This window comes from Thamnophis elegans, chromosome 5 (assembly GCF_009769535.1).
Source record: "Thamnophis elegans isolate rThaEle1 chromosome 5, rThaEle1.pri, whole genome shotgun sequence".
In the NCBI taxonomy this organism is placed as follows: domain Eukaryota; kingdom Metazoa; phylum Chordata; class Lepidosauria; order Squamata; family Colubridae; genus Thamnophis; species Thamnophis elegans.
This window is the reverse complement of record NC_045545.1, coordinates 46,691,948-46,820,860: the sequence shown is the minus strand read 5'-3', so window position 1 is coordinate 46,820,860 and position 128,913 is coordinate 46,691,948. Positions and strand designations below refer to the sequence as shown.

General features: G+C 38.8%; 1 protein-coding gene across 1 annotated transcript; it reads left to right on the top strand.

Moving 5' to 3' along the window:
* The first annotated feature begins 22,202 nt into the window (after window positions 1-22,202).
* On the top strand, window positions 22,203-121,661 carry TEAD3 (TEA domain transcription factor 3). The gene is given in 15 exon segments (XM_032217898.1): window positions 22,203-22,575; window positions 84,011-84,262; window positions 100,129-100,193; window positions 103,797-103,859; window positions 108,833-108,844; window positions 109,320-109,457; window positions 110,465-110,508; window positions 111,252-111,313; window positions 113,857-113,990; window positions 114,526-114,698; window positions 114,821-114,887; window positions 115,309-115,354; window positions 115,357-115,448; window positions 115,576-115,728; window positions 118,121-121,661. Coding segments are annotated over 14 exon segments (1,296 nt in total). The 5' UTR covers window positions 22,203-22,575; window positions 84,011-84,129; the 3' UTR covers window positions 118,235-121,661.
* The last annotated feature ends 7,252 nt before the right edge of the window (window positions 121,662-128,913 follow it).

The window sequence follows — 128,913 nt, the reverse complement described above, 5'->3', positions numbered from 1 at the left end:
AAGAGGGAAGGAAGGAAGGAAGGACTGTATTTTACAAAATAAATTAGCAGATCTTGATCAAATTTATCAAGTGGTGAAAGCACAGGGATGTATTCTAGTCAATGTTGTTAATCTTATTTAAGTTTAGTTGCAAATGTATTTTTAGTTATTATTCCACCTTGCTTTCCAAGAATGTCAAGAGGAGAGCATAGTACTGCAGATACATTATACATCATTTGGAAGTAGGGAAGTCTCCCTCACTATTTAGCCACCTGTTGTTTAATGCATCCTTTAATGCTTCCATCCTACAATCTTCACACCTTCAGACCAAACTATTTCTTCATTGAAATAGACAGTCAAAAGCAGCAGAAAACTCCAGTGGAAGACTAAGTTGTTGCAGGAAGTACTTAGTAACAATGACTCAAAAGGTGTGGCCCGCTTTGTGAATCATAGTGTGGCACTTCACAAGAGTATCGATGAGGGGTGTTATGCCTGCTCTTTCCTTTCCAAAGCCTTCACATGAGTCTTGCATTCCTGGGGGGCTCATTTGGTGGAGTTGCCTGAAAATGGAGGTCCTTAAATTTGAGTAGAACATCTAAGGTACTTAAGCCATCAACAGAATTCTTGCTTCATCCAGGGTTAAGTTAGGTAGAGTGGGAGCCTTCACTTCCTGTCCTCATGTGACATTCATGGTTATTACTGTCAGGTGTAGGATGATGCCTTCCAAGTCACCATGAATCATACATGTAGGTGTGGAAGGAAGGCTGGGAGATGTTTTGTACATGTGAGCTGTAATTAATTGTTATTGTTATTCTGATTAATTGTAAAGGGAAAGACACATATAAATCTTGATGGTTTCTGAGGTTTTTCCCCTCCCCCACCTTTATTTAATATGAACCATTGTTATAATAATACAGAAGCCTTTTCTAACCTGGTTTCCTCCAGATATGTTAGGCTATAACTCCTATCATCCTCAGCCAGCCCTTAGCATGACACATTTGAAAAACACTACTCCAGGAAAGGGCAATTTATAGAGAAACAAAGGCACCTGGATGAAAATTGCAATGTTACAGTCAAAGTTTGTTACAGTTTGTGATGACCTCCTACAAGAAGAGTGTAAGAATATTATTCAGATAAGTACAAATGTACTGCAGCAACTCAGAACATAAGAAGTAAACAGATCACCCGTACAACATCTGCCAACAAAATGGATACTCTCACAACTTTATTTAAAAAATGCCTGATCACTCAACCACTACAGTACAACCAACACAAGCTATGAAATGGATAATGCTACCATACTTCAGAAAAATCTGCAAACTATTGCAACTACCTGGCATTACTGTAGCATACAAACCATCTAAAACCCTCCAAAACGTCTTAAGTAAACCAAAAGACCCAGTAGCCCAAAAACAAAAATCAAGAGTTACCTACAACATACTGTGTAAGAACTGTAGTAACCACTATGTAGGGCAGAGAAGCAGAAGACGAGCACCGTGCATCCAAACAGCAACCAGAAGACATAATGAAAACTCTTTAACTTCACAATACTTGGACAAACTCAACCGTCATTTAACTGGGGAACTGTGGGCATCCCAGATGAAACTAAATCCAAAAAGCTAGATTCCTTAAAGCTTGACATTCAGACAATCAGCCACCAATAGACACAGAGAAATCACATTTACACTCCATTCAAAAGAAATAATAAAAAAGTTAAAAAGGAAACACAAATCACCAGATCTTATCCCCTCCAATAAGAATAGATTAACACCAGACAAACAAGCAGAAAACAATGCCATAATCAAGAAATTACCAAGGAGAAAACCATACACCCTCCAACACTGGCAGGGCAAGCTACAGGGAGAAAGCCCCACACTCACTGATGATGGTACCTATTTGAGTAATGAAATGTCTGCAAACAAACAAGCAAGTTCAGAGAGTACCAAAGACTCCATAGTTCAACCGTAAGCTACTTATGTTATCTTGTTTGTAATGAAGTATTAGATAAGTACATTTGTCTTGGGTCATTAGTCCCCATAAGCAATTACTTTTGAAACTGTCTGTTATGTAATTTTTGAAAAATTATCACATTTTAAAGCCACATCCAAGACAAGAGATTGACCCAATGGAGAAAGCATTCAAACTCCATGATACTTAAAAGCAAAACATGAAAAAAATCAATGGAAAAATGTCCTTCTATGAATTAACTTCTTCACAGTCAGACATCGTAGTGGTCCATCATTAATAACATGATTAGCTCTCTTCAATCTGACATAATTTATCAAAGAGAACCATTGGAAGAGAACCTTGTCAGGTGTGAAAAATAGGTACACACTGTGAAAGTCCAATTAAATTGATTTATTATTACTCATGCCTATGCACAGGAATATTCTCAACTAATAGTTAGCACCTAACAGGAGTTAGATAATAGCCAACAGAATTCAAGGGGGAGGAGGTCTTAGTTTGTTGGACTTAGTTTGCTTGTGGCAATGTAAAGATTCTTGGCTCTTTTAATTCTACCCCCAGGTTCTGGTACTCCATCCCCTACAAACCCTGAAGTTGCCCAGCAATAATTTTATTACCACCAATAGTGCCATGAACAAATTCTTCAGCAGTTTTTTTTTCTCCAGCAGTTCTCATTCAATTTGATAAAAGTGGATTTGTTTTTGAAATTTCCTGCAAAGGTTAAAAGAATGTTAATTGATTTCTCATGGATCGTGTGTGTGTGTGTGTGTGTGTGTGTGTGTGTGTGTGTGTGTGAGAGAGATTTGTTGTTGTTTTTTTTAAGTTTATGAAAGAGTTTTCCAAGCAATACAAGATGAGTTGCAAAGAAAAAAGAAGTGAAGAGCAGAAAACAAAAGAACAAAAAAGAAAAGATAAAAAAACTAAAAGTAGAAAAAAATGAATGACTTCCAACCTTCTTTGCAATAGAAATTAGCAAATCCAGCCTCCCTCAAAATTACAAAAATCCTTCAACCCCTTTAGTCTTTTCCAATAAATTAAATCCATACATCATCACTTTACTTTGTTTTCAGCAAAAAAAACAACAAAAAAAAAAAACAATAAAAGGCTTCCAGTCTTATTGTTTTATTCTGACTAAACAGGTCAGTTTTGAAATTTCTGACAATTCCAACATCTTCACAACTCATTTCTCCATTGTGGGAATTTCAGTATTCCTCCCCTGTTGTGCAGATAATAGCCTTGCTGGAATAACCAGGTGTGAAATTAGTCTTCCGTGAATTTTTCTAGTGTCTATAAATTCCAACAAGAAAACATCTGGCTTTTTCTCAATATTTTTCAGTATTAACTTTTATGACTTTTTATATCATTGTATGTATTTGTATCCAGAATTTTCTAGATTTTTCATAAATCCACCATGCTTAATAAAATGTCCCTTCATGCTTTTAGCATTTCTAACATTGATTTGAGGTACCTTGATATAGCTTTGATCCTTTCCCTAGTGTCATATGTCAATAATAATGTTTTATTAAAAAAACTTCTCTTCAGTTATAACAAAATGTGAATGTTACTCCATTTATCCACATTCTTTTCTGTGTATCCATTTGTATAACCAAAATTCACAATCCTTTTTATCATGTAATTGTAATACTTAGCTTGTTCTTTCTCGGTTTCAAACCTTAATAAAACCTTGTACACTTTTTAAATCACATGTTCATCATTTGTGAATAATTCAGTTTCCAATTCGGCTTTAAATTGATCAATTCCAGTTACTTTCAACCTATATTACATATTTTTCTTAATTGAGCACATGAAAACCATTGGAAAGTATATTCTCCTGCAGTCATTTCTTTTCTTGACTTTGTCTTAAATTCTCCTACCTGTGTTAGCAAGTCTTGATATATTACCCATTTTTCTCTATATTTGTATAGGTAGTCCTCAACTTACAACATTTTGTTTTGTGATCATTCAAAGTTACAATGGAACTAAAAAAAATGCTTATGACTGTTTTTCACATGACCCTTACAGCATTCCTATGGTCATGTGATCAAAATTCAGATGCTTGGCAACCAGTGGTGGATTCCGGATCGCGTTGCAACCGGTATGCTGCAATGGGGCCCAGCACCCACCACGTGAACGTGCGCAGCAAGCGCACAGTGCGTGCATGCATACTTACTGCCCGCAACACTCCAGCTGCTCGCCGGAGCACCTTGCAGGCGCCATATGTTCCGTGCGCGTAAGCCCCAATCGGCTCAAATAGTGATAAGAAGAGTGGGCGGGAAGGTGGGTGGGCCCTCTGGAGCATCATACCGGAACGGTACCTGTGCTTCCAGCAGGCACTGGTATGCCCATACTGGGGCATACCGGCCGTATCCCACCACTGTTGGCAACTGACTTGATATTTATGATGGTTGCAATATCCTGGGGTCATGTGATCACCTTTTGCAGCATTCTGAGAAGCAAAGTTAATGGGAAAGCCAGATTCAATTATCAACCGTGTTATTAACTTACCAATTGCAGCTATTCACTTAACAACTGTGGCAAAAAAGGTTGTAAAATGGGGCAAAATTCACTTAACAAATGTCTCACTTAGCAACATAAATGTTGGGCTCAATTGTGGTCATAGGTCGAGGACTACCTGTATTTTATAAGCTGCTCAGAGTCTACTGGAGTAGATGGCCATAAGAAACCTGAAAAACAATAATGGTTATAACTTGAATGCAATGGGCATTGACAACATCACCATCAATAAATTGCAAAAGGCATTTTATATGGAACAGCTTACATCATACAGTGATATTTTTTATACCATCAAACAACATCTGCCTATCGCCAGTTCTGGGAAGGACTCAATAGGTGCATAAAAATGCCAAATCCACCCTAGACATCTGGCTGACTGCAACAAGCCATAATAATTTTTAAAGTCACAAGTCAAAAAGGTTAAATCTTTCCAAAAGATATCAAAGTATGCACATTAAAATGAGTAAGTTTTTTCATGTTTACCTGGCACCTGAATAATTTCAGATTAATCTCTTTGGGGTTTACATGATCAGGTATCATTGCCAAGCAATTCTTTCTGTGACCATGGGACATAGCTCATCTTCCCTTTGATGAAAGCATTTCTTAGAGAAATGTTTCAGGAAACGTTCTTAGAGCAAAGGCAGAAACAGATTCTGTCCCTGTAAAATCTTAAAAGGATATTGCAAAAATTTGCCAGGAGGAACTCAAGATCCAATCAGTCCTACATACTCCTAGTTTTCTATTGCATCTTCTCTCCTCAAATAGGTGCAGTGGAGATCACCTATTTGCCTAGTATAACTTTTTCACCTTTACTTAAGTGTTAGGACAGAGATGATTTGTAAAACCGAACAACCCTGAAAATATATTAAAATCGTTTGAAACAGTGTTGTGTCCTCCAGGTAGAAATGTTCCATTAGATACATTAATTAAGCATATTAGGATTATGCATGGCAAAGAAATATATCCGATCATCTTTAAAAATGATACCTGTTCTATACTGACAACACAGGCATATTAGGTTTGCAGAAATCGCAAACAGAGTTGCAGTGGTTGAAGAGGCATAAAGATCTTGATAAATAAATAAATGATAAAAGACATTTTCCTTTTCTTGCGGTTTACTTTTAAATTCATTCCACAATAAAGCTTCAATAGTCTTCCCTAAATCTCCCAGCGATTAAAATATCTTTCTGCTTTGTGGGAGTGGCTTGCCAGCCATGTGACTGAGTGGGAATGGCTTGGCAGTCATGTGACTGGGTGGGCGTGACCAACTTGTAAAATGTGGTGAAACTCACTTAATGACGCTCTTTCTTAGCAATCATAATGTTGGCTCAGAAACTCATTTGAAGCACGCAAGTCTTAAAGCTGTCAAGTTACAAGACCCTTGCACCCCTATCCCTTTATAAAAAACCCCTACGGGTATTCAAACTTGACAGCTTTAAGACTTGTGGATTTCAACTCCCAGAATTCCTCCTCTCACTCTTCATCTTGATGATGTGCGGACGGGCGGGGGGAGGGAGCGGAACTGGTTCTAAATGGCACTGTAGATTTGTGGAACCTCTTCTATAGAAGAGGTTAGAACTGGCAGGAACCTACCCCTGGTCTGGTACCATGAGAGCCACCCAACCGTTAATGAATGGTGATAAATCTAGCAGGACCTCTTCACAAACTTTGGTTCACACAAACAAATATGCTAATAAAATTTCTGGTGATAACCCAAGAAGTTGGGAGGGAAGTTTTCTGAAGGACAAACAACCAAATGCAAACCTTTTCTGAATGCCTGAATGAAAGTAACAAAAGAGAATAAGACTGCTTCTTTTCCTTATATAGTCCACTCCGTATATCTGATTTCCTGGCATCATCGAAGCTACTTCCCGCACTCCCTGCAGATGGCAGTTTCAAAACTCCCAGCAACAACTGAAGATTGCAGGGGTAAGAACCTTTAGGGTGAAGATTCACATAAGAAACAAGGACAAGAAAATTCATGCTCTTGGACAACATGAAATACATACTACATCTTTGCCCTCAAAGTCTTCAAATTAACAAACACAGACAAAATGTGTTTATCAAATGAAAAGCAAGGAAGAAAAAGAAAACATGTTGTTAAATATCCCAAACAGTGACTATGACCAGTATATGTAGAATAAAGTATTAAATACTTCAGTAATTAATGCTTATGTAAGACTAACAGTGAAGTATATACACAGGTCACATAATAAAGACAGGAAACAAAAACTAAATTTGGTTCCTTTGATTGTTGAGTTCTCAGAATCACTGTATTCTGTTCAGTAAGTCTAGATGTGATTATTATTTTTTAATTGAAAAGTATATATGGTATCAATAATTAGCAGAGTTTCATTAACACATACTCTTACACATCATTCTTGCACAGTCCATGGAAATACAATGCCATGAAGAGAAATTTTGGGAATCTCTGTATTAAAGTAATATAAACTTTAATGTAAATATAATACAATATATGTATTATAGTGCTATGTTTCCTCCTTGCTCAAACATTTGATACTCCAGATAGATTTATGTTGATCTACCTGGTAAAAGCCATTCTGTGCAACAGAAGAGACTTGAGTCTCAAAAAAAAAACATCAAATGTTTGAGCAAGGAGGAAACATAGCACTATAATATATATATATTCCTCACTCCCATCTCATGAGGACTGAGCCTTGATTTACTGACCTTCATCAACATATAACCATGGTCAGAAAATATGATGAAAAATCATGACAGCTGATTACACTGAACTTAATATTTGAATAAACTCATTCAGATATTTTGGATGTTGAATGTCCTGTAGTACAAGACTGAACCAGTGCTACAATAATTGATATTGTACTATTTCAGAGTATATTCCACCATAATCCCATAGTAATTGAACAGAAACCTATCATTTCCGATTTCTGAAAAAAGCAGCTTTCTTTATGGACCTGGTTATAAATACTTTTTACATCACTGTTCTATCTATTCTAAATTAGAAATCTCCTCAAAAGGATGTCATGGTCAATGGGACTGGAAGCACAGCCCAGAAGAATCAACAAAATTTGAAAATTTTACATTTTGTCATACTGCATATCACACTAAACCATGTTTAATTATTTCATTGTATGTACTTATGGCAAAAAGATTCCATTGATGACGTAGATATGGTACGTAGAACTAGTTTGGTCTAGTGGTTAAGACACCAAGCTGGAAAGCAGGACACCATGAGTTCAAGTCCCACCTTAGCCATGAAAGCCAGCTGGGTGACTTTGGGCCAGTCACTCAGTTTCTCACAGCCCAACCCATTTCACGGGGTTGTGGTTGTGGGGGAAAATAGGAGGAGGAAGATGTGTTGGATATGTTCTCCACCTTGAGTTATTTGTAAAAATAATAAATGCGGGATACAAATTAAATAAACAAACAAACTCAGAAAAGTACTATGGTAAATAATAGAAACTCTAACTACATTGGAAACTAAGAGACATTCAACAGGATAATTAGATGGAAATGACTTTGGTATAGAAAATCAATCTAGGTAAAACAGCCCTTAAGAAAAAAGTTGAAAATAAATTATGAATATTTTTTTTAGTGTTCCTGTCAAAGGGGCAAAAGGATGCCTATGTGTTTTTGAGCCAGTAACAAATAGATGACTCTGAGAACAATCACCAGAAACCTGTTACTATGACACCTCCAGCCCACTCAGCTAAGTGGCTGATTAAGGTGATGATTTCAGGATCCAGTGCAAGCTGTTAAACTAGCAATAGTCCAGTCCATCCAAAGAGCTCAAGGTTAATACAAGTTGAACTACCATAGGTTTTTGTACATCACATTTATGCTGATGCACAGAAAAATGTATAACCCAAATACAACCTGCATCTTGAGCAAAGTTAAGGTGATTAAGTGTGTTCCTTTAGAGTGTCCTAGGAGGGTACATATGAATCAGTTCAGCAAGTTAACGAAACCTCTTCCTCCCTATTCCATTCACTAACATCATTTGCCAAAATGATTTATGTGGGTGCTGGCTTGATATGCAAAAAGGCCAACAAAGATGTTGGTTCAGATGTGTTGCCATTGACAATAGGGAACAAGATAGTCTTTGTTGATTCACAAGCCATTCAAATGTTTCTAATATGGTACCTTTGAATCCTTCTTCCTATACTAATATAAAGTCTATATTTACTGCAGTTAGTAATTTCCCTTCTGTCCTTAAGCACTAACATCATAGTATAGCAATGTATTATGACTCATTACAAAATACAGTGCAAAATGTGTATATTTACATAAACACCGCTTTGTCTATTAGGGATCACCCTCTACTAAGAGTATTTAGAATGGAAGTCTTAGGGCATTTATTCATAGCAGCCCTTAAGCTTCTTATATAATCTGGAAATGAAGTTGGCATAAGATGCTGGTGCCCAGATTTCAAGCTTTGGCAACAGTGCTGGCAAGGTAATTCTATGCAGATGGTGGTTACTATGGCTCCTGATTGGTGGATTCTTCAGCTTCTTTACTCCTCCCTCCTCTGCTAGTTACTTTCTGTGAGGAGGCCTTTGAGGACACAATTACATGACCGTACAGAGTTCATCTCATCCAACCTCTTCTTCAATGCATGTGTTGCTCATTCAGTGAGCAATTTACCAGTTTACCGTTGGACTGGGGAAAAACATCCTCTGGCCCACACACACATAATGTTGTAATTCTTGTTCTCCTTTGAACAAGAAAGGGAAAATGGCAAATCCTTCTCTGAGTGATGTTGAGTTTGCAATATCCACCAAGACAGCTTCAATAAGCCAGAAATATTACTGAATTTAAGTCCAGGCTGGTGTGGCACTTGGACTAGGGAGCATATCTGTATTGGAGGAGAAAAGGGAAGTGCATTTTTAAATTTTCCATTTCTTTATAATTATCAGGAAAAATTAGCAGTTTATTTGCTTCTTTGTTGTTCTTACCAGCTTGAATGTACGCACACACACTTCACAGTTTCACCTTGTCTTCTTCTTGCAGCCTTCCTTGCCCCACCATTCCTTGCCCCACCAGACACTCCCAGCTTCCTGTCCCTCCTCCATGTTCTTGCTTTTAATTCTCTACTGGCCAGTTTAAATTGGAAAGAAAGAGATGAGGAGAGGGAAGGGGAGAGGAGGAGTTAACAATGTACCATACCAAAACTACAGTAAAGATAAAATCAACATCAGTTATATTGACAAAAATCCAAATTGAAACTGAAGTTTGAATTGAAAATAATTTAAATGAGGCAGAATTATATCTGCAGCTGTTTTAGGCAGAAAAATGTGCATATGATAGATAAATTAGGTGGTGCAGTGGTTAGAATACAGTATTGCAGGCTAATTCTGCCGACTTCCAAGAATTCAATCCTGACCAGCTGCCTGTCTCCAGTTGTTTCCTATTATCTAGTATGTTCAAACTGAGAAAATGCTCTCCAGATCCCTTCCATTAAATTTATGGTTTTAAAAAATCCCTTCTCGCCCCTGTGGGTGGTATGTGACTTCCTCAATCTTTGGTCCTCTACTAAAGGACTGGGAATTTGAAGGTTCTGTGAAGTGTCTTAGCAGTTCCTAACACTGAAGCTTTCTGGACAAAGAGCCCTGATGTAGTTCCTGGGATGTGTTGGTCCATTCTACCAGTTTAGGAGTCATAGCCCAGTGATGGGTTGCAGGCGGTATGGAGCCTCCCCAGAGCACTGGGTACTGCTCCAGTATGGTGCTCCGGAGGGCCCACCTACCCTCCTTACCTGTCTTTAAAGTCTTCGGCACTTCCACGCACGTGCACAGTGCATACAACACCTGCACGACGCTCCACCGGGCAGCTGGTTCCCATTGCATGTGTCCATGTGGACAACGATGGGCCAGTTCCAACCATACCGATTGGAACAGGATCTGGAACCCACCACTGTCATAGCCCCAAGTGCTCTTACCACCACTTTAGCCTTTTCTTTCCACATCCTCTCTCGTTCCTCCTTCAAGACCTGGTACTTCTTCAGCTTCCCATACTCATCTTTCTGCTATCACTACATCTATTATCACTGCTGTCTTCTGGTCGTTATCTACTTCCACAATGCCTGATTTATTGACCAATACCTTCCTGGAGATCTGGATCTGGAAGTCTTATAAGATCTTATTCTCCACGGCCTCCTGTGGAATCTCTCATCTGGAATTGAGAAGATCTAGTCCAGGGGTAGTCAACCTTTTTATACCTACCGCCCACTTTTGTATCTCTGTTAGTAGTAAAAGTTTCTAACCGCCCACCAGTTCCACAGTAATGGTGATTTATAAAGTAGGGAAAGTGCTTCAGTATCAGACAAAACCCCTACCACCCACCATGAAAGCTGGAACGCCCACAAGTGGGCGGCAGGGACCAGGTTGACTACCACTGATCTAGTCCATACATTGTGCAGATGTTCCTATATATAGTGCCAGTTACTTGGTGGTAGTGTATGCTGTTCCTGACTGCATCTTACACCCTGCCACTTTATGTTGGACTGTCTCTGAGGCCTCTCTGAGTGTGTAGTAAAACAAAAAAAAAAATAAAGATAAAATCAAAATCAGTCAAACCAAATGTACCAGGTTCATTGTAATGGCAGTTATTTCATTGCTTAACAGAGGTAAAACTGGAAGCTCACAGATCCATTCACCACAAGGCTGTGTTCACATTTACCCTAACCCCGTGATGGCGAACCTGTGGCATGTGTCTCACTGGTGGCACGCAGTGCCTTCTCTGTGGGCACCTGAGCCGTCGCCCTAGTTCAGCTCCAGCACACATGCACACATGCCTCCCACCGGCCAGCTGGTCATCGAATCTCTGCCGTCCATACGTGTGAAGGGCATTGTATTTTGAGGGTTTGGCCACAAGTGCGCACGCGCTTTGGGCACTCAGTCCGGAAAAGGGTAGCCATCACTGCCCTACTCTATGGTAACTCAGTTATTTAAATGAAGTATAACTGTTTGGGTTTGTACAATGCATTGAGCTATAAACTATGCTTTAACATAGGGGGCCCTAAACTCCAGCCCACAGCCTGCTAGTGTGTCAGCCTGTTAGGAACCAGGCTGCTGAAGCGACAGGTGAGGATGGAATTTAGATTGTGTGTGCAAAACTATTCTCCACCACCACCAAAGCCACTTAACTGCAGCCACCGGTCCAGAGAACCAAAAAGGTTGGGGACTCCTGCTTTAGCATACAATGTTTTATAAGCACTGCCGTAGCTGAAGAGTGGAAGGCTTCTATGCATTGGAATTGATGTCACCTACGCAAGCTGCCTGTTGGCTTCTCGGGGCCAGAAACTAAGAATTGTTGTCTGGCAAACTTTCGGTTTTGAGTTCAAGTGGTTTCTGAACTGCACCATTGTGGGTTATGACTCTTGTCCCCTGAGTTTTTGGTGATTACCCTAAACCAAGCTCTGACAATATGTCATGATAGAGATTGGGTCATTTCCTTTTTGAAAGATTAGAAAAAAAGCTATTTGTAATATATTTAAGTACAGGATGCTTTGCCTCAGAAAAAGATTTGAATTAGATAAGTGGTTACTAAATCATGATTTGCTGATCAAGATGGTAATAAGATTCTGCCACAAATGCAAAATATATAATTTTGACCATGTTAGAGGTAAGCTCTAAGTCTGACAATAGGGCTTCATGTATTATTTTTGGAAGAAAGTATCTGCAACAAAAAGAAATGTTTGATTTTTCATTAGTATTAATACCAAGTCATCACAAACTATATTTATTTTTCTGGGCTAGGCTAAAAGAAGAATCTATATTTACTGGTAATTTTCTGGATGAATTTTTTATCAATCAGCAAAAAAATCTTGACAGTCAGTAATCCCAAATGGTCTTGGTGTGAAAGGAGAGAAAATTTTGGTCAATTGAGTATTGAAAACAGTATTTTCTATGCAAACTTTAGTCTGGGTGGTGGATCTCACGTTTTAATAAAGGCAAATCAAAAAGAAAAGTAAGCCCAATGATCCTTTTTCCTTCTTCTATACAAAACTTTAAAGTAAAGTCTCCCTTAAATTAAGCTCACTTTTAGGACACTACAGCAGGGAGACATCCATATCAGAGGTGGGTTTCTGCCGGTTTGCCCCAGATTAGGTGAACCGGTAACGGCAGTAGTGGGAGGCTCTGCCCACCCACCCGGATGCTTCTGAGCATGTGTAGAAGTGTCGCGCATGCATGCACAAGTGGACCAGTAGTAAAATAAATTGAAACCCACCACTGATCCATACGGTGTACTGGTTTGCGATACAAATATCAAACAGGTCTGACCTTGATAGCTTTTTCACTATCCACCAAGGCTCATTAATATTAATTGCCAATATATATTTTTGCATTTACCAGCCTGATAATTTCTTCATCTGAAATTCCTTGTTATAAGCCCATTTGGGGAGTCTTTTGATGAGAAAGAAGTCAAACCTTAAGTACTCATTAACTTCAGCTCTCAGTCATAATTTCATCAAAACCAAGACTTACCCAGAGATAACTGAAGTTCTAGAGACAGGGGTTCAGGAGTGATTGTTTGCAAGTAAAACTTTATTAAGTGCTTGGTGCTCTCTGAACTTGATTGTTTTCTTGCAGACATTGGATCTATCTATCCTCCTCCTTCCTCCTCCTCCATCTATTGGACTTAAAATATATGTATATACATATATATCCTGAGTAGCTCCCCTTTTTTCTTTTGTTTTTCTTCCTATTTTGTTTTTCTTTTTAATTCTTAATTGTTTTGCTTTTTGTATTATTTCTTCAATAGATGCATATGTGATCTTAAGCAGAAATGCCAACATTTGAAATGTTCATATTTTAAATATCTATTCTGAATAATTAAGAAAAAAATAATTTCAGGGGAAATTGATAAACAATGATGTACACATAAATATCTTTCATTTTAATTTTTTGTTATGTTAACTTTCTAGCCAAAGCGATGACCCATTTTAAAATGCCACTGATCCAATGAATCACGGAACAGTATCTGATTTCGGCCAAGCTACTTTGCTGTTGCTCAGCTTCTACTGTTTGGATTCCTTTGTTCCTGATCTCCTAGGCCTAATCCTTCTTGGAACATCACCTGGTGTTATTAGCTTAATTTCTCTTAGATTTCCTGACCTTTGTAATCTTGCTTGACCTAAATTGCCTGTTGGTCATCTTGAACTATAGTGGAACAAGCACATACAGCTATCTAAGTTAGAAGTGATGCTCACATAAAGTCAGATGCAAAACGAACAAAACTCCAATAAAGTAATTGCTCGACCTTTTAAACTAACTTCCTATTCTATGGGGGGGGGAATTGAAAACCATTAAAAAATATATATAACATCTATCTGTTCCCTTTGAAACTCAGTTATTACTATTTTTTCTACCTCATTTACTATTTACTACCTCACTTTTTAATTTGATTTTAGTTTCTTTAAACCTTACAGGTTGTTTTAGGCCCTCTGTTAGCTGAGATGGCAATGCTATTGCAGGTTTCAGTCTATCTGCTTTGCATATCTTTATTCTTACAAGCTGTGACAATAGGGCTGACCTGGTTTCTTCTCTCACCTTGTTGTGCTCATGTCTCCCCTAACCACACCCTCTCTTTCACTCACTCATTGCAGCTTTGATGCCACTTCTGTTTTTACAAGAATCCCAAAGCTTCTATTTTCAAAGCTCAAAGCACAAAGACAAAAAGTGCTATCAACTGCTTTTGAATTCAGATGGCATATTAAAATCATATTAAACACAATGATGATTCATACATTGTAGTATGCCATGATTTCCTAAACTATGACTTAAAAACTATAAGCCAGATTTCCACATTTGGATTTCCAAAATTATGGTTTACTAAGGGGAATGGATGGATTCATACCAGGGGTGGGTTGCTGCTGGCATTACCACCGGTTCGGTGTGCAAAAACTTTTAGCGCACAAAAAAGATTGTTCTGTGCATGCGCAGAAATAAAATAAAGATGGCGGCCAATGTTCCCTCTAATTTTTTTTCAGTGTGTGCAGAAAAGTATAGTGTTTGAGTGGCACATTTTCATGCCTGAGCACCTGATTTTTTTTCACAGATGTTTCACAGAGCAATTGATTTATAGGATCGGAATTGGAATGGAGTAAAATGGTTTTGTGCATGCGTGAGTGTGTGTGTGTGTGTGTGTGTGTGTGTGTGTGTGTGAGTGATCGAGGGATCCGGTAAGGGAACTGCACCTATTTAGAAAAGGTAAATTATTGCAAACATGATCAGTCGAAGATAAGTATGGGGACAGATTGGGTGGTAGAGAGAAAGTGATAAAAGAGTGGGAGAGAGGAAGAGAGGAAGAAAAAAGAGGGAAGAGAGACAGAAAGAGACAAAGAAGGAGAGAGAAAGTGACAGAAGATTGGGAAAGAAGGAGAGAGGAGAGACAAAGAGAAAGAGGGTGAGAGAGACAGAAAGAGACAAAGAGGAGACAGAAGGGAGAAGGAGAGAGAAAGTGAAGGAAGAATGGAAAAGAGAAAGAGAAGAGAGACAAAGAGAAAGAGAATGAGAGAGACAGAGAGAGAAGAGAGGAAGAGGAAAGAGTAAGAGAGAACATCTCATTTCAACCCTGAGGTGCAAATATTCTCTTTGATTGGTAATTTTATTTGTCCATTTACTACCCAATACTCTCATTTCTCCTTAAGTTCATCAAGAATTTCCTTTTTATTGAATTTATCACAATACCTTGATAACAACTTTTTCAGCATAGCTTTACAGCTATTTAAAATATATAGTAATTTAGGTCAGGTTTTCAGAACATTAGTCTATTTATAAGCCACTAAGTGCAAAGAAACGTAATTCAGAAAGTTGGCTTCCCTTTTTGTAATTGCCTATTGTCTGCTTAATTTTCTACCTACATTTTTGATAACTGATATTCACTGTTGACCCAAGAAGCCCATCGCAGAAAGAAACCCTCCCTATGAACTTTGTTGGGTTTCCATGGAATGAAGTTTGATCTTTTTCTCAACCATACAGTAGCATATTCTTTCTACGGAGGATATAATCAAGATAGTCCATAATTGCCTATCAATCTAACAGTATGGCGATTGACAATCTCTTTATATTTCAACTCTAACTCTTTCATTCTTAAAGGTTTGGTGAGGAGAAATCCAAAAATTCTTTTAAAGAGGAAAAAAAATGCTTGCACAATTGCATCCATGGAGACATGTATATATACACAACACACAGAGAAACAAACTTAACAAAGTGCTAAGTCTGCCCACTAACTAACTAACTAACTAACTAACTAACTAACTCTCTCTATCTCTTTTAATGTGTGTGTGTGTGTGTGTGTGTGTGAGAGAGAGAGAGAGAGAGAGAGAGAGAGAGAGAGAGAGAGAGAGAGAGAGAGAGGGAGAGAGAATCCTTCCTTCCTTCAGCCCAACACTCTCGCTGGCATCCCGGCCAGATGAGAGGGACTGTAGAGGGTCTCCCGCGTCTAGGGCAGTGAGACATTCGATGGGAAACTTGCCTCTTAGAAGGAATGACCTGGCTTGGCTCCCACTTTCGATCTGCCGCCCAACGACCAAACAGAGAAGGGAAGAGGCAGTAGAGATGAGGCAGGAGAGACAAAACAGGAGCCAAGCCAGATCATTCCTTCCAAGAGGCAACTTTCCCATCAAATGACTCACTGCCCTAGACTCAAGGAGACCCTCTGCAGTCCCTCTCATCTGGCCGGGATGCCAGCGAGAGTGTTGGGCTGAAGGAAGAAGGGATACAGACGCTGGCGCTCTCTCCCTCCCTCCCCCCTCTCTCTCTCGCAAATGGCAAATCTGAGCAGCCGCTGCTGGGAGCCCGTCCCATATCTTCTCCCAACCCCCAAACCCCTTCTCTCAGCTACTTTCTGCCTTGTGGACCTAGAACTGATTGCTGTCTCCAGCAATCAGGAGAGGCTTTCCTCTCCTATTATCGTGGAAGGCGTCTCACAAAAACCACTGCGAGGCAGTTGGAAACTGCTGCGCGGTGTTTTGTTGCCACCGTGCGCGGCTGTGCACCCACGCAGCTTAGAGGGAACATTAATGGCGGCGCTGACAATAGAACCAGTTCAGGGGTGTGGCAGGCTGAGTTACTATTTACTTGGCAGAACTGGTCTGAATCGGTAGGAACCCACCTCTGGTTCATACCTTGTATGCCTAAACCAGAGGTGGGTTCCTACCAGTTCGGACCAATTTAGCCAAGTAGGTAGTAACTCGGCCAGACACACCCCTGAATTGGTTGTATCGGTGGCGTCATAGGTGCTGCCATCTTGTTTTTTGCTTCTGTGCATGCACGTGTAGCACGCATCAAGTGTGTCCCCGAGCGAACCGGCAGTAACAGAAGTCGGAACCCTGATGTCAACTCAAATCAACCATAACTTGATATGAATTTAGTATGCTGCATGAAATCAAGAACAGTTGGGTTCTCAAAAGAAAAGACAGGTATAAATAATGCTTCTACCTGCCTGACCATAAAAGAACCACGACAACAGTGTTGTTAGAATGGAGTATTGCAGGCTGACTCTGCTCACTTCCAGGAGTTCAATCCCGATGGCTCAAGGTTGACTCAGCCTTCCATCCTTCCAAAGCTGGTCAATGAGGACCCAGATTGTTGGAGGCCATACTCTGTCTCTGTTAACTACGGTACTTAAAGAGGGCTGAAAAGCACTGTGAAGCGGTATATAAGTCTAAGTGCTATTGCTAATGCAGATGCAGTATTGCAAATGACCAACTAGCAAAATAAAGATTTATTTTCAGTCAGTCTGATTGGTGAATCTCTCCCACCTACTAAGGATTGTGAGGGTTTTTCAGCCAGATGGTGTTCCCTCTCCTGAACATACCAAATGTACAAGTGTTTCTCATTTGTTCAGTATTGTTGAGATCTTGTCCTTGAAATCAAGAGTATTGTCACTGAGCTGGTGAAAGCAGCCTTTCCTAGCCTGATGATCTGCAACTCTTTGCAGTCCCACCATCATGTCTTGTCTGGGAGTTGCATTCCTGGCACAACTGGAAAATGTAAGCTGGAGAAAGCAAAGAATTCAAAGCTCAGTAATGTGTAATTGAAAAACACAGTCCTTTCTCAAACAGTGCAACAATTCTGCATGTTTTTTAAAAGTTTTATTTGTCACTTTAATATTGGATAAGGTAAGAAAAACATGAATATACAGTAACAACCCCAAACAATATGTCTCAGCAGTCAGTCATCAATTACATATATCCGGAGGTGATACGTTACTGTTTTGGCATAATTTATGTCAGCATTCCAGTGGTGGGTTCCTACTGGTTCGGCCCGGTTCGGCCAAACCGGTAGTAGTTTGGCAGCCTGGGTCGCTGGAACTGGCAGCGATCCAGGCATACCACTCCCCTGAACTGGTTCTCCGGGCGGTGCCATAGGCACCGCCATCTTGTTTTTTGCTTCTGCGCAGAACACTTTTTTATTGCACTGCACATGCATGCATCAAGCACATGCACACGCAGCATGCATCAAGCACATGCATGCACATGGTACACACACAAGCGAACCAGCAGTAGTGCCTGCTGGAACCCACCCTTGCATCATTCCATTTCTAATAAAATGCAATTCATCCGCCTGAGAAATGATATACATATTTTACCAGTAATGTTTCTGCAAGACTGCTGTAGTTGATCATACTTCTAACACAATTATTCAGTGCCAGGGTATCCAAAAATTTCCATTTTTGAGCAATTATTAATTTTGCAGCCAATAAGCTCATTTTTGGTTAGAGTTATGTCACTCAAAAATGTGTAACAAACCTGACTTTGGACCACATTCTGCTTCATGTTTAGGTATAATTCTAATTCTTTGAATGTTGTCTTCCAATAAGGCAGCACTTTCTACAGGTCTGCTCCATAAGAAAAAAAAAATCCTTTCTGATTTCTACCTCTCCAACATTTTGACGAATAATATGAGATATTAAGTTAGTCTAGTTATCATTAAATGACAGTGAGTGATGCAATACCTTTGATTACATCTCCTATATGGAAGCTGAGAGCAAACTACCTGGTATATAAAGTGTTTGCCATTTTGCCTAGTGGTTAAAGTACCAGGTTAGAAACCAGGAGACCATGAGTTCAAAAGCCACTAGGAGACTTTGGGCCACTTACTCTCTGTCAGGCCAAATTCCTCACAGGCTTGCTGTTGTGGGGGAAATAAGAGAAGGAAGGAGTAGATTTGTTCACCCTCTTGCGTTCTTTATTATTTATTTAATGTTATCTATTAAAACAATAAAGGTGAGATTTAAAAAAATCTCAAAATAAATAAATAAATAAATTCCATCTCTTCCATTTGTTTTCCTAAATCTGCATCTATACAATATTTAATTAGTATTATTTTGATAACCATTAGGTTATTGTGTTACCAAAAAGGAAAATGACTCTGGTTTAAAAATTCTACTCCGTCTTCTTGATGTTAAAATGAAACTTCTGTTAAAAGATCAAATGATTTGGGAAACAAAAAGTAGTCTATTCTTTGGGAGGAAAATAATAATTCCAAATTAATATCACTGCTAATTAGCATAGTTTCTCACTTTGACATTCCCGCGTAGGATCTTTTTATTTAGTTGTGGTTTAAGAGAGTGCAATTTTGGAGTGATGACATAATGAAGTATTTTCTGTTTCTGCTTTCTTTATTATATTTTATTTATTCTATAGTATTTCTATTTTATTTTGTTTTAGTGTATTTTTATTTCATTTCTCCCTTCTTGATCTTTAAGCCTTAGTTTTTAGATCGTATAAGACTGCTACACTGTCTTGTTTATATTTAGTCATTACCACTTAAGATTTTATTTATTTTTCTGGTTATGACCATAATTAAATCTATTTGAATTGATTGACCTTGGGGGATAAGGTTGTGTGAATACTCGTTATACATTACATATTCTGGAAGTTAATTCTAGGTATGTGGCAAATAACATTTTGCCCTGAATCTGTTGTCCATCAGTGTCATTCAAGGATACAAATTACAGATCTGTGAGCAGATTTTTTTAAAGAAATCATCATCAATGATCTATTTGCTCCCACATAGTAATTTATTTCATATACTTTATTGGCACTGCTTTGTTACGTTCTGTAGATAGAGATATCAACTAATCCAAATGATGGGACTTCTAAAGATATATATTAGCCTTCTTCAACATAACTCTTCCAATGTTTTTAGAATTTAATTATATATTAACAGCGTTCTCGTCTAGAGTTGCACAACATGAAATAATGCTCTAATGCAGTTATGGTCATGCTCCTCTGAAGTGTTGGAAGAAATGACCTTCTGGGTTCGGCTCCAAGTGGGAAAAAGACACTGGAGACCTGGAGGCTGCTTGGAAGATGGTTTTAATGGTGGACATGACTACACGGCTTGAGTCCTGAACAGAAAAGGTGATCACATGCTTCAATGTTGGGGAAGAGAAGGGAAGGGGAGAAGCTGAGTCCCTGGTTTTATGCTCTCTCTGGCCTTTGATCTTGAGCTTGTATTCTGATTGGTTGTCAGACACCCATGGGCCCATGCAGGGGTAACTCTCTAGGCTGCATTTTGAATCCAGGTTGGTTGAGTTCTCAGATGCCATGTGGCAAGTTGGGTAAAGGGCCAATATTATCATGCCTTAATCCCATCACTCTGGAGCTGAAGGGGATAACTCTTTATTATGTAAAGTGGACTAGCTCAGGTTTTAATGGCTCATTGACAAAGGGCAGGAAGCTGCAGGCAGCTATTCTGTCTTTTAAACATGTTTCTTCCTTTTTCACATCCAGATAATATTCTGCCTTTTCAATATTTCCCTTTTCAATATTTCCTAGGATATATCATTTTTCTGGGAGAGGGCTGGGTGATAACTTCCTACAGAAGGAAGGGCACATGAGGTTCCATACATTGGGGAAGAGGCGAGAGGAGAAAAGGAGATGCAGGAAGACAAACACACAAAAGGAGAATTTATGGCAATTGAAGGGGATTATGAATGAAAATCAAGTCATGGGGAGAATGCATATTAGAGCAAAACCTGAGGAATTCCTTTTCATGTTCATATGCAGCTATTTCTATGTGGCATTAGTATCAGAGATTCACTCAAGTATGTTCCAGATATTTATAAAACCTGGGGTTTAGCCTGACTTTTAAGAGATTAAGTCAGAATTTTTGTGGGATGCTTCTTTTAAAAATCTGGGTGTGATGCAGAATCAAATTCTTTTCTTTTCGGTACTGTACTTGATTTCCCTTCTACGTTTAAAAAAAAAACTCTGGCAGAACAGAATTCGGAGAAAGCGGCAAAAGCGCGACAGGCAGCTTTTCGGTGTTGTCGGATCCGTTTTCCTCCAGCCCTCCCTTGGAGGAAGGGTGGAAGAAAATAAGATTTCAAATGTCTGACCGACTTCCTCTATTGTTGACTGCGGCTTGCTTGATTGCAATTAAGTGGTTTCGAACAAGCTGCGCGGCAAAGATCTATAGGTGGCGCTGCAGCAGGAGGCTCGGCGCGAGGTGGGAAGGCTTTGTAACGAAACAGGAAACGAGTGCGACCGCTCCTTAGACTGTGACGTCAGCGTCAGAGTGCGGAGCTGAGATTTCGGAGCAGGCTGAGCGGAGGATGGATAATACACCTTCACTGGAGTTCAGTGCCTGCTAGTTTGTCCTGTTTCTTCTCCAACATAGAGAAGAAACCTTTACCTCTTTAATCGTTACCTCTTTCTCACATATTAGACATAAGACAGGGGTCCCCAAACTTGGCAACTTGAAGACTTGTAGACTTCAACTCCCAGAATTCTCCAGTCAGCTATGCTATGCTGGCTGGAGAATTCTGGGAGTTGAAGTCCACAAGTCCTCAAGTTGCCAAGTTTGAAGACCTCTGCTTAAGAAAATGGCCACCCGTCCAACCTGTTCAGACAGGTTAATCTACCTGTCCAGGTGGGACCTCCCTGCCCAGAGCCCACTCTCTCCAGAGACACAATCGCAATCTAAATCTGCTCGCTTTAGAAGTACTATCTGTAGCAATACAGCTTTACTGCATCGTTTATTGACTTCAAGAACAAAAAACCTTCATTTTATTCTGCCTTCCCATATGAATATCCTAGCATATTTATAACGAAGCAAACGCGGCTGAATTCATTTCATAGGGCTGCGGGCTGTCAAGGAAGTCTTCATATCGTCTTTTGGCAAAACAGGCTTTTGCCTGCCCTGCCTGCCTGCCTACAAATCTGATCAGTGTTTATGATTGCTTTTTTTATTGCTAACATTTTACCGAAATACTGGAAAGCTTGCACAATCTTTTGAGAAATTAGTTAAATTTAGGTAATAAAGACATTACCCGACTATAGATTTGGATTTTTTGTTTTTTTGCCTCTTGGACCTCCCCGACTACAATGTTTAAAAATAAATAAATCTCAACCTGTGGAGTGAGTTAAGCAACCAGTTTGAGGTTTTGTAGTGATTAATCAGGATTTGAAGTCAGTCTTCCCTGATTAGATTTTGCGCCAGAATGTGTTTTTGAAAAAAAAAAAACACCAAAAAAGATAGAAGGCGTGTTGCTTTATGTACAGCGCCTTTTGCTATCCCCTCAAAGACGGATGAAACTCTTGACTCCATCAAACTTTTTCATGTACTCCATGCATAGCTTTTCCTCCTGCAAGCAGATCGCCCCTCCCTTGCCCTCTTCCTCTTCGCTAGAAGTTAGTTTGTTAACGACCCAGCCTTTTCCAGTAAATCCATCCAGTATCCTCCCAGCCCCCTTTCCGTCCTGCCTGAGGCTGAAACCCCCCGCCCCCGTCTCCAAGCGAGACTCCTCCACCGAAGGAGGAGGAAGGTCTCCTCCTCCCCCAGCGACTGTGGTGGCGGAGGCTGTCCATCTGCGACAAGGGCGGAGGCTGACTCCTATTCTCCTTCCCTCCCTTCCCTCCTCCTCTTGCTCTCTTCCAAGTTTCTGCTCCTCCCTCCTTCTCACAAACTTTCCCGTCGCTCTTGCTCGGCTCCCGGCTCGCTCCTCTCGGCTGCGCGGCGGATTCGCTTAGCCTGCCAGCCCGTCCCTTCGACCCTGCCCCGCTGCTCTGTCACGTCCACCCCGCGGACCGAACCGGACCTTCAAACAAGCGGCGGCAGCGGCGGCGGCGGCGGCGGGGGGGATTGGCACCCACCGTTTCCCGGACGGAGGATTTGAGTAAGTAAAGCGGCCAGCGAGCGCTCACCCGCTCCGGCCCTGGAAACTCTTTCCTTTGGAAGAGGAAAACGATTCGCTCGTCTCTGTGCGCCCCCCTGGCTGTCCCGGCCGGTGCAGAGGGAGGCTGCACGGCCCACTTTCTCCGCCTTCTGTCCCTTCCCCTCTTCCCCCCCCTCCCCGACTAAACCCCAGCCCTTCTTTCTCCCGCCCATAATGGTAGACAGGAAGAGGGGAAGGCTAAGGGGAAACCCCTTTTTCTTTTTACATCCCCCCCCCCCGGGGTCCATCTCCCCCTCTCGGTTGCTGCTGAGTTGTGGTTTTTTTGGGGGGGAGGGGACTCTCCGGCCTTATTCGCGGGCTCTTTTGGGCAACTCCTTCGACAAGTTTCGGTCTGCTCAGCAAACGTCGGGAGGTGGGGCGGGGGGCAGTTAAATGACTTTAAAACAAAACCTCTAGTTTTTTCTTGGAAGGCGGCCAGTGATGTGCTGCTAAGATTCCTTACTTTCTGCCACGATCGCGTCTCTGTGCTTTTAAGTTTTGAAAATTTAGTGTGTAACTTGATTTAGATTAATTTTTTACCTACCCTTTGTCCATCCCGTTGGGTTGTAGCTGTGGTGGTAGCCCATTGCATTTCTTGAGACGGTTTTCTTGTGAACTAGATTGTATATTCCGGAGAACTCAGGAAAGCATATTTTATGTATACAAGTATTGCGGTTCAATATGTATTTTTTTTCTTATCTCTCAGGTGGCCTTATTTTCCTTGGTATATAGAGGGTTTGGAGGGTTTATATATTATAGAGAGTTTGGCCTTATAGAGAGTTTGGTGGAAGTGAGTGTTAAAATTATTTTTTATCATCATTCAGATTTGAAAAGATTTTTTAAAAATCAAAACAGTTTTGCTTCCTGCGTGACTGTGTGTGCTGGCAGCTTGTACATAGGCCATAGGGGCAGTGTTGACAACTCACCAATTGCATAAACACATTTCCTCAATTAATTACCTTTGTGTGTTATTGGCATAATGCCATATCTCTCACTCCTGGGTCACATGCACAAAAATAAGTGTTTTTGTAAACTTAGTGTGTACAGAAATTATACAGTTCTAACCCAAGTTATAACTGACATCGTATCATTCAGGTTATGTTTCTGTGTGAATGGGAGAAGAACAAGCACTAGCTGTTTTGGGAAAGGAGAAGATCAGGGTTTTTTTAATCTTAAAAGACAGATTAAGGAAACAAGATGTATCAATCATAAGCAGGAATGTGGGGCTGAGATTGATTACGGTAGTTCTGGGCAGTTGACCTCCAGTGTTAATGAATCAACAAAGAGAACAAGACTATGAAACTAAAGAGCAAAGATCTAAAATGAGATTCCAGAAGGGTGTCCTCTTGTTTTCAAGAATAAAACCCACACTACATTGAGAGTTACATTAGGATAGGATCAAGACAAACTCCTCCCTTTTCTTGATGGATTTTCCAAGACCATTTTCTCATGGTGGACCCTTTCAGGAGGGTTGTTGTTTGATCACAGTTTGCAGGGTTGGATATATGGTTGATTGTACATGTCCATACATGTAAATGCACTGTTTGAGGAAATAGCTGTCTAGAAAATATCACCTGGATTGTATGTTGTATTGCTGAAGAACACCTGATCTTTCAAATGAATTTCTTTGAAGAAATTAATTTAGATACTCTCTAAATAAATTACATTTGAATCACAGCCAATGTAAAAATAGTGCAGCTTTACCTTTAGGTTTACATCTCCTTATTGTATATGGGGAAATTTGTGGACATGGTTTCAACATATTAATGATAATCCAATAGAGCACACTAAAAAGCTAGAAACAAGAAATTAAGTATTACTCTATAGATCTTAACTTTCTTCAAATTCAATCCAGAAATTCCCAGATTGTAATTTTGAGAATGAATTTATATATTCATTTGGGAGTAAATCATATTGTGCACAGTGGAATTATATAAACATATGGTATTTAAGATTGCACTGAAGTGGGCCAGTATTAAAAATATCAATGATACGCACATATCACTTACCAATTTTCATGAGACTAATCTAAAGAGCAATTAAACTTAGTGGTATTATAGAAAATAATTGTATTGTGGAAGAAAGTGTTCCTTAGATACCATCTAAGCCAAACTTAATTTGACAAGAATCTGTTTGTAATCCATTTCCTATTGTTTCTGTTAATAATTTAAATGTATGCCAACCCATTCTGGTATGCTATGTCTGTAGCTTTGTCTTCAGCTTAATGATATCTGTATGTGAATATGTAAGTATAAATAGTTATTATTGGATCATTTACCAGTCCTATTTTTATATGCTTGAATAGCTTGTTAGAATAGGCCCCTGTTCATAAGGATACACATGCATGTGTATTCCTAACACGTTTCTCTAAATGGGAGGTTAATACCTGTTGTGTGGATACAAAATCTGTCTGATTTCCATTCCAAGTCCAATTTTCGAACAGATGATTGCAGTTTTTCTGGGATGCAGGACCACTTTAAATTCGGTGAATAAAAAGTGTTTAATATGTGTGAAAAAGATTTTGATGCAGTTATTAAATCTGCCGCATGAAATATGCATATGGCTTTTTACATAGGATTTGCAAGACTTTGGAGTCAGAAGCAAAAAGATACTGCACATAGCAACAGACCACAACACTTTAAATTAAATACATCTTCATAGAAATGACATTTTTGGTTTACAGTTGTAGATGGGTTCTACGTTCATGCCCTCATGGGCTCTGGAGTGTCTTATAGCTTCAAATCCAAAATGTTACATACCCATATTTTCGGAGTATAAGACGCACCGGAGTATAAGACACACCAAGTTTTGAAGAGGCAATTTTTTTTAAAAAAAGTAGATAGGTAGATAGAGGGATAGAGAGGGAGAGAAAGAGAGAGGAATACAGGAGGGAGGGAGGGAGAGAGAGTAGGTTGGTTGGTAGAGGTAGAGGGATAGAGAGAGAAAAGAGAGAGAAATATAGTAGATAGGTAGGGGGAGAGAGAGAGTAGGTAGATAGGTACATAGGTAGATGGGGGAGAGAGAGAAATACAGTAGATAGGGAGAGAGAGAGAGAAATACAGTAGGTAGGTAGGGAGAGAGAGTAGGTAGGTAAGTAGATGTTTCCAGGTGTATATCCATGTGCTGGAGAAGGAAATCGCTGACAATCTACAGCACCTAAGACTTTGTTTCTGTTGGCACAGCACTTGATCAATGTAATTCTCATCAATCAGTTAAAGAGCTTTCCAAAAGGGGGAAAAAGTTTTTGCACTCTGCAAATCTCCCAAAAGCAGCCCGTTTTTCATGAAAATGGCCCATGGTTTTTTTTAAAAAAAGGCATGAATAGCCTTGGGGAGGCTTGCAGAGTGCTCCTGGGGGTGGGGTGGGCCAAAAATGAGCAAAAAAATGGCCCATTTTCATGAAAATGTGCCCGTTTTTTGTCAAAAGAATTACATGCATAGCCATACGGAGACTTACAGAGTGCTGCTGGGGGTTGGGGGAGGGGGGAAAGGCTCATTTTTGCTCATTTCTATCCTCTTGAGCCCCCAGGAGCTCTCTGAAAGCTTCCATAAGGCTATTTTGGTGAAGGGGCGGGGCTTCAGGAGGCAAAATGCTGTATTCCACTATATAAGACACACCCCAGATTTTCAGCCTCTTTTTGAGGGAAAAAAGGTGCATCTTATACTCCGAAAAATACAGTAGTTGAAATCTATATTTTCTGTTTGAATGCTTTCACTTCATTGTATTTTAACACATACACTTGGCTCAAAAGGCTCATGTTTTGCTAGATGATAATTGTAACAGTGTAGCATACTGTCTAAAATTGATATTCCTTTCCATTCTGCTACAGAAATAATATCAAATACTACTAGTTTTATATTTTCAAAAGAAAACATCCTTTTTCTTCTTCTTTAGTATGGTATAAAATATGAATTAAAATTTGAGTTTCAAATCTCCATTTAGCCATGCAGAATCCAGTACTATTTTACTGAAAATAATTATCTTCAGGCAAGGATAATTTTCAAGAAACTTTGCAAAGGATTTTTCCAAATTAAAATCTATAAGCAAACATTTAAAATGTGAAGTGACCATATTAAGAGACCTGATTTCAAGTTCTGCATATGTCTTAGTGACTTCAAACTGAGGTAAACGTAATGGCAGTTGTTACAATCAGATAGCTTTTGTGAAACAAGTTTGACAGTTCTTGGTTCATTTTCTTTATGGAAAGTATGCTTGTCTTGCAGAAATCATCAACCCTACTGACGGTAACAGTTTCTTATTTGTAGTTTCAGTACAGAAAAGTGATCAGAAGTACCATTTTGTGGGTTAGCAGATTCAGAAATATCAGGTGGAAAATTTTCTCCATGCTTCCTAATGAATTAATGGCTTCTTTCTAGAAGGAGCAAGCCAGAATGTTTGCTTTTCCCAAGTTTAAAACAAACAATACATCATGCTGTATAATATCTGTACGTTATTAGTTGCAGATGCTTCTAGAAGGAACCAGCAGTCTGACCATTTCTGCAGTTTGAGCATGGTCACCAACATTTAGTACATTGGAGTTGCAATTTGCACAAACTATGCTAAACTCTGCAGCCATTTCTGTGCCATTGGGCCATATTAGTGATACAACACTAGAAAGGGCTACACAAAAACTGAATTGGCTCAGTTTTTGGTTCAGGGTTTGCACCTGTACACTAATTCATAGTTTGGTGCAATAGATCTGTTGGGCTTACAAATATCAGACTATTCTGCTGGTTGTGACAATGTAAATGAGCTGAAGTGAGTCACAAACTTGTATCTCCTCCTGCTGTATTTGAAGACGGATGGTTGCAAATTTTCATCTACTTCTGGTAATGTGCTATTTTTGTCTCCTCTAACTGGATCAACTGCTTAATAGTATCTATGCTAATTTCAAATACACTAATTTCACATAATAGTTTAAACTCCTCAACAGATTTAGCAAGAATTCTAGTATCTAATGAGATAGCAAATGCAGATAGTTAAACACAAATTTTGAAGGTCCTCTTCTCAGAGAGAGGGGTGCATATAAGACCAAAATGTATTGTAATTTGCTCCTGCTTGGTATTGCAGCTATTGCTAAATCTGCAGTTTAGTTTCACAATAAGAAATGTTGTCATTTTTGTAATACTGTTGCTAAAAGATTAGTTGCTGCTTACTTCATATAAACTGCCAGGTATGTCTTTGATTGTGAGTATTGGTAGAGTAACCACTACAAGTATATTAAGATGATAGAAATCAGGGATTCACAAATTAGCATTATGAACTTATTTGCTTAGTGAGGCTATGGAGAGCGTGGCTGCTAAATACAGGATAATATTTTGTTTAGCAAATATTTTTGTTCAGCAAACATACAAAATGTGGCCCCTGTATATGTGTACGCACACAATCTAAATGTCCGCAATTTAAATGTCCATGTTCAATCATACAGCAATTTCTTGTTTTCCTACATTTCTTAATATAGATGATATTGTTTTCTGGCTAAAAGAATTATCTGTTTTGGGACAAGTATACTAAAATCTGGATATGAGTAATTTAAATATACGTATGAAAGATGCTTGTAAATTTCTGCATTATATCTTAAATGAAATACTTTAAAATGTATGTGCAAATGTGTGCTTGATATTCACACTTTATATACTGTATATAGAAGAGAAAACTCTGAAGTACTTACGATGTTTTTACAGTATAATGGATAGTACAGATATTTGTCAGTTTCTTTGATGTAGTGTGCCTGAAATCTACCATAGAAAATGCATTTGATGGTCTAGTTATAGCAATGTAATATGGTGAATGATTCCTAATTTATTTGTTCTGGGATATATGTGTGTATGCATATTTCTGCATATTCTGTGTGAGAGAAATCTACTAATTATTGAATTGGTAAAGAATGCATTCCATTGGGTTGTTGGAGTGTATATGGGCTGTGGTTATATAGAATGCATTCAGTGTTGTTGCTCAGATTCTGTTTCCCATATTGGCAAAACAAAAGTTCCTGATTTAACTTTAATAATGCAATTTATTTCATTGTAATTGTTCTGTGAAGCTCCGTGTGGATTAGCTGTGAATGAATGAAGTAATATGAACATTAATTTCATTCATTCGTTCAATTTCTATAGCTGTGCAACTCAACTCAACCAAGTGACTCAGGGCGGCTTACAATTCTAAAATTATAAAACAATTTAAACAATTTAAAAACATTAAAACAATAAAAACATCCACAAAATAATAAACAGCAGTCATGATAATTAATAACTGATGGTAAAGCCAAGTAACAGATATTTAACACATTTCAACTCCAGGCCCAGGCCCGGATATATTATAGCCAAGTTTTAGAACTTTGCGAAAAGCCAATAGAGTTGGGGCCATTTCCCAATGCTCTTCCAGGGCCCCATTGTAAAAAATGTTGCAGTAATCTTGAGGGGGGGGGGACTTACAAGGGCATGGATGACAGCGAGCAGGGCCTCCCAATCTAGGAATGGGCATAACTGGAGCACTACCTGAAGGTGTGCAAAGGCTCTCCTAGCTGCAGCTGCCACCTGATCTTCAATTCATGAGCCTTTTCAGAAGCTTAACCCAGATTTATCTAATGTGGCTTCTCAGGTTGTGATGTATGCTTTACAACATTTTGGCCTCTTACCTTGTGTCAAGGTGAGCTTTGCTGAGCAATGACAGGCATACCTATTGGACAAAAGAATATTATTGACAAAGGGTTAGAAACTACTGTTCAAGCATGTGATATACAGAGGTATCACAAATTGTTGAGGGAGAATGAGAGAAAATATTATAATATAATCTAGTCTAATTTTTATATAGAGAAAATAGAAGGTTGTAAGAGTCATACCAATTTGATGGTACATAGTTACTATTTATGTATTGTACTTAATATTATTTATTGGCCTTATTAGATGTTATGTCTATCCTATTGTTAGTTTACTGCAAGTAATTGTTCTTTGAGGAGTATAATTAGGGAACATAAGTATTAGTTGCACTTTTAATATACTCGATGTATAAGCTTAACACTTGTCAGCCTCATGTTATGTTAAAAATATTTAAAACTGCTGGCTTATACTGGCTGGCTTATGCAGCAGTCTGCAAAATCCTTCAATTACAGTGTAGTTTCCACATAAAGGAAGAGATTGGAAACAGGAACAAACTGGCTTGAGCTAACCTGAACCGTAAGCTTGTTCTATAGAAGTAACAGGTAAAACCTTCATGTTGTGGAGATGGACATTACTGCCTTATCACTTTGTCTACATACTAGGTTTTAAAGACACTAAGAACAGGACCGTTAAAATAGCTAACAATTTTTTTTCAGATATCAGGAACTATATACTTATTGCCATGTAAGACAAACCTCTGTTGTCTTACTCCAAGACAAGGTGCTCCAAGACTTCTAGTTTGGGCGCAAAAGACCCAACACAGCTATGTTTCTGGAAACTGCTGTTATTTGAGAATATATCAGCTCAACAATTATCTAACCTTGATTAATAGGGAAAGGGCTGTGGCCATAATGTACACGGTGTGTGGAAGGGGCAAATGATACTGTATCATTTACACAAATGCTACAAGTATATACAATAATGGTATCTGGATTATTCTGGACTATAATTCCCTGGATTTCCAGGCAGCTGGGTTACTGGTTTTATGGGGGGGGGGGATTTTGTTTTGGATTTTTAAATGTAGGACAGCTTTTGTCAATGTCTATACCTAGGGCTTATCTACAATCAAGAAAAAAAATCAGACTTAACATTCAATTTTGTCATCTGTGATTTCCAATTTAACTTTTCAGGATAGATAACTTTGGAAATAAAACAGTAACATCATTGAAAAATAGAATGAATTAGTCAAGCAGTAGACCTAGAGTGTTAAAGCTTTAAAGGTTAAAACCAACACCTTTAATTATACGAAAACAATAATTGGAGACATGCAAATCATTATTTGTTCACATTATGATACCAGATGTAGTAGCCCAGCAGCAATTAAGTCACTGGACACTGGTAGATATTGTCCTGTAGAATTAAGCATCTTGTGCAACACACAGCTATGGATTATCTCCTTTGATTGGGTCTCTCTCTCTCTCTCTCTAGTCTAATCAAACAAGAGAGGGAAGCTCTTGCTTCTTTATCCTATCCGGATCCCCATATTTACAAGTTACAAGAATCCAAATTGGATCAATGTGCATCATCATCATTCCCTTACCCCAATCTTGGAGGCCAAATCTGATAAAAATTTTATCTGCAATGAATTATGGAGATGCTTAACAGAAACCGTCAGTTGCTCTAGCTCTACCAATTCAGGATCCTGGTGTCATATAGTGGCAGGAAAAAGTGCCACCCAACTCTGAATGGGCCCAATGGAAACAGATGATGGTGATGGCTCCACTCACAGAAGAGTAGTCCAGGTAGACTTTAGCCATGCTGTGATTGCCATGAGATTTTCTGCATTTAGCCATAAGATACTGCTCAATTTGCTTCAGTTCTTCATTTCCCTATTTAACTAGATGACTGGTTTTATTCTGCAAACTAACAGAATAGTGCTGAAGAATGATGATATCTACTGGTCAGGCAATTGTTTAATCCTACAAATTGGCCAGGTTTCAGCCATTACTACAAGGAAACTGGAAAATCCCCAACTGCATTGATCCGTGAAACAATTGCAATGGATTGTTTAATGAAGTTTCCACCTACAATATTTGTATAATTATCATAATCAGATAATTGCACAGATCAATTTTAGGAGAAACACTGCTCATATCTTATAAATGAGAGATTGATTCTGTAAAAATTTATATGTACATAATTAAAAATATTTTTAACTATACTATTTGGCTTGCATGTAAAGTTGTGTAAGTTTCATCAATTCATTAGTCAATTAGCCTTTTGTTGGATAAGAAATCGATATGTTATTGGTTCAGGTAGTCCTAATTTAGGCTCCTCATTTGGGACTAGCACTATAGCTGGTAAATGAAGTAGCTGCTAAGCAGAACTTTATTATTTTATTATCTTACTTTAGCTTTCCTTTGCGTTGCTGACCTGTGAAAATCATAATGCAACGAGTAGTTGCAGAGGTACTTTTTCATTACCATCCTAATTTCAATGGTCTCTAAATGAGGTGGTCACTAAATCAGGAGCACCTGTAAAGGAGAACTATTATAAGGCAACACGTAGATATCTCCATCTACAATAACAGTATGTAGATTGTTGACTAAAAATGGTAGTATAATATTGGAGAATGAGTAGTTTGTATAAAAATATCTGTTGTTTTCTTTTAGCATAGTAACTTTAGCCTGTTATCCTTTTACACCTTCTCAGTTCAAATCCTTCCACTAAATGATTGTCTCAATTTTATTCATTTCCCTCATCAACACTTACCTACTGCTTCCCTTCAGCGTCCTCTAACACTAAAGCAGCTGATTCTTCTCCACCTCTACCAATGTGGGTCCCCCCCCCCTTTCCATTTACTGAAAACTGTAGCGCAACTAAATTTAAGTGAAATTCTGATCACATAGTATGTTGATGTTTGGTACTATTATTTCCAAAGTGTTATTTGGCCCTTCTCAGCATTGCAGTTTGTGTGTCACTTAATAAAGAAAACTCACGGGAGGAGAAATATTCAAGAGTTCATGTATTCATTTCTATTCAGACCACCCCAGTCTAGTTTTGGCTCTCTCCAGCTGGTATACTTTTCTGACTGCTACCTGTATATTTCCTGTGCAGAGCTAATGTTCATAGGTTTTTCAGTGAAGTTCCAAGGCATTTACAAAGTTTTAATGTCTCCTTAAAATAGTTAACTGTCAGAATATGTCGTCACTTTATTTTTATTCTTTTTTTCCTTCCCAAACCATTTATTGAATGACAGAAAATGAAAGTAATGTGATTCCAATAGAGAGCGAGCATTTAATTTCCCTCTGTTTGAATTGTACTAGTGTTTTTCTCTCTCAAAATTCCAGCTTACGAAAACCTTTCCTTTTCTCAAATTATTACTTTTTTCCAGAACTGCATTTAAGAATTTAATCACATTTTTTCAACAAATTTCTATACATTTGGTTAAAACATAACTTTGTAATGTAACTGCTTTTTGCATTCATTTATTATTAACTGAAAAGAAAAGAACCCACAATTTCTATTATTTTGTAATGTTACACATTAGTAGACACATTTCAAATGCTTCCCTTGGTATATGTGAGCAAGAGTACTAGGATAACTCTTAATAAAAAAAATGAACCCTGACATCTATAATATTTAAGTAGTTTTAGCTTACTCTCGGATGCTGTCTGCAACTAATCAGGTCAGACCACCACTAAGAATTATCTATTTCTTTCCTGAGTCTCTGCTTGGGAAAGTTAGAAGGTGCCAGAAAAGTGAAAGAAAAAAAAAGGAAAAAGAGCTGTCAGAAAGACAAAAAGGGATGTCAAAGAGAGTGAATCACTGCTCACTTTTTGGCTCTGGACTTACCAATGGATAGTGGCAGGCCCACCTTTGATAGGGCCCCCCAAAAGATTTTCCCATTTAGAACCAGGTTTAAAAAAAGAGTTTGCATACACCATCATATAAGGACAAGGTATTAGCAAAGTGCAGATATGCCAGAGCAAGAAACAGAGATTAGTTTCTTTTATTTTGAAAGGTTTTATTTCTTAGAATCTGGCATGTATTTTTTTAGAAATGTTCCTGTTCTTTTGAAAATGAAAGTTAAACTAGTGTGTATCAATCATGGTGAGATACCAGATGACTTTAGGCCTTTGCTTTCTCATTGTAAGGCGATTCCTGCCTTGTTTCTAAAATAAGCAGTCCAAGATGGTAAAATTGCTCTGGCTCTTTCTTATAATTCTGACACCAAAGATTTCATTGGGTTACATTGAAATTAATATCAATTATAATATGACTTCTTCTGTCACAGAGAGACCCTAATAAACCTATTCTATGATTTTAAACATCCAGTTACCATCACTTAAAAATGCATTCTGTGCCAGTTCTAATTGAGGCGCAACTTTAAATGACTATTTCTACAAATCATTCTTTTCCAAGTGCTTCTAAATGGATTTCAATTCTTATAATTCCCCTAACCATAGTTAGCAATTAGAGTACTAAGTTTTCATTGCTTTGTTTTAATTACAGCCTCTGTTAATATCTCTGTTTATAATATATGCTGAAAGGAATATTTACAATACATATTTATAACATATCTTGAGAGATACCATAGCAAGGTGAACTTATAAAACAACAGGTCAAGAGCCAAGCTAATGGACTAAAGCAGTCCAAGCAGCAGGAAGTCAAAGTCCAAGTTCAGTCACCTGAAATCTATGATCAAGATAAAATGGTTAGAATAATTGATCCACTACAACATAGTCTAGTTTGAGTCTGCTGCAAACGAAAGATGTTATTTATTTTTTATTTTATTTATTATTCAACGTATACACTGGACACCCTGCCTAGAGGCAACTCTAAGTAGCTTACAAAATACTAAAACCAATAAAACATTAAAACAATAAATAATATTAAATTAGTTTAAAATTAACAAGATGAGAAGGGAAGGGAGCCAAAATGCACATGAGGGGGGAGGGGCGTGTCTTATCTAGCCTGTTAACTACCTCCCGAATGATGCACCCCCAGGCTAGTTCACCCAGACTGCAGACTTTTGAGGTATTCCTTTGAGACATACTAAGCACTTCCTCATATTCCAATTCTTTGATTTTGTACTCCAGACATCTAGGCTTCAGGAAGTTTGATAATGTTGGCTGTCAGGTATCCTCCTCCAGGTTCTTTTGAAGGCAGCCCCAGTGTCCCATCCCTTGTTATATTTGAGCTATTGGGTTTAGAGGAAAATTTATCCAGAAAGTTCAGGGATGACTTGGATAATTATAAAACTAATTACAGCATTTGATTAGATTTCTTTTGCATCAAGGCAAGTTTTAGAATGTTTGTTAGTGTTGTACCACATGTACTGATTTCAGGTGAGTTAGATATACAATCACAAGCATTTATATTGAGCTGAACAATTAGATCATCTTTCTTTTAAAAAAAACTTGCCTGCTGTGTAAATAAAAAAATTGTTCTGTTAGTTTATCTCAGCCTTCTCAAACCCAGGGTTTTTCCAGGAGTGTTGAAATATTATCCCCAGTCATCCTGGGTATTTAGAATAGCAAAACTATATTCAATAAATCTGACATCACAACTTTTAGAAAGACTGACCCGTACCTTGTTAATTAACATATGTGAGTTGCATTTTGCTTGTTTTTATTGAAAATTTTAAAAAGCTTTTACAAATATTACCTTCCTTCCCCCCCCACCGAACCCAACCCCCCCCCCCACCTCCCCCTCCTGACTTCCCAGAGCAAATACAGGGTATAAATCTTAACAGTCATAATCTAAAATAACTAAAATAAAGTTAGTATCATCTTTCATTTGTGCTTTAACTCCTCTTTTGTTAGGCTAACTCTAAACAGATTATATCATTCCTCGCTTTTTCAGTCATAAACTATCTGGAATTCTTCGTCCCGTATTTATTTTGAATATAGTCAATCCATCTTCCCCCACTCCAGTTTATATTTCTCATCTGACTGATCCTTAAGATATGCTGATATTTTAGCCTCTCTGCTAAGTTTGTTGCTTTTAATGTCCATTCTTGAATAGTAGGCAGATCTTCCTTCTTTCCAGTATTGTGCCATCAACAGTCTTGCTGCCGTTTTTAGGTACAAAATCAAGTAGTCTCTATAACAGTACAATCAGTAGTTATACCTAACAAGAATAACTGAAGGGTAAACTTTATCCTCTTTTTAAAAATATTTTGTATAATCCACCATATTTTTATCCCAGAATGCTTAACCTTTTTACAAGTCCACCATATATGATAATATGTAGCATCAACACAATCACATCTCCAGCATTTAGGTTGTAAATTCAGATACATGCAAGCCAGTTTTTTAGGATCTAAATGCCATCTATAAAACATCTTATAAAGTTCTCTCTCAGATTTTGGGCTTGTGTGAATTTTACATTTCTTACCCATATCTTTTCCCATATATCCAGCATTATTGGTTCTTCAAATTTTGTGTCCACTTTATCATACAGTCTTTAACTAATTCTGTTTCAGAATCCATTTCTATTAATACATGATCTAACCTTTTTATATGCATTTGACTTTGATCCCTAATTTGTTTTAGTAGATTGTCCTCATTTGCGTAATACCAATTTTCTGATCTTTTTTCCATCTGGCCTGTAACTGTCCATACTGAAACCATGTTTGGATTATCTTTTCCTCTTTTAGTACATTCAAGGGTTTTAGCTATAATACACCTCTTTCTGTAGTATGTGAGTTGCATTTTGACATTGAACAGTGAAAACTATTTGCAAGGCCTTGTCACATGAAGCAGATGATATTCTCAAAGTCTTCATTAAGAGTTGCTGTGAGTCACTATCTCTCAATTCTAGCCTGTATCGCAGATGTAGATAAAACCCATAACAAACTTCAGTTTCAGGATATTAACTCATTAGCCTTTTTCTACAATATGGTCCTCCACGTATCTATGATTTGGTAGTTATATACCTCATTAGATACTAGAGATGTCCTATGTAATTATGCATGTATGTTTATTTTTATAAAGGTAAAGATTCCTCTTGCTCATATGTGCTAGTCATTCCTGACTCTAGGGGGTGGTGCTCATCTCCGTTTCAAGCCGAAGAAGCCAGCGCTGTCTGAAGACATCTCTGTGGTCAAGTGGCCTGGCATGACTAACGCCAAAGGCACATGGAACACTGGTACTTTCCCACCAAAGGAGGTTCCTATTTTTCTACTTGCATTTTTACATGCTTTCAACTGCTAGGTGGCAGAAGCTGAGACAAGTAATGGGAGCTCAATCCATTTACGTGGCACTAGGATTCAAACCACCGAAATGCCGACCTTTCTGATCGACAAGTTCAGTATCTTAGCCACTGAGCCACTGGTCCCTTATGTTTATTTTTTATACCCCCTTATACTTTTTAAGTAACTTAAGATACCAAACATTCATCATAACCCTTTCTCCTCCTCTTTTCCCCCACAAGAACAACACTGATGTGAATTGGGCTGAAGAATTGAATGATTGGCCCAGTTACCCAGACAGTTTTTATGACTAATAGTGGGACTACGTAACATGTTCTTCAGTATTAGAGTATTTCTCCATTCCTATGAGTGTGAAACAGTTACAGATTTCACTGTGAGGCAAATCTTACCCTCTTTTTTCCCCTACCCACTGTTCCCTGTTCAGATTGCATTCATGGGCACTAACAGTGGTGCGTTACTATTGTGTCAAGTACGAGGAAGATTAGCAGGAAACATCCGTATGCTATCTTCTTAGGTTCATACAGTTGTTTTTTTTAAACCAAAACTCAACATTTCCAGTATGTTTTGCTTGATCAATTCAAAACTTACACGAAAGAAACTGCAAGGAAAAATTTCCAAAGGATAGCTTATTACACATTGCCCTGTTAATCAGTCTTTCGCAAACTGTGTTGAAGGGCAAATTTCTCTCAGTTGAATGGTTTATTTAATAGCATATCACAATTATTAGTATAGATTATATTTACTTTTTATAGAATGAAACAAATTAGCACATGTAACAACATTCTTCATTTTCTTTGGCCATTCACAAATTTCTTCCTGGCCAAACAGTTTGCAGCTGAGTGAAATAGGTCACCTTGCAAAATGTAAATATCCTTATGTACTAATAACATGCCAGAAGTCAAATTATGGGTTGTTGTGCCATGAACAATCGCACTTAGTCTTTTTGGCAATAAGTCCTGGTTTATCTGTACTGTATTCTAAAATTTCTCTAGGATTTCAAGGCATCAAGGTTTTAACACAAGGATATTATATATATATATAGTGTTGTGTGTGTGTGTGTGTGTGTGTGTGTGTGTGTTGTATTTGTGCTGATAAATAAATAAAGGGAGACTAGTATAGATCTATTTCAAGCTATTTAGCTCTCATCAGCTAGCCATACCCTTACTGGGATTAGAACCTGTGCTGTATTGCATCTTAGGCAGATGTGTTAACCATTAAGCCACAGAGTTCTTCTCCTTATCCTTTATATATATATAAAATACACACACACATATCAACTAGTTGTTCTTCAGATGCATTGCTTAGACAGAGGTGCTTTAATCTAAGCTTGTTTCACTTCATTGTAGCTTGACTGATTTACCATCATTATTGGTCTGTGTGGAGGGACGGGAGTTAGTTATCTCTCTTTCTCTCTTTTCGGATTTTTAGCCAAATTATACTGAGAACATAATATTTTCAATCTATATATTTCCTGATGTAAGTTTTACATGGACATTATTTGTTATAAGTCTGTGACCAAGTCTGTGATAGAATGGGTAGGTGAGAGAACATAAAATAAATGATTTTATTTTTCAAGGTACAAAAATGTCTCCAATCTTCCTTATATAATCTGAGTTGAGACAATCAACTTTCTTTGGTTCAGTTTCCTTTTGAAGGCAACAGTGCCAGAATCAGTCTTTCAGGGGGAACGTTGCAAATTCTAAAAGTTTACAAAGAGATATATTATTGTTTCTTGATGACTGTCTCCTCCCCCTCTTTCCAAATTAGTTCCAGCTGTTCACAATAGTTACTAATTTCCAGAAAAGATGCTCCAAGTTCACAGGCTTAGAATGTCTTCCAGTTAATGGAGGATGGGCTCGTACTTGCGTGCCAGCTCATCTAACCACTTTCTTCTCCCCCGCCCCTCCCAGAAGCAGGAAAAGCATAGAGCTGAATAAACTAGAAATCTCAGACAAGGCGAACTCTTTTCCTGCATCTGGGTAGCAGTTCCAGGCTCTGAAACAAGTGAGTTATGAAAACACAGTACAGATCATCCTCCTACCAGGGCACCTCGAGAGATCAGATGAGGGAGATTTTCATCTGCTCTCTACAAAACAGGCTAAATGTGTTGTACTTATGTCAAAGAAATAAAATTTGTAGACATCCTAGATCAGAAAAGGGCTTTTTGGAGGAGAGGGTTACATTTCATTTTAAAAAATGCTGTCTGCATTTTTCCCTTAAAGCCATGCAAAGGAACGTAATAGGCTATCTGACTGGGTAGGTTTTAAGAGGTGAAAATGAACAGCTTAAAGCTTCTATAAGGCACCCATTTTATCCATCACAGCCAACACACAACTTCCTTGAAAGACTGTCTGAAAATGCTGTTTTGCCCATACTGTGTCCTGCAAAAGAAATACTTGGAATCTGCCTGCAAGCAGATTGCTATAAATGATAAAATCGTCAATCACAGAACTGACCAGAGGGATGAGAACTGTGGATGTGATACTGCTATACAATTGCCAAAATAAGTCCAAGATAATGTCACAAATTTAACCCAGAAAACAGGGAATAAATTATAAGAAAAGAAAAAGAAGTCATGAGGTTTTGTGGTTATTCTAAGTGACCATTACAACATTCATTAGAATGTCTACTGCAATGCACTGCAAACCCTAGAGATGAGATCGTGGTTACTGAGGAGAGTCAAGGAGGGTCCTTGGGAGTCAAAGAAATTGCCTTCAGAAAATTGCTTCAGTGATAAGGACAAAGAGAAACACAAATCTAACCCTAATACAAAAACTGCAAGTTGACTTCATCACAAGATAAAATGTCTTCCGATAAATCAGTAACTGGTTAAAGAACAGAAATGGAAGAGGAAATAGTTTTTAAAAGGAGGGATGTAAGCAATAAGATCACCGAGGTCTTAATTGTGTCTCTGTTTTCCTTTAAATAATTTAAAGCAGTGTTTCTCAAACTTTTTACTCTCGGGACCCTCTATCTACTTTTAAAAATTATGGAGGATCTCAAATAGTTTTTGTTTGTATGGTTTATATTTATTTATGTTTACCATATTAAAATTTAAAATTGAGATGTTCGCTGCTGTTACTGTTTCTCATAATTGTTTTATTGATTTGATTTGATTTTTGAAGAAACTCTGAGAAATGACTATTTTGTCTGATTGGGTTGCTCCTAATAAAGAAAATGTACCACTGTGGGCATTCTGAAATGACTCAAATACATTTGTTATTTCGAAAAACTAGTTAGAATGAGACTGATAGAGAATATAGCATATGAATGTAGCAAAAGCATATACCAAGAATGTTTTCTTCTTTTAATCTATTACTGCAAGCCAGTGAAGCTGAATGCTGGGAAGCTAAAAAAAGAAAATGAATTCACACAGCATAGTAATGTAAATGAAAATTGGTGGTAGGGAAATCAGCCTTGCTCAGCTCTTGATCAGATAAGAACTGCCATTGTGCTAGTTTTCCGTCATGGCAATATAGAAATGCAGAATTTGGCACATCCCAGCTATAAGGAAGATGCCCTTGCTCTGAATCATAACAGATTGAATATGGAAGCAGCAGGAGGAGACTGAGTATTTTTGAATAATTACTCCTGGAGCTAATTAAATCCAGCATTTAAGGACAATAGGGAGTCAGCAAGATTTTGGAATAGTGGCACACTGTTCTTCCACCATCTTGTAAATTGTTCTATTCTGAAATTGCTGAAAACTATTGGGCAATCTAGTAGTGTGCACACTGCATAATAATTTTCCCCAACTTTTATTAGATGGAATTTGTTTGCAGCCTCTCCTCGCCTGCCCACCCTGGCTCCTTAGGGCCTCAACAGGAAGCAGTTGTTGGAGCTAAGCAGCCATCATGAGAAAGAGTTGGCAAAACAGCTGACTCAGTTCAAATTGGATCTGACCGAAAAGGTGACTCAGCAGAAACACCTCACTGAGGACTACGAGCATAGGCTTTCCAAGGAGAGGGAAGACCTGTGGGAGTGCAAGGCCAGGAACCGGCACCTGGAAGCTCGGCGGGTTGAGATGGTCAGCCAGTTTCAGGCCATGATGCAGTCCCAGAAACAAGGCCCTTTGGCTCTTCGCCACCAGCAGCGCTTCCTTCCAGTCTTCGCCCAAAGCCCCGCACTAGGAGGCTAAAGCAGACCCCAAGTCAGAATTTCTGCCCCCTTCCAATCTGCACAAAAAGACTGCGAAGGGGAGACACTCTGCAGCTACACAAACATTCATTGCACATATCTGGCCCAGGGGCGTAGTTTGAGTACCCCTGATTTAGTGCAATATAAAAAATGCAAATACTTTTTCTATGAACTACCAAAATTTTCTCAGGGACCACCAGTTGGTGACCACTGTTTTAGAATATATGGGAATACAAATGCCAGTCTCACCAAGACTTTAAGTATATCAGACACAATACACATTTGGTAAAGCATGGACCATTGAACAAGGTTACGCTTGTCTTTCTTGTTTTAGAATCATTGTAATGAAGGATGTTGTTTAAAATATTCCCCTTTAGAAAGCTGGAAGCTAAATTATGTATTATGTAATTATGTCTTATGGAAATACATACTCACTTTAGTCGCTCTATTGGAACTCCATTCAGATGTGAAAAAAGATGTGTCCTTTTTGCGATTTCCATATCACAACAGTTTTCCTAGATGTATCACTACATGGATACATCAAACTTTATACATTGTTGGGGTTTTTGTTTAAGACTGCGAAGTGTTTTGTAAGAATTGAATGCGAAAGGTTAGATATGCAATTACTTGGCATACCAATTAAAGCAGGAGTTACTTCTGGTAAGGAATTTTGGAATTTGGATTTGGGCTTGTATTCACATATCTGAGCCGTATGAAGAGGAGTCCTGGTGTTGCAAAATGAGGTGGAAATGCCATATAATCTGGATATAACTGCCCTAATGTTGCTGAGGCTGTGTGATTGAGAAAGTTTGTTTGGAGAGCGATAGCTGCAGTTAGTCTTTCAATAGTATTTTGCTATCTTGTGTCTTGTTTGTTTATGCTTCATCCAAGATAGGCTTTTATAGATTGTAGTACTAAGTATCCTGGTTAGTTTTAGATTTTCACCAGGCCTACTTGTCAAGCCTTGATAGGAATTGCAAAAAATAAAATAAAAAATCAGTTCCTGAGATTCGTATTATCCAGTTGTTTTGTGTAAAAGGAGGGAGAAGAGGCACAGAGCCCAAAACAAAAGGTCTTCACCTCATAGGGGGAGTGTGCAGGCAAGAAGAATATATTTTGATAATTGCTTTTTAAATTGACTACACAACTAGCATTGCACGTAATCAGGAGTTAATGTTTTCAGGTTTTCCACTTTTACTCAGAAATTATTTCCAGCCTACTAAGGCATTGGGGTGAAGCATTATGGGGAAGCAGTTGAAGGACAACTGTAATAAACTGATAGGTGTCTTTTAAAAACACATTTTAGCCTCTCTTTCATTTAGATAAATTGGTTAACAAATAGTTAAAAACTGGGACTTTTCCCTTCTTGGAAAGGATGGTGTAATCTGTGTTGGGGATTGTGAAGCCAGTTGAAATGAATTTATTCAGAATGAACAATGGTATGCTGTGGTTTTGAGCATGTGGCTGCAATTGTTCACAGAATAAGGTGTGGAATAAAAGCTTTTAAAAGATGGAGTATGAGTTTTAATCCAGGCTAAATCAAAATCAGGCCTGGAATTTATTTTGAATTAATTTCCTGAAAACCAGTGATCCCAATATAAACACTGGTAATATGAATGATCTATGCCATAGAGATTTCTCAGAGTTAATGTAACTCTTAAGAGTCGTTTTTCTTTTCTCTTCTCTTCCTGAATGGGCAACTTTGTTCTGACAGGTGCTATAGTTGTGGCATTTCAAGTTCTCTTTAGTTTTCTTCTCTCATTCACAGATCCACTATTTAAAAGGAACCTCTTACGTAGGTGTTGATTTACAGAACTCTTGAAGCCTGGATTTTATTTTGAGTCCCAGAATGAAAGGGAATTTGCAGTCCCAATGTATGTAAAGTCTCTCCTGCTAATCCCAAGTATCTTCACTTTGAAAATGTAATTTCATTGTTGATATATCTTTTTAGGGAGATTAAAATAAATTTTAATATAATAAGAAGAGAAGAAGTATTGACTAACTATTATAACTATTTCCTGTCTTTTTACTTTACTCAGCTATTTTTTTAGTGCCTACAATGTTGGTTATAGCTCTGTAAATTGTTTTTTCCAAATATTGAATGTTTATCCTACTAATCTAAAAATACTATTTGTAGCAATCCTCCTTGACTTTCCTACAAAATGAAATCTTTAGATATTAGATCAGAGTTGATGGGATTCAGGTAGCATATAAATTTAAATAATAATATCAAATATTCTGCCAATTATTTTCCTGTTCTCTTCCAGATGGTACTTTTAGATTTTCCAATTTAGTTATTAGTATCTAAATTTGAATTAATATACTATTCAACTGGTTCCAACCCTTTGGCTCTTCCAAGTGATAAACCCCTGGACCTAGCAGCAATTGGTGTCTTTCTACTTTCCTCTCCAATTTTAATTACATCAGCCAGCACACAGTTTGTATGTCAAGTTTGCCTTCAACTTATTTCAAACACAATGCAAAAGCCAGTTCATAAAAATTTAAATAATGTTTTTGTTGTATGATTATAAGCTGAATGGTAGCAAAATTCTCATGCAGTTGTAAATTCAGTGGTAGTTCAACATCTCTGAGATACCTTCTTCAGGATACCACCACAAGATAACCACAAAATGGGGTTGTCCCTTTTTGTTTGCTTATATTATTTTTGTTTGTCATACCAGAGTGTGTCATCAAGACATTGCAGTAGATGTCACCTGTTATGATCTAAGGCAAGCATAGATAGAATTGGGTGTTCCTTTTGAAATGATTTCAGAAGGGGAAGTACAGCATTTGGAAGAAAGGTAAGTAATCAAGTTAGTTTAAAAAATTGAAAGTTTCTTCCTTCTCCATCTCTAAAGATGGAGGCTGCAAGGTCAGTATGCTTTCTGGGCTTGCAATGCCAATTTTAAGTCTCATTTCTGGGCACAATAAAAGATTTTTCACCCATTATTTGATAATAGATGAAAGGCCCAAACTGAAGTTTGGATAGATTGTCTTGGTGGAGTTGATCTCATTCAGCACCAATATAGGCTGGAGGATCAAGTAGGTATGTTCTATTGTTTATAGAAAATCCATTGTCTTCAAGAGATAACTTTTCTACTGTGGCACCAGTTTTGAGGGTGTGTAATTTAGTAAGGGGCCAGAAAGATAATATAGGATTATTGTTCACTGCACTTCCTGGAACTTCCTGCATTGAGTGGTTAAGTGTTGGAAAATGAGTGTTGGGAAAGGAGACTTGAACATCTCTTCATGTTTGTGACCAAGTATAGAGAAGATAATGTATTGCAGTGCACATGTTTCAAGATACTTTTGTTTATGGACAGACCACTTTTTCATAAGAATAAGATTGAAGATTGAAACATCTAACCATTCCTATACAGAAAAGGATCTGTTCAAATAGTTTGCCCCTGATATTTATGAGGTTTCCTGGCTGTTCTGAAAGAGATTTTCTTTGTTCTTCATCCTAGTATTTTCCATGAGTGCAGGGCCCATTTTGGAATTATGCAGTATGGAATTGTTTCATTTTTTGTTTTCATTTTCTGAAATTATGAGATGAAAATGGATACTAACATGATTGCCCTAAATGCCCTTTATGGTATGTGGAACCTGTAATGAACCTTGCTCATCGGAGCATATTTGTGTGCTGAACAGGTTATAAAACAGCAAGAGAGTGCAGCAGTACAATTCTAAAGATGAATACAGCAGAGTACAATGGAAAATGCTATAATGAGCTTGCTATATAACAATGAGAAATGCACGAAACTCTTATTCATTTTTCGCCCTGCACCCCCAACATGTAGTCCAGCAGAACTGTTTCAGGTGCAGTTTCTGGGCAGTAACTCTTGAATCTTTGGTTGTCTGCTAAGTGCTTTGCAGAGAACGTTGCTTGCATCTGTCTGTGGGATGGTATGCTGTGGGAATCTGGGAAAAGGTCCAGACTGGTCATGCTTTGTTTTAGGAATAATTTCAGTTTCTAAATCTTAAGAATGTGGGTGAAATACTTGCATCTGTTTGGCCCATCATATGTAGTCACAAACCTTGCTGATATTGGCTATTAAGATCTCACCAATGACAGCTTGTATCCAGAGTGTGGTAAATCTCTTATGTCATCAGGAGGTGTTTTCCCCTATTTAAAAGAGACAGCATTGTTGGCTGCTCCTAAAGAGAGCATCCTTGTATCTGAAGGCACTTGGGAACTGTTGCTTAATTGCAGATATCCCATTCTTAGGCAAGGTGTTTGAGAAAATGGTAGCCATTCAGCTTCATACCTTCCTGAAGGGTATGCAGAACCATCGCAGTCCAGAATTGTTTTGTCACCAACATTGCTTTGATCACCTGATTAATGACTTGTTCCAAGCAAAAATGTAGAAGCACAACCATATTGATCTCCTGGGGCTCAGTGACTTTGAGTAACTGAATCTATGGCTGGACTTTGAAGTAGCCTTGATGAGAGTCAATAAACTGAACTGAATCCCAACAGGACAGAGATATTATGAATTGTATAGTTTCAGAACGTGGAAGGAGTTGCTTTTCTGCTGAAGGAGCCAGGTGTGAAGCCTTGATATACTGTTCAATTCATCTCTGTTATTCAAAGAGCAGGAGATCATCCACATGGCATGGAGTTTATTTAGCTAGCTGTGTATAATCTTGTGGCATTATACACAACTGTTCCTGAACAAGAATGGCCTGCCACAGTATTCTGTCCTCTGATTCCTCCCAAATTGATTAGTGCAACGTGTTCTGTTAATATCTATCCTAAGGTGATTGTAAAATTGTAGCTAGGATAGAATGAAAATGTGATATTCTCTGAATAGTGGACGGTCTATACATTTTAAAAATAAATTAGGAAAGTCCCAGGTTACATAAATTTAATCCTAGTTTTTACTTGTATTGATGTCAATTTGATTTCTTGGTGCCATTTTAATTATTTACAGGGTTTGTTTTAATTGTTTTACTATTTGATGTGTTATATTAATTACTGTAACTTTGTTTATGAGAGATTTACCTAAATTAGTGTTCTCTAAACAGCCACCTTCCAGATATGTTGGAGTGAATTCCAGCCAGCATGACTGAAGGTTGTGTTGGTTGGAAAAATATGAGATTGAAGTCCAATACATCTGGAGGACATATGGTTGAAGAAACCTGTTCCAGACTGGAAATATATGTAATATAGGCACCTTTGTGGATATACTGCTTAGAAATTAGTTCAAGAAGGCTACCAAGCCTTGGTAGTTCAAGAAGGCTACCAAGCCATTGTACCAATGGACAATGGCGGATTCTTTGCTTTGCTTTGTAGATAAAGGCTCTGCCATATAGTCTCATCCTATGCATTATTATTAATAGATAACTTTTAAGAAACTGAGTGTGGGTTTCTTCCATTGGCTTTAGTGGGACAGTTTTTAAATGTGGGTAGGACAGAGTTCTGCTTAATTGTTATCTAACAATCTTCCCCTCATTCTCTGCCTAGGAAAAACAGGAAATCCAAAGGTTGGAACTGTACTTTAGATACTCCCTCTGGTGCTCCTGCTCACCTTGATACATAATTGAAAACAAGACTGTTTCTCTAGGTAATCCACTGAGTGAGCAGGATTGTGGGAGGGAGATATTAAGATACCCTAGTATTATTAAGATATTGTGATATTATTAATAATCTTTTGGAGTAATTTCATGCAGGCTTTGGCCTACCTTCAAAAGTACTCTGCAAATGATCAGTTCAGAAATCTGGTGTTATACAGTGGTACCTTGCTACTCAATTGCTTTGAAACTCATTGAATTTTCCAGAGCAAGGGATAGGAGGCTCCAGTGGATGGTATTGACACAACCATTTGGCCACGAGACTGGGATGAAGCTGAAGACACGCCTCTGTGCTCCATCCTTCCTTCTCCACTTCATCTCAGTCCAGCTAAAGACGAGACATATTTTTAACTTCTCCTGTGATTTCTATCTCTACTGGAACCTCCTTGCCTCTGCAGCCACTGTAGCTAGCTCTCTGCTCTAGCCTGTAAGTAGCTCTACGTAGTTTTCCTTTCTAACCACCAGGGGGTGTTACTTTGTATCCTTGGGATCAGAGAGAGCGCTGAGGTTGCGGCAGCCATTTCTGGCTTTGCCAAGCACGTGGCACCAATCCATGGGGTTTTTTATGCGATCGGGAGGCTAGAGGCTAGGGATTTCCAGCCCAGAGCCCCCCGATCGCACCAATCTACTAGAAACGGCTTCAAGGGATGGATTTGAGCCGCGGAGAGCACGGAGCACTGGAAAGAGCGCGAAGAAGTTTTTTTGTTTTTGTTTTTGAACTGTAAGCGCGCCACGGAGCAGAGGAGAGCGCGTGAAGCAACCTGGGCTGAGGCAAGCCTCGGCGGCAGCCCCCAAACACACCATTCTTGATGCTGAGGCAGAGGCTGCCCAGAAGGCGAGAAAGCAGCATTCTTTCAGTTTGTTTTCATTAACTGTTGCAGCAGAAGAGAGGGAGAGCCAGGAGGCTGTGCAAGGAGGGTGAGTAGTTTTTTCTTTATTTTCCTTATTCTCCCATGTGGCCAGGATGGCGGAGGAGGCAGGGGGGTCTCCTTCTCCTCCATGCTCCCCTGGGGCGGGACCCCCAACCAGGCAGCGACCAACTGCTTCTGCCAGGGCCCTTAAGGCTGCAAACCCCCGCCCCTCTCATGCCACTCAGAGGAACAAACTGAGGAGGCACAAGGCTCTCTCAAAGACCTTTTCCAGGGCTGAAAAACTGAGAACCTTGCAAGATAGGCTTAGTGCCTCTCCCCCCCATTCCAGATCCCCATTGGGGGGTGAGTTCCAGCTGTGGATCCACCTGTGGTGGCCCTGGCGTCGCCTGCATCCCTGGTGGCCAAGGACGTCACAGACAACCTTAAGGCAGATGACAGGAAGACAGAGATGACCCTGAGGAAACATTCCAGTCAGCAGCCTGGGCCATCAAGGCAGCAGCATCGGCTTCATTCTTAAATCACACGGTGATCCTGTGGATGGAGAAGATCCAGGAACGCATTCCTCCAGAGGATGTGCGACTGCATCAGGATTTGAACAAGTTAGTGGCAGTGGTGCAATTTTCGGCTGATGCCACACTAAACACGATAAAGTTTGCTTCCAGGGCTATGGCGTCATCTGTGACCTCCCGTCACCTCCTCTGGCTCAGGGGGTGGCAGGCGGACAGCAAGTCCAAATGGCAGCTGGCATCGGCCGACTACACGGGGGGCTCCCTCTTCGCAGCAGCGCTGGAACCACTCCTCTTGGAGGACAAAAACAAGAAAAAAGTCTTATCTCGGCGAAGAAGATGGACCAAAGGTCAACCCCATTTTACCACAAGCCCTCGTACTGGCCCCCAGAACAGGAAGCTTAGCAGAGCAGATACTCTTTTCCCAGGTCAGAGAGGACATTTGACTGCAACTTCAGTAGGGACAGATCCCGCTTCCAGCCTCAGTAAGCAGCCCTTTCGAGGTGCCCCTACCGCCAGGGCAAATAGGTGGAACCCAACCCCACCCATTGGTGATCACTTGGTTCTCTTCTCCGAGGCCTGGACGAGAATTTCCTCTGGCGCCTGGGTAATCAGCACTGTCTCACACGGGCTTCGGCTAGAGTTCCTCTCCATCCCCCCCCCATCACTTTCGCACATTTCCCCCGGCGCAAAATCTAGACAAACACAGGTGGATGCGTCAGGCCATTAAGCATGCTTGACATCGCCGCGATAGAACCAGTCCCCTTGGACCAAGTGGGCTGGGGGTTCTACTCAAATCTGTTCCTCATGCCGAAAGCTTCAGAGGATTGGAAAGCTATTCTCGACTTGAAGCTCTTGAACCAACATCTTGTGTACCGCAGGTTCAAGATGGCCTCGCTTAAATCCATTCTAGCAGGCATACAGGAGGGGATTACATGGCTTCTATAGATCTCACGGAGGCCTATTTCCATATTCCCATCCTCCCACAACACAGGCAGTACCTGCGGTTCTCCTACCTGGACTGCCACTTCCAATACAGGGCCCTTCCCTTTGGGTTATCCTCTGCACCTAGGCATTCACCAAGGTACTGGCGGTGGTGGCAGCCTACCTAAGGGGCTTTCCCATTAGGCTACATTGCTACCTGGATGACATCCTCATCCAGGGGGCATCCCCAGGTCAGATGAGGGTGGACCTCTGACAGGTCGTGGACACCCTTCAGGAGCTAGGGTTCTCCGTCAACTTCGAAAAGAGTTCCCTCACCCAGTCAACTAGAATTCTCCATTTAGGGACGGTCATAGACTCCCGTGCAGGAAAGGTTTTTCTCTCCCCGGACCGCAGGGCCAGTTTGGTTAAGATGATTAAGCAGGTCCATAGGGACCGTTATGTTCCCATAGCCTTTCTATCCACGCTTGTGGGGGAAACTCATATCCTGCATCGAGGTAGTACCATGGGCACAATTACATGCCAGGACTCTGCAGTGGCGACTCCTACTGTTCCAGAGAGCCAACACCAGCAGCTCACCAGCCAAGGTCGAGACCACCCTCAGGTACGGATTTCCCTCAAGTGGTGGCTGTCCCCAGCCTTGCTCAAGGGGTGCGAGTTCAGGGACCAGGAACACCTGGTTCTCACCATGGATGCCAGCCCGTTCGGCTGGGGGACGACCCTGGGGTCTGAGTTGGCGCAGGGCTGGTGGTCCTGGCAGGAGCTCCGACACAACATCAACTGGCTGGAGCTCCAGGCGATCCATCTGGTGCTTCAATATTTCCGGACCGCGGTCGAGGGTAATCACGTCCTGGTACTCACCGACATCGTGGCTGCCAAGGCCCACATCAATCGGCAGTGTGGTACGTGTTCCAGGGCACTGCACACCGAAGCAATGTTGCTGGGCAGCTGGGCAGAAGGACATCTGCAGTCGATCCAGGCGGGGCACATCACGGGGATCGACAACCATCAGGCTGACTGGCTCAGTCGAGAGACAGTGGACAATGGAGAGTGGAGCCTGTCCCAGGATCTGTTCCAGAGCGTCTGCCGGAGGTTCAGATGGCCAGTAGTGGACCTCTTCACCACTCCGGCCAACACCCAGCTTCCGCGGTTCTCCTCTCGGTTCCCAGCTTGGGGAATGGAAGGAGTCGACGCCCTTCGCACAAGATGGCCAAGGAGACTTCTGTATGCTTTTTCTCCCCTTCCCTCTCCTTCCCGGGGTAATTCAGAAGCTAGTCAGGGAGCAGTCAGAGCTGATCCTGGTGGCTCCTCACTGGCTGAGGAGACCCTGATTCATGGACCTCAAGATCCTGTCAGTCCAGCCTCCATGGCGGATACCGGAGGGGTAATAGAGCTGCACCAAGGGAAGCTGATGCACCCGGAACCACATTGGCTGCAACTAGCTGTGTGGAGATTGAGCTGGAGCGCCTAAAGGGAGCTCCATTTTCCCTGCGGGTGATTAAAACCATAGAGGCCTCTCGCAGAAATGCCACCTCGAGGATCTATGACTCTACGTGGGTGGCTTTTGTTTCCTGGTGCCAGGTAAAACGGATTGAGCCCAGCAGGGCCTCGGTACCGCAGGTCCTGGAATTCATCCAGGGCAGCCTAGACAAGGGTCTCGCTCGGGGGACTATGCGCAGGTAACTAGTCGCCCTTGCCACGATCCTCCCAGGTGAGGGCCCGGTTCCTCTCACCCAACTTCCTGTGCTACGGGCTCTCATGGAGGAGCCCTTTGAGCCATTGAGAACGGTTAGCCTGAAACACCTAACCCTTAAAGTGGTATTCCTAGTCGCCATCACGTCGGCTAGAAGGGTGTCAGAGCTAGGAGCACTCTCCTCTAGGGAGGACTTGTGCATGTTCCACAACAACAGGGTTGTGTTGAGGTTGGACCCAGCCTTCCTTCCTAAGGTGAATTCAATATTTCACCGTTCCCAGCAGCTTGTTCTCCCCGATTTCTGCCCTAATCCGGCTAGGGAACGGGAACAGCATTGGCACTGTTTGGACATCAGACGGGCCATGCGTATTTACCTGAAGCGGACAGCCTCCTTTCGGAGGTCAGAGGCACTCTTCCTATCTTTCCAACCGTCATCTCTGGGTAGGAGGGTAACGCCTTCCACCATTAGCTGGTGGATCCGCTTAGCCATATCCCTAGCATACGAATCCCAGAGGTTGCTGGTGCTGGCCGGCATCACGGCACACTCGATGAGTAGCGCTACCACCTCGGCGGCTTGGGCCTCCAGGCTCCCATAGAGGACATTTGCAGAGTGGCTACATGGACATCCCCATCACCGTTTATCCGTCATTACAGGTTGGACGCATTCGCATCAGCTGATGCAGCGTTTGGGCACAGGGTGCTACAGCAGGTTATTGCAGAGCATGAGTTCCCCGCATATGGAACTTAGGTTTGGTAGGTCCCATCTACTGGAGCCTCCTGTCCCTCACTCTGGAAAATGGCAGTTGGTCTTACCTGAACTGCTATTTTCGGGGCTCGGACAGATGGCTCCAGTTTCCGCCCTAGGTAGTATGATAGCTGGGGTGGTAGGAGTTCTCCTTTGTGCCTTGTTTTCAGGTCTGAGGGAAGCTCACTTCGATGAAGTGGAGAAGGAAAGGTGGAGCACAGAGGCGTGTCTTCAGCTTCATCCCAGTCTTGTGGCCAAATGGGCGTGTCAATATAATCCACTGGAGCCTCCTGTCCGAGCCCCGAAAATAGCAGTTCAGGTAAGACCAACTGCCATTTTGTACTCAACACATTTTGACACAAAAATCTTCTCCCAGTACTCATTTATTTGGTACTCAATGCACAAGCTAGAACTCCTTGGTGTCAGCTGCCTTGTGACCTTATGGGAAAAATTGTTTGGTATTCATTTTTTTGATACTCATCGCATCTTCTGGAACCAATTAACGATGAGTACCGAGGTACCACTGTATAAGTAATCTGTTTTCTTTAGCATCCGTTTAGCCTGAAGGAGGGATGGTGAATTGGAAGCTGCTCATAAAAACACAAATAGCCATACAGGCTCAAACCAAAGCCTAATCTAGTACATTGTTCTGTTCTGATATGCTCATGTCCATAAACAGGACATGAACATATCAACATCTATTCATAATAATTGCTTAAGTGGAAAATGGCATAAATCAAATTGGGCACTGGAATTTCACTTCCAATAACTGGAAACCATGTTCATCCCCCTCTCTAATTTAAACTTTAGTAGCTACTGTATATGTATATCATTCACGATGATGTCAATTCATATAACTTTAAAAGCTGGGAAAAAATAAAAGAGTAAGAATACAAAGTAGTAGAGCAGATTAAATCTCTAAAGAGCACTCCAGGTGAAACACCTCTGCAATAAAATAATCATTTAAATATAGAAAGGAAGAAAAGTTCTTCAGACCGTTGTATAAATGATGAACAATGGCTATTTCTTCCACCCTTCATAGTTCTATTTTTCTGAAGTCATGAATGTATAGTGTTCTTTTCCTTTGAACTCATTAGTTTCCACAGCATTAGTATTTAATTCAAACAACACAAGCATGTACAAAAAGCCAATTAATCTTTCCAAAACAAAGTTAATTTGTGTGATAATTTCTAGGCAAAAGGGAGCCCTTGTGGCACGAAATAAAAATTAAGCTTCTTGAATCAAGCTCAGTTCCTTGTGATTTCATAATTACATCCATATATTTTCTTGGAAACAGTACAGAAGTAGCTTGTCATTGCCTTCTTCCAGCATAGTTTATTCAGTTGCTGCATCTAACTATAGCTTGGATATTCCCAGATGATCTTTTGTACAAGTATTCCTCTGGTTTCACTCTAGTTAGGATTCGGAAGGCAGCCAAGATTTTCTAGAGCACTGGTATGTTTTGACCATTACATCTCCAAAAATAGCTGAAAGTCTCAATTTCTTCATGAAAAGATATGTAGATATTCAGTATACAATTCTTTTTGTTGAATTAACAATACATTTAAATCTATAGAAATCTGAGAGAGATTAAACTTTATTCCCTTCCCTCCTTTAGCCCCCTACTGAGTTTAGGATAAAGCCTCTCTTATTAGTTTTTTATGATTTTGGTGGAGGACAAACTAAGAATTTTATTGTTTCCAGTAACAGTAATATTATAACAGAATTGGAAGGGACTCTGCTCAAGTAGGAGATCATATACTTGTGATAGCTAACCTTTTTTGGCGCTGTAATCCAAAAGTGCATGCGCATGCGCTTACATCCATAATACAATGCATGTGCCCCCCTGCACGCATATGCATGCAACCCCCCCCGCACATGCACTGCGCCCCCCCCCACATGCACGGCAGAAACCGAAAAATCAGCTGGTCGGCGAGAGGCATGCGCCCATCCCCATTGGAACTGAGCTGGGGCGACAGCTCACATGCCCGCAGAAGGGATCTACGTGGCACGCATACCATAGGTTCGTCATCACGGCCCTATACCATTCTTTCAATTCGTGCTTGGTGAGGTAGTATTGAATGTTAAAATAACTGGAAGCTTAAAAAATTGCTAACAAGGACTTTAAAAAAATGTAGAGGTCATTCTTCAATTTGATGATATATTTAAATAATCATAAAATTATCAGTTATTGTGACTTACAATTTTATGTGATGATTTATATTTTGTTGATCATGTTTTTGATATTTAATCTTGTTTTTATAATAATTTTAGTCACTAGAAGTACTTGATTATAATTCAGTTATTTATAATTTACTGACAAGAAAAGCTATGGTATTTATTAGGTGAAAGCCTATTATAAAACTAATTTTATTAAGAATATGAGGTGTATTATGCCGACCTTAGTGGTTATATAGAACTTACCCCATTACAAAATACTTTTTATCATTATTTGTGATAAGTAAAAAGGAAAATTATACTTGGCCATAGCTATAATATAGACATTAATACAATCTTGCAGAAAAATAAGAATGTTGTTAAATAGTAAAATGCAACATACAGATGAGAAGATTATGATTTTAGCCATTCTTTTTTTAAAATTAAAAAATCACTTTTTGAAACCATGTGCTTCTCTATTGGAGGGGGCAGTATGTTTCCCTCTCCTAATTCAGGGATCAGATATGCTTTACAGGAGTATGTGTTTTATCCATCAAGCAATTTTATTTCCCCAAATAACTTGTAAAGAGAGGTAGGAGGAAGATACGGTGAGCCCTTTGCAGATCCCACTTCAGCAGAAAGAATGTGCCCTTCCCTTTTGAATGGGCAAAGTGAGAAGAAATGTCCTAACAACTTGGAGGAAACACTTGGTTAGATGCCAAACATTTCAGTAAGTTCAAATTTCCACCCACCACTGGCCATCACCTAGTCAGCTGTTCTGAAAAGAAATACCCTGTAAAAAGAAGCAGAAGTTACAATTGCTAAAGTAACTAAGAGAGATAAATTATTATTCCGTTTACTGATAGCAAATAGAATTGGCCCCCACGCTTTGGGGAAAACAGAGGTATGTAACCTGATACCTGCTGAATGTTTGCAATTAGATTTTCCATAACTCTAGCCATTAATCATTATGGCTGTGTCTTCTAGAAGTTACCATCTCTTATACTGTATATTTGAAGACTCTAGATTGTTTAAAGGATAGGATAAATGAAGGACATTTCCATTGTCCTTGCTTCAAATTCACTCTTGATTTCAATTTAGAGCAGAATACCTAAACTTAATAGTAATTCTTTACCCAAATAAAGGAGTTGAATTGCATAGAGACCCAAGGAAATTACCTTGGAGAAACAAGATAAGAATGACAATCACAAAAACATGCTTTAAGCCCAGGAAACTTTCTCTTCCTACTTCCTAATGAAATTCCTAACTCACTAATGAATCAGGAAAATTCAATCATGCTCTCAAGGTACTGTTGTTAATAAAGAATTGTTCCAACCAGACTTCTGGAGTCTGTTTCCTGATCTAGCCTACCGCAAAGGGCTGATACCCGAAGACAGCCATTGCCATTTTAAAAGTTTGTCTACAGCTAATATAGGTAGAAATTATCCGGTTTCCCTTGTCTCAAAGTTTTTTTCAGGCTAGGTCTCTTTTCTCTAGGTGGATGTTGGTTAACAATTCTTGTAAGACTATCATCTGGTATTACAGTGTCTCTTGTGGCTTTCCTGCCACATGGCCTCTTGCGGTTTTCTTATTTGGATTGCTTCCTGAGCTTTGCGCCAGGCCGGAAACAACAGGAAGTGATAAAGGAAAGAGAAATTAAAAGAGGGCTACACACAGGGGAGTATAGGTTGGGCAAACTGAAGGATGCTACAGATTCCATCATTCCTTCAGAACAGGTTTTCTTCCATCTATACTTGAACTGGAATAGTGAGGGGAGATCATGCATTCTGGATCCAGTGAGTTGCAAGTAAGGCTTGATAAATGGACTGTGTTTCTTCTTCTGAGATATTCTACTTCTGTATTAAACAAGGTGTTTATTTAGCGGTTGTGATTTTGCAATTGCCTAATTATCTGGATACACCTGAAAATTCTGAAAGGCTAAATTTCTTCCTCTGCCAAGCATGACAGTAATTGAGTTTGGGGAACATAAATATTCTTTAGTGAAATTTGATCTAATTTTCTGTTAACTTCTGTTATACCCATTCACTTTAAGGTTCAGTACACACTGTATTAATTATCTCTGAAGATTAAAAGTTTTAGGATAGACATAAATGTTGACACTTTCTACGGTGCAACCAAATAATAGCTGGCTGAAAATAAGCTGACAAAGCTAATCCTCTGGAATCTAACCCAAGGGAGCAAAAATGACTTTAATTATTTTGGGTATGTTATAAATGGGCTCCCAAATCACTTGCCAATAATCAGTTAAAAAAGAATGAAGTTGGTCATTGTAATCTTGAGTACAGCATTCTGGTTTTTTTTTTAGTATCAAATAGAAAACTAATATTAGCATATTTTGTTCATGATGCCAGCCCTAAAGTAATAGTAACTCAGCAGATTAATTGAAGTGACAATGCTTTCAGGATGCCCAAGAGGAAAACAGTTAAAAAATGTAATCCACAATTCTTGAGTTCTTGAACAGTTCTTTCTGAATAGATAAAGAAGAAAAACTAAATCCAAAATGAAATTCTTAAGATAAGTTGTTCATACATATACAATAGATAATATGTTTTATATATTGGAGATGTGGTTCTAATTAGCCAACACTCAAGAAAGCCTTTGCCACTCAATTGTAAGTTAGACATGGAAGCTCATCCTTCCCTCCCTTATTTGAAGCTGCAATCACTTACCTGCATTCTAATTCTTAAAGACCTATGTGAATATTATAACACTCATACATAGCAAACAGTTTGGGATTGGCCATCATTTCCAGCCCCAGCTGCTTTCAGGAAATCTCAGGCAATACTCCGTATATCTCTTCCTGAGTAAGTGTGAAATTATATGCTTGCTCAGCTGAGATAGTGTGCTTTTTGGTCTCTTGCACAAGAGGTTATAAAATTTAATTGTCAGGTTCTTGTGTGCTTTTGACAGGGGGGGGCAAGGGTGTTGTGGGGAGGTCCCTGGGATTGTTCTATATTTGATGTTTTCTGTACCAGAAAAGAGACTTCATCGAATGCTCTATAAATATCTGAATACCCTTTATTCACTTGGTATTCATTATTAAGATAAGTATATTTTTAAATCAGTTTTGGGTGATGAGACAAATTTAGAGGTGAAATTGACAGTTCATTAGTCTTAATAAGCTAAGGATGTGGGTGGAAAATAATACAAATATAAATTTCATCCCTAATTATTCATCATTAGTGTCAGCGACAGAACTTTTAAACATCCTATCTATATCTAGAGTCGAGTTCTTGTTTTTAAATTTAGGGTCACATATTTTTGGAGTACTGTGCATTGTTTCTGAGCATCTCATTTTAAGAAAGATCTTGACAATCTGAGGCATGCCCAAAAGAAATCAGCCAGGATGATTGAGGTATTTGGAAAAGAAATTGTGTCAAGAACAGTTATAGCTCTGCATGTTTGTTTAACCTAAAGAAGAAAGAATGACATGACAATTTTTAAGTATCTGCATATGAAGGGGAAAAAACTATCACTCAGAAAATGAGCATTCTTGTTCTTTTATTATTTCAAAGAACATCTTTAAGGCCAATGAGTGGAAATGGCCAGAAAGACCTGTTTGGCACTGGAAAAGGCTTGAGAGGTGCCGTAAGCAGAGGCCAGGCCAGGGACGTGCAGTCACTGGAGGCAGGGGAGGCGGAGCCTCACCAGTCTCATGAGGAAAAGGAAAGAATTTTTAAAATAATTAAAAAGGCCAAGGTAGTTGCTGCCAGACTCCAAGTCACAGTGACTCTGAGTCTGCTTAGTGCTAACTGTAGGGGGAGGTGGGAGAACTATGGGCCTCCTTTGCATAAGGAATTTTTCACCTTTTAAGAGTTAGCAAGGTTAAAAAGCGAAAAATTCCTTATGCAAATGAGGCACGTGATTCTCTCTCCTCCTCCTGCAGAGGGCACTTTGTTTAGAGGCTTTTTTAAAACATTTAAGCAGAGTCTCCCGTGGTGACTCTAGCAGCAACTATCCTAGCCTGCCTGGCCCTGGCTAGACCAAATCTTGCATTTTTGACGCAGCTGGAAGGTATGTGGGTCAGATGGAGGGGGCAGGGGGGAGAATTCAAAATTATTTGTAATGTAAGTAATTGTAATTTGTTTTTATTGTGTGTGCATGTGTGTGTCTGTGTTTGTGTGTGTTTACCTGCCTCTGCTGGCGCGGACTGCACATTTATTTTATTTTTTATTTTTTTAAGCCATGCCACCTCGGCCTGCCATAGAGCGAAACATGTCCTGGTTTGTGGCGGGAGGCATGCACTTTAAAGTGCCGCATGCCACCCGGCCACAAACCAGGACATGTTTCACTCTCTGGCGGGCCAATGCGGCATGCACTTTAAAGTGCCAGTATGCCTTCCGGGCCGGCCATTCAGCAGGACATGCTTGATGTGCTCCATCCCGGCAGACGGAGAGGTGAGGGAGGACTGGAGGCAACAGGTGGGTGGGCGGGCTCAGCAGCACTGCTGCACCGGCAGAGCCAGCCTGAGGGACGAGGGGCAGCTGAGCCTCAGCCGCCTGAGCAGCCTCGCTTCGCTGCCCGCCCGCCCATCACCTCCAGTCCTCCCTTGCCCTCTCTGCCCGCCGGGATGGAGCTGGAAGCCTCGCTGGAGCAGTCGGTGACCGGGGGCATGGCTTTAAAGTGGCGGCAGAGCCCTGGCGCAGGACTTTAAAGTCCCGGTGCCGTCCGCCATAGAGCGGGTCCCGGTCCTGCTCTATGGCGGACACAGCGCCGGGCTTCAGCGGGCTTTCGCGCGTTTGTTTCACCAGCCATGAAGCTCACCGTATGTCACTGGGCCAGGCAGCCATTTCTCAGAGGTTATTGTAGTTGCATCCTGAATAAATGATGACTTAAGCAACAATGATTATGGAGTAGCTTGAATTTTGCCTATTGCCAGTATGCACACTTAACAGTGGAACAAGTTCTTAAGGGAAATGAAGTTGTCCATATTGTCATAAATCTTTTGCCTTTGCCTTGCCACCTAATTTCAAAACAGCAGATAGCAATTATTGATAGGCTTGGTGTTAATTCTAAAAATCAAATACCTTTTTTTTTCCACTTGTAGGAATAAGTTACACACAGTAAGATTTTATCAATCAAGGCGTTGTTAGGATAGAGAATGTTCCATTTAATGCGGAGTCTGATTGCAGACTTTGTCATTACTCCTAATCACTGTTTCTCACGTCTGGAATTTGTAAGTAGATCCAAGTTCAGAACAGAATTGGTTATGTCAGACATTTTGAACCTGTCTTCGTTTTTGATTCAGATAGCTTAAAAGTGAATTTTTAAATGTACAGTAATTTTCATTGTTTCTTGTTAGTTTGTATTCCTAACTGAAGGATGCAATAATACAATGGCAGAATTGGGACCTTGGAGGTCTTCTAGTCCAACCCCCTGCCTAGGCAGGAAACCCTATACTATTTCAGACAGATGGCTATCCAACATCTTCTTAAAGACCTCCAGTGTTGGGCTTTCACAACTTCTGGAGGCAAGTTGTTCCACTGATTGATTGTTCTAACTGTCAGGAAATTTCTCCTCAGTTTTAAGTTTCTTCTCTCCTTGATTAGTTTCCACCCATTGCTTCTTGTTCTGCCCTCAGGTGCCTTGGAGAATAGTTTGACTCCCTCTTCTTTGTGGCAACCCCTGAGATATTGGAACACTGCTATCATGTCTCCCCTAGTCCTTCTTTTCATTAAACTAGTCCTTCTTTTAATTAAACTAGACATAGCCAGTTCCTGCAACCGTTCTTCATATGTTTTAGCCTCTAGTCCCCTAATCATCTTTGTTGCTCTTCTCTGCACTCTTTCTAGAGTCTCCACATCTTTTTACATTGTGGCGACCAAAACTGAATGCTGTATTCCAAGTGTGACCTTACATAGTAGGATAGTAGGTAACATGTTATATTGAGAAGTTAGCAATCAAAATAGCAAATATCAGCACCTTTTGGTATCCAAGGAATGTCCTTTTGGAGTTATACTTTTCACCAGTGCTGCAATTCAACTTTATACGGCTAAAGAGAGTCACTATAAGGAGCTTTCCCAGGCTGTATTTTGCATGAAATGATCAGCTCACTTTCTAACAGGGCAGCTGTTCCATCTATAAGGTCAGGCTGCTCCTCAAACTGGGATGTTCTTTACATTTTCTGTTTTAACTATATGGCATGGCGGGAATATTAAACAGCCCATGAATTTCATAGTGGAAATAAATCAAACAGTCTGTTTGCTTTGTAAGGAAAGAGGTCCAAGTAATGGTTTATTGTAATGGTGGCTTATAAGCAACTGTGGCTTATATATTATGGTTTGTTAATGGTTAATTAATATTAATTATGGTTTGTTTTGTAAATCTTGATTTGTTTTTCTTACATTTTAACAACTCTTGCTTTACATTTAGCCGGATTAGTTAAGCATTTTGGCAGAACACAAAAACAAACTATAAAATTACAAACAAGCCATATGCTCCCTTTCACACCAAACACTGCAATCTCCACGAACAAACCTAATTTCAAACTGTTTTATTGCCCTAAAGCAAATGATGACTTATTCATTGATCCCATTCGCACATTAAATGAAACCTTAACATCACTTTGCCCTGAAATTGGTGTGCTGCACTAGCTGTGCTTGATTCTGTGACCAGAAAATGCGCTACTTTTTACAGATGCTTTTCCAACCATTTCTTTTTGACCTCCGCTCCCTTACAACCATGACATAGATGGAAAACATACTAGCATACAGACAAAACAAGCATGCATGAGCTAGGAGCAGAAGAAGTCATGCTCTGTTCGATGTCGCATCATGGAGAATGCCCTGGGCAAACACACTCCTTCCCAAAATTAGAAGCACATTTTGTTGAAGGTCTTTGCATGCCTGCAAATTGATTCCTTGTGTTAAAGTCTATAACCTACATTCAAGACCGTATTTTTCTTGCCTAAATCAGTGCAGAGAGGAGACCTCTTTTTAAAAAATCCATGCAGCCATTATGCCATAGATTCGCTTGGAGAAGAAGTGTATGTTTTTCACACAAACGGATATGTATGTATGTATGTATTCAGTACTGTTAAATCTGTAAACATCATTGACATGTTTGCTGAATAGTAGTTTGTCTGTAAGAGAAATGTGCTTTTCAATTGGTACTGCAGGACTTCATACAGAGGGAAAAAGGTAGAAGATTTGCATGTCTTTAAAATGGACCCATTGCTGAATGCTTTATAGAACTCTATGATGATACAGACTGGAATCTGCTTATCATACATTGGTTAGCTTAGCGTTTCTCACTTCATCAACTTTAAGCTGGGAAATTTGGGAGTTGAAGTCCACATATCTTAAGTTGTTGAGGTTGAGAAACCATGGCAAAACCAAGATTTTTTAAATTTTTGCTCTCAGAACCCCTTCCCGCTTTTAAAAATGATGGAGAAGCACCAAAAGTTTTTGTTTGGTTTATATTTATTGACATTTGCCATATTAAAATTAAAATTGATGCATTCGTAGAATATTTATTGAATTATGTAACAATAACTGATCTCTATCTATCTATCTATCTATCTATCTATCTATCTATCTATCTATATATATATATTATATATATATATATATGCTAGTCTTGTTGTATTCGGGTCTTTTCCCGTGTAAGATTGAGATTGTCTGGCAATGTTTCGGTGAGGTCTCACTCACCATCTTCAGGCTGGGTTTTGGGCTTAAAGCGTGGTCGGAGCTGCTGTCTTTCTATAAATCTTGGTGGGGTGTGTGGAGTGCTGGCTTTGTTTCAGTAAGTGGATTGATAGGCTGTGTGGTTGTATCATGATTGGTAGATTGGTGCTGATTGGTGCTGGCTGTGTGTCCGTTGTTTTGTGTTGTAACTGCCTGGTGTGGGTGGGGCTCGTTTGTTGACTAGGGCTGGTTTCCAGATGTCTGGTAGGCAGGAGGTATTGTCACATTTATTCATGTTGTGCGGGTGTTTCTCTATTTCGATAGCTTCCATAATTATTCTCTTGTTGAAGTGTTCAGTTTTGGAGATTAATTTGGTTCCTTCAAAATTAATTTCATGTCCTGTAGCTTTAAGGTGCTGGAAAAGGGAGGAAGTTTTTTCTCTTTTTCTTACTGCGTTCTTGTGTTAGCAAGAATCATCCCCAGAGAGAACTCTTCCAGATACCCCAAACTCTATGGCCTCCCCAAGATACACAAAGAAGGAACACTACTCAGACCCATAGTTAGCTCCATAGGCTCACCTCTACAGAATCTTGCCAAATTCCTCGCCAAACAACTCCAACCCTACGCAGAATCCATCCCTCACACGTACAAAACTCACTCCACTTCATAGAAACAATAAAGAACAAAACTTACAACCCAGCGACCTATTCGTGAGCTTCGATGTCATATCCCTCTTCACCCAAGTGCCTATAAAAGAAGCCTTGATCCAGAACAAACACAACCCCCCTAAACCCATCCTGCCATAATGGCCAAAGATACAAACAGATAGAAGGACACCCATGGGATCACCCCTCTCACCCATCATCGCAAACCTATACATGGAACACTTTGAAACTAACGCCTTAGATAAATCTGAACACAAACCCAAACTCTGGCTTATATATGTTGATGACACTTTTGTGATTTGGCCACAGGGAAAGAAAAACTGGACAACTTCCTCACACATCTCAACAGCTTACATTCCTACAAAATACAATTCACTATGGAAATAGAAGCAAACAACCAACTTCCCTTTCTGGATGTCCTAATCTACAAAAAACCCAATGGCTCGCTAGACACACCATCTACCGGGAAAAAACACACACCAATCGCTATTTAAACGCACAATCCCATCATCAACCTGCACAGATCAACTCTGTAGCCAAGAACCTCATCTCCAGAACCAAATGCCTAGCTGACAAAGACCACCTGAAAACTGAATTACACACGCTCACAAACGTATTAATCTCCAACGGATTCCAAAGAAAAACAATTACCAACCTAATCCAAGGGAGACTCCGCCCCAAAACCAAGACACAGACAGGACAACGTCATTGCCTTCCTTCCTTACATCAAAGGCACCACAGATAAAATCAGCAAAATTCTCCACAAACACAATATCAAGACAGCCTTCAACATTGACCAAAAATAGGCAACATTTTAAGAAATCCTAAAGACAAATCCAGCTAGAAAACCAAGGAGTCTACGAAATACCATGCAAAAACTGCCCTGCAACATACACAGGACAAACGAACAGGAGAATAAATGCACGCATCGCAGAACACAAGAACGCAATAAGAAAAAAAAAGAAAAAACTTCTTCCCTTTTCCAGCACCTTAAAGCTACAGGACATGAAATTAATTTTGAAGGAACCAAATTAATCTCCAAACTGAACACTTCAACAGAGAATAATTATGGAAGCTATGAAAATAGAGAAACACCCCCACAACATGAATAAACGTGACAATACCTCCCACTTACCAGACATCTGGAAACCACCCTAGTCAACAAACGCCCCCCCACCACCCAGGCCGTTGCAATACAAACAATGGACACACAGCCAGCACCAATCTATCATCATGATACAACCACATAGCCTATCAATCCATTTACTGAAACAAAACCAGCACTCCATACACCCCCACCAAGATTTATAGAAAATGGCAGCTCCGACCACGCTTTAAGCCGAAAACACCAATCTGAAGATGGCGAGTGAGACCTCACCGAAACATTGCCCAGACAATTGCCCATATATTTGTGTGTGTGTCTGTGTCTGTCTCTGTGTGTGTATGTATAATATGTGTGTGTGTGTGTATTTATGTGTATATATATATGTGTGTGTATGTATAATATGTTTATATGTATGTATGTATATATGTGTGTGTGTGTATGTATGTGTGTGTGTATATATATATATATATATATATATATATATATATATATATATATATGAATAATGCTGTTGTTTTAATTTTTTTCAAAAATTTTCAATGTCTGGCAAATAATTTTGATTTTGCAGACCCTAAGAAAGTCTTGAGGACCCCAGGAATCTTTGTATCATACTTTAAGAAACACTAAATCACTGGACTGAGAGTTTGTCTTGATATATTTAAATTGTACCCTTTAGGTTGCCTTGATCATATTGACATTCACTTCAACTGATTAAATGAGGAAAAACTGGGGAATGTCTCACAAATTTTGTATAACTGCAGATACACGATAGTAAAGGAACTACATTTTCAGCAACTTTATGAGAAAAATCACAAGATAAATAACCTGTTGCACTGGGTGCTGCTTAATTGCTGGTTCCACATCTATGTTTCCTTTTCACAGCAATTTTCAGTAGCCTTTTCAAAAGCTCTAATAGAAGTATGTTCTTTATTTCAATACAAGTTTGACAAATGGGCTGGCTGGCTTACTTACTCAGCTCATCTTTCCATATGCTATTTTTGAACCTCTCTCATTGGTGGTCTTCACTTGTAAAAGAACATTAGTGTCCAGCAGTCTGTTACGTAGCCTGCTGCACAGATGGAATGGAGGTGGCTCTGAAAATAAACATTTTCAACAATATGAAATATCTGACTTTAATGTACGCTGGCTTTTCCAAATTTGAAATTTTGTGGAACAAAGGAATTGAAACCTTACTCTCTTAACTTGTTACTTGTTAAATCTCTGCTTCTACCTTCTAGACAATGAATAACTCAATCTTAATTTTGGTTTGGTTGCTCTGTGGTCTAGTAATTAAACAGTAACAGAGTTGGAAGGGACCTTAGAGGTCATCTAGTCCAACCCCTGCTCACGCACGAGGCCTGTACTAGGGATTTGAACCGCTGAACTGCTGACCTTTCTGATCGACAAGCTCAGTGTCTTAGCCACTGAGCCACCTAGTCAGGGTAGGTCTTTTGATGAAAGAAGGCTTCAGATGAAGTTTTATTCTGGGCTTCTTAGGGTCTTCCAGTATGGACTATGTCCATGATGTAAGAACATTCACTATCTTCTCAGGGTGATTATGAGTGCTGTCAGGCATGTTGGCCATTGCAGTTATATTAGAGAACTGGACTTGGCAGTTTATCGTCACATACTGGGTCCCCTTGTGCTATAAATATCTGCAATGCAGGATCCCTGAGAAGAGGGTTGTTGTATTCATTATTAGAGTCTAATTGCATCTTCTAGAATAGGTTCTCTGGACATTATTTTTTGTCATATTTCTTTATGCTCAGAATAAAGAGAAAAAATATTGGATCAAACGGAGAAAGGATATTATATACTTTATTCATTAAACATGAAACTCAGCCAACTGAACATTCAAAAATGTATTAGAAATACCAGTGACTGGTGCTAATGGTTGATACGGTTTGCTGCCAGCGTCCTAGGTATCAACCAAGTACCTTCTTAAAATATAAGATGTTCCGAGTAGCGCAGTTTTTTGCAGTTCCACTGGTGTTATTGCAGAAAGCTGCAATTTGTTGATGTATCTTGTAAAATTCTTGGACATGGTGCCAAGTGCCCAGATGACAATGGGTATCACTGTTACTTGCTTCATCCATAGCCGTGTAGTTTTGATGGCCCGGTCGTTGTTGTTGTTATTGTTATTATTACTGTTGTTATTACTATTGTTATTATTGTTGTTGTTGTTGTTATTATTATTATTATTATTTCATTGACAGGGCTGTTTCTTTGGCTTTTGGGAAATGTTAATCAAGAAGCACAAGGAGATGAATTTCAAATGAATAATTCTACCTACCTCTTGCTGAGTTTTAATTTCAAATTTCACATAGTATCTCTTTAGAGTCTTCAAAAGGATGCCAAATTCATCCTCCTTGAAAAAGGCTTCTGAGTTCCTCAAGATAATGAAAACCATCATCATTGCTACTTTAAAAGATGTGCAGTTTGCTTTTGAAAAGAAAATCTATCTTCTTTTTGGTGAACAGGATACCAAGAAAACCCTAGTTTTTATTGGTACCTCCACTTTGAGCAGTATGAACACAGATTCTATATGTGGTATCACCAGTTGAATAAGACTGGAATCAAATTGATTAAGGAAACAGAAAATGGATAAGTGCAGGTGATCAAATAAATGGAATTCTTGCTGTCAGGTTTATAGATAAACTTAGTAAGTGTGCAAGCAAAGTTTGATGTAGAAGATATACACTTTGAATATTTAGCATAAGAAAGATTCAGTACACTTCAGCTGTGCCAAAGGGAATCATGAAGAGCTATTGGAAGTGATAAGAGACATTAAAAGTGAAGCAGTAGCCCCTCCCCTCAAAATTTCAAAGAAGAGAGCCAAGTGATTTTTCAAAATAAGCTATCGTTGATAAGCCAAAAAAAAAGACAGAGGAATAAAAATTGGAAAACACAAGGGGGTATGTAAGATTGTTGAAGGTAGAGATATACAATATAAGCAAGAAAGAACAGATGCTGGAATATAAATCTCAATAGAGAAAGATGATATGTTTTTCAGAGGTGAAATTTCACTGAAAACTTTACAACTAATGGAGTAGCTGTAAAATCTTATAAAAGCAAATCATTGATGGGAGGACCATAATGAAACATTTTACAAATACAATAGGATTATAAAATTAGAGAAATATTGGTACATAGACTAACTTAACAAATTGATTCCACTGGAAAATGAGTCATGAGAGGCAATAGTTGAATTCTTAAATAAAAAGGATTAGAAATAAGTCAAGTACACACTGAATTGTTTAAAGCTGCAGGAAAAGATATGGGGGCAAATTGAAGGAGAATATTGAACCATTGTACTAATTTCTCATGCAAAAAAATGCTTAAAATCTTCCCAATAGCTAGCACTTAGACTTATATTCCTCTTCATCATACATGTTGAGAGAAATGCCAAATATACAAGCAAGATAATGACATGAAGTCTGATAGCTAATGCAGATAGGGCAATGATCAAGAGAATTCAAGAAGGGGAATTAATTTCTGATTGTGCATAATGCTAGAATTTGGAACCTATTAATCACGGAAATGCCAAAACACCTGACTTACTCTTCTGAGCAGACTTTATGGTGGACAACATCTCGGTTTGGAGAAACAGAATGGTTCTGAAGAGGGAAGGCATAGAGGGAAAGATGCAATTTATCCTAGCATCTGTTTAACATACATTGCAAATACAGGCATACCACTGAGATATTGAAAGTTTAGTTCTAGACTATTGCAATAAAACAAATATCCCAAGAGCCACATACATTTTTTTTAGTTTTGTGGTGCATATAAAACTAATGTTTACACTATACTGTGGTCCGCTAAGTAATAGCATTATGTCTAAGAAAAATAATGAACTTACCTTAATTTAAAAACACTTCATTACCAAAAATGCTGATATGTTGGGAAAATGGTACCAATACATTTGATCAATGCAAGTTGCCCCAAACCTTCAATTTGTAAATATAAATACACAAGAGAGAGAGAGAGAGAGAATGAGAATGAGAATCTGTAAAGCACAATAAAACTAAATGCAATAAAACAAGGTGTGCCTATATGTTATAAGAGGCTAGATGAAAATAAATGAGAACAAGATTCTAAACTGGAAAAATATATAGAGAACATCACTTGGGCATATCTATGTAGCAATGGCAATGTGCCTTTCTCCTGTCCTTGAAATGGGAGAAAAGATTTTGATATAAAAATCAGTATCCCCTGCCTATGTTTATTATGTCGGTTGCTTCCCTAAGAAAATATATAAACATGTTATTTTCAAGGCAATAACCGATAGATTCTCTGTGGTTTGTTCTCTATTCAGTCTGCATCACCATCAGCCTCATCCCTGAATACAACACAACACAATAGGCTGTCTACCCTGCTTTCTAAAATGAACACCTTCTTGCAGTTTTTCTTAGCTGAATATTATTACTGGGCCATATCACTGGCAGCTGTCCCTCTAGCTCAGAGGGAAAAAAATCTAGAGAAATAAGGTCCAAAAGCCTTTTTTGAAGAGCTGCTCCAAAGTTTTGAGCTAGTGGCATTTTCTAACCAGATATTTTGCAGAGTGCGGATTGCCTCCTGTTTTGAATGATGTCACATTATGTTAATATGTACTCATTTCATATTTCATGAATACAATTCGCATACTTACGAAGTTCATAAAGGAAGTTCTCCCTCATAGGGCAACTGCAGTTTGTACCTTGTATTCAGAAGAAAGCCAAGTCTTTCTGTGAAACATTATTTTTGTTGTTGTTACTATTAGGAACGTCGACATTTTAGTAGAGCTGCTTTTGTTCTTCCCTGAGATTGATCCTCCTTCTCTCAACCCCCAACCCTCCAAAAGCTGCACAAGTGAAGCGTCCATCTCTCTTGCAACAGGAGCGAAAATGGAAATGAAAAAAAAACAAACAGTTCCACAGCAGACCTTTCTAGCTAGTGGGAGCTCAGCAGATCAGCAGGATCAAAGAATCCTGCATACGTCCAAGGCCTAGAATGTCTGTACAGAAGATCTTCTGCCACAATAGCACGGAATAGATTTCTTTCACACCAGAGCCACAGAGCAGCATAGAGCAGTGATGGCAAATCTTTTTCTTATGGCGTGGCACAATTGTGTATTCGCGCGCTATCACACATTCCCACACCAATTTAAACCTCCCTGCCCACCTGCGCATGTGCTTGCAACATCGCCCCATCCCCCATGCGCATGTGCACACAACCCCTCCCCAGGCTATGGAGGTGTTCCTGAAGCTGTGGAGGGCGAAAATGGCCTCGCTTGCCCCCCCCAGAAGCTGGAAACGAATTGTTTCCAAACTTCCGATTGGCCCATTGGGGCCGTTTTTCGCCCTTCCCAGGCTTCAGGAAAGCCTCCATAGGCTGGGGAGGGCAAAAAACGGTCCCAATGAGCCTACCGGAAGTTCAGAAATGATCCGTTTCTGGCTTCAGGAAAGCCTAGGGAGGACGAAAAACAGGCCAACTGGAAGTTCAGGGACAAACTTCCGGTTGGCCCGTTGGGCCTGGTTTTTGCCCTCCCCAGCCTCCGAGGCTTTCCTGAAGCCTCAGGAGGGTGAAAAATGGCCTCCCCCAGCCACCGAAAGGCCAAAAATCAGCTGGCCGGCACGCACATGTGCGGCGGAGTTGATATCTGGCATGCTCGCAAATATGGCTTTGCGTGCCACAGGTTCGCCATCACGGGCATAGAGGCTAGGTTTAGTGTTCAATGTCCTTGAGATCAAGTCCTATTACACATGTGGAGGTCTAAGCTGAAAGTTTTACATTTTTGTTGGGTTGGTCAACAGGCCTTTGTCACCTGAGGTCAGACCAATTCAGTGCAATTAACTAATGAATTAAACAGTTACTGTACTGTAGAGAAGCTCTCTATTGTACAATACTATTTCACCAAGTTCATTGGCTTGGATTTCTGAATATGTGTGGATGCTTCAATATTTTATGCAGCTTCTTCCCTTTTCCTATTGATTATGTTTCTTTTGAACATACTTGTAGCTGTTTTAAATATTCTAATCACAAGAGTCATTTCACTGTGCATTATACCAGGGATTTTCAACCCTTAGGCCATGGCCCGGTGCCCGGCTGCAGCCCATTGGGAACCAGGTTGTGCAAGCATCAGGCGAGCATGCATGCGTGAGAAGCTGTATTTGTGCAAGTGGTGTGCACATGTGCAAAGCCATGCCCTCTTCCCCTCCCCCTCCCCTCCCATTGCCACCGGACAACAGAGGCAGAAAGGTTGGAGAACGCTCTCTTATAGATATTGTCAGCTTTTCCTTCCTGCATTAAGTGTTCAAGCTCATCTTGTTTCATCCCTTACAGAACATAAATATATACCCCAAAACAGGGTAGATTCCAAAAAATCCCTTTTGTAGAATCTGTCCTTGTGGTTCAAGGAAACCTTAAGGCCTTGCCTATATTTTCTTCACTGTCTCTTCATTGATAAGTTGAGTATAATTCTATCTTCTTTTATCTTGAGATTGACGCCACTTGCCTCCACTTGCAGAATCTGAATTTAATTGATGCAAATAGAGTGGTTAAAGTTTTATCATTTGCTATCTCAGTCAGAAATACTAATGCTATTGATATTTTTTGTTAACAGTTCTATTTTATTCTTTTACCCTTTTGGGTTTTTGCATTAATTTTTTATTTCTTCCTAATTTACAAGAGTCAGAAGGAAGAAACATTCAGATTTTTGAGCTGTCTTCCAATGTCTTGAAAGTCTTCAGTGATATGGATGCAAGCTGTTTTTGGCAATACCCTTTGACTCCACATAAATTAGCAGGAAGGATAGCTATTAATTAGCTTGATAAGACTTGAAATGCAGTTCTGAAGGTTGTATCCTGGATCTAGAACTCTGACTTGTGGGACAACTGAATTTCAGGGTAATGCTCAGGAAAACTCAAGAATCCCTGAACTGAAACAGTTCTGTAAACATGGATTTACGCCTTGATTTTCCTTTTGTTCCTTCCTCCCACTCAGTGAGTGATGTCTGGAGCAGAAAATTCTGTGCTGGGGGAGATCAACCCATTTGTAAACTGAAACTTTTCAACTTTGCAGGTGAAAGGCTTAGCTTGCTACTTTAGCTTCAAGCAGCAACCTCTTGTTCAGGCTTGTTGGTGAACCTTTATCCTTTTTCAGATAAAGGCTTCAGGGATAAGAGATGGAAGAGAAAGACCAGTGCCCCTCTGTAGAGCTTGCAAGAATTGATCCAGTCTGGTAGATCCACCACTGAGGCACTGAAGAAAGAGTTACCACTGCCAATCATTGACTCAAATTCCACTCACAAAGAATCCTTTAAGAGAACCATTAACTACTCTGTTGGACGACTGCTGGTTATTTCTGTCATCTCTGCTTTTTTTCTTTGTCATTTTTCTCTAACAAATATAAATTTTGTAGAGAAAATTTGAGTTGGAAGAAGATCCAGATTAAACTGTTTGCATTATCAATTTACGAAGATTAAGGGGTGGTTGTCGGAAAGGAATACAGAGGAGTACTGAGAAAACTTTGAAGGATTGCAAGAAGGATTAAGCAAATATTAATTTAGTCCTCAGAAGGAAGAGGGAATGAGAAAGAGACTCAGGATAACACTGGCTTGTTTCTGTTTGGTTTAAGAAATGACAGAAGGAAATTCTGGCAGCCTTTCCAGATTCTGTTGTTATTCCTTATAACAATAGAGTTCCAGCAATCCTATATTGCCTATTCTGTGACCTGTCTTCTTGTGAAGGGGCTGATAAGGTAGCACCTGTTGTTAATTTACTTCCAGTATCAAACAGCAAACAACAGAGTATCCCTTAAAGTCATCTGAATTCAGATTTAAAAATGTCTTTCAGTAGTTATTTTGCAAGCATCATATCTATACTGCACATTGATCTTTATCAAGTTGTACTAATTAAATTAAATGGGATGCGGTGGCTCAGTGGCTAAGATGCTGAGCTTGTCGATCAGAAAGGTCGGCAGTTCGGTGGGGCGAATCCCTAGCACCATGTAATGGAGTGAGCTCCTGTTACTTGTCCCAGCTTCTGCCAAACTAGCAGTTCGAAAGCATGTAAAAATGCAAGTAAAAAAAATAGGGATCACTTTGGTGGAAAGATAACAGCGTTCCGTGTGCCTTTGGTGTTTAGTCATGCTGGCCACATGAAGACTCTTAAGGAAAGGAAATATGATTTTGGCTCCATCCATCGATAAAAGGAACAGCTGATAAACCAATAAAATCATAATGGAAAAATAATCCTGGCCATAATTAGGTAGAAAATCTGCTTCTTGTCTGAATGGATAGATAATATTCTCTAACTCTCCCATAGTGTTCAGCAAAATCAGTCAGTATGCACACAATAAGAAAGCTATAAAGAATGTGGAGGTACATTTTAGCACATATGTTCAAGCTTAAAAATCCTGATGAAATCATAATGGGCATCTTCACAAGAAGTAATAAAGATAGAGTGAAATTAGCAAACTATAACACAGGTAACATAAGAATACTGTTTTGAGACACCCCTTCAAATTGCCTTTTCATTTCAAAATTGGATTCAAAATTAGAAAACAGGCTAGCTCAACATGTGCATGTATTTTTGACAGACTTCTGGACAATATCTTATGTGGTAATAAAACACAGAATGTTTCACTCCCCTCGTTTACTTCAGTCTTGCCATGCAAAATTGCACACAATTTTTGAATAAGAGAATATTTCAGAATGCATGTTGGATGACTTATTAAAATGAATGCTTGTTCATGCTACTTAACTCTGGTTTGGAGTACTCCATTTCACTACCAAATAATCTGTGATGTAACGCCCCTAAAGAAGCTGTCTCCTTTCAATAATACAGCAATCAAGTTTGAGCCACGTCAAAAATTGAGTTTCTCTTGAGAGTTTGAGGGCATTAGAACTAAAACTGATTTTTCACATGTATAGAAAAAATGATGTCTTTGATATATTCTTTTTAGTTTATCCCCTAAGTCATAGACCAATCTTCTACTACTTTCCCCTGTTGCTTTCCCCAAGCTTATTATTAATCTCTACCATCTGCTAAATTATTGAAACCATATTGAAAAATGTTGCTAGTTTTTCATTCTTGATGGTTTTCATCCTGTTAGTTAATACTCCTTTTCCTTTATGCTGAAGATTTAAAAATGGAATCCACGAATAAGTGATTGTGTCATCTTCTAAAGTCTTGGCAAGATTTATTTGTTTCTCTTATTTTCAGATGAGAGGCAGTTTAGTGTAGTGGTTAAGGTACCAATCTAGAAATTACGAAACCATGAATTCTAGTTCTGCTTTGGGCACAAAGCCAGCTGTGGCCTTGGCCTAGTCAATTTTCTCAGCCCTAGGAAAGAGGCAGTGGCAAACTACTTCTGAAAAACCTTGCCAAGAAAAGTGCAGGGATTGGTCCAGGCAAACTCTGAGAATTGGACACAATTGAACAAAACGAAAAAAATATATCTCAGAACAGTTATGCTCCACTTAGTTATTGGTTAGATGCTGCAAAACTTTGTAAAACTGGGATGAGTAAAACCACGAGAATGTGATTCTAGAAATGTTTTCCCTTTGTGTTTTTTTCCTTGAAGGAGGTTTGTGTATGCATATTTGTGGGTGGAGCATTTGAGAATTAACAGTATGAGAATAAAGATCTTTTTAAAATAATGGGCAGAGGCTCATGATTATGATGGTAACAGGCTTAACAGATCTGAATTGCAAAAGTCTGGACCACCACCAAAGAGTACTGTAGAGAAAATGTCAAATCCTTGCTGATACCTGCTCGATATCCTATTGTTTGCCGCTTGATTCTACAAAAGAAGCTACAGTTTTAGGAATTATAGTAATAACCCTACAATTCCCTACAATTATTTAAAAAAATGTCTGAAGGATATTTGTTGAAGAAAGCTGCTTAAATGTCAAATCCCCCTGGTGATCATGTGATTCAGATTTTAGTCTTACAGCTTTTCCTTGTTAGCAATAGCAATAGCAGTTAGACTTATATACCGCTTCATAGGGCTTTCAGCCCTCTCTAAGCGGTTTACAGAGTCAGCATATTGCCCCCAACAACAATCTAGGTCCTCATTTTACCGGAAGGATGAAGGCTGAGTCAACCCTGAGCCGGTGAGATTTGAACAGCAGAACTGCAGTCAGCTGAAGTAGCCTGCAGTGCTGCATTTAACCACTGCGCCACCTCGGCTCTTGTAGAATCAGAATTTGTAACCTATGAAGGACATAAGGCCTTTTGATGTTATTTTTTCTTTTGTTTTGGAATGGTCTAAGACTCTAAGGCCTTATGAAACAGCTTCTTCAGAAATGATTGTAGACTTAATGATAATTTTATTCACTCTGAATTATCTGACTTTCAATTCACATTTTAATGATTTAGATTCCATCTTGTGTAGTTCTAAGCCTTTGTCTACATAGGTTACAAGTTGAAAGATCAATGAATTCTACCTCCTGAGTAACTGAAGTTGAATAAAGCTGCCAGCAGCTTTATGAAACATGAACTAACTTGATTGATAACTATTCATATATGAGTCTCTCAGGCAAATGAAAACCATATAATACATACATGTACATGATCACATATGTTTTCCATTCAACACATTCCCAGGTTCCGTCCTTGGAAGTTCCAGATAGAATTAGAAAATATTTCTTTTATAGTCCTGAAAAGCACATCAATTCGGACCAGATATAGAGAATCTGCTGCTGATACTTCTTCAAATGTTCTGCATGAATTGCCACCCACGTCTCCTTTTTTCCCCTAATCAGGAGTTCATTGCTTAGACCAAAATGGGTTTAACATTCTAATGCAGACAGTACTAAACTGGAAGATAAGTCTGAATGGACATTAAAAATGCTACTTCTGTCCTTTCTCAACTAATTCTGCTCAGCGGCATGTTACAAAACACTGACTATATTTCACAGAATTGGTTTTCAGGTTTAACAAGAAAAGTGTTCACTCAAGAACAAATCTATGGTGTCTGTACAGTTTTAATGAAAGTTGGGGTTCAATATTGAAACATAACTAAGAAATGTCTTTGAACACATACTGGGCACCACTTTTCAACACTGATGTAGAACATTGTGGAATATGAAATTAAGCAGCCCTTTCTGGTCAAGTAATTAATCAGATCATGTAACACATGTAATCCATGGGGTGTGCAAGATGAGAAGATATATCCTTTGTGTATATGGAAAATACTTCAGAACATGGTCAGAAAGAATAACCACAGGAAGATATTTCTCTTAAAACAAACCATAAGTAAATAAACCTTTCTGGCATGCAGAAGTGATGCAGACAGTGATGCAACATTGAGTGCTGATGTCAGATGATATAGCATTTTCTTGATTTTTCGTTCTGTATCAGGGGTGCAAAGCAAAATAAAAAGAACTGGGATAAATGACACATCTTCACACATATGAACATAGTTCTAGTGAAAGAGGTTTTCTTGCAGCTATCTGACAAGTGTATTACTTAAATTTTCAAAAATTACAACTTTTGCCATTCCAGGTACCAAATGAGAAGCTCAAAGAAAAAAAATCTATATCACAATATTAAAGAATAAGAGAATATTCCCTTTATATTGGCTTTCCTGTCTATGCCAGTAGTGCATAGCATGAGGACAGCTTGCCCTTCCCAGAGTCTTATGGGTAGTTGGTCAGAGAGATATATCAAAATATGCCTCTGACCTATAACTTAAGTGACAAAATAAGAATATTATTAAATACATGGGTATTATCTAACGTTCAAGTCACATTTTTTTGTTTTCCTAATCTTCGTTACTTTTTGGAACATTCTAGTATGCCTCTCAAAGACCAATCAACTTCATGAAAAAACTTACATTGAAGTGGCTGTCATTGGCATTCTTGTTTTAAGGTACTTAGAAAAAATCTTAGTGGTATGCTTTCAAGTCTGAACAGTTTATAGTTGTTATTAACTGGTTTATACACTGCAGGAATACAATAACATAATTTGGAAGATATGAGGGGAAAAATCTCTTAATTTATTTTTTGTCTAGATGTAAATCTGAGCTGATAATGGCACTGCTTTGTATATTTGGGGCTTTCATCCTTGGAAATAGTTTGTTTTTGGAAAGTGGACAGACTGGTGGATAGAGTTTCATGATGCCTTAACTTAAATGAAAAGAGTTTGTTGGGTGGGGAGGAACATTCCTCTAGCTTCCTACATAGTTAGCTCACTGAAATACAACAGGCAAAGTTCATCCTATTAACCAATCTCTCTATTAAGATCTAAAGCAGGGCTGTCAAACTCCCAGCCCATGGATTGGATGTGTCATGTGCTGGCCATGCAAATGCTTGGTTAAGCAAAGGGGGGGGGGAGTCCTGATACGACACGTGATGCCACTGTGTTGACATGAGTTTGACACCCCTGGTCTAAAGGATGGCATATTAAGAGAGAGAGACTGTGGCCAGCACGTGACATGTAATAATGATGAAAGTGGAACAAGAAGCAAGGGCAGAATGAGAATGAACAGAAAATCTGTGAAGTTTTGTGAAGTTTGGAAGAGACAGCTGGGTACAAGACCCTGTTGCAAGGGTTTGGTTATGGAAGGGCTTGTACTTAATTGAATTAAGAGATTTAAACCAAATAAACATTTGATTCAGAGAGACCTTCATTAAGAGAAATGTAGGACTATAATCTCCATTTATGTAATTTTTGTTTACTACAGTAGGGCTGTTAAACTCTCGGTCCATTGGGGATGCGTCATGCACTGGCCATGCCACTGCCCAGTTTAGCAAAGGGGGAAAAAGTCCTGATACAACATGTGACGATGGAAGTTTGACACCCCTCTACTACAGTGTTTTTTCAAACCTGGAACTCTTAAGATGTGTGGACGTCATCTCCCAGAATTCCCAGCAGCATTATGGGAGTTTAAATTCACACATATTAAAAGTTGACAAGTTTGAAAAGCATTGTTTTATGCAACAAAAACTCACCTTAATCAGGTCACAGTTGCATCTTCTTATCTACCTTTTCCCCAGCACAAGCTACATTTAGTCCACCATTTAAGAACACGTTCTGAACCCAAGATCTGTCCTTAAATTGAATTTATATGTAAATTGGGTGGAATATGGTGGCCCAGTGGCTAAAATGCTAAGTTTGTCAATCAGAAAGGTCAGCAATTTGATGGTTCGTGTAACGGAGTGAGCTCCCATCCAGCTTCTGCCAACCTAGCAGTTTGAAAGCACGTAAAAATGCAAGTAGAAAAATAGGGACCACCTATGGTGGGAAGGTAACAGCATTCCATGTGTCTTCGGCATTTAGTCATGCCAGCCACATGACCACGAAGACTTCTTCAGACAGCGCTGGCTCTTTGACTTTGAAATGGAGATGAGCACTGTCCCCTAGAGTCGGGAACGACTAGCACATATGTGCGAGGGGAACCTTTACCTTTACCTATGTAAATTGGAACAGTATTATTGTATAACTAGCATTATATAATGAACAATCACCTTTGTGTATTTGAACCATTATGTATTTAACTCAAAATTTGCTGCAATAGATTGGATCGCCCTTAAATTAGTGCATTCTTAACCTGACATCTTTCTGTATATTTTTTATTAATAGTTTGGAAATCTCTGAAAAAAAATTTGTGGGCTGTACATTTTACTGCACATACAAATTAATTAGATATACATAAGATAATGGAATATGAATATTGTATTAAATGGTCAGATTCCCTGGGCTTCAATTCCCAGTGGAATAAAGTTTAGCATGTCAAAATATTGAAGCTAAGTGAAATGTTGAAAAATTCCTCAGGGGCGGCTGTAGTTTTGCTCTGTATTGATTTAAAAATAGTCAGCATTCTACTGTTGAAACAAAACCCGCCCAGCATTATTAGCTTCCATCTTGGTTTCTGTTGTTGCTTTGTAAAAGTTGGGTGGAGTAGCTGTGGGTTAATCTCTATTAGACTTTTAGTCAAATTCCTGATTTGCCTGCTTGCTAGCACTCTCCCTGCAAAAACCAGAAATTTTGGACCAACATTATTGCCCGACAGATACTCTATGTTCTGCTACAAATCCAATCATCCATAGCTAGCATAATTAGGGGAAATTTGAATCCTGCACATCTGAAAGGTTCTAACATTGGGAAAGACTATTGTACAGAAATTGCAACACCTTTCAAACTGCTCTGTGATTTTTCTACATGTACACCTTAATTATAAGAGGAGCGCAACCATTGCTCACTATTTAGAGCACATGCTTTGCAACAATGATGGTTTATTTGGTGGCATCTCTCATTAAAAGGAAGCTTGCGCTTTTGGTTTAGCTTTAGGATCTTTCCTTCTGTGGAAGTTTGAAGATTTAAGTCCTGATTTTTTTTAAACTCATGGAAAGATAAAGGATATGTAGTATATGCATTAGGGACGCAGTGGCTCAGTGGCTAAGACTTGTCGCTGAGCTTGTTGATCAGAAAGGTCAGCAGTTTGGCGGTTTGAATCCCTAGTGCCGTGTGCGCTCCCATTACTTGTCCCAACTTCTGCCAACCTAGCAGTTTGAAAGCATGTAAAAATGCAAGTAGAAAAATAGGGACCACCTTTGGGAAGGTAGCAGTGTTCCCTGCGCATTCAGCATTTAGTCATGCTGGCCACATGACCACCAAGACGTCTTCAGATAGCTTTGGCTTTGAAATGGAGATGAGCACTGACCCCTAGAGTCAGGAACAATAGCACATATGTCCAAGAGGAACTTTTACATTTACCTTTTAGTATATGCATCTAGCTTAATGAATATGATGCTAATTAGAGTAATATTTTGTGCTAGGAACTGTTGGAAAGCTATTAGGAACCTAATTGGAATTGCTTTGAAGGTTTGATTAACCCGTCTATTTATTGAGTGTTCAGCATTAGAAGCCTTTTCCTAATAGGTGTCATTGAAGTAGGATATAGTTTTGTAAAGTACAAACAATTCAAGGTTAACAAGACTGATATTAATAACATTTATTTTAAACTCATTTCACACACATACTTGGCCTCATACCACTGTGTCGCTCAGTGTTAGCTGACTGTAGCTTATTTGCTTTCTTTGATTCCATTAATTATCCAGAGAAAAGCGGATACTTTGCTCATGTGGAATAACTTACAGAAAGAGATCCATATATAAATGGACATGGCATAATTGTCTCTTTTTATTTAGCTCTACAATATTCCCTGATATTGTTCTCCTAACCCGTGAATGAGAAAGGCTTAAACTGTCTTTGGATATACTGGCATTAAAGTAGTATTTCCCCCCCTTATTTTGACACTCTCCAAGGGCAGCCTCAACTTTGTTAAGTCTTGTTACCTATTATGTTGGAGAGAAGCCAGGTTATTACAGTGATTGGTTGCATATGCAATTGTGCAGTGTTTTTCAAACTTGGCAACTTTAAAACATGTGGACTTCAGCTCCCAGAGTTCCTCAGCCAGTTTTTGAAAAACACTGCAATAGAGGATAAGGATCAGTAAGGGGACAGCACATTTCAAATACAGTTTTCTGCCTAGATCTGGATGGGCAGAGAGCATTTCAGATCAGCATTGGTTTTTAAAAAAAGAAACTGGGCTTTGTTTTGCTGTTACTTTTGTGTTTCAGTTTATCATTTTGGTAACTGTTGTGAAATAGGAGACTATGAATATATATTTAATATACATATTCCAAAATAAAATTATGTCATGGGATCTAAGTTGGCAGATAGGAGTAAGTTTAGTGGCAATGCATGTTGCTTAACTGAATATATTATTACAAATAGTTTGTTTGCAAGATACATTGAATAGAGAATAGAATACTTTATTGTAACTTTGAATGTACACTAATCAGCATACATTAAAATGAAATTGTAAAGCTGAATTGTAGTTTGATTTAGCAAAGCATCAAAATATTTAGTGATATATCTGTATTATTTTTTTAGTGTTAATTTGTGTAGCTATGCCTTGTTCTGGGTTCAGAATTGCAAATTAAAAATCCTTCTTCAGCACTCATAATCTTAAGGCCAGGTTTAGCTCTCATCTAACTGACTGATTCTTAGGAGTCATTTCCTAGCAATTGGATATAAAATTTTGGATTAAGCTTATCCTGCTAATTATCAGCGATAGTGCTTAGAAATATTTTCCTGCTCTCTTTGATCTCAACAGGGTAATACAAAATATTCCAAGGATGAGCTCTCTTACATGAATTGTTGGAAGTAGTTAAATTCTGAGATCTTCTGAGTCCAGTTTCTACCAACCTCCCATGCTGCCACAATTCTTGGAGTTTACAAAGAAAGGTCCTTTCATTATCATTCTCACACACACACACACACACACACACACACACACACACACACACTGCTCAAAAAAATAAAGGGAACACTTAACACAATGTAACTCCAAGTCAATCACAGTTCTGTGAAATCAAACTGTCCACTTAGGTAGCAACACTGATTGACAATCAATTTCACATGCTGTTGTGCAAATGGAATAGACAACAGGTGGAAAGCATAGGCAGTTAGCAAGACATCCCCAATAAAGGAGTGGATCTGCAGGTGGTGACCACAGACCACTTCTCAGTTCCTATGCTTTCTGGATGATGGTTTGGTTACTTTTGAAATGCTGGCGGTGCTTTCACTCTAGTGGTAGCATGAGACGGCATCTATAACCCACACAAGTGGCTCAGGTAGTGCAGCTCATCCAGGATGGCACATCAATGAGAGCTGTGGCAAGAAAGTTTGCTGTGTCTGTCAGCGTAGTGTCCAGAGCATGGAGGCGTTACCAGGAGACAGACCAGTACATCAGGAGACATGGAGGAGGCCGTAGGAGGGCAACAACCCAGTATCAGGACCACTACCTCCGCCTTTGTACAAGGAGGGACAGGAGGAACACTGCCAGAGGCCTGCAAAACGACCTCCAGATGGCCATAAATGTGCATGTGGCTGCTCAAATGAGTAAAAAATGGCCTGTTTTTCACAAAAACGGGCCCGTTTTTTGTCAAAAAAAGGGGGGGGCATTAGGAAGTGCTCCTGGGGAAGCAAAATTGAGCAAAAAACAGCCCATTTTTTGCTCATTTCGGCCCTCCCTAGCCCCCAGGAGCTCTCTGAAAGCCGCCTACAAGATATACACAGCCATTTTGGTGAAGGGGCAGGGTTTCAGGAGGCAAAAAATGCTGTATTCAGTGTATAAGACGCATCCAGATTTTCAGCCTCTTTTTGAGGGAAAAAGGTGTTTCTTATACTCCGAAAAATGCGGTATTCTATGCCTTTGTGACAGAAAGAAAAAGATCTTTAGGATAACAATTGCCATTTCAAATCTGTTGATAATAAAAAGATTTGAAACATGAACAGACTTCTAAAATGTCTAAAATGTGAAAAGACGTTCTAAAATTTGCAAAACATCTTTTCACATTTGATTGCGTCCATAGCTAGCTCTTCATTATTGATGGTTTTCCTGACTGGCATTGGCATTCCTGAATTTCTGGAAAACTGAAGCAAGGCAGGGAAGATGGTCTTTTGCGAAAATAAGTAACATCATTTTTTTTTCATGGTACACTCTTGATTCCGGGGCAAGAACAAGATGTTCCAATGTCCTTCCTCAGTGAAGGATGAATCTCAGGTGGGGAACTGCACAAAGTGATCACAGCTTGAGAAAAATTCCTTACTATTATAATACTCCAGTTAGAAGATTTCTCAACAGAGCCAATACTGCCAGTTGGAGTTGCTGGGCATCTGCTCAAGGCCCGTTACTGAAATTCTCTGATCCTGTTGCTGCTTCATCCATTGCTTATCCACTCTGTCTCTCTTCCTTTTCTGAACAGCTGAGTAAAGTGGCAGTTGCAAGAGCCTGGCAGGAGTGCAGCTGTCACTACCAGTGCCCTTCCCTAACTTGCCTTCTTCTTCTGGGCACTAGTAAGAATTGAGCTCAGAAACAGCAAGCAAATGGGCAACAGAGACAGAAAAGAATGTATTCCTTTGAAAGGATCCAAACATGGAGCTTTTGGCTGGTTTCTCCCTGGGTAGCAATAGAGGTTTCTTGTTGTGCTCCTTATCTAAGATCTGTCCATCTGTATGGGAGAAAGAGAAGGAAAATAAGGTGGGAACTATCTTGAAACATAGAAAACTGGCATCAGAAAAAGACTTAGTGGTCCATTGAGTCTATCCTTTGAGCCTTTTTTAAAAAACTATTTATTATTTATTTTTATTTGGATTTTTTTTAATTTTTGTGAGATGATGAACACATGTTTATCCCAAGCATGTTGAAACTCAGTTACTGATGATTGACCCACTACCTCTACTGGCAATTGGTTCCAAGCTTCCACTACTCTTTCTGTGAAATAATACCTTCTAACATTACTTTTAAATTTCCCTCTTAACAGTTTAAGGTTATATTCCTGTGTTCTTAATCTTTGCTTACTGTTGCAAATATTGCTGCCTAGAGCCTTATTCATATGCTTCATATATTTAAAGGTTTCAATCATGTTGTTCCTTCCCTTCTCCAGGCTGTACATATTCAGTTCCTACAGTCTCTTCAGATATGTTTTGTCCAGGGGTGGCTTCTGGCTTCTGTTACTGCTGGTTTGCTCAGGTTCACTTGATGCACGCTATGCGCATATGCGCAGAAGCAAAAAACAAGATGGTGGCGCCTATGGTGCCACCGATAGAACCAGTTCAGGGGCGTGGCCAGCCAAGTTACTACTTGACCGAACTGGTCCAAACAAGTAGGAATCCACCTCTGGTTTTGTCCCTCAGACCTTGTACTATTTTTGTTGCCTGTCTCTGGACATGTTCAATCTTATCAATATTTTTTGTATATTTGAGGGTGGAGGGCGAAAGAGACACAGAGGCTGATTTTCAGAAAAAAGAACTTTTATTCAAGATTATTAGAATCAGGCCCACCCTTCCTTCATAGTCTTCATAGGCTCTTCGAAAGTTGTTCAGGACTGCATACTTTTACATCCGGCTCTTGAAATTCTTGTTGCACCCTATGCTGTCAGAATGTTCTCTGAGAGTCTGAGGATCCCTGATTATTTTGTACAGTTGTGTGACATGTTGCATGGTGTGTATATGTCCGAGAGAGGGAACAAACGTAGGAAAGAGACTGAGAGTGTGTTGGAGCCTTGTGTGGACTGCAATCTCCCCTTCATCCCTCCCCTTCTCTTGGCTAGTTGCTGTGATTCTGATCTCCTTATTTGGCTACGCTGTTTCCAAAGAAGGGGTGGGGTGGGGTGGGTGAAAGGGGAGGGGGAAGCAAGAGGGAGATTAGGTGACATCATAGAGAAGCAGAGAAGAGGTTCCTTTAAAAAAAAAAAGCCCGTTGTCTCTACAGTTTCTTTAAAAGGAGATATCTGCATTGGACACCTTAGTTGTGTTCTCTCCCGGAAGCCTCCTGCCGGAGAAGACACCTCTCTGCTCTCATCACCCCAGCTAGTGGTGGTGCTGCAGCCCCCAAACAAGTTATTGCAAAACACCCAGCTGCCTTTGGAGTAATGTGTAGGAAGAAACCAGCACAATTTCCAGGCTTACAGAAATCACTGAATTGCAAACAGGGGTCTGGATCTTTGCAGAATCTTTCTGAAAATTATTTTTAAAAACTAGAAAAAAAATCCTGTGATTTCTTAGGACTTTCAACATAAGGACCAATGTATACCCAATTTTCTCTCTGAATGATGTCCAACTATTGTCTCAAAAGATTATTTTAAATCACTGAGAAACTTATATATTTCTTCTAAACATTAAAACTATAACGAGATGGCCTGATTTGCTACAAAAACTACTCTATATAATTTAGGAGTGGAATTCAATATTTTTAACCATGCAGTTTTGGGTAGTTTTTATCAGCATAGAAATAATGTTGCATTCCTCTCTGGCTGAACAATTTTATATTTTCAAAAGCACATCAACATGTTCAGTAGCACACAAAGAATTTATCAATTGGACAAATAGGATTTACTTCTAAATAAAACATGCATTACACCAGGCTGTAAGTAAAATTTATCAGCCTGCCATTGACAAGATAGTGTTTCTCTGAAAAAGGAAATATGAAGGTAAATGCTTAGATTTAACTACCGTAATCATTACCAGTGCTGAATATTTGAAAAATGTGCATCAAATAATAGACATAGAATAAATATAGAACTGTAAGATACAAACTCCCATTGCTCTAATCCTTTTCTGTTAGGAAATCTACAGTAGATGCATTGCTGTTTATAATTTTTAAATTCAGAAGGCTTTTTTCTTCAATTTTTTTTGTATAACATATAAAAAGATTCTTAAGAACTGTTCACTGCAAGAGTCACTCATTCCTATCTGTATCTTCTGAAAAACATTTGTCTGAGACTCATCTGAATTGTCTGAAGGAGGAAATTGACCAAAGTTAAATTAAGACACCTCTGTAATAAAGCTATGAATTTTTGAACAATTCCCTCTTTTCAACTCAATCGCATTCAAGAAGGCTCCATAATTTTAGAGAGACATTTCAGGGTTGAGAGGATTACATTAAAGGAAGTATAAGAAAATACCCTTCCGACCACATAAGATTTAGTGTTTTGACAGTATTTAATAGATGCTTCTGATTCAGTTCTAAGAAAGGTGTATCCTTTTAACATGCCGAATTAATTTTATTTTTGTAATGTTATGTTCAAACTAAAAGTTTTACTTACACTATTTTAAATATTTACGTGATTTAGGCGGTATAGTTTCAGTGAAATACTTCCACTGCCTAATTAAAATTACACAGATTAAAAATCAAAATAAAATGAAGGCATTAAAATCTGTTAATATAGTATTTTTATTACAATCTGTGAATTACAGATTATTACAACACACAAAATGGTAGGATTTTCAACTTGACGAAACATTAGATCCTTAATTAGATTGTTTGATTTTTCTTAATTCATTATGTTATCAATTAATTTTATAACACAGTGTTTTTCTTAAACAAAAGTATATTGTGCTGATGAAAATCTTTCCAAACCACACCACTGTTAAAAAATGTTTAATGTCTTTCTCCAATAGTCAACAGTATAGTTTATCATGATGGAATGGATTTAGACAAACTCTGGTTATAGAATTCAGCGTTTGGATATTTGTTTCTTAATGTAAACTAAAATACAACCAAGATAATTAGAAAATAATTAAATCATAATTTCTTAAGATCATATTCCCTGTGTTTGCTACATGTTATGTGGAAGTGGAACAATGGTATATATGTGAGGGATTAAATTCTGGCACACTTTTGTTTGAAGTTCTATTGCTTAAATAAGTTTTTGAGCCAGAGCTATTTAAATATTCATATATATGAGAAAATATCTTTTGGTTTCTTTGGATAAGTATTTAAGAGTGCAAAGGGTATGTAAAAGCATTGAAACATTGCTACAATTATGGTCAACAAATTTATAAAGTTAGGACATCAGCTGTAAAAGTGCTTAATGTGTATGTTTAAAAATACTTACTATGAAACAACTGTTTAAATTTGGGTGTTCACCATATTGAAGTTTATGTGATTCAAAATTTGTTTTTAACTTCAATCTGGAGGTTAAGATTCCATCTATGTTCAATGGCAGTTCATTAATCAACCTTCTTTGCTTGTTTTAGGCTGACGAATTGCCTTTTGGGGCTCAGGGTCAGAGCCCAGAGCAGCCATCACAATAGCGTCCAACAGCTGGAACACCAGCGGCAGCCCTGGGGAGGGGCGAGAAGATGGACAAGAAGGAATGGACAAAAGTCTGGACAATGATGCCGAAGGAGTGTGGAGTCCAGACATTGAACAGAGCTTCCAGGAGGCACTGGCAATATACCCGCCCTGTGGTCGGCGGAAGATTATCTCAGATGAAGGCAAAATGTATGGTGAGTGAGATTTGATTTTATTATGTAAGTAATTGTCTGGATTTCAGACAAGACCCAAGGGCAATAGCTTGATAGATTTTATTTACTATTCACTTAAGCATACTTATCTCCCACCTTCCTTCAAAAAATTCAAGGAGGTATCCTGCTCCACCCTCTCCTTCTATACTCACAACCATCATAGTTGAATAGTGGGTTTCTGTATTCATTTTCAGAAGCTTACATGCTGCTCCAAAACCCTTCTTTGTGGAATGCAATTCCAAAAGCTAATATGTAGATTAAAAGTACAGTGACAAAATATAGTCACTGTAATAAGTTATATCAAGAGGTTAAAAATGTAGTACAAACATAAGCAGCAATAGTCACTGTAGCCTCTCATCTCCAAGAGAAACTTATCTTCTGAGGAGCTTGATGGCTAAGAAACATTTGCATTTTTCTAAGTTTAATCTGAAACAAGTACACAGTGGTTAAAGTTTAGAAAGAAAGAAAAAGAAGGAGCTATATTTATCCAGGAAGTACACTGATTTAATTAAATAGGACAGCCAAGCATTGTAGCTTAATAATCCAATACATACTAAGGTAGATCTGTATAGTAAATGGAAAAAAATAGAAAATTAGGTATAGATACTTCTCGATTTACAAATTGGGAACAGAATCTCAGTCATTGAGTGAAGCGGTCATTAAGTAAGACGCCCACATGACAGTATCATTCAATGACCATAACCCCAGCACTCCCAAATGTGGCAGTTAAGCAGTCTTTTAGGTTGCTAAGCAGATGGAGCAAACAGAACTTCAGAGGAGTTCCCTCTCTAACACATGGAAGGGAGCTGAACTCTGCAGGCAGCTTTTTTGCGCCATCCGCTTAACAACTTAAAAGACTGCTTAACTACCGCAATTAGGAGTGCTGGGATTGTGGTCATTGAATGATACTGACATGTAGGCAAACAGAACCCCTGATTTTGGGGATCTGATCTACGTTTCTTTAGCCTGTCAAAGGAGTTCCCCTCCACTCAACAGGCAGCCCTTTTGCTCTCAAAGGTCTGTCTGGGATGGGGGGAATCACAGCTCTGTGGCACTGAGTTTCTAGGGAGGCAACAGAAATTTGTTAATGGAAATCACATGATCACAAGGTGCTTGGCTACCAGTCAGTCATAAGTACAAACAGGTTGCCAAGCACCAACATTGCAATTGTGTGATTTTGCAAGGGTCAGAAGTGCTTTATAGGCCTTAAAGCATACATTCCATGGCTGTTGTAATTCTGAACTGTCATTAAATGAAAAGTCATAAGCCAAAGACTGTCTTTATCTTTGTCACGCAATGAAACTTGCAGGCTGCAGAAGGATAACTTTTGCAGAAAATCTATTTGTCAGATATTGTACAATTATCCCTTTGATAGTTTTATCTGTGGTGTTAGCTTCAGTGCCACCTTAATCTGGCACAATAACCATCCTTTTACTATGAGTCTGTGTTAGAACACATAAAAGTTCACCATTGTGTAATGAACTAGCAGGGATTCACCTTTTATAAACATTCTGAAGTTTAAAGCATATACTTCTAATGGGCAGACCTCAAAAACTAAAAGTGGACTTTGCTCCTGGCCCTTTAATTGGCTGCTTTCTGGATTACTGGGCCCCTAATATATTTTATCTCCCTAGTCAGTGAGGGTTGTAGTGAGGACAATGGCCTTCCAGAAGCCATATTGTGAAGCGCTTATGGCTGGTGGGGGTGGTTATATTGAAGTGAATAAACAGAGTGCTGAACTCTTCTTCCCTGGATCCGTGACTCATATTTCCTTTGTAGTTCCCTTAAACTATATATCCCTCCCACTCCCTTATGCCTCACCTCTTTTCTCCCTCCCACTCTTCTTTCTGCCTGACTTGATGAACTGGTTTGGGAAGTTCACTCCTGTCAAAGGAAGATTGATTTTTGTCTGCTTGAGGATCCCACATACCTGCCTTTGGGTGTGAAAGGTGGTATATCTGGCCTCTAATGCAGGTCACAAACAAAACACCACATTCTTTCCAAGGTCTGCTCACTACCCATTTGTATTTGAATTTTCTTTGTTGCCACATCTGTATTTTTTTTCTAACTATGGAGCACTCATTTGAATTACCATTTTAAACTCTGTAAAGAATGGGCTGCAATTTTTCTAAGGGGGATAGCCTCTTCCATCTTGATTTTTTAATTGATCTATTAAATGTGTCTTTAAGTTAAAACAACCAAGTGTTTTCAAAAAAATCTTAAAGCAGAGTTCTCCAGGCTAACGAAAGACATTCTGGCAGGGGAAGTCTATAGTTCAGTAGGGCATCCAGTCTACCTTTAAAGGCTAACTCATTGATTGTGGCCAGGCCTTGAGAAAAAGGCTGTGTTTGTTTGCTCCAATATCGTGCAAATCTTAAACCTATTCAAAACACTATAAAAAAACCTTACGTGGTTGTGTTTTCTTTTTGATGCATACATATTATTCAGGAAATCACAAACTCCATGTCTCCAAATAGTATACCTCACAGACATAGGACTTCATTCATGTTGGGCTCTGCACCTCTTCAGAACCAACACTAACTTCAAAGTGGTTTGGCTTCAGCAGTGGGGGAATGATAAATTTTATCAATTATTCTTGTGACATGATAGTATGAGACATAACACATGAGACATTAACACAAGACATTTGTGACGTGAAGGACAGCCAAACATATCTTTTATACTACAAAACAGAGAGCTCAGGATCTAAAAATCCCTACATTCATTTTTTCTTTAAAAGCTGGTGTTGGAAAAAAAAATACAGTATTTTCCCTAGATCTTTTATTGTCGTTGGTTAGTCTTTATATGTAACCCATAAAATTTTGAAAACCTAAAAAAAGAAAAGGAGAAAATGAAGCTTCCCCATTTTGATTTGATTTGAATATAAAAAATTGATATACTTCCATATCCTAAATTTACTTATTGGAGAAGTTTTTAAATGAACAAATTTCCCTTTGTACTAATACTAGTATTTGTTTTTTCTTTCTCTTGAAGGCTTTAATCCTGGGTACATCAGAACTGCATCCTATAAAATAAAGTATAAACATTCATTGCATTGCTCCTTCCCACTTATCTGTTCTACCAGTGTTCCTTTTGTGATGTCATAATCCTATACTTGTGACCTCAAAGAAATATTTCCATGGGAATGATTGTTCTGTTAGCAACACCAAGTTAATAATCTTGCCAAATGAATCAGGGCTAGGGAGGTAACTGCCTGTTGCTTTAAGCACAACATTGTTTTTGTCAAAGCCTGCTTAATTGAGCTTGTTTAAGTCAAGGTTTGAGCTTCCTTAAGCATAACAATGTATTTTTTTCAAAAAAATGCAAGCTTATTTTGTCCTTAATTTGGGGATAGGAGATAAGCAGCTATGAGTTAAAGGATCATATGAAAATGGGTACATACATTTTCCTCTATTTTTATGATACTTTAAAATCTAAGATATAGCTCTTTTACCTTACTTTTATTGCACAGATGAGGCCATGTTACATTAATCTTTCCTTTATGATTGGAATGGCAGTTGCCAATTTCTTGGGAAGGACTCATCCAGATGGGATCATTTAATGGGATCACCCAGATGGGATCAATATCCCAGGCCACTCTTCAACTAAGTAATTGGTTCGGATGCTGATATGAAATATGGCTGCTGAAAATGATTGGCAAAAGTTGTGGTGCTTACTTAGCTCTCCCTTTATATTAAATTATACTGTAGGTTGTTATTCTAATGGTTATTCCGTAAGCATGATGAGGGCCTCCATACTGTGATTACCCTACTGATGACCATTGTATAGTAAACTAACTATTTGTTGCTTTGAAGTTGTCTATCCAGCTCTGTTAATACTCTAAAAATAAAAATGCTATTACATGAAAAGCCTGTCCCTAAATGGGCTAATATTTCCATGTTGTGGAAATTAATCAGTTTTGCAAATATACTTGGTTTTATTTCATTTGCTTGTAAGGCCAACTAAAGGAATTGGTTAGATACCTGGCCTAGGTATTTCTTTTAACGACTTGTTTTTCTGATTGAAGTACTCCTGTTTTGCATCATTCTGTAATTAAGAAGAGAGACTGCAAAAGGAACTGGACTTTTCTATTTCATACGAAGATAGACTTAAGAAGCTGCCACATTGCACCTTAGCTTCCTTTAGCCAACTCCTCTGAGCACAATTTAGCAGAGCAACACAAGCTGAGAACTCTTGAAAGGAATGGAAGATTTCTGGACAGACGTTTTAAAAAAGATTTCTCTAGAAATATCTGGAGTACTGCTGGGAAGTTTACCCTTTGTTCTTCAAACCCAAGCATACAAACTGGTTTTTCCAGCCACTTGGAGGCATCTGGCAATCACTTAAAGAAACAGCAACCCTGCTCTGCCTTTGCTTTTCTAACCTGACAACTTAAGAACTGGTATTTTAGATTTGGCTTCATACTAACTCGTTTTTTCTCTTACTCAGTAGCACTTTAGTCCATACTTTGCTTGCAATAAGTAGAATGGAGTCATGCTTTCTTGTTGGCTACCCTGTGAAAATATTGGAGGAAGGAACTACTCAATTAATACGCTTATCTTTTTATGTAAGATGGAGAAGATCCTTGATTAATGGGTTCCAATGTAGGCATCCTGTTTCTTTAAGCCCTGTTCTGTTTGCAAGAGGCTGCCTTGGAAGAGGGTCCCTAATCTCTTTGATTAGAAGGAAGCTTGAAGTACTAGATCATGGGTGTCAAACTCGGGGCATCACATTGTCATCACATGATGTTTTGTAATGTTTTCCCAATTCATGGAGCTGAGGTGGGTGTGGCCTGCGCGTGATGCATCCAGCCCACAGGCCGCCAGTTTGATACCCCTGCACTAAATACTCCGTTAAGTATTCTGTTAAGGTTCCCAGATAGGGCTTTGGGTACTGCACTGCTCCCTTGTAGCAAGTAGACTGCAGTGCTGTTTTGAACAGTGTCAGTGGCAGCACCAATTGCTGAGGTACTGACTGAAATGGGCTTTAGGATTTCTGTCCATAACATTTTATGCTTAACTTTGATTTATATGGCAGCAATGATTGTCCATAATGGCCACTGATTCAAGCTGACCATTTGAGAAAGACTAAACAAGTCAGAAGCTGATAGCTCACTCTGCAAATATTTTTGGATAACGAAGTTGCATGTTAGTCATCAGAATCTCTTGCACACTTCCAGTTTAATGATAGATTGGATAATGGACTAAAAGTGCTCTTTAAAATAATAAATGCCTTATAGCTTTGTCTTTACTCTTCCACTGTTGTGAGAGAAACCTTTGACATAGTAGGTCTGGGTCAGGCATCCATGAAGAGATCTCCTCTCTGGATTTATTCCTGGGCACACACAGATATCTAGATCTTGGATTCATCAGAAAATACTTTTCTGCTTTACTCTGCAGGAGTAGCTTCTGGACACACATATGCATAGGAAGTAGATTTTGGGAATGCCTTGAAGTAGCCATGCATAGCAAAGAAGCTGCAGCTACTTCACTTTGTGTAGAGCACAGGTGTCAAACTTGCCGTGTCACGTGACATTTCTCGATGTTTTGCCCTTTTGCGGAGCTGGGCTGTGTGTGGCCCGTGCGTGAAGCATCCAGCCCCATGGGCTGCTAGTTTGACAACTCTGGTGTAGAGGATTCGGAAGGATGCTTTTCACAATGCCTCATAAATCATTTTCACAGGCCTGGTATATTGTCATTCTCTGAAATGCTTCAGATGCCAATTTGTTAATACTTGGATTTTAAGAAACAAGCTTTTTTTGTGAGGTGCTCAGGTCTTCAATCACGCAAGCAACATAAGCTCTCAGCCCCACTTGCGTGAGCAACGGATGCTCGTGTGCACAGACGTGTCCACCCATTCCCACAAAACCATCCCCTCTCCCACCTCCGGGCCTCCAACCAAGAAAGGGCTGCTGAACCTTAGTTCACGTGTTATATTTCTACAAGACATGTAGTAATGAATATTGTAAATGATCAGCTGAAGAAAAAGTTCTGTGAAACTAGAAATTATTTCATTTTTCAAGAAATGATACAGTGCACTCTAGAATTGTATTTTCATATGAAAAAACATGTAGGGCAGGTGATCATTTTTTAGAGTGTGTGCCAATGATCATAGACATGTAATCTCTGCCTAAATAACCATGGATTGTTCTGGAATAGTGATGCTGTAGAATGAATTCTTTTCTGTGTCTAGTGTATGCTAGGCTCTGCAAACAATACACTGGGTGCACTTCTATAATAATAATAATAATTGTAAGTATAATTTACAATTATACTTCAGCATGCCAATCTGGAGTATTTTGCCCATTACCTTAAAAAACCCATTTGCACCTGGATGTTCCCAGCAAAGCCAGCCTGCAGCAACTCAAACCAAGCCCATGTTGCTTGTTGGAAATACACAAAGCTGTGCGCCGAACATCTAACAATTGACTGGTAAAACCTTATATGAGGCTGTTCTTGGAAAAGAACTCTCAGCTGTAGAGAGATTGATTTTGGTAGGACGTTTCCTTCCATAACGTTCTAACCATGGGTGAGTCCAAAGGCAGTTGGAGAACGAGTTTCTGCAGAATCATAGGCAGCTTTATTCAGGGCAGATGCTAGAAGTAGGATGCCTCAGGAATCTCAGACCACTATCTAAATGCCTACGATAAATGTCTCATACTTGGCTAAAGGGTGGGCCCAACTATTGACACAGGAACTGATCTCCCAGCTGCTGTGAGGAGTGACTGAGGAGAAGGAGGGAGAGCTGCTGACCTGTGGTAACCTGGAGCCCTTGAACGATGGCCAGTGTGCAAGTGTGAGGAGAGAGTCTGGGCCGTGTATAGCAAGGGGCATTTCTTTCTCCTCTGGTGGGGCAGAGAGCTTAGACAGCTCACAGGAAACTGGCTCTGCACTTGACTTGCCCCAGACAGCAGGTGTAACTTGAGTTGTGCACCACCAAGGCTGGTATGCTACTAAAGGCTGATTGGCTGGAAGGCTGCCCCACTAGGTTATTTTTAACAGAGCTGTCCAACTGGTTCACGTGGTGGTGTCAGGGAAGAGGAATTTGCGGAATGTAGTAATTTGGAGGAGGACGTGCCCTCCGAGAGGGAATGGCACAGCCTCTGGTGAATCACGGGACTGGGACAGCTGAGCAGAGGCAGGCCTGCAGTGTCTGCCTGCCGGTAACTGGAAGAGACAGTTAGCCATGGCAGGTGCCCAGGAAAGGGAAGAGCTGCTCTGACACTTTTTACTATCATCAGCACAATGGATATTGGATAGCCTAGAGAGGGGGAGGATTTCCACAAGGGTGTATTTCTGTGCTTGCACTCCTATCTTAATATTCTTCCTTTCGAAAAATCCTCTTGACATTTTACTTTGGATTTGCAGAATGCCAAACACTTTTAGATTGTTTACTTTGCAACAATTCCTGTGAGGTATATTATGTTTGTAGATTCACAACAATCCCAAAAAATATAAAGTTGTCTGAGGATCACAATGCTTGATTGTTTTAATGAAAAGCAGTCAGTGAAGGCTAGTAGTTAATCAAAAGAGCAGGAAAATGGAAAATAGCTAGTTAATTCCATCCCCTCCAAATGTTTAGTGCCAGCAAGTTATTCTCTTCTTCTGTCAACTGGAGAAGGGACTCCTAGCCCTTGGATCTTCAAGCCATCCCTTCCCTTGCTCTTAACTGTTTCTATTCTTTCAGTTACTATCTGTTATAGCTATATTTCATTTTTTAAACAGGTGGCTGCAAATGTTTCCCAGGTGAAAACCATCATGTCTCATCTTCATTAATCACTAAGGCTCAGGAACGATGAGTTAACTTTTCTTTGCAGGACTTCCTATATCAAATCATGTAATCATGGGCAACTTTTCTCAATAAACCTTGTCAGATTTGATTTGAAAGAAAGTTATATGTGGATTGGAGGCATGTATTATTAATGTTCATTATTTTTATTTGTTAAATATGTAACCTTTTTTTTTCACTGAACAAAACTATCCTTTTCAAACTTTCCTAACATAGCCGTGAAAGCCATCCAGATGGCCTTGGACCAGTCACTCTCTCAGCCTAACTCAGTGTGGTTGTTTTGAGGAAAATATGAGGAGAAAAGCATGTTGGATATGTTCAGCACCTTGAGTTATTTGTAAGATAACTTACATTCCATCATTTCTAATATCCTGTAGCAACTTAAACCAGCCTATTTCCAATGGGGCCCTTACTGGTCTCATCTGAAGATGTTCAGAAGGGGGAATCAAATGTGAAAAGATAGAACCATGAAGTAAATTAGTTGAATCTTTCTTAAGTCAAACATATTGAATGAAATTAGGATTCAATGTATAGCAGATGATTTGCAGTGTGGAACAGAGGTGGTATTCAGCAGGTTCTGACCAGTTCTGGAGAACCGGTAGCGGAAATTCTGAGTAGTTCGGAGAACCGGTAAACACCACCTCTGACTGGTCCCACCCCCATCTATTCTCTGCCTCCTGAGTCCTAGCTGATTGGGAGGAAATGGGGATTTTGCGCTAACCTTACCCTGGAGTAGGGAGGGAATAAAGATTTTACAGCATCCTTCCCCTGCCATGCCCACCAAGCCACAGCCACAGAACCAGTAATAAAATTTCTTGAATCCCACCACTTGTGTGGAACATAGTTTTAATTCAAAAATGTTAACTTTGATCAGGGACAAGGTTTATCAAGAAACATCATGGTTTGGATTATTAAGAAATGGCTGTTCTGTTACTAGGGTGTTAATGGTTGTGAAAGTACAGACAAGAGAGACTTTGAGACTAGGTATATCATTCTTCTTATGTAGCAGAATTCTTGTAGTGTTCTTAAACTACATATTTTAGAGCACACATTCCCTTCAACTAAAGGAGATAACAGGCATTCTGCTTTAAAATATTTTGTTTCCTTTATCCAGGATTTTAGATTTCTTCCCCTTATTACGTCTTGATTAACATTTCCTACACTGGAGATCTCATCCTGTGACAGAAGAATTTTTGTAGAGTTTTTTTTGTTCTTAAAACCCAGTGAATCCTTTAAAAAGTACAGAAAGTAATAAATATTACATCTGTTCTTCCTTTCAAACAGTTGTTTGCTTCCACATTTAAATTGTTCTCTCTTATGCCAGTTCTCCTGCATATTCCATACAGTACAGAGTATGCAATTCAGTCGTTTAACAGAAGTTGAATAATATGGGAGCTCTGAAGGAATAATAGGAAGGTGCTTCTTTCATTCTATATTCCGGCATCTATCAGCTGAGGCAAGCGAAGATGTTACCTATAACCATGGTGGCACAATGCTTAGAACTCAGTATTGCAGGCAATTTCTGCTGACTGCCAGCGGTTCGGCAGTTCAATTCTCACAGACTCAAGGTTGACTCAGTCTTCCATCCTTCCAAGGTCAATAAAATGAGGACCCAGATTGTTGGTGGCAAAACCGCTTAGATAGGGCTGTAAAGTGGTATATAAGTCTAAGTGCTATTGTTATTGCTGTAGAAGGATCACTTCTGTGTATATGATCAGTAGATCAGTAGATAATCATCAGTAGAAGAGCAACAAAAACTGGAGGCCAAAACTGGAGGCTAAAACATAAAGAACGGTTGCTAGAATTGAGTACTTCTAGTTTAATGAAAAGACGGACCAGGAATGAGTGACATGATAGGAGCATTCCAATATCTAAGAGATTGCCACAAAGTACAGGGAGTCAACCTATTCTCCAAAGCACCTGAAGGCAAGACAGTGGATGGAAACTAATCAAGGAGAGAACAATTTCCTGACAGTTAGAACAGTTAATCAGCAGAACAACTTGTGTGGGTGCTCCAACATTGGCGGTTTTTAAGAAGACATTTGACAATTTGTCTGAAATGGTATAGGGCAGTGATGGTGAACCTTTTTGTAAAGATGTGCCAAAATTGTGTGTGCGTGCTGTTGCGCATGCATGCATGCCCACACCCGCAATCCAATGCGCCCCACCCACCTGTGCACGTGCACGCAACTCCCCCATGGGGGGGGAGTTTTCATCCTCCCCAGTCTCCAGAGGCTTTCCTGAAGCCTGGGGAGGATGAAAATGGTCACACACACACACACAACACACACACACACCGGAAGCCCTCCAGAAGCCAGAAACGGATCATTTCTGAAGTTCTGTTGGGCCAGTTTTTCGCCCTCCCCAGGCTCCAGAGTCTTTCCTGAAGCCTGGGGAGGGCAAAAACAGCCTCCCTCGGCCCTCTGAAAGGTGAAAAATCAGTTGGCCGGCAAATATGGCTCCTCGTGCCACCTGGGGCATACATGCCATAGATTAGCCATCACAGGTATAGGGCTTTCTGCCTGAGCAGGGGGTTGGACTAGAAGATCTCCAAGGTCCCTTCCAACTCTTTATTCTGTTAGTCTCTTTTTGGTGAACTGGGTCCTGCATTCCAAGGGTCACTCTTGTAATTCTGAAGCTTATCTGTGCTGAACTTAATCAGTAAATGGATGAGAATGAAACATCATTTGTATTAGAGTATATCTTATTACAGCTACTGAGGCAGTTTATATATAGAATAGAATAGAATAGAATAGAATAATTTATTGGCCAAGTGTGATTGGATACACAAGGAATTTGTCTTTGGTGCATATGCTCTCCATGTACATAAAAAGACAAGATACATTCGTCAAGAATCATAAGGTACAACACTTAATCACAGTCATAGGATACACATTTTGCTGATTGTTTTCCAGTTTTTCAGTATCAGAATAATGCTACAATTGTAACTAGTAGTCTCATAATCAGGTCTGTTTGCCCCTCACTACCTTCATATGTAGTGAAATGGTGAGTCATTTTGTATGTCTTGATCTTTATTAAGATTGAAGGTGTGCGTATTTCTGTGTCTGTGTGTATTTGGCTATGTACCGGAAACACTAATATTTCTTATTTTCCAAGAAGTACAACTGCAAATTTCAGTTTACTTTTGCTGCTGTTCTGGCAAGTCAGGAAGGTACGAAATAGGAAATGAAGCAGCAGTAAACTAGGAAATCAGTCACAACAGCAGAGAAGAACGGCCTTCTATTTAAACATCAGTTCAGTTCTCAGTTACTGTCAATGGCAACTTCATTTCCTTCCTTTCAAACTTTAACTCAGGAGTTACATCTTGATCATAACATGAGAGAGTCTTCTTTAACCCAAGACTTTTTGGATGTGTTGGATTAAAATGTCCATGATGTTCAGCCAGCATAATTGTGTTGGTTGAAGATAATGGAATAGATGGACTAACATTTTTAGAAGCCTCCACATTGAGAAAGGCTTCAAAGGATGAACAAGGCAGCATTTGCTGGCAGTGCTCCTATAGAAAATATCAAAAACAAATTCTGAGGCAAGAAATTTGTCCCACAACTGTCCTGGATGAATTCTGCAGAAAGGAAAAATGCCCTTATCTTCTGAAAGTAGAAATGGGATTGAATAATCCTTTCGTACAGCAAGTATGGTCTGCTGAGAAAGGAAGGAAGTCGTCTCCTCACCAAAAAGTCAATGCAAACTTCAGATTTTGGCACATCTATGTTATATGAAATGTAAGACTTTTATAGAACAATAGAAAGAATGGAGGCATATTTTAAACGAATATTTAAAAGATACCAAAATAGACAGACATGGGATTTTTATCTAATATACTGACTTGGCACATTTTTCAGATGTTGAATTATAAACCAGGAGGAAAATTTTCCATAAACAAAGTATTAAGTTGCCTAAATCAAAGAAGTTAGAGCATTAGAAAGTCATAAGTTTTTTATCCCAGGTGGTGGGCACGCAGCTCACATTCATGGAAACAATGATTCAGTCAGTACAGGAACTGGACATCCTGAGTCAATTAAAGCAACCCTCCTTTCCCCAAAAAGAAACATTTATTTGATGTACTGTGATGTCAGATCCCACGTGGGTGACAGCCAGTTGAAAGCAATTGTTTGAAAATGTCTGGTTAAAGATCAGCTAGTGAACATGCGTATGTAGTGTAGGGAAATAAGCAGGAGGGGGCGGGGGGCGGATGCCAATTGAATGTTACTCAGACAAAGAAGTTGCAATTTGAGATTATTTTACCAAGCTGTTTGTTAGGAAGGCCTCAGTAGCAAGGCACAATTGTAGCACAACTGAAAAAGAGCAAGAGGGCTTGGAAGTATGGTGGAAGGATTGACCCACAACTATTCAGCCTTATTCAGTTCTGCTGCCTATTATTTCGTGAGACAAGATGCCCAGTTTCAAGTAGACTCAAGGGCAGAAGCAGTATGGTTGCATTTTCCGAAACTGATGGGTCATGATAAATGGCTATTTTTAAATAGGTCACACATGCATTTAAAAATCATAACCTTTTGAATCAGTGCAATTTTCAGATGATAACTTTGGATTGTAAAAATTGCTACAGAATTGCTGTAAAGGTAAAGGTTCCTCCACACATGCATGCTAGTCATTTCCAACTCTAGGGGGTGGTGCTCATCTCCATTTCTAAGCTGAAGAGCCAGCACTGTACGAAGACGTCTCCCTCGTCATGTGGCCAGTATAATTAAATGTCAAAGGCGCACAGAGCACTGTTATTTTCCCACCAAAGTGGCCCCTATTTTTCTACTTGAATTTTTTATGTGCTTTCGAACTGCTAGGTTGGAAGAAGCTGGGACAAGTAACTGGAGCTCACTCCGTTACGTGGCACTAGGGATTCGAACCACTGAACTGCCAACCTTTCTGATTGACAAGCTCAGGGTCTTAGCCACTGAGCCACCGTATCCCACTATTGCTGTATTTTGCTGTAATGGCTGTAGCCATAGACAATTGCTATGCTTGTTTCATAGCATAGCTGTATTTCAGATTTTACCACTGAATATTAGTAGATTTTTTTTATGTACCTAAAAAATATCAAGTTCTAAGAGAAGAAATAAACTTAAAATTAGGCATTTGTTTCATTACTTATTTCATGAACAAAGTAATTAACATAGTGTGAAAAAGTTATTGCCCTGCTAGTTAGCTGGAAGATTACATAATTGAAAAAAATCAGGGTTAACCCTGCCCAATAAATCTCCCAACCCGTGGTTCTTCTTATCATTGTGGAGTTTTCATTGCACAGATTCAGAGGCAGTTTATGCTTAGTTATTAATGCCTATCAATCTGGAAGCTGTTTCAAGGTCATTTCTTAAGCTTGGGATTCCAATAATAAGTAAGATGCAATATTGAAATGGAAAATCTGCTGGGACAATAGTGAATGTTCCCAAAAGCAACTGTCCTGTCAAAAATCACTTAAAAAGTTCAACATAAAATAATCCAGGGATCTGAAATCATATTTTTTTGTATTGGCTAAAATTAAGCGTACATGATCTCACAGCCAGAAAAGTACCATGTTTCCCCAGAAATAAGACCAGGTCTTATATTACTTTTGCTACAAAAGATGCATTAGGGCTTATATTCTGGTTAGGTTTTCTTTTGGGGGAAATACAGTACTAATTGCATCCGTCTGGCTGATGATCTTAACTGGGGCTTTTTTGGGGATAGGGCTTATATTACAAGCATTCTAAAAAATCATGCTAGAGTTTATTTTCTGGTTGGGTCTTATTTTTCGGGGAAACAGGGTAGCAATGTGGAAATCATGGCTGACCAGGAAGTACAATGAAGCTGATCTTAGGTTTGGCAAAAACTATGTGGATGTTCAAGTGGACCTTTGGAGAAATGAATCAAAAGTGGACTTTGTGGCTATATGGATTACACTATATCTAGCAAAGACAAAACACTGTGATTTATTGTAAAAGGTAATACCAAGCCCAGCAACTTTGTGATATGAGCATAACTTTGCTTGTTAAGACCCTGATGATGTGCCATAGTTGAAGGAAGCATGAATTCTGTTAGATAAAGCAATTTTTCAGGAAGAATTAAACCCTTTCTCCTCTTAAGTGGGACATGCAGCAAGAAAAAGATCCCAGGTTTATAAGCAACATTGTGGAGGGAAAAAATCATAATTTTGGAATGGCCAGAGCTAAGTCCAGGTTTAAAACTCCACAGAAGTATAATGCCAGGGTCTGAAATAAGCAGTTAATGTAGAAAACTTCCAAATATTATTGAATCGATACAAATAACCATGAATGAATGGATCCAAATTCCTACACAACAATGTGAGAGACTTGATAATTACAGGAAGCATTTGATTGCAGTTATTGCAGATAAACTAGTACAACCAGTCATTAAATCCAAGAAGGCAATTCTTTTTTCCCCCCGCACTGTCATTTTGCATGTTAGATGGCTTTTGTGCTTAACTTCATTTAAATCATCATCAACTATTTGTTCATTTAGGTTCCCTTCATATATTAAGAGAATCAACATTAAACTATGATAATATTCAGTGGTGAAAAAATCAGAAAATGTAAAAGGGGCAAATATTTTTTTCACAGAACTGTACATGAGTAGAGTACAGTAGTAATACCAGGCTGCGGAACGCTGGGTAAAACTTTGAATAGGCCCCAATAGAAATGTGTATGCATGCGGACAACTCCGAAGTGGAACCAACTCATATTACATGTAGTCCAACTGACTTTCTTTCTCAGCCACCAAATGAAATAGAGCGAGTCTTCTATTATTTTTTTTAAAAAAACCAATGACAGGAACTGCATATATCAAGGGATATGCGCTGAGCCAGATGGCTTTTATGAAGGTATTGTTACTCTAGTATTCGGTATCATCCTTCTCTTTCCCTCTGATATGGGGCTGTTTGACTGGACGCAGCACCTGGTCTTGTCTGTAAAAAACTATGGTGATGGGGAGGGGAGAGAAGAGAAGAGACATGGTTGAGGGACTGTGATGTGACCTCATTTAAGACTTCTGTCCCCAAGGCTGAAAACCAAAGCTTTCCTTGAAAGGAAAACAGGACTCTGGCTTTGCCAGAAAAACCACACTTGCTTCAGCCTTAAACTTCTCTGTCTCTCTCTCTGTTCTAAGTTAGCTGCAAGGGCATTTCAGCCAGCTTTAGCCAATACCATCTGGTCCATCAAAAAATCTGGCATGCTTCCCCAAACTATTCTTCTTCCATGTTGAGGGGGGGGGAGGGAGACGAGGGAAAAGAAAGCTCCCAGCTGCTCTGACGTTTGAATTTAGATTGGCCACAGCTGGCCTGTAAAATGTGGAGCAAAAGCTCTTCTGCTTCAAATTAGGACAAAGAGGAGGTTGGGAAGGGCTCCTTTCAGAAGCCAGTGCCACTTAAAACATCCCAGTAGGTTGCACATCCTGTTGACTGTCACATATCAGACCTCAAACTCTGAGTATCCATACCTTCATATTTTACAGCTTTTTTTTTTTAACATCCTCTTTTCTTCTCTATTATGAAAGTTCCATGGAGTCATGCATGAAACTAGGAAAGAGGGAAGGATGGTCCAAGCATGCTGTGATAGCTGAATTAAACATGGCAGAATAGGGCAAGAAATATTCTGGGTTCCCAGATTAGGCTACAAATCCTGGTCCTCAGAAATCCTATAATTTGTTTAAAGGGAACAATGACTTCCTAGGTAAATCTCTATGTGTCCCATGTTTGCATTGTTTTCTGAGTGTCCAGCTTAAGAATCAGGTTGTTTTCTTTTTTTGACAACATTATGGACAAATATGCACTATGGATATCTGGTTCAATGCATAAACAACCAGAGCCTCAAGCAGAGTTTTTTTCAGGCCATCTTGTTCATTTAGAGAAGAGTTGTGTTAGTGCCATCTTCTGGTAAAATGTCATAACTGAGTTAGGAACAGGAATTTAGTTGTTTGTCAGCTTGAAGGATGTAAGGAAGGTAGATCAGAGGGCAGTCTCTTATTTCTAAGAAGTGGGACAAGAGAGGCTCTGCATTCATCATATTACATCTTTGCCTTTTCTGCTTTAGGACGCAATGAACTGATAGCAAGATACATCAAGCTACGGACAGGGAAGACAAGGACTAGAAAACAGGTAAAAATGCATTTCATGCTTGTCCCTTTAAAAAATGTGAAGAATGAATACACACGCACACAGACACACACACTGTAAATACTGTATATGTATATATGCATGTTTTTGATATATGCATGCTCCAATGCTGTGATCTGGTATACTGTTAACTTATATAGTGGATATCTTAACTGACAAAAGTTTTGCCAAGATTAGAATGCAGTACTACTTCTGCTGACTGCTGGCTGCCTGCAATTTGGCAGTTCAAATCTCACCAGACTCAAGGTTGACTCAGCCTTCCATCTTTCTGAGGTTGGTAAAATGAGAACCCAGATTGTTGGATGCAATATGCTGACTCTGTAAACCGCTTAGAGAGGGCTGTAAAAGCACTATGAAGCGGTATGTAAGTCTAAGTTGCTATATACGTGATCTTTAAATTCTCATTTTGACTCAACCACTGGTCCCCTGTGAGATTTCTGTTTCATTTCTCTTAACATAGGTTTCTTATGGATGACAGCTATTTATCTCACACACAAAATAGAATATCTTCAATCATTTGATTTCATATGGCTGGATTTATGTTTGAGAAACACTTTGTTTATTGCAAAATTTAATGCTTAGGAATTAAGAATGGCAACTCTAGTTACTAAGTCCGCTTGTCAGAGTTTTCCCAATATAGGTGATTTCCTGATATGTGGCCTTTAGCTTTCTTATTTCTGCAGTCAGCTATTGCTGAATATTCTAGAGGTGTAGTCTACACATCTGGAAGTTGCTGAGCTTTGGAAACACTGTTTCACACAATAAAAATTGACACTGGCTTTTAGCAAACCTTCCTTTTAGATTAAGCAGATTTGGAGACCTACTTAAGGACCATTTGATCCTGTAACAAAGCTGGAAAGAATCCTCAAGCAGAAGACCTGTTTAGCATACCAGTGAATGCAAACATGTCAGGGATGAAGGGGTTTTATTAAAAATTAACAATTACTCTGTTTCCCTGAAAATAAGACCTCCCTGGATAATAAGCCCAATGGGACTTTTGAGCATATGCGCTAAAATAAACCCTCTCCAAAAATATTGCAACACAGCAACAGCCATTCACCACCTCAAAAATAATAAGACCTCCCCCAAAATAAGGCCAACTGCTTATTTTGGGGGTCAAAAGGAAATAAGACCTTGTCTTATTTTCGGGAAAACACAGTATTATTAAGTTTTAATTCAGTAAAAGCTAAAGTTTCATATAAGTACTTTTACTTTACTTTCATTTCACTTTCATTCTTAATTCCTTTGCCCCCTTAATATCACTCTTCCTCATTAATTTAGCTTGGTGGAAATTTTTAAAAACAGGGGTGGAGGGAAGGGTTCTGACTAGCCAAGTTCTGGATTGTGAGAATTTGACATCTACAGCCATAAGTAAGAAAAACAACTACAAGAATGGAAAATATAAGAGAAAGATGAAAGGGGTTTTCTATTTCAGGGAGGGAGCGTTTATGCCAGTAAGAAATTTTGAACAAACAGTAAGAAATCTGTAATTCTTCCTTGTACGTGAGATTGCATACCACATTGTGAACAGTCTCGAGATGACTACTGGATCGTGACTGTTATTGCTAGGTCTGCCTAATTGAATCAGAAACTTTCATTCTTCTGGTCAATTTCAATCAAAGTGAAGTGCAGTATAAAAAACAGAATCGGGATGGGAAATGTACCATGTGTATACCTATCCGATGGTCTTCTAGGTAATTTTATGAATGGAAAAAGAGCAGACAGGTCACATGTGTTGCAAAAGCGGTCATGCTTGAAACTTCATTCTAACCTTTGTTTCCATTTTCTTCCTCTTCAAACATATAGGAGTAGCTTTTAGAATAATTACGGTTCATTAGTGGAGAGCGGCAGAAGGCTTTAATGGAACTCAGTGTTAGCTATGTTAAACTGCCGTGTGACATTAATGAAAGCTGTCTATTTGGAATAGGAAAATTATTGTTTCTAGAGTTCCAATCAATTCCTCCTATTTTAACTGTGGTTTATGTCCTTCCACAGTACAGTGAAATTGGAAATGCCAGTCCTACATCTGGGCTGATTTATCTAGGAATCTTTATTGGGCTGCCTAAAAGAACATCTTTCATGTTGAGCTGTTTATCTTTACAGATATGATTCTCAGCTCTGAAGCTAACAGTCTATAACTTCCTGCTGAAACTGAAATCATATATAGCCAGGAAATGGTTTATAAGACAATTCTAAGCATATTTAAGGGGACTGCAAACTGTCCCGAGAGATTGGAGTGGATTGCAAACTATGTCACTAAAACAGAACAGATTTCTTTTGGGGGTTTTTCCCCTATTGCCTGGCTTATTGTATTTCATCAGCTCTCCCAGTCATTGGAGATGTGCTCTGTATAGAGCTGTGTCTGTACAGAAATGTAACGTTTAAAATAAAATAAATGAATGTATAGAGCAGTGTTTCTCAACCTTGGCAACTTGAAGATGTCTGGACTTCAACTCCCAGAATTCCCCAGCCATTTGCTGGCTGGGGAATTCTGGGAGTTGAAGTCCAGACATCTTCAAGTTGCCAAGGTTGAGAAACACTGATATAGAGTGAGAAAAAAGACATTTCCATTGTCTGTTTTAAACACAGATTAAAGTTAATGGAGCTGTTAGGTAACAGAATTTACCTAACAGAATTCCTTCACCTATCCTTTGTTATAATATTCAATATTTTGTTAATGGAAAACTATGTGTTATGACTTTCTGAAAATATTATTTCATTATTCAGATATAATCAACCATAAATGTAATTTTTATTCAAAATATTGAACCAGTTTTCAAAGCCATAAACTCATATTTAATTTATATTCTGAAGAAGAACTTTATGTCTACCATTTTGCTCCCTAAAAGCAGTTTTGCAAACAGCTGAGAAATGTTTCATATTTTCTAGGTATCAGTATTTATCGTATCAAGAACTAATATTTTGAAGAACATTCCCATAAACAGTTTTGATTGTGTGAAAGGTAGTTCAGTTACCCGATTAAGAAAAATCAAATAAGTAAACGGGGGATTGCATAGTTGAGGAGAGTAGATGGGCCCGAAGCAGCAAAATAAATCAGAATTTCAGTAATTTCTGAAACCAATAAGATTAATAATGTATAGAAGTCCATGAGAAATAATAAAATTGAAAGTACTTATTGCTGCCAAGAAACCTAAAAATGGTATTTCCTGGGAATATTTCCAAATGCTTCATTCAGCAAGATTACAGCAACTTCCTTCAACTGAATCTTTCAGTAAGCATTAACCGCGGTTTACCCTGCAAGCCGATATTATTCCGTCAGAACTTCAACTGGCTTAGGAGGCCAGTGAGTTTCACATGGGTGCTTAAAGCACTGTTGTCGATATGGGGTCATACCTTCATTCTTTTTGTGTTTTCCTTTTTGAATGACTTGGCGGGGCCTAGGTGTCCAGCCATATACAGGTTCTAGCTCGGAAGAAGGTGCGAGAGTACCAGGTTGGCATAAAGGTACGTTGGAGACCCTGCCCATGCATCCATGGTATGTGAGCATGGGCAGCCCCCTCTCCTTCCTCTCCTTTCTGGTTGACGGCTCTGCTGTTTTTCCCCCTCTCCTTCTTCTCTCTGCAGGTCTCTAGCCACTTGCAGGTTCTAGCCAGACGGAAATCTCGTGAGATTCAGTCCAAGCTGAAGGTACGCGCTTCCCCAGCTTTCTCACCTTTAAGCCATGGCCCTGCTGCAGCTAACATACTGCATTCTGTTATTGCCACTCTGTTCCTTTTATATCCTTGCCCCTTTCCTTTGATCCTGGGATCAGATCAAAGCTAGAAATCTTGGAAGAGAGAGAGAGATGGTTGGTAGATGACATGGGGCATCTTTATGTGGCAGGATTTGAATAGGGCTGTGATCTAAAACAATTCATTTGGTGTCAAGTCAGTGAAAAAAACAGGAGAGTAAATGTCCAGTAAGAATTTTCCAGATTGGACTTTCAACCACTAGCTGTTGTTTTTCCATAAACACCTAGTGATACTATTAATCCTATCAGGTGATATTTGTTAATATGCCTTCACCCGAACTCTTAACTATACAACCCTAAAAGTCTTAACAAAGCTAGCTATATAGAATGAATGGCCTATGATATGATGTGACAATTGCACACAGATAGTCCTCAACTTTCAACCACAACTGAGACCAACATTTCTCTGGCTGAGTGAGGTAGTTGAGTTTTGCCCCTTTTACAACCTTTCTTGCCATAGTTCTTAAGTGAATAACTGCAATTGGTAAATTAGTAACACAGTTGTTAAATGAATCTGGCTTTCCCATCGTCTTTGCTCTCAGAAGGTGGCAAAAGGATATCACAAGACCTCAAGACACTGTAACCCTCAATAAATGCATTCCAGTTGCCAAGTGCTGGAAGTTTGATCACGTGATAATGGGGGGTGCTGCAACGATTGTAAGTGTGAAAAACAGTTATGAGTCACTTTTTTCTGTTGTCACTTTGAACTATCACTAAATGAGCGGTTGTAAGTCAAGGACTACCTGTAGAGGGGTCTATAGGTGATAACCAGCACATTGAATTGCACTTGGAAGTCAAATGGTCACCAAGGCAGCTCACAAAGCAGCAAGATCATGCATGCATAACACAGTGCTGCTTTTACTGTCCACATTGCTATATAGATAGTCCTCAACATACAACCGTTCATTTAGTGATCATTCAAAGTTACAACGGCATTGGGGAAAAAGTGACTTATGGCCATTTTTTACACTTACGGTTATTGTAGCGTCCCTGTGGTCATGTGATCAAAATTCAGATACTCGGCAACCGGTTCATATTTATGACAGCTGCACTGTCCCGGGGTCACATGATCCCCTTTTGTGTCCTTCTAACAAGTAAAGTCAATGGGAGGGGGGTGTCAGATTCAATTAACAGCCCTGTCACTAACTTAACAACTGCAGTGATTCACTTAACAACTGGGGCAAGAAAGGTTGTAACATGGCGGCAAAACTCATAAATGTGTCACTTAGCAATAGAAATTTTGAACTCAATTGTGGTCGTATGTTGGGGGCTACCTGTCTTCTGGACCAACCGTAGCTTCTGTGAGGACACCTCCCAAGTAGAAAATACACTGCCATAATCCAGTGACGAAGTGACAAAGGGCATAAGCCACTCTGTTCAGGATGTACAATTGAGCATCATCTGCATATTGATGATGCCCAACTCCAGACAGTGGATAATCTTAACCAGCAATTGCGTGTTAAAGTTAAATAGGAGGGAACGTTGAGCCCTGCTATTATTATTAATTATATAACAATTATCTATAATGGCAATATGCGGTTATTAAGTTATTAGCTTGAATTTAGTTATTAAGTTATTAATGCGAGTGGGTTAGGCTTGAGATTTACTTTTTACCATGGCAGGTACAGAAAGAAACAAAGGAAACAGTTGTTTCTCTAACTCTCTTATGGAAACTATTGTGTGATGTGTTTAAGAACCTAATACGTTATTTGGCAAGGAGGCCTATGCCGTGGTTGCAACCGAGATGCACAGAACCAGAAAGGGACATAAGATGGCTGTGGCTGAATCAGGATATGTAGAACAAGTTCACGAAACCAGGAACTAAGGGAGCTGGGCAAGGATGCAACTGGAGAGCTTTATCCTGTGATTGCCTTTCCTTTTCTTCTGTGGTTGGCTTTTTTCTCCTTATTCTGTAACTGGAGATTGACTAACTTGATCCCTTTCCCTCTGTGTGTTCTGTGTACTGTGATTTGCTGAATAAAATGTCTGAAGATGGAGCAGAAGATGGGATGGTTCTAAAGGAAGCCAGAGCGTATTCTAAACTGATCTGGATTATCTTTTCATTTTTGTTGGTGAATATACTGAATGTCTTGGAAAGAACCGAAAAAATTTACAAAATGGCCTCTCTCTTCCCTTTCTAGATTCCCCAAGATAGAATATATATTTAAATAGGATTGGGAAAGTTGCCAATGGTTGTCTCTGCATCTTTTGACCCAAAAAGAAAGAAAATCTTGACTATTTACAAACAGACTACATTCCCTAATTTACATTGTCAAAGCCCTGGTTTCCATAGAATTCAGTAAATACTTCCAGTTGAAGACTGGCATAGAACAGTAAAAAGATATAGAAGTGTATTTCATGCAGTAATTGGATATAATTCTAGAGCATCTTTATCTTCATTCTGACCCTGTAGGAAATCTTCCACAAAAGTTAGAAAATACATTACCCCAGAAATGAGGTTGATGTGCTAGTCCATTGATGTCAAGGAATATTTTGTCAAGAAATGCAACTATTTACAGCACATTTTAACTTTTCTTATTTGTAAGCAAGGAAAGGACAAATTTCCCTTTAAGCTCTGTATTCAGAGTAAACCTTAGCTACTTGCTGTGAATGTTATCGCCAGTGACAAAGCTCTTCCATGTGCCCAAGTGAAACACGGAAGATCAATTTTCAAATTATTCTTCAAGTCGAAACTTGATGTTATACTGGCATCTGTGGTTATTCTGAACTCAGTGCAACAGGCTTCTGAGTGGATATGCTAGGTGGTTCATTAAAAGGCAAGTTGTGTACACACAGTGAACCTGGCCTGCGTCCCAAGGTTATTGTAAGACTAAAATGGAAAGAGTATTCATAGAGCCACAGTGGTGGTAGTGGTTAGAGTGCAGTACTGCAGGTTATTTCAGCTGACTGCTAGCTGCAGTTCAGCAGTTCAAATCTTACCGGCTCAAGGTTAACTCAGCCTTCCATCCTTCCGAGGTGGGTAAAATGAGGACCCAGATTGTTGTTTTTTGGGGGGGGGGGATATGCTGACTCTGTAAACCGCTTAGAGAGGGCTGTAAAAGCACTATGAAGCGGTATATAAGTCTAAGTGTTATTGCTATACTCCAATGGAAGCTCCTTACACAAAAGATAAGTGAGAATTATGAATTGCTTCATAATAACAATTATTATTTAATCTTTTGAATACATATCGAACAATAGATCTAGTATCTCAATTGGTTTTTTTTTTAAATTGCCGTTGTAACCCTTCGGTTTGAGATATACTTGACAACTTTTTAATAGGATGCATGCCCATAATTAATCGTGTTGTTGCTGGTACTTTAATTTTGATATCAGGAGGATACTTGGAAGGAAATGCTGTGCCTTGAGTGTGCAGCAATGCAGTCACATTGCTAAACCATGTTGTTTCTGCATGTGCCTCTGAATGCCCGTAACTGGGGCTGTATGTGTGTGTTTTATACCGAAACAAGGCTTTTGTAGCCTGCTTTAATAGATAGTTGTCCACAATTCTGCATTTCTGATTTGTTTTGAAATGTTATATGATGAACAAAAGTATATTCACTTGCAATAGACTTACAAAGTGATTAACAATGAAGCCCTGTATATATCCCACTTCATGACAAAATGACCTTTTTCAGACTCTGGAATTAGCCAAACTCATTAGGCACCACTGCTAGCAACTTGTGCCTTGGGGTGAGGGAGAATATTCAGAAAATAAATCCTCCTTTTGTAGCTGAATTGTGATATTGGAATCTATTTGATCTTTAATTCTGTCCCTGTAAGTTCAGGATTGAGATGTTGAGACTGGTTTGATATCAAGTTTATATTGATAAACCTCTCTTAGCTTCAGTTCTGAATTGCTAATGATGTTTGAAGGCATCTTTAAAAGAGGGACTGAAAGGAGAAATGACTTCACAGCCAGTTAGTCTTTAAACTTTAAGGAGAGAGACAAAGAAAATTTAAAAACAATGCAGAAGATGTAATGATTCACACAATTGTCTGCGTGCAAGCAGTGTATTCTTAAAATACCAAATATTAATGTTAGAACACATTGCTATTCTTTAATATATAGCATAAAATTTATAATTATTTCTATTCTTCTTATATATGGCCTGCAAAAATCCTGGATACGTTTCCTGTATGTTTGTGCTGCCATCTAGTGGTCATCCAGAGTATTGCAGTCCTAATTTACCTTTCCTGTGTAATTGTGCAAGGAGGTGATAGAAGAGAACCTCGAGCATTGTTTTTCATTTGTATCTGTCTAGTGTGCAAAATAGTGCTGCCATCCATACATAGACCTAGACTAATTTGCAGAAGAGCAAAACTGGAGAGCCTGCTCAATTTTTGACTAAAAGAAACCCTTGCTTATTGTTCACTTCATTTGTGAACACGAAGAAGATATCCATCTGAGATCAGCATCCTGCCAGATGGGACTTTCCACCCATTCCTTTTTTAGCCAAAGTTCCCAGGATTCTGTGAAGTAGGATACATTGGAAACTGGCCTTGCTCAGGGGTAATTTATTTCCAAAGCAAAGGTAGAGATGTCTATGGAGATTCTCAGTCATCCAGGTCATGGTTGTCCCAAAGGATTTTCAAAAGGCAGCTGGACTTCGTTTTTCCTTGAAGACGTTTCACTTCTCATCCAAGAAACTGAAGAACTTCGAGAACTGAAGAAGCTTCTTGTATGAGGAAGCTTAAGGAAAAACAAAGCCCGGTTGCCTTTTGAAATAGTACCTTTGGGACAAAGTAAAGGTAGATTATCGCAATACCTTGAAATCCTATGATTATAGATACTATGCAGATTTTCCTCAGCCTTCACCCATACCTGAGTTCTAATCATATTTCTCTTTTTCTTTTTCCCTTCATGCAGGCTATGAACCTGGTAAGTACCACCCAGACCTCTCTTTATTCCATTAGCTGTAGATACCGTATAGGTCCCGACAAGAGTTTAAAAATCCTTTACCTCAGGGAAACCCGAAATGATTTCTGATACTGCTAGAAAGAGAAAATTAGAAGCTGCTGTTTGGAGAATTTGAATATTATTCTAAGACGCTGCCTGTGGTTTGCTTCTCTGTCTCTGCTTAAGTTGTACAAAACCAAAGAATTTGACTGTCTCTGATTAACAAGGTACCTTTCTAAAAGTAGTGGCAACTATTTCATTACTTTTCAGAAACAACTTGGATGAATGGTTTATAGTTAGTGTACAGTAGTTGAAGCTCAGAGAGAAAATGGTTTTGTTGTAACTAACAAAGACCATAACAACTATCCCTTAATTTCAGACGGCTTGTTATTTTTGTGTGCTCTCAAGGTATGGATTAGCAAGCCCTCCTTCTGTTTCATTTTTATCTATTTTGAAGGATCAAGTCTCAAAGGACAAGGCTTTGCAGAGTATGGCTTCAATGTCTTCGGCACAGATTGTGTCTGCTAGTGTCCTGCAGAACAAGCTGAGTCCTCCTCATCCACTCCCTCAGGCTGTCTTCTCTGCTGCTCCCAGGGTAAGAAATGCCCCGCATATGGATGTAGGGTCATGAGCAGAAAGGATTCTTAGGAGAGATGCTCTTGGCTTATTTGAAACATGTTAGGTATTTTATACCAACCTGCATCTCTGTCTTTTTAATTCAAGTGCCATGTTTAATCACTAAACAAAGAAGTTTTGTGTGGCTTATAAGCATGATGGTGGGCTGGGGGTTGCTGCTGCCAATGCAGGAGGGTTTGTCGGTAGGCACCACAGCAGTATGGCTGGGTGATTGGGCATGCACTTCAGACTGCAGGTGGGCACATGCTATAGAGTAGTATGGGATCTTATTCTCCATAGCCAGATTCCCCAGGAGAAAAAGCAGCAGGAATGGGAGTTACTTACTGGAGTGACTTGTGATCTTCCTTTCTAGCTTCCCCATTCACTTTGCTTGTGGGAAGCTGGCACGGAAGGTTGCAAATGGTGATTACATGACCATATGAACCATCATGGGATCATGATCATGTGACGGGGGAGTCATAACTTCTGACAGTTGTTGAACAAATGGTCATTACCCAAGGACTACCTATGGCAATTTTGAGATTGTGAATTTTAAAAGTGTAAATAGTACTGGTTTGCCCCTCAAAAGCCTCCCCCCCGCATTCTCATCCCTTCTCCCACCATCCCCCCAAAATGGATATAAGTTTCCAGCCTCATTTTGTTTTCAGTGATGGTGCTAAGCCCACAGAAGGGCTCCTAAGATTCTTCTAAAGATCGGGAAGCTCAGTCACAGCCACTAATTCCTTCACTGTTGCCCTACATCTATCTAACAATTACTTTACTAAAATTAAGATAATTCTCTGGCTTTGCGTAAAGATTCCCACTGATGTAGTCCCAGTTTTTAACTGCTGGTGGCAGACGTTTCAAACTATTTTATGGAAAATGTATTAAATATTCACCCTTAACATGCTGTGAATCATTGAATGATGACATCAGCTATTGAGAATATCTTTGACTTCATGTTTTGTGTCCTTTTTGCTTTCTCAGTTTTGGAGTGGGCCTATCCCAGGACAGTCTGGACCTTCTCAGGAGTAAGTAGGGACAGATGGGATGGGATGGGATGGGATAGTTTTGAACATGACTTTGTAAAGTAAGTGCTTGAGCTGTATGCTAATGGTACATTTTTAGTGCTGATGCAAGATTATGTTTTTCAAACAAACTTGTTACTATTTTTCTAAAACAGAATAATTGAATCCTGGTTACCAGTTGCACATAGAGATTGCTCCAACTCAAATGTGGAAGATAAATGTGTGAACTCTTCCATTGTTTAGATAATGTTCCACTTCAGAAACCCTGCCCCAGCAAAGCCCACCAATATTTCCTTATCAACTGTATTAAATTTATGATATGATGTAAAAGTACTGGAGAGTCAGTACTTTTAGACATATAATCCCAGAAATCCAGGATTATGCTGGCTCACATCAAAAGATCCATCAGGTCTAGCACTGTGCTTCCACATTGACTGGCCTGTGACTCTGAGAAGCCCAATGATATAATGATCTAGCACTTGCTGCCTGGTCACATATGCAGCAAATCCCAATGTTGGCAAAATAATGACATGCAACCAAAGACATCATCGCACAAATGCTGCAATTTTACACCCGTACCCCAACATCTGACGTAAATCACACATGTCATCGTTTCCCTCATCCTTCCACCTTTTGCCATTGCTCGTATTGCCTGGCATTTAGTATTCAGAGTAAAGCTTGTAGCTGAGATTAGAGGAAAGTTTGTCAAAATAATTTAATCTATTTGATGTTATTTTGTTTTTCAGCATTAAACCTTTTGCACAACCACCCTACCCCATTCAGCCACCCATGCCTCCATCACTAGCCAGTAAGTGGTCACTTGATTTCTCCAATTTACCCTCTTGATGCTCAACTGTGCAAAAATTTTCTGGTCTCTTGTCTCCTGTCTCTTTTACCACCATCTGAATGTGATTCAAATATTTGTTTACACAGTATAGCTCTCTTTTCCCATTGCTGCTCCCATGAACTCTTTTTTTTACCAACTGTAATATTGAATTTAATTGGAATAATTATCATCTTAATGAAAGTGATAGTGCCACTAGGCTGTGTATTTTATAATTTATATGCAGCATATGAATGCAGGCTGCTCATCCAAGTTACATGTTCTCTAAAATGAATTTTTGCTTCTCCTCAGTTCACTTACCCGTATGCAAAATAAAAGCAGAATCAGCATATAAGACAATATATTCACAATGACATTCATAATACACATACATATGGAAAGAGGGCTTTTTGCACTAAAATCAAATTGATGTTGAAGGAATGCTGAGCCAGTAAATCAAGAGATTACAGAATTATGCTTTAGGGCCATAATTATACTCAGGCTTTGACTAGAATTGTGTTCTGATAGCTGGAACAAAAGCTTTTTTATGTATGTCTTTATATAACTTTTCTAGGTTGCACTTTGATGTCTTGGTTTTGTTCTATAGATACTCTTCTGTAAATGAACTGGTTGAGAGAAGGAAGTGGTGCAATTCAACAGAAAAATCAATTTATGAGAAAATGAGAAAACCCATTTAGTACTTATTCAGATATTAGATTCTTAGAACATTCCATACAGGGAGTACCTCAAGGTTCTATTTTAGGCCCAGTTACTCTTCACCATGTTCATAAATGATCAGGATGTGGAAATAGAAGGGGAATACCTTAAATTTTCAGATGACACCAAGCTAGGAGGAATAGCTAATACTTTGGAAGATAAACACAAGTTTCAGAAGGATCTTGACAGACTTGAATACTGGGTCCTATCTAATAAAATGCATTTTAGTGGTAAGAACAGTAAGGTCCTACACTTAGGTGAGAAAACCCAAATGCACAGTTATATAATAGGTTATACCTGGCTCCATAGGTTATAGCATAACTGAGAGGAATTTGGTATCCTAATGGACTACAACTTAAATATGAGCCAGCAATATACTACAGCTGCCAAAGAAGTCAATGCAGTCCTAGGCTACATCAAAAGAGGGATAATATGAAGATTATGCAACGTAATAGTGCCGCTTTATACTTCACTGGTGAGACCACACTTGGAATATTGCATCCAGTTCCGAAAAAATAATGCTGAGACTCTAGAAAGAGTATAACGGAGAGCAATAAAGATAACAGGTCCGAAGGCTATACCATATTATGAATGGTTGAGAGAACTAGTCTAATGAAGAGGGACTGGGGTGACATGATACCAGTCTTCCAGTACTTGTGGTGTTGTCACAGAGAAGAGGGGATTGATCTACTTTCCAAAGCACCTGAGGGCAGGACAAGAAATAATGGGTGGAAGATCATTGAAGGAAGATTCAATCTAGAAGGAGAAATTTCCTGACTGAGAGAACAATCAATCACAAGCTTGCGTCCAAAAATTGTGGGTGCTCCATTGCTGGAGGTTTTCAAGAAGAATTTGTCTGGGAGGGCGCATAAGGTCTCCCGCTCAAGCAGGAATTTGGACAAGAAGACCTCCAAGGTCCCTTCCAACCTTGTTATTTCTGTGTTCTATGTTCCTCCAAGGACTCAGTAAAAGCAGAACACTGACTTTTTGTATTATTATAGCAGTAAGTGAACATTTGTGTTTTACACATGGAAGTTATTTAACTCATAGCACTCTTCATGTTTGTCCTTAAGTCTGAGATTTCTAATTAATACCTCTATTTTGTTCATAAATAACCTTCCGTTAATTTAATTTATTAAATTTATTATGGCTGCTCAGTCGGTTGGATTCTGGTGACTTATACAATTGATTAATAATAAAAGCAATTACAATTGCAGACACATAAACAGGCAACTTAAAGAAAAAAAACCCTAAAACAATAAAATATATAGATACAACAGAGCTCTCACAAATACATCAGTAAACCTGTTAACCTCAGGCTTTGGATAAAGGCAGAGAACATGGGGGCATTCGTATCTTTTGGGGACTGCTGTTCTAGAGGGAAAAGGCAGCAAAGAGAAGGCATGCTTCCTCCGTCCCAGAAGGTGGCAGCCTACAATAGAGAACTTTCTCCATAACCTTCCTGAACAAACTGAATGCTAATTGCCATAATGGAAAGGTCTAATGATGGCCTCTTCGTTGTTTAAGAGATAACGTGTTTCATATTGCTATCTCCTTAACTCCACAGACAGCCCATAAATGGGGAAAAACATCTTGATTTTAGAGAATATAATGTAATGCAATATTATTGTGATCAGGATAACAATTAAGGGAATAGTCTTAAATTGCCGGGAAAGATTGACAAATGAACCAAACTGAACTAAACTGGCCCAGTTGTCTATTCTTAAAGATTATTTTTTCCATACTTTTCTCCTGCAACTAAAATTTGGTTCTAAAATGTTCAAGAATGTTTTATCTGCCCATTTTTCTAGGCTATGAGCCCTTGGCTCCTCTTCCACCTTCTGCCTCAGCTGTGCCAGTCTGGCAGGACCGAACAATTGCCTCTGCCAAGTTGCGGCTCCTTGAGTATTCAGCATTCATGGAAGTACAGCGTGACCCTGAAACGGTAATTCTTCAGAAAGGAAATTCATACAAGACGGAGCAGAGACTGATAGATCTTGCTTTACTCTACAGAATGCAATGAAGTTGCATTTTAAGACTATCTGAGGGGCGCCTGTTATTTCCATCCCATCCTATCCCAATTTCTGTGGTGACTTTATTACGCAAATGACATAACACACAAGTTAATTTGGTCCATTGCATCAAGATCCACAGAATTGAGTTTTCACTCTAGCGGTATCTTGAGAGATTTGTATCATAATTTCATTCTTACATACTGTCTGAGCTTCCATTTATCTGGTCTTTTGAAAAAGGGATGCACAGAACTTGAGTTCCAAATTCTCTTTACTGGTTTGTGAAATATAAATGTTACTATGGCTCCTTCTGGTCTGCTTTTGCTCAGATGATAGCAATTGGCAAATACAACTCTTGAGTCATCCAGGGCAAATTCATCCAGGGTATCCCAATTATTATTATTATTTTTGCAATGTTTCAACCTACATAGTGAGCAATGATGCCCTCTGTTTTCTTTCCCATTACAGTATAGCAAACACCTTTTTGTGCATATCGGACAGACGAACCCCTCATACAGTGACCCACTCCTGGAAGCAGTGGACATACGCCAGATTTATGACAAGTTTCCTGAGAAAAAAGGTGGCCTGAAAGAACTTTATGAAAGAGGACCCCAGAACTCCTTCTTCCTTGTCAAGTTTGGGTAAGAACTTCATGCAGGTTGACGTTAAGCAGTGTCTGTGATTATTAAGTATTTCTTTACATAATATGGCAGATGATCTTACTATATTCTTCTTAGCCTATTCCTGTAATAAGTTTTTCTAGTCTTAGTCTTCCAGAATGTTGGACCAATTCCCATCCAACATTGAAGAAGGCTGATATAATTGGGGGTGTAATATACAATTAGATAGGAGAAGATACCTTATTAAAGCAGTATCCATGCAGTATTAAATAATCTTAATTTGGTGCCAATAAAGGAGAATATTTGTAGCTCAGGGTTGAAATGAGGGGTCCTTGGTGCTCTCTGAGCTTACTTGTTTTCTTGCAGACGTTTCATTACCCAAACTATGTAACATCATCAGTGCTCTAGCAAGCCCAAGGACCCCTCAATCTTAATTTGGCTATGGTTTTATTCCTTTTGTACACTAGATGGATTTGACATCTATATTTGAGTGAAAGGTGGACCCATCCACCTTTTCCCCGTCCAACTGATCAACATGCTCTATTAACTAGCATGAATTAGATCTCTATTCTGAGCCAATAAATCATTCTAATCCATGTTTAATTTGCATTAACCTCTTGCTCTATTCTAGGCGGATCTGAACAGCACTATACAGGATGGTCCTGGTGCTTTTTATGGGTAAGCAGTCAATATAGCAGTGCTGAAAACATGACCATCACAGTCTCCACTAAAGTGTGCTCCTTTGGAAAACAAGTTGTTGAAAAAGTGGAGGTGAGTCCTATGCTTTCTCTATGGGGAACAAATAGATAATCCATTTGATTATCTTTGCCCATTCTGAGTAGGTATTCTCAGATTCAGCACTGATAGCTTTACACGATCTCTACATGTCTTTCTGCAGACTGAATTTGCTCGGATGGAGAATGGAAGATGTGTCTATCGAATCCATCGGTCTCCTATGTGCGAATATATGATCAACTTCATCCATAAACTGAAACATCTTCCAGAAAAATACATGATGAATAGTGTCCTGGAGAATTTCACCATCCTACAGGTAAAGAATCTCTTCCTTCTTCTGTTTCATTTCCTAGCTGCCCCCCTCATTTCTCACTGGTGCTCAGTAAAGCACTTCTTAATCATTTCAGTGTTGTTGCTGCCCAGATACTAAAACTAATCTTTATAAAAGGATGAGAAGCACATCAAGATTAATTAAATTCTGTAGGGAATTTATAAAAGGATGAGAAGCACATCAAGATTAATTAAATTCTGTAGGGAATCAGAGTGGTTTGTTCTTGGCTTACAGGTAGTCCTTGTCTCTATTTTACATGACCCCAATTTACTATGTTTTTGCTGAAAACTGGTCCTTACTTTTCAGTTTTCAGCAAAAATACTCTATAGCAGTGGTAGTCAACCTTTTTCTACCTACCGCCCACTAATGGATCTTTCTTGATGGGAAAATTTCCTTACCGCCCACACAATTTTTGCGCAAGTGTGGAACATGAACATATTTCTTTTTTTCAGACATGGGTTCTAAATTTGTTTCACAATTTAACAACTATTTTACTGTTACGTTTTGATCTGCAGTCCACACAGTGCTTTTTCCCTCCTCTTTTCCCTTTTATTACAAACACCAAAAACAATGCTGTATTAGGTGCCAATTTTTATTAAGTGTCACCATCAAACAAAATTCCTTTTCCTGCCTTCTTCTTCTTTACCTTTCTTATAGTATTTCACTATATCAAGGATCTCTTTTTCCCTTTTTTATTTTCTCCTTCTTCTCCTTACTTGTTTCTTTCTTTATTTTATAGATAACAAAACTTAATTTATGAGCCAGACTAAACACTGCTTACTCTCCTCCTTTATTTTATCCCCTTTTCTCTATTTTTCTTCCCTTTTTTGTTAATTTTTTTTAATCTTTTCTTTTTTTATCTCCTTTTTTTACCTTCCTTAGGGCAATGTACAAAAGTAAGTCTGAGCTAGTTAGCCCACTTATTATTATTAGCCAACAACAATTCTCTCCTGCCTATAACTTTTCTTTCTCCTATTTTGCAACTGCTCTGCTCCGCTTTATTTTATAAATAACAAAACTTATCTGCCTGTCCCTGCTATCAGTTTCCATTCCTCCCCTTACTCTTCCCATGTGTTTGCTTGTTTGCGTGCATGCGCACGTTGGTTTATTGATGTGTGCGCTCGCGCTTGCCCGCTCGCTCAAAAGGAGGTTTTAACCTCCAAAATCCCTACCACCCACCTGGAATCCCAAAACGCCCACTAGTGGGTGGTAGAGACCAGGTTGACGACCCATGCTCTATAGCATACAATGGGTTGTTTAATGGCCAAGACATTCACTATACAACCACCATGTTTGTTTAATAGCCACCACAAAAAATATTGTAAAATCAGGTCAGCTGTGGGTAACTGATTTTATGACTGTCACAGTTTACAACTGTAACAGGCAAGCTCCATTACAGTCAAGGATTACCAGTATAAATAATAGTTTCATTCCTTTCCTCTCAGAGTTTTCTTCTTTTAGCACTCATTATTTATTTATTATTATTTTTAAAGGATGGCTTAATGATTGGTAAGTTATTTGATTACTTCCTAGGATTATGTAGCCATTGAGATTCAGAAGATGATGGAGTAATCCCATGACCTCTGACAGCACCTCCTAACATGTTTTGAAACACTTTTTCCTGTTTGAAACAGGATGTTATGAATTTATTGTAACAAGTTCTTTTTTCCTGGATTTTTGCACATTTAAAGTGCAGGTGTGCATCTGCTATGTGTTAGCTAATCTAATGAAAGCCACTAGCTCTGCAACTCTTATAACTATCTATGATTGTTCTATAAATTATATTACTTCTCATCCACCCATATCTTTTTTTTAAACTGATTTTCAAAATCAATTTAAAAAAATCAGCCTCTGCCTGTGAGTTTACAATGTAAAAACATTATTCAAAAGAGAAAAAGACTGGCAGGAAAAAGGGGAAAAAGTAAACTTGGGCAACAATTCCTAAAATAAGATAGCTCCTCATATTCAGTCCTAAATGGATAACAGTTCAGAAAATCGACTAATTAGTAGGGATAATTAGAGTTGCACTATAATGTAGCATTTTTCATATACATTAAGCCTTAAGCTGTTCACAAGAAAACATGAAACCCAAATAAAAGGTCCTGCCCACATAAAATAGCACTGAAGGGACATGAGATCCTATAAATAAGAAATAAGTGTCTAGTAAAATTGTGGAAAACATCATCCTAATGCCATCATTTATATTGAGTTCTCTAACTTAATCCAAATTTATTGAGTTAGATAGAAGAATTCCTGCATAAATTTCAGTGGTTGTTTTTTATGTAAAATATGTTACTCTTCTCTGAATTTATAACTTGACTTTTTCATTCAGTTTGACTTTCCCTGATCTCCCTAAATGTGTTTCTTTTTTAACTAGGTTGTTACAAACAGAGATACCCAGGAAACATTACTTTGCATAGCGTTTGTTTTCGAGGTATCAACCAGTGAGCATGGAGCTCAGCATCATGTGTACAAGTTGGTCAAAGACTAAAGGCCCCTCTGGGTTGACTGGACAATTTAAAAAAGAGGGAGGAAAGAGAAGTCTTGTCAGAGAAGCCACCTCTATAGGATGCCTTGACACACATCCTTTGAAAATGAACAAAGAAAAAATATGCCAAAAAAATGACTCATACTCAGATGTTTTCTACTTAGGAACATTTTGAACAAACAAACAGAAAAAAGCATTACAAGAAAGCATAAAGTGAAAGGAGAATTATATCTGGAGGCAGCAGGAAGAACTGATCTTGGGGGCTAGATCATCAGTATTTCAGGAGATGTTGGTGCCAAGGTCTGGTACCTCTTGATGCCTTCCCAGCAACAAAATGCTAACAGCATCTGGTGAAACGAGACTCTTGTTAATATCCATATGTGCCTATGTTTTCCATGCCAAATTCCAGATTCTGTCCTAGTGGCTTTGATCTGCCGAGAACAATGAACATGGGCAGCTGAAGATGCTTTTCTAAGAAAGGTGGGAAATCTGATGCTGCCTTTGAACCGATCGAGTCCCTGAGGAAGATAATGATTTTTTAAAAAGAAAATATCTCTTGATTCACAAGTCTGTGTGCAGTGCCAAAATAGGGTTGGGGCAACATGGGGAGTTGTTGGTTAATTATAAGGAAATAACGTTATTCCCTTAATACCCTGGGCATTTTAAAATGCAGGATTGCTGCATTTTCCCACTTCCTACCCAAGCTGAGAAGCTGGTGGAAGGCTTCTGCTGATGATTTATGACAAAAAAGTGTGGCAATTTTGTCCCAGATGCTTGAATAGAAGATGAGTATAGTAGTATGAGCTTGTGGGAGGGGAAGAAGGCAAGGGTATGGATGTGCAAGAAAGAGAGAGAGTGGCTGACTGGCTGACTTGGGAAAAAAGAATGAGAACCCCAGCAAGCAAAGGAAGGTCTTGTGGGATATTATAAGTTAGAGTATGTATTAGAAGAAGGAGGGCACTGGGAGGAAAGCAAATTGGGTAATCATGAAATTAACAGTCTGACTAGGCTAGGGGGATTGCAAGATAGCTGTCTAAGGCAGTGTCTTTCAACCTTAACAACTTTTAAGATTTGCAGACAGCTGGCGGGGGAAATCTGGGAGTTGAAGTCCACACATCTTAGAGTTGCCAAGGTTGAGAAACATTGGTAAATGGTCTAGGGAAATGTTTGGGCTGGCTAAGGCTGAGTAATTTGGACATGTTTCCATACGTCTGTGGGAATTTAACAACTCTCATAAGAAGCTATTTTCTTATGTTTTTACTTTTTTCTTCGTTTGTATATTTGCCTTGCCAAAACATTATGGGAAAAGCATAGACCAAAGCATTATTCTGGTGAGGTATTAATTTTCTGCTTCTGTGCTAGTCACAGAAAAAGGGGCAGAATAATTGTCCAGATACTTTTTACCCCCTCTGTATTACGTATCTTTCCCTAGCAAATCCTTGCAGGGTTTGCTAGCATCAAACTAATTAAGGAGATACTGAAAGACAAAATGTAGTCCCACGTCACTTGAAAGCTGTATTGTTTCTTGCTGAAAATGCTGATGTTTAAGTCTAAACACAGGCCTCTGGTTTTAAGCCTAGAGTTTAACATAGTTGCCTTCTAATTTAGATTGGTGCTTTTAGGACTTCTGTTACAGAAATAGCGTCAATATCATCATGCATGGCATCTACTGGACTGAGGCCCAGGAGATTTCAACTATACCCTGTCTTAACTATTAGCACGTAGTTTTGAGTAGTAGAGGATTTAACGGAATGTATGATTTTTGCCTGTCCCTACCATTGAGTCTCTATCACTGAGCTTTTCCTATCTTGTCCTACGGGTTTTTTTACTGAAACAAAAACCACCTCTTCTTGTCCAATTCCTTCTGATCAACCCAGCAAGACTAACCCCTAGACCATTGACCTTTCCCAAAGCAAGTAGAATTCTGATGGAGGAACTCCCAAGCAGGTACTTGGGAAAGGGGCACACTAGAAGGTAAAGATGTGATTGTTGGAAAAGGGAGCACAGGAGGTTACTCCTTTCTAGAACAATTTGGAATGCACAGGTCAAAGCCTGCCACTATTACATTTTCATGCTTGGGTATCTGTCCCACTTTAAATGGATGTTTTTTAAGGTGCTGTAAAGGAGACATTTCATCACAATGAAATGTTATTTTCCCCATAGTATTATTAGCATATAGGAGGACAGCCCCCAAAGAGACTGTGAAAAGTAGATGGGAAATTTCAGAATAAAATATGTTAAAACAGATGAGTTGTGAATTTAGTTCATGGCACTGGGTCGCATAATATTCAGGTTAAACTTCTGCCTTAACATTGGTTATTCCTTCTTTTTCAAGGGGTTTTGTGCTTTGGGGGTGTCGTTTTTGCCACTGTCTGTCTGTCTCTCTGTCTGAGAGGGTAGATAGTAGTTTTGTTTTCGTAAAATCATGCTCTCTTTTTCATAACTGACGTGGGCCTCATTTTCACTATTGGCCTGTATGACCACTACATTACTGATCTAGTACCGTTTTCACTACCTGAATTGTCAGCTTTTGCTGGAAGGACCAGATACAAAGGCACTGGCTAATTCAGTGTTTGATCAGAAGAGTAAGAATGTTCTTAAGAGCCTTTGGACTGTTGTTTGAGTGACACATGCAACTCCAAGGTGGCAACATAAGAAAAACTGACAGAGTCGTTTCCCAACCCTTTGAAGGATGTTTTAAATTCAAGTAAGATTGTGTGTCGTCCCCCACCCCCATATTAATTGATTGTAATTGATTCCACCCAAGAACTTCTGGATAACTCCATGACAATGTTAGAACAAACACTCCTTTCTGTATTAAGGAGTTCCCAAGGTGATCATACTAATGGAATGGTACACAGAAATGGAATTTGTAGAGAACCAAGTCACAATTTGCTCAGAACTGTGCCTTATTTTGCAACATGTTGTGTTCTGGAGAGATGAGCAACATAACATGTGCTGAAAATTCTTATCAAGCCATGCCAAGTGGAAATTGTGCTTCTCCTTTCCTCCTTGCCTCATGTTAAGTCTGCTCCACTGTCCTTGATAAATTGAATGTTCCAAGCACAACCTCATGTGTTTTTGGGCAAACTGGGTCACTGTGATGTCACAATCTTCAGTCCTAAATGTTATCCTTAGGAAGAATTGACTGGACAGTAAATGCCAGCTTTGACATTCAGGTACGTTTTGAGATTCCTCAAGCCTTTGGGGAAAGAGGTACAGCATCCTTGGTATAAAATAATAGCTATTACAGCTATTAATATGGGAGAAGGCAAAATCAATAGAGCCTGGGATGTTGAATTCCTTTTGTTTCAGCCCTCAGCATCTATAAGGACAGGAGTGCTGGCTGATTTATATGTAGCATTTTTCATTCCTAAATGAAAAATTCTAGGAATTAAGATTAAACTTTCCCTATTCTCATTAGTTCATGTATAATAAATAACCTTTTGTTAAAAAAAGATGTGGGGAGAACAAAGGTCTTTATGTAAATGCAGGTTCTTGTATTACATTGACAATCATCAGCTAAAGCCTTTCAAATAGGCCGCCTCTTAAACCGGACTGTTACATTTCTCTTCCTTTTTAGTCCTCCCGTGCCATAATATTAGATTTTCTATCCTCAGCTTTCCTCTTCAGATTCCCCTCCACCCCTGGCCTCAACTTTCAGGTCGATTTATACTTTTAAGTGCCTATTTGGTATCCTCAGATAGCGACAGCAAGCTTAAGGAAAGAATGTCAAGAATGCTTCATGAATGTTTCTTAGTTGGATATACCACAAATCTCAACAATCAACTCTCCCCCACATCCTATGTATTTATGAATTTCACATGAAGTACTGTTTTATTTTTTTAAAGACTTTGTAAAACCTACCAGGGTTATGGTCACCTTTTTTTTTAGAGCTCTGTCAGTCCACAATGTAAAAACCAGTTTTATGTATTATATTTGTGTATTTTTTTAATCCAGTTGGTGATGGGTTGTATCATATATTATTGGTTTACTGTATGTCCATCTTCAACTAGAATGAACAGTGGAGCTTCTAGAAAGCTATGGTCTGCTGAAAACTATTAAACTTATTGTTCATGGTTGGCTCAAAAACCTTTTTGCATTTTATTTTTTGCTTTCCTTGTTTATTCACAGCATATTTTCAAGAAGCAGTTTTGGTCTGACTCTTGATTTGATCCACATTTAGGCATAGCATAATTTAACTTTGTGTTTTATATGTTCCATTGATTTCAGTGGGTTTGCTTTGATATATAAGTCTCAAGCTACTATTTTGTCCATAATGTTCTACCAGGCACATTCTGTAAATTCTGTATGAATCCCATATAAGCTTCCATTTCCTGCACAAGAGGAAAATGCACTGCATTCAGAATTCTTGTAAATATTACTTGTAACAAAAAATGTATAGATACTTGTGTGAAGAGATTATTGCTACAGTATTCAAGGTGAAGTTTTCATTTTCTGGGCATAGAGTTATTTAACTCTATTTGGAAGCAGCCTTAAAACTCAAATATTCTTTCCTTTCTAGCATCAGGCCTTGATAAAATTGTCTGTGAAGTTTGCTGCAAAAGCAAAGTACTGGCTGACAGCAGCTAATTGTTCATGTCCCTCCCATCCCCAAATTTTCAAACCAAATACAATTTACATTATTAAAGTTTCTGAATCTTGTTTTATTAACATGACAATTACTGAATAAATGTTCTTTACAATTTAACTGACAAGTAGAGGAAGCAGAGCACGGAAGAACACATACAATACTGAACCTCTTATTAATTTTTGACATATGGTATATTCCATAAGGGTAACAACATTAATCTATTGCAGCAAAACTAACAAAGAAATATTTTAACATTTAAGTTTAATAATAAATTGTTGATTATGGCATCACTTCATCAGCTGCAAGATATTTCACACATATACATACACACAAACACCACTTTATATGACGGCATTATTAGCTTATAGCAAGAATACAGTGGTCATTGCATTAAAGCCACATAGTGAATCCAGTTCTCACCCTATCAAATAAAATTGTGCTAATTCATAAACTACTTCCATAATTGCACCCTGAATATCCCTTCTCAAATTGATTTATATCAAAATAGTAACAAATCACCATTACATATGGAAGTACTTGCCTTTTTTAGTGTGGTCATTTTGATCTCAGATTTTGCCCTTCTACAATCTATACTGTAGGGAGCATGCAGAAATAAGCTAATAAATGAGTCCATTAAAGTCTCTGGAGATTCTCAAATCGTCCAGGTCATGGTTGTTCCAGAAGGTGCTTTTCCAAAGACAATTAGACTTTCTTGATTTTTTTTTCCTTGAAAACATTTTGCTTCTCAAACAAAAAGCTGCTTCAGTTCTTCAGTTGTCTTTTGGAAAAGCACTGTTGGGATAGCCTATAAAAGTGACATAATTAAAGTTCTGTATGACACTTTTTTTTTCAAATAGTAATGGGTAATGCATATAGGCAAACTACAGTCCACTGTGTAAATTATGGTGTAAAATAAATGCATATATTTCTGCACTATGCATTCAGATAAAGTTAATAAGTCATAAGAATGAATGCGTTCAAATCAGTGGTGGGATTCAAAAATGCTTACTACCGGTTCTGTGGGCATGGCTTGGTGGGTGTGGTGTGGTTTGGTGGGCATGGCAGGGGAAGGATACTGTAAAATCTCCATTCCCACTACAGGGGAAGGTTACTGCAAAATCCCAATTTCCTCATGATCAGCTGGGACTCGGGAGGCAGATAATAGATGGGGGCAGGGCGAGTCAGAGGTAGTATTTACCGGTTCTTCAAACTACTCAAAACTTCCACTACCTATTCTCCAGAACTGGTCAGAACCTGCTGAATACCACCTGTGGTTCAAATGCTCTTTCACAGTTCATTCTGCTCATGGCATCTGCAACTTAATTGTTTCATGGTCTAATAATTTAACCTTGTGAATTCACAAATCATGGTTTGGGCAAGCTATCCAATAAAATTGTATAACGGGTTGATGTAATGTCCCTTTTATACAAAATAATATCAAAGACAGTCACATGATTTGGGTAGTTGATAACCAGCTCACATTTACAAAGATTGAAGCCTCCTGCAATCACATAATCATGATTTGTGGCCTCCCAGCTGGATTTGCTTAATATTTATGTTATTTGGTTAACAATCATATACTTTACTTAATGACAGAAATTCCAATTCAGTTTGTAGCTGTGAGTCAAGTCAACCTATAGATCATAGAAACAGTTGGAAGGAATGGAATCAAAATAGAGTGATTGACTAATTGTAGGAAGAGAGACTGCAAGTTCTGAATGAAAAAAATACTCAAAAATATCTATCTCTCCTTGAAATGAATGGCATAGAGATCTAGGAAAAGATAATATGGAAGCTACTTGAACATAATAATAGTAATTATAGAGTGTTACAGAAATGTGGAAATTTGCTAATTGGAAATACGAAAAAATATGCTTGGTAGATTGATGAAGAGGATCTATATGAGAAGAAATACATATAAAAGAATGTTCAAAATTTAGAAAAAGATCATTGCGAAAAATAATTGCAAAAATATAGTTGCAAAAAATTTGATGGAAATTTCAAATGAACAAATAAATATATTATTGACTTAATTGAAAACAGCTTAATTAGGGTTCCATAGCAGAGTGGATGGAATTAAAAATAAAATTAAATAAACATTTAAAATGAAACTCGAGTGGATAAATCCTGAATTTATTCTTTCTGATAAATTCAGAACGTTATATAAGAATACAAGTAGTTCTCACTCCAGGCCCCAACAAGTATTCACTCAAGATTCAAGGTGCCTTCAAATGTTCTTCCCCTATTGTGATATAGGCCCTCCTTTGCAAAAAAATACCCCTCTGGATTCACCTAAGACAAATGAGGCAAGCTTCACCCAAAGGAATTAATCAACAGAAAGACAATGTAACATCAGGCTACTTCAGTTTTCTGAGACAATCTATTGTAGAGCTCAATAAAATGGGAAACTTTTAACAGCACCAGGGAATGAGAGTTGGACTCATCTGCAGTAGATAAACAGTAACAGAGTTGGAAGGGACCCTGGAGGTCATCTAGTCCAACCCCCTGCTCATGCAGGAGACCTGTACTAGGGACTTGAACCATCGAACTGCCGACAATTCTGATCAACAAGCTCAGGTACAAAGGTCTCAACAGACAACAAGGGTTTTTCAAATATAGCAATTATTAAATAGGAACATAATTGTAACCTATCTCACAAATAGCCTGAATCTACATTACCATCCTATCTCCACCTCTCTTCCCTTTTCCCCCTCATCCCAATTTAAATCCTACATCAGTCCAATTATTCTATGATGTGTATGACGAATTTAAATCTAACCTATTAAGACCAAGGGTTGTTGTGTTTGACAGAAGAACACAGTGAATGAAGAGGGTATAAATATTTCTTTGTTATCTTTTCTCACTTCTCTTTCCCCTGCTTTTCTATTTACTTTGTATTTTACAATTTATAATACTTCATAACTCAATAAAAATGTTAGATTTTATTGTTAAATAATTTTTATTGCTATTAAATGTTAATGATAAAAAAGAAATTATTCTTACTTCAATCACATTCATACAATAATTCTAGTAGATACTGCTCTTAATCATCTCATCATAAATAAGTAAGTAGTAAATAAATGAAGTGGGTAATTTAAAAATGACATATAATGACATATACAATATAGTGATAAAGCCTCCAACAAACATTTTAGGCAAATAATAATTTACCAATAGTTTGCAACTATTCATTAGATTGCTCGTAATAGAAACTCTGCTTTTTTGATGTTCTAGAAATCAGATAAACAAAATAGCAATTTGGTGCAACTGTTTCTTTGATAAAAGAAGATAGCATGAAAAGCCTATAGTCAAGAGTTATTTGGAAATCCTAGCTTTCATCCAGTTTTCAAGATATCTCCAGATAAATTAAGGTATTCTTTTCTATACTATGGGAAGATAAAACTTAAATCTCAAGATAATCCTGATAGAAAAACAATCATGAAATACGAATGATATTTGGATTGATTACATTCATCACTCATTGCAATTCATGGCACACCCAGGGAAGCTGTAAGTGGTAGAGCTTACCTAAATAACTTTTGATTCCCAGCTATTTTCATGTTATGTTCTTGGTTTTAGTTTTTATTTTGTGATGCCAGGATCATAAATGGAATTAATGACATAAAGCAATAAAATCAATGGAATAAAATGGCTCTTTAAAATGTTTATCTTGAAATTTTATTCATTTTGAACCTGTTATGAAATATTCCAGTATATTCATAAGTATTATGTAAGTACAGTATTATAATTTTATTATGAAATAGTAAGCCACTTTTGAAAGTTGTAATTTTTGTGCAATGAGATAAAAGTAATATAATTTTAGTGAAAGAAACTGTATACAGTAAGTGTACTGTATATAGGACTTGTAAGAGAAAGAAGAGAAAAAATGGTGATAAGAGTATGTAGGATTGTTTCTGAAGAATGGTAAGAAAAATATGTCAGATTCATGATAAATAAAGCAATGACCCAAATGGATCCTTGTTACTTCTCTACCACTAAATTAGCATAGGAATAGCTAAGCAGCCATACTAAAGTGCTACCTAGCAATCTTTATACTGAAAGAAATGTACACTGGCATAACCCCACTACTGAGTCCTTCTCTGCCCCAGTCACAAGCTAATGAATAATGTTGTCCTTTCAATTTTAATGCAAGCCAAGTTAAGCAAAGCAATCCATGGATTCTCCTGACTCCATTTCTCTCCCAGGAGGTGCATCTGCAATGAGCATCAGAACTAAGTCAAGAAGACTGCCACAACTTTGTGATTGAAGACTTACTCTTTACTTGAATTGCTTGTGCAACATATGAAAAAAGAAATAGGCTTCAGTTGTGGGCTTGTGATGATTCTTAATAGTTTTTAACCTTCCCTGGTCCCTGGACACCAAAAGCCCTTTTTAGTATGAAGTGGCATGGGACTGGAAGACTGGGACAATCACAGATGACTTCAAGAGGTTTCAGCTCTGGGCTGGGGATGTGACAAAGCAATGCCATCTATGGTTATCTGGACATGTTCATGCCTAACTCAGGAGCAGCTGAGGTGGCACCCAAAGAAATTTCTTTTGGCTTCATTGATGCTTTAAACAAGAGCCACTAGAAAGCTAAGTGTGTAATTTAGTTCATTTATAGATTTAGACAAAGTGTTTTCTCAGCCGTAGTAACTTTCAGATACTGAGTTGAAGTCCACACATTATAAAGTTACAGAAGTTGAAAAACATTAGACAACTAGAAAAATACTTTATCACTAATATCACTGGATTTTGATTCCTGAACATTTATGGGTGTACCTTATTGATTTTGACTGCTTATCATGAAAATAATTTAACCTATCACATACCATTTCATTAAAACATATTCTTGCAATGTACAGACCAGTATCTGTTGGCTATGATGTACACATGAAACATACAAAATATCTAATTATTGTTGAAGCACATCCAGTACACCAAGTACAACTGGAATATCTGTGGAGCAGCTCTGCTGCCTGGAATGTAGATAGATATACCTATTACTGTTCTTGCAAAAGGATCCACAGTGCAAGAGAGCTGCATTATGTTAAAAAGAATTGACCACTTTGAATTTGGTTCCAGGAAAGAAAATCTGACCATGAACCACTTGTTGACCCAACAAAGGTATTTTTGTCTCCATTTCACATCAAACTCAGACTGATGGATTTTTTTTTAATGAAAATGATGAACAAGAAGGGTGGAGGTTTTGGTTATTCAAGATAGATGTTTTCAAGAATAACTGATGCTAAGTTTAAGGAAAGCATTTTTGTTGGTCCACAGATCAGAAAAATCATCAATGGCAACTAGGTTCTATTTGCTTCATGTCATTAATTCCATTTATGATCCCGGCATCATAAAATAAAAACTAAAACTAAGAACATAACATGAAAATAGCTGGGAATCAAAAGTTATTTAGGTAAGCTCTACCACTTACAGCTTCCCTGGGTGTGCCATGAATTGCAATGAGTGATGAATGTAATCAATCCAAATATTATTTGGTTGTATTTTATGATTGTTTTTATATCAGAGTTATCTTGAGATTTAAGTGTTATCTTCCCACAGTATAGAAAAGAATACCATAATTTATCTTGAGAACTGGATGAAAGCTAGGATTTCCAAATAACTGTTGACTGTAGGCTTTTCATGCTATCTTCTTTTATCAAAAATACAGTTGCATCAAATTGCTATTTTGTTTATCTGAGATCTAGAACATCAAAAAAGCAGAGCTTCTATTACGGGCAATCCAATGAATAGTTGCAAACTAGTGCTAAATTATTATTTGCCTAAAGCATCTAACACTATACTGTATATGTCACTATTGTTTAATTACCCACTGTATTTATTTATTTACTTCTTTACTACTTCTCCAGTAGAGCAGAATCTACTGGAATTATTGTATGAATGTGATTAAAGTAAGGATAATTTCTTTTTTATCATTAACATTTTTATTGAGTTATTATAGAATATAAAATACAAAGTAAATAGAAAAGGCGGGTGGAAGAGAAGTGATGAAAGATAGGAAAGAAAAAGAAACATTGACTTCCGACTCTGTTACAGTAAAATAAGGCATTAACATCAAATCACA